The sequence below is a fragment of the Thermobia domestica genome, chromosome 4, assembly GCF_964235325.1.
Source record: "Thermobia domestica chromosome 4, izTheDome1.hap1.1, whole genome shotgun sequence".
Taxonomy (NCBI): Eukaryota; Metazoa; Arthropoda; class Insecta; order Zygentoma; family Lepismatidae; genus Thermobia; species Thermobia domestica.
In genome coordinates this window covers 236,865,849-237,010,027 of record NC_137457.1, presented here as the reverse complement: position 1 = coordinate 237,010,027, position 144,179 = coordinate 236,865,849, and the positions used below count along the sequence as shown (strand labels likewise).

The 144,179-nt window shown below is 36.1% G+C and overlaps 3 protein-coding genes across 3 annotated transcripts; all 3 read right to left on the bottom strand.

The window, feature by feature from the left end:
* Positions 1-26,003: 26,003 nt before the first annotated feature.
* LOC145683066 (uncharacterized) lies at positions 26,004-28,559 on the bottom strand. The gene has a single exon (XM_081754426.1). The coding sequence runs from the start codon at positions 28,557-28,559 to the stop codon at positions 26,004-26,006; it is 2,556 nt and encodes an 851-aa protein (XP_081610552.1).
* Positions 28,560-28,620: 61 nt separating this feature from the next.
* On the bottom strand, positions 28,621-31,179 carry LOC145683065 (uncharacterized). The gene is made up of 2 exons (XM_081754425.1): positions 31,080-31,179; positions 28,621-30,011 (listed from the first exon to the last, which is right to left on the bottom strand). The coding sequence occupies exons 1-2, from the start codon at positions 31,177-31,179 to the stop codon at positions 28,621-28,623; spliced, it is 1,491 nt and encodes a 496-aa protein (XP_081610551.1).
* Positions 31,180-82,684: 51,505 nt separating this feature from the next.
* Positions 82,685-123,872, bottom strand: LOC145683460 (uncharacterized). The gene is made up of 4 exons (XM_081754795.1): positions 123,739-123,872; positions 116,719-116,749; positions 92,207-92,401; positions 82,685-83,039 (listed from the first exon to the last, which is right to left on the bottom strand). Exons 1-4 carry the CDS (start codon positions 123,769-123,771, stop codon positions 82,888-82,890), a joined length of 411 nt encoding a protein of 136 aa, XP_081610921.1. The 5' UTR covers positions 123,772-123,872; the 3' UTR covers positions 82,685-82,887.
* Between the last annotated feature and the right edge of the window lie 20,307 nt (positions 123,873-144,179).

Here is a 144,179-nt window from a genome sequence, read left to right as displayed (position 1 = left end):
TTCTGTAAATGAACACTGAGCCCACTGTAGCATATACATTTGATTGTGAATGAATAGAAGAACTTGAACTGATAAATGGATCAATTTGTAGTATTGTAATATTACAAACATTGGACTCTGGCAGCTGATTTGTCAGGGAGAGGCAATTTAAATTGTTCTCTGGATGACACAAAAATAATACAAAATGTAGCATCACAAAGGTATAACATTCTGAGCTTTTCTTCTGATTGTTACAAAAATGAAATAGAATAATACAAAATGGTATAAAAATAGCGAGCTTGTTATAATGGTCCTTCTTCCCTTTTTTGTGGTTGGTACAAAACTAAAAGTGAATAGGATTATTCCCTCGTTTATTTGAATAGCGCAAAAAAAGGTATAGAAATTCTGAGCTTATTCCTTCGTTTGTTTGAGTAGCAGAATATGGTCTTATAAATGTGTTCGCAGAATGACGGTGTAATTGTTATCTTTACCTAATAACTCTCTTAGATAAGATCATTATTGCTGGTAGACTACAATAAACTGCACTATTACAGACTATTATAAGTACAGTGCAATACCGCTATTATTTGGAAATTCTTACACAATGTATCGAAGTCTACTCCAACTAAGCATAAGGAGAAAGTAGTATTTTTTGCCATAATGGATAATTCTGTATGTATAGCTTTATTGTGAGAAAAACCATTTGTTATTCTTTTTCACCAAGTTTCCAAATACCGCGAGGTCCAACAGATAGGTATCAGGAGATACCGCAAAAAAAAGGCCAGTTTTACCCCATCGTGTAAAGCAGCCAAGTAAATCTGCAATCTGGATACTTGGCCTGAACTCGCACCCATGATTTCAAAACTTTAATAACTCATCCAAAGTGTCCTGCGTTCCCCCATAGCGAAAGAAAGCTATCACAGTATAACTATTACCCTTAGTTTTCATGGCAAAAAAGGTAGCTGATTGGAAAAGAGTAACCAACGACAAAAAGTCTATCTTAATATCTACCTGCGATAAATGCTTAACAAATTCTATCATATACCATTTGTTATATCGACTATTAAACAAATATCTATCCATCAAATAATTGTCTACCACATCGTTATAGTGGGCATTGTGCTCAACAAAACGTGGCTTAATACCATTATCCAATCGAAAATATCTAACTGTAGACCTAGAATAAGCGGGGCGACCATTACGTTGTACCACAGGGAAAATGAAAAACTTCGGCCATTGTAATGCACACAACCAAGTATGTGTTAAAGGTTTTAGTCGTTAATACAAAATAAAGAAGCCAACAAAACTAAATATTCTACACCTTCTCGGTGGTACTAAATAGTACAAAAATACTTAAATTGATACAATGGTGCAACACTAAATTCCCAGCTGGTACAAAATAAAATATTCCATTCAAACTTTTTTTGATCGGTACAAAACTAAATTCCGTACATATGCCACTCAAATTCATTTATTCTTCCTTTTGATCTCTAAAATAATAATAATAATGATTTAAAATTTAATTTTCCATTTTTTTCACTCTCTTCTTATCTCTACTAATGCTGTATTTACCCATATGGAACTGTCTCAAAATTATCTGTTCGTTTTCTTTTACTAGATGTAACCTGATAAACTCTAAGATGTGGATAATTTCCAAGTAAAGCAGAAGATCGAGAGAATCGAATTTCTATCCGGCAGAAGTGTTATTTAATATAGTGTCTTGCTGCCCTTGGTCTAAAATGCATGCCGAAGACCGTAGACTTGTTTGTTGTATAAAAGGTATACTCCAATATGAATTACTGAATCGACGCCCTACTAGCGGGTTTCTAAAGCATAAGGAGAGAGTTTTCGAGAATTTTTTTGCCATAGTGGCCTAATTCGTATGTATTCGAAAATGAAAGTCGCAATAATGTCATATTGTTTTATTTTTCTACTATGTACTAATGGATCTACTCGCAGCAGGATTAGTTAAAATGAACCTCCTTCAAATTTGTTTCTTCGTTACAAAAGGCACATAAATTCTGAGCTAGTTAAAAATTGATTGCTTTGTTTAATCGTGTAGCTCCTCTTTTCTGATTGGTACAAATTCTATGTCTGTTAAAAGTGGTTCTCGTTGGTACAAAAGGAAATAGGACAACCCCAATGAACGGGAGAAAAAAAGTATAGAATGCTGATTCTGCTTATTACAAACTGATTAGGTCACCCAAATTTATTCCTCCATCGATTTCTTTTTTGTCACTGGTGCTCCATTTTGTTTGTTGGTACATGTTATTCGTTCTTCACTTCTTTTTCTTATTTTGCTAGGTACAAAACTAAATATTCTACCCAAATTTATTCCTTCACTTTTCCCAGTTGGTACATAAGGAAATAATCCAATCAAATTTTTCTGGTTCGAACAAAACTAATCACTCCATCCAAATTTGAGTTAGTTAGAAAATAGTCCTTCTTGCTACAAAATTGGAAATCTCACTCAAGAGACCTTCGTTTGTTTAAATAGTACACTTCTGAGCCGGTTAAATTTATCCGATTGTTTGTTCATTTAAATAGTACAAAATGAGTTAAAATACGCCGTTATTTCTCGTTGGTGCAAAATTGAATAGGTCACTCAAATTCACCCCTTCGTTTGTTTAAATATTAGAACATGGTCTAGAAAAAAATGGCATTTCTCATTGGTACATTATTCCTTCGTTTATTTAATTAGTACAAGAAGACATAAACTCTGAGGTAATTGAAATATGGCATTTCTCGTTGATAGAAAATTGAGTAGGTTCCCTTTGTTTTTTTAAATTCTCAGCTAGCTAAAGTGGCGTATCTCTGCTTTCTTTTTCGTTAGTCCATCCAAATTATTTTGAATAACCAAAATGTACAGAAATTCTGAGCTAGTTAAAAATGGCGTTGTTTTGATTTTTTTCTCTTAGTACAATAGCAAATAAGTCACTAAAATTTATTCATTCTTCACTTTTTCTGCTTGGAACAAAAAAAAGAATAGGACACAGAAATCTCTTGCTGACTCCGTTTACAAGTTATTAAGGTTTAAATATTTGACCTTTGACCTCGAAAGTCAGTACGTTTTTAACGTGTACTAGTTGATGACCTATTACTAGATTTAGAAACCGCACCTCAATATGTGCCTCCGTTTTCGAGTGATTAGGTTTTAAGTATTTTAACCTTTTGACCATGATGGTCATTATTTTGGAACTTGTAGTAGTTGATGACCAATTACTAAATGTGGCAACACCATCTCAATGTGCGGCTCAGTTTTCGTGTTATTAGGTTTTAAGTATGTTGACCTTTGACCTCGATGGTCGGTATTTTGGAACTTGTAGTACCTGATGACCTATTAGTAGATTTGGAAACACCATCTCAATATGTGGGTCCGTTTACGAGTTATTAGGTTTTAAGTAGGTTGACCTTTGACCTCGATGATCATTATTTTGGAACTTGTAGTAGTTGATGACCAGTTACTAGATTTGGAAACACCATCTCAATATGTGTCTCAGTTGTCGAGTGATTAGGTTTTAAGTATGTTGACCTTTGACCTCAATGGTCAATGTTTTGGAACTTGTAGTAGTAGGTGGCCGATTACTAAATGTGGAAACAGCACCTCAATATATGGATCCGTTTTCGAGTGATTAGGTTTTAAGTAGGTTGACCTTTGACCTCGATGGTCATTGTTTTGGATCTTGTAGTACCTGATGACCAATTACTAGATTTGGAAACAGCATCTCAATATGTGGCTCCGTTTTCGAGTGATTAGGTTTTAAGTATGTTGACCTTTGACCTCGATGGTCATTGTTTTGGATCTTGTAGTACCTGATGACCAATTACTAGATTTGGAAACAGCATCTCAATATATGGGTCCGTTTTCGAGTTATTAGGTTTTAAGTAGGTTGACCTTTGACCTCGATGGTCAATGTTTTGGAACTTGTAGTATCTGATGACCGATTACTAGACTTGGAAACAACATCTCAATATGTGGCCCCGTTTTCGTGTTATTAGGTTTTAAGTATCTTGACCTTTGACCTCGATGGTCATTATTTTGGAACTTGTAGTACCTGATGGCCGATTACTAGATTTGGAAACACCATCTCAATATTTGGCTCCGTTTTCGAGATATTAGGTTTTAAGTATGTTGACCTTTGACTTCGATGGTCATTATTTTGGAGCATGTAGTACCTGATGACCGATTACTAGATTTGGAAACACTATCTCAATATGTGGCGTCGTTTTCGAGTGATTAGGTGTTAAGTATGTTGACCTTTGACTTCGATGGTCATTATTTTGGAGCATGTAGTACCTGATGACCAATTAGTAAATGTGGAAACAGCATCTCAATATGTGGCGCCGTTTTCGAGTGATTAGCTTTTAAGTATGTTGACCTTTGACATTGATGGTCATTATTTTGGAACTTGTAGTACCTGATGACCAATCACTAAATGTGGAAACACGATCTCAATATGTGGCGTCGTTTTCGAGTGATTAGGTTTTAAGTATGTTGACCTTTGACCTCGATGGTCATTATTTTGGAACTTGTAGTAGTTGATGACCAATTAGTAAATGTGGAAACAGCATCTCAATATGTGGCTCCGTTTTCGTGTTATTAGGCTTTAAGTATGTTGACCTTTGACCTCGATGGTCATTATTATGGAACTTGTAGTAGTCGATGACCAATTACTAGATTTGGAAACACGATCTCAATATGTGGCGCCGTTTTCGTGTTATTAGGTTTTAAGTATGTTGACCTTTGACATCGATGGTCATTATTTTGGAACTTGTGGTTGCTGGTGACCCGTTACTAAATGTGGAAACACGACCTCAATATGTGGATCCGTTTTTGAGTTATTAGGTTTTAAGTGTCATACAAACGACGTCCGGTTAAAAAATAAGTATGATATTCGTACTCAGCATGTTCGAAAACCCCCATATGCCGAGTTTCATCCAAATCGGTTAAAATTATGATAGAAAGGACGTATCCCACATGAACCATAAGACCCAGGTAAAAATAAGTATGATATTCGTAATCAGCATGTTCGAAAACCCTCATATACTGAGTTTCATCCAAATCGGTTAAAATTGTCATAGAAAGGGCGTATGCCGCATAAACTATAAGACCCTGGTAGAAATAGGTGTGGTATTCATTACCAGCATGGTCGAATCGGAAATGTAAATGTTTCTGCGCATGCGTGTTATTTGTACTAAATCGGATTTGGCATACGCAACCAAGTGTGGGTGTATACTATGTTATTTAGGGGATGAAAAATAGGTCATAGTCTTTTATGAACTTCTTGTTGCACGTAGTCTGCTCTATTGAACAGGGACCAGCACTGCAACTGGGACAGTCTGTAGTCTAGTGTAATTTTTCTGCGCATGCGTGCAGTGTGTAATTAATTGGAAATTTAATTTTACTGCGCATAAGCAATCAAGTGTGTGTGTGTGTGTGTGTGTGTGTGTGTGTTATTTTTTATTCTCTGCTCTATTATGTTGCTATAAATTGCTCGTAAGAGAAAACGGGGGTGTTATGTCTTATTTTATGTTTCTGCGCATAGCCGTAATCTGCTCCTGAACTGGAACAGTCTGCGGTCTGCTCTATTATGTTGCTATAAAGGGCTCGTAAAAGAGAACGGTGGTGTTATGTCTTATTTTATGTTTCTGCGCATAGCCGTAATCTGCTCCTGAACTGGAACAGTCTGCGGTCTGCTGTGTGTGTGTGTTGTTATTTTTTTTAACGGCGGAATTGGAACAGTTTTGCGCATATGCGCAGTAGGTCAAAAAATTGGTCTCAAAATGGAGGGCGAATACTCCCCCATTATTCGCTGCTATGTTGAAAAAAAGTGATCATAAAAGGGAACGAGTGCACCCCTGCTATGCTATATGTGGTATGTTAAATAGGTGGATGAAGAATGTGATATCTGCTTGCTATGTGTTCGTAAAGTGCTCGTAAAAGGAAACGAATCTTATGTATTATCTGCTATGCTATGTGTTCGTATTCTCTACTGCAATGTGGCGTGTGCGCGGTGGGTGGGCCCGGCGCCGACCAATCAGCGCGGTACTCCTAAAATGGCGGCCGTAAAAGAGCGTGACCAATCGCCGTTAAGGGGCGAGGTCCGACGCCAGCCAATCGGCGTAAAGAGGGAGGGTCCTGCGCCAGCCAACCGGCGGGGGTCCCGCGCCAGCCAGTCAGCGCAGTAGATACTCCTAAAATGGCGGCCATAAAAGAGCGTGACCAATCGGCGTCAAGGGGGCGAGGTCCGGTGCTAGCCAATTGGCGTCAAGAGGGCGAGGTCCCGCGCCAGCCAATCGGCGGGAGTCCCGCGCCAGCCAGTCAGTGCGGTAGATAGGAGGTCGTAAAAGAGCGTGACCGATCAGCGTCAAGGGGTGTAACCGTGCCAGCCAATCAGCTTCAGGGGGCGTGGCCGGTACCGACCAATCAGCGTCAGGGGGCGTGGCCTACACCGACCAATCAGCGTGAAGGGGGCGTGGCCAGCCAATCAGCGTCAAGGGGCGTGGCGGGTCACGTGACCTGCGCCAGCCAATCAGCGTCCAGGGTTTGCGCATGCGCAGTAGGAAAAAACAGCGCCAAGTGTCCCCTATCTACCGGTATAAAGGAGATGTTGCAGGCAAACATGACAAATTTCAATGGTATAAGTAGGTTTTCAAATGTTATTTGTGTATTTCAGTGGTGTTTATTATAACATTAGGTTGTGGTACTAACAATTACTAGAAGAAGTCTGTGTAGTTTGGTAATGAAGAGGCATGAGTATCAAGTACAAAGACGGGGTGTGCAACACTGGCGCGGATGTGACAAGATGAGTGTGTCAGTATTGCTAACCACAATGTTCACTCTTGTTTAGGGTTAAAATGCACAGTTCCATATACGGGTAAAATTCGCATAGGCGTAAATTGCCCCAACAATGTGACGTGAACAAAATTACGAAGTACGAAAATATACATCGAACGAAGTCTGGGTACGTGGTAAGTTAATGTATAAGTTCAGTCACACATAAGAATAAGGCTTATTTTTTTTAAAAAAAAAAACACAATGGATAACTTTGAATTTGGAATGCAGAGAGAAACATCCATTGACATAATATGAAAACAAAGAAGCCTCAATAAAATGGAAATGAGAGAGTGCGGAACGGAAGTCAGTGTGGTATGTAAATTTTTGAGAGATGAAAAAAGGCTTAGATGCCGGGGAGAGGATAAAAGATGAGGTACATCACAGTAAATATATGGTATCTTATCTCACGCATGCAGATGAAACCCCGAGCAATTTTTCACTACTGTAACAACAACGGAGAGACGAAATTGGGAGGGACGTCGATCATTTTAAAGTATCATCACGGCATTTGATTAGAGTAAGAAGAATAGTGGAAAACCAGACAGTATGGTATACCGATGTATTCGGATCCATGACTTCTGAATGCTAAGCCAAGACACTATGAGTAGTGAAATTACTGTGAATGTATAAAATGTGAATGTGTCGTGAATCATAGTAATACTTAATTGGCTTATGTTTCTTCTTCTTCTTTGTGTCATTTAGGAGAAACAGAAATTACAAGAGACGTACGGAGAGAGGTGCGTATGGAGAGGAACAAATTAAAAAAAAAAATTGACCGTCATGCGGAGAAGTATGAAAAATTTTTACAGCTAGGATTGCATACCACGTAAAACTTTGCACCACAGATTAATGAACAATCAAGATCATAAACCAAAATTAGTGCGTCCGGTTTTGCCCTTGGTGCTGCGGAACAAAACTAGGTGCACCATTTATTAATATTGGAGAGTAAGGGATCTCCGCTGGCTATGGCAGATGCGAAACAAGTAGCCATCAATTTTGCGAAATGAATGGACTAAAAGACCCGTTTAATTCCTCAAAGAAGAAAAAATGAAATGAAATCTTTGAGTTTTACGTCCCACGGTTATGACGATTAGGCTAAAGGAGACGGTGATTATGAGAGATGAGTGAAATGGTGGAATGAAGAAAGTGGGAGGAAACGGGAGAACCCCGAGAAAACCCACGAGCACGGCCTCAAAGAAGAGTGATAGTTGTGACTGGTTTATACGCCATTGTTCGCAAAGCTCAACCACTCTCATATGCCCGATTCGATGTTTTACGTAAGGAAGAATGTAATATGTTCTACGGCCTTCTGTATAAAGAAATGGAGAATGAGGACGGAAGTCCACTACTAGCATCGTATGTGTTCAACCGGGATTCAGCTGATTTACAAACCGCAAAAAGTCTTGGCTGCGAAAGGAAAAATGACAATAAACGCAGTGATAACTGGAGAGAAGGAACGGTGATAGTGAAGGCATGTGTCAGTGCTAGTGGATCGTTTATACCACCATTTGTTATTACTAAAGGTGTCAGAATATGCGAAGAATTCCAGGATGTAATGCCCCCTACGTCAGTTGTAGTAATGTCTGAGTCAGGCTGTACGACAGATGCAACTTTTCTACTTTGGCGGAAACATTTTCGGGAGCACTAACCTTCTAGTCGGGTGCTGTTAGTTTTCCATTATCACAACATCGAAGCTATTGAATTTTGTATGGACTATCAGATTTCGTTACGTTTGCCGAATCACACAACTCGTTGGTTACAACCACTGGACAGAGCAATATTTAAGCTTCTCATGGCCGTGTGCACCAACGAAGTTCAACTGTTGAACAGGGGTCGTAACCAAGCTCGTTGAAAATGTCTGCTGCACCAACAACGTTCAATGTTAAGTCTCGGTCAAGTGATGTATACACTTGTTTTTAGCTAGAAGGGCCGGTTTGGGGGCTTAAACTTGGCTTATCTATTTCAGTCTGTTTACATTCTATAATGTCTGTGTTTATCAACTAATGAAATTACAATAAATTTCTCATGTTCGGAAAAAATTGACATTTGTTTCATTATTTTTTCCTAGATACAATATATGCCATATTAATAAAATGCAATAAATATTGTGAACTTTGATCTTGAACCACAAAAACGAAAAAAAACGATGTAGATTAGGAATATAGTTTTTTAATTTTAGGTAAAGTCCGTTAAGCCGCAAAAAGAAATGAGGATATGTACCTAGAAAATCTGCGAGGCTCTAGCTTCAGAATAGACAACCCACTATCAATACATATAGTACTGCCTTTTCTGTGACAAAATCAGCTCATGGTATTTTCGACGGTTCTAAGTCAACACAGCGCAAACAGTGACAGCGATGGGCGAAAAATGCGTGTGTAAATAGAGCGTGGACAAAAATAGCGCAAGGACAAAAACAGCGCAGAGAAAAAAAAACCCGCAAGGACAAAAACAGCTCATGCAAATACCGCTTGACCGAAAACAGCCAATGCACAAAAAACATAGATGAACATTTTGCACTAGGCTCGCTCGCGCTCGAGCTCAGTTCTTTCAACAGGGCTCCCGCTCACTCGGGCTTTCGATCACTTACCTCAATCGGGCTGGCGCTTCCGACCACTTTCCTCAACTGTTCTCACAATCATTCGCGCTCGCGATCACTTGGACTCCCACTCAGCTCTCTCGAGGGGGCTCGTAGTCACTCCTACTTTGGGGCCGGGGTGGCTCAGTGGTAGAGCGTTCACCTCTGGTGCTTTTGGTCCCGGGTTCGATCCCAGCCCTGCCGTCTTTGTACTTGACGCTCATGCCTCTTCATTACCAAACTACACAGATTACTTCTAGTAATTGTTAGTAACACAACCTAATGTTATAACACTACTGAACACTACGGAAATACACCAATAACATTTGTAAGCCTACATATGATACAATTAAAATTTGTCCTGTTTGCCTGCAACAACTCCTTTATATCTCTCCCTTCAACACAACACTCACCATGTTAGTCAATATTTCCAATTCAGGATTAAACACAGTAATGGGCATTTTCCCCAAATGTTCATTTTCCTCGTAAATACTGTGCATAATAATTTTTTCATTATTGTAGAAATGGTAAGATATATGGACAAGTCATTTCTTGAAATTGATTCAACAGGCCAATTAAAGTTTAACCTCTTGAGAAAACCTGTTCACACCGAAAGTTTCAGAAATAGATGCGGCTATCATCGTTGATCAAAATATAGCAAAAATGTTAAGACAACCCCATAACCATGTTTCGTCGCGTCATATGACTTGCTGACTCTTTCTTTCTGTTGCAGCGTGTCGAAAGCAGTCTGACCGGATTGAGGTAGTACTTATCTAATATAATTACTCAAATAAAGATATTAATAAAAATACAGTCTTAAGAAGTGGCAGATCTTTTCATTCTTTTTTTTTTTTTGATTGAGAGTTATAGCACAGAACTAGTGCAAAAATAAGATGGGCCCGTTCTTCAGTGAAGTGGCTGTGAATTGTGTAAATAAATACTGAACAATCTATTTCGCTTACCATATTAGCATAAATATTTACCATTTAAAAACGAAAATCCAAAGAAGAAAAAATTAAAAACAAATTTTAAAATAACTGAGTATAGAATGTATTGAGGAGACTTTGATCTAGAGCTTTGAGATAATTGTTTTACAAGAATAGAAATGATTTTTGTTATCGGCAGTAATTTGGAGTTATCTAGTATTAAGAACATGGAAATCCAAGAGTTTCCGGGAATATCCTTTTATCTTCAAACGGTTAGATAAATGAATAAAGAGTTGTACTACTAACCAGGGATAAAAGTGAGAGGGTACGCGGGGAACGTCGTGCAAACACTTAAAGTATATATTGCGTCCTAACTCTTCCTAAAAGATTACGAAAAGCAAAGATAAGCACGGGGAATGGCTTTACGTTATCCGTCAAACTACCTTTCCAGATCCGCTGTTACCCTGATGCTATCCAATACCCCGACTTCATGTTCATTATCCTCTTTTCTTAAAGTATTAACTGTACTGCTGATGGAACGCGGGGGATCAATGCCGCGTTCACAAAAGCTCTCTACTGACTTCTATCCTTAACCGACTGGATCCAGTTTCTACTTTGTATTCCTATCACTACGAGATCCATGTTAATATTGTCCTTCCACCAGCTCCTAGGTCTTCTAATACTCGTTTTGACCTCACAGTCAAGACTTTGAAAGAGTTTATACTTTTTCCATCCTAGATACATGACCTGCCCACCTAAGCCTCCTACACGTGATCGCTATAACAATGTTTAGTAAACTGTATAAATTATGTAGTTCATCGTTATTACCCATTCCCGTTCCTCTTGGATTTGAATATTCGTCTCAGGATCTTGATTTCAAATACTTTCAGTCTAATAGTATGTTCTTCTCTCAGAGTAAGTGACCATACAGAACAACACACATGATTATCGTTTTATATATTTGAAGGTTCAAATTAATCAACATAATTCGAAACGACCAGAGATTTTGAACTGAATAATAACGCAAATTGACTGTTTTTAGTCGACATTTAATTTCTTCATGAATATGATTTCCGTCTCTTAATATTGATTCTAGATATTTGAAAGTCTCCACTTTATCAAAAGTATTATTTAATATTTGAATGCATTCATAATTTGCCGTATTAAGTCTCAGACGCACTTCCATGTATTTAGTTTTCTTCTCCATTTACCTCTAAACCAATGTCTCTGCAAGCGTTTAATAAGATCTCTGCATTTCTTTCTATTGTTCTCCTATCATCCCCTATTAAATTTACATCATCAGCATAAGCCATAACCTGGTGAATACAGTTCAACTGTAAGTCCAGGGTGCTATCTTTGATTTTCTGTATAGCGTATTCCAGAAGAAAGTTCAATAATAATGGCGACAAAGTATATCCTTGTTTCATTCCATTTTCGACGTCAAAGTTCGTGGACAAATATTTTCCTACCCGGACTTTACTTTGGGATTCATTTAAACATATCTTGATCTAATTAGCTTTCTTGGTAATAAATGTTCTGCAAGAACGTTGTATAATGTTTCTCACCTAACCGAGTCGTAAGCCTTTCTAAAATCAATAAATAGTTGATGTACTGGGGTATTGTATTTCCACTTCTTTTCGAGTTTTTGGTGAATTGGTAATTTTTTTTTCGATATTTGGTCGATTTCGTCTAAATCCGCACTGATATTCTCCAATAACTTCATCTGCACAAGGGGTCAATCGTGCTAAGAGAATATGGAAATTATTTTATACGATGTTGACAGAAGAGAAATGCCTCGGTAATTATTACAGTCAGCTTGTCGCCTTTCTTGTGAATTGGAACAATGATTGATTCTTTCCACTATTGTGGAATTTCTTCCCTATTCCAGATAAGCAGAATGAGTTTGTGTATCTTTTTCCACATTTTTTCGCCTCCAACTAAAATTAACTGAGCCGGAATTTCGGTTGGGTTTTGGAATATAAGGTTGTGCGGTGTGTATCTCCTTTGCTCCTGGCTTCGTGTTATGCAAATCGTCAAAAAATATTTTCATCTATTTAGTATGTGTGTTAAAGCATGTGAAATATAATAAAAACAAACCGAAAACTCTTACCCATTGCTTAAATAAGTTGTGCACATAAAATCTAAGAGAAAGATAATATTTAAGACGTCATGTACAACACATTGGAGATGAAAAGCCAGTAATATTTGTTTTTATCCCATTGTTTTTCTACTTATTTTTACGTGTGTAGAAGAGTTCTATTTTTCTTTTCAGGAGAGGATTGTCGATTTAATCACAGTCCAAATTGACACCTCATTTGCAATTTTTCTTCTTCACCTTCAGATCCGAAACTGAACTTAAATCCATTTTGTTCCCAACAGGCTTAACTTCTCAAACATTCTACACTCAAAATAGAAAATATTTCTACCGACAACTCTATTTTTGAATATAAGGGTAAGAATTGTTTTATAATTCTCCTAAATCTTAAATGTTTGTTATAGATTTTGACTAATCTTACAGTAAAACTAACGAAATGAAATGCAAGAAATCAATTGCAGTTTTTGCAGATTTACGCGTTTTTCAATGAATTAATGGTGCTGTTTTGGATTGTTAATTTATTATACATTGCTGTGAAGAGATGAAGTCGTTACCAAGAGAAAAGACAAAAGTTTCGAACCAAACGGGATTTTCAGTTGGAAGCTATCTTCTGAATGTACAACATAACAGCAATTTCTAGGATGGATTCCCGAAATTTTTTGAAAATAACAGTTGGAGCGCTAAAAACCGTATAATCGGAAGAAACACTAATTAATAGATAACACTGACACAGTAAGCGCCATCTACTTTTTCAAGATTAGTTCTACTTCTTATTTTAAGAGACACCTTAAATTCTTTAGAGTGATTCACAGGAACAATTAGTTGTTATTGTTACCGGTGGGTAAGACGTAACGTGAGATTTGACACGACGTTTTATGGAGACCTAGTGAAAGTGTAATTATATAGAGAAAACTGGAGATGAAAATCATTTCTAATTTTGAAAGTTTGGATGCAGCGTGCGTGTAGATACAATTCAGAATATGGGAGTATACTATCGTAACTTCTTTAGTAGGTTGCATTGCTGACATACTTTAGTCTCTCAATACCAGTATTAATTTGGGGAATAAAATTATTAGCATTATAATGAAATTGCTGCTAATAACATCCATGAAAGTCTGTTCAACTGTTTTTTCTGTTAAGGCAAAGATGTTTGCTAAACGTTAAGGCTCGCGAACATATACACATACCATATCGGTAGCTGAAAAAATGCGTCAGCCATAAAGATTCAGACTGAAGTGTTCGTTCTAACTGAGCACAACATGAAATCAATGTTTCTCGTACCAATATATCTTTTAACATTACACATTCTCACAATAATGGTGAACGCTATAGTTCTAATTTAATTTTGCACTTGTCAATATTGTATCCTAGGCATTATTATAACACAGCCTTTAAATTTAATTTGATACTCTCTATAGTTTCTGATATTATAGTAAGGTATTATTCAAATACCGAAACTTTCCAAGATTGGAATTTATTAGGATTTTAGACCGAGATTAGTATACGTTTGTTTTCAATTCGGTTGGCTTATATTTCTTACCAGATGTATGTGCTTAAATCCTTAGTAAGTGTGAGTTCAATTTTCACTAAGAACGTTACTCTCAACAATACAATTCTTCAGAATTGTAGCTAGCAGCATCTAGAATCTATAGAATGTTAATTTAGGGCTAGAATAAATTAAAAAATCCTTAAGGTTATATATAAATCCTTAATTATGAAATGGACCTTGTTCTCTAATTTTCTGCTTCATTCTTACGGAGCATTTTCTTGGTTTCATTCTAATCAGTACATCTGCAAATTATAGAGGGAGGGAGGAGTCATTTAAGTATGTGTAAAGTGAGTTCATGTCACCACGGCATGGTGCATCCTCGGGTTCCGGATCGAGAAGAAGGCCTCCAGATACAATGGTTAGCTGCAAATACACTGTTATTGCAGTCGCGGGCAGACGTGAAGCAGTTGTTTCTCAGCTTGGGAGTTCACGTGTTCCGAACAACTGCATCCTTTAAAAAGCACTTATTCAGTAACATTCACAGAAACCTCCAACCAGGACAGATAACTTGGTACGACCTCGGCAAATGAAATGGCCATCAGATTTAGAACATGGAATATTTGAAGTCTTTATAGAGCAAGCACATGGAAGTTCGTATCAAATGAGTTTAAAAAACACAGGATGGACTTAATAGGAGATCAGGAAATTAAGTGGGAAGGAAATTGGAGAGTAAATTCCTAAATTTTACATTCGTATACGAGGAAGGAAATAATTAGGAGCACGGTTATTTGTTCACACATGAATATCAGCAATTAAGCGTGTTTAATTTGTTACTGATAGACTTTTATTACTCATAATGATCGGGGGTGTTATATAATTGTTCTAATTGTACATGCGTGAACATAAGGAACACAATTTGCGGATATTTTACCAACGGCCGCGATACCATGAACATTCACTAGAGAATTCTATTAGGACGCGATGATATTTACAAAACGATTATAGGGAAAACGGTCTCGATAAAAAAAGTAGTGACAATGGTGTTACACTCCTGAAGTTTGCAACATTCAAAAACGTTGTCGCGAACAGTACAAAATTGACACAACTTGGCGTTCATAAATACACTTGAATCTTACCAGACGGAAAAACAAATTTATTAACGTTTTAGTAGATAGAAGACAATCTAGCATAACTGCTGTTCTACTATTTCAAGGGGTCGATTGTGACACAGATTACTGCCTGGTAGTGGCGATACTAAGAGAGATTATCGTTGAATAATCTCTCTATGTAAGAAAACGGATTGATTTAATTTAAAGGAAATAGAAGGGAGCGAGGTAAGAGAGGAATACCAGATTCAAGTTTCGAACAGATTCTAGGCTTTAGAAGATTCGGAGTGCACTAGTGATGAGGATAACTTAATTGAAATTAGAGATATCGTCAAAATTTCGGCAAAAGAAAAATTGAGACACGGAAATACGTTTCGACTAGGACTGCATTAAATTAGAGAAAGAAAATAGGCAAAATTATGATGGGTACAAAATCCAATGAAATGTAAGGAACTTGAAGATAATGGTAAAAATAAAATTACTTACACACAAAAATGGATCGACAGTAGTAGGCTCCACAATATATCGAGCCGAATCAGGAAAAGTTTTCTCGATTCTGATTGCTTGAGAGAGGTCACATGACTTTAGGCCACGCCAACGCGGGAAATTCAAATTTTAGCCACGCCCTCCAGGTCACGTGATATGACGTCATGAGTCACCCAAACTTTGGATATTTAAAATTCGTTCCCTTTTAAGGGTAAGATAAGTGCTTTGGCATCACGATCCTGATTGGTTGATAGAGGTCACGTGATCTTAGACCCTGGGATTTATGAAATTCTTTCCCTTTTACGGGGTAAGATGAGTGCTTTGACACCACGATGCTGATTGGTTGATAGAGGTCACGTGATCTTAGATCCCGGGATTTTTGAAATTCGGGTATCCTCTTTGATGTGTACTTTGGTACTACGATACTGATCGGCTGGTAGGGGTCACATGATTTTAGACCCACAACGCGGTGAACAGGTTACATGGTATAACGTCATGAGTCATCTTTCTGGTGAAATCCCTTACTCTGAATTTTTAAAATTTGTTTCATTTTTATGGGTAAGATGAGTGCTTTGGTTCCTCGATTCTGATTGGAGGATAGAAGTCACATGATCATAGCCCCAGCCAATGCGAGAAATTCAATTTTTTTAGGTTACGTGATATGATGTCATGAGATCAGGCGATGAACCCTTGACCCTGATTTCAGAAACACATTCCCTTTTATTGTTACTGGACTGGTTATGTACAGAAGTGTACTTTAAATTTTATTGTTTTCTTTTATGGGTAAGATGGTTCTTAGCTTATGTTTCCGTGTGGAGATCCTGTCCTTGAATTAGTGTGTCTCTGAAAAGATACATTTATTCTCTAATGATGAAAGAGGGGCCCGTTTCTAACTAAAAATTTAAAACCAGATTTTGAAATGTAAACCGAGTTTTGGAAAACAAAAATAAAAACGCTAACAAATGTTTCTCTAGGAATCGAACTCAGGTCTTTCAAACCAAAGACGCGTATGCTAACCATTTTGCTATGAACGAATTTAGTTTTAATCGCGCTTGGTGGGTTTCGAACCATGGTCCCTGAAATACTTTAAGATGTGTAAAAGAAAATAAAGTTTTCTTTCTTGGATTAAAATAAAATGCTGAAAGACTTCTTTGTTTGTTGACATAGAAGCACATATGATTGAAATGCAACGTCAGCGGATGTTGTATCGTATTACTTTTGTTTTACAACAAACGTGTCAGCATGATTCATGAAAAGCAAACATTGATATTCTCTTATGGAATATGAGGAAAATTAAATGTCGTTACAGTTACGAAAGGTGCTCTAGGTAGAAGGCATTTGGGATGATGTCATGATCAGAATTGCAATACTAGATGTTGTTATAAGGATTTCATAACTATTGAGAAACGTGAATGACGTCGCGATCAATTGTTACACATCGTTTTGGTTCGTGATTCATGACGAAAGCAGCGTTTTGATTGGTTCGTTATGATGTCATTTTATGAATTTCTTATTTTCTGATTGGTTAATGATAACGTTGATTTCATAGCGAGCTAAATGACTATCTAAATTTCATTTTTTAAACCCTTCATCGCTCCCAGCCGTCAAGTGAAGAAAGTGTGATTTTTATAAGTGACGTTATTTCAAACTTTAGTGCAGCGACTTTTCGTTCATTGAATTTGAGGTAAGTTGAGTGAGATATTATTTTACACAAGATTCGAAAATCATTTTTATTTATTATTTGTGGGAATTATAAATTACACATCAGGATAACATTGTTATCACAAATACACTGCTTTACTTTTATCACGAAATATTTCGGCTATGGGAGCATTTGAATGATTATGAAGAATTAGTGGAATGGGAAAGTGGGAGTACCATGAATAAACTCACGAGATTGGATCATGGACCCCACACTTTAAAAGTATCGTGTTCTCTAAAACTAAGCACGAGAAATGATATGGGTTTTTTTATTTTAGTTTAGCGTCCCTTAAGTAGTGTGGGCTAGGAATACAGCTAAATGTTGAATTTGTTCTCCCGTCGGGAATTGAACCATGGCCAGAGATGTGTGCGCTAGCCATTTAGCTTAGTTTTGAAAAGAATGCATTAAAAAGTTTCGAAAACTACGCCTGAAAATAATATTGTTCGATTTCCTTTGAAACCATTGTTTTAGTTTAGCGTCCCTTCAGCTTAACGTGATATCCGAGCAACCGTCTGGATTGTACCTGTGCCAGAGGTGTGTATGCCAACCACTTAGCTTAGTTTTGAAAAGAATGTATGATAAATTTCGAAAACTACGCATGAGAATAATATTATTAAATTTCACAAAAGGTTTGACAGCGTCCCGACGTGAAAAGCAAACCCACCGAGGATTGAACCGGGCCTTCCACGTCAGAACCATGTACGCTAACCGCTTAGCCACAATGAAAAAAAGAGTGCATGAATATTTGGTTAAAAGTTTTACGCTACCCAGATTTCGTTTTGACAATTACGTATGCGTATCGGTAATGTTTGATGAATCTCTTCAATTTGCAAATGCATCATTTTATTGTCAACGAAAAAAATACGTTAACTTTGTCGTATCTCAGCACTGTTGAAACATTCATTCATTTCATGCATTCTTTTTATCACTACAGAATCGTAGGTCAGTTACATGCTGATGTAATGGTCTCGAGTTTGATTTCCAGTATAACAGTAATAAAACACTTATTTCAGTAGTATAATTATTTAATACATGAAGTTAGAAAAACTACGTGTGCTTTAATAATGGAACTCTGAGCGGTTTTATCTTTCGTAACGAAATCACTTGTCATTATAGACGATTTAACATTGAGGGCAGAATGATGAAAGTACTATTTAACGCACCACAAGTAGGAACCCATAGTATCCAATACGTGCATAATAGTTTGCAAGCGATGCTGGATCATTTATTAGGTAATGTCAACGATGAAGCGATGGTTGGTTTATCGGTAATATCGCCACGAGACACCAATAAACCATTTTGAGTGAGCTTCCGCTAAGCACGAAACCTGACACTGGAAACAATATGTGCTTCGTTCGAAAGGGTATTACAAAGCAACAATTCATTTCTCCTCCACGAATCATTCATCGTTTATTTTCATCGTGTGGATGTTTCATGTGTCTATGGTCGTGTGCGGCAAGGTGTACTTCAAAATGAAGAGTTATTACGAAGCAAAAAAGGAATTGTACGCCTAAAAAATCTAGATTTAAGGTGTCTGGCGTACGCCCTTGTCATTGGTATTGCCCTGAAGACATACAAGAATGCAGATGTGAAACGACAAAAGAAATATCAAGATCATTCGAAATGTGTTGTGGATCAAGAAGTGGATGCGTTATGCAGGAGTGAATTTGGACCATGGTGCCAGTGTAAATGAAAGCGACAATTCCATACTTATCTGAAAGAATATAAAATTACAGTGTACGCCAGTTTCTCAGGTCGTGACATCATGTACGAGTGGCCCAACGATGAAAATCGCACTCCCATAAATTTGATTTGTTTTGCCGGCCATTTTGATATCATCCATTCTTTCACTGATTGTTTTGCAATGAATTTCTACTGTGAAGCGTGCCATAAAAAGTATAGTAAATGTAATGAACATGTAAAAAAAAGTTCTGTAACGTGCTCCAAATGCTTACAGAGACAGGTATGCTACAAGAACCAAACGCTGATATTGTGCAACGACTGCAATCGTCAATTTTACGGCGAAGAATGTTTTAATAATCATTGTAATGTTGTATATCATCAAGGGGAACCTGTATGTAAAATGGTGAAGCAATGTACTAAATGTTACAGAGTATATTCTTTTGTACGAAGTGGACAACGCATTCATGACTGTAATGAGATCTTTTGTAATGTATGTTAGAAGACTGTTCCAGGATCGCATCAATGTTTCATGCTTCCTGATCGACAATGTTTGAAACCTAGTGTTCCTTTACTCTTGCACACAAAGAACGCCTTATTTAGTTTCCACGATATAGAATCCATGCAGGACAAGAACATTGGCGATAACATGTTTGTACACGTTCCTATTTATTGGTTGCACAACAAGTATGGTAAAGACAATATGAAAAAGACAATATCCAACATTCTTGCAGTACCAGGGGCGGATCCAGTGGGGGCGATCTGGGCGATCGCCCCCTCACAAGAAGAAGCTTTCTTATTTTATATATATATAAAAAAAACCCATCCTAAACTTTAGAGCCCTTAAAAGTAGCAGTATGACAAACCACCGCCCCCGGATCCGGATCCGCCCCTGTGCAGTACGTGTGATCAGCGCCAGCATATTTTCCAAGGAGAGGATCCTATTTATAATTTTCTCCAGTACTTGCGGTAACGTCGTCTCAACATAAATAGGATTTTCGGTCTCTTTCACAACTCGAAGAGTTACAATAGACATTTTATTCTAAAGACTATAGTAGAACATTGTCAATAGAGACCTGACGTCGTATTAAATGGGACCAAGATACTGAGTTTAACATTAAATAATCTGACATTCACTGACATTCAAATCGTCGAAAGCGTTCAATTTACCCGCAACCAAAGGATACTTCCCGCATTTCTTCAACACCAAAGGAAATAAATCGTATATTGGACCACTTCCAGAAACGATGTATTATGGTGCAAATGAAATGTCCGTTGAAAACAGGAACAAGTTCATGCAGTGGTACAATGACCATCGTAATGACACATTTGATTTCCAGAAGGAAAGTATCAACTATTGTATTCAAGATGTCAAAGTACTGCGACAAGCATGTGTTTCGTTTATGACGTCATTTGAAGCAGAAACCAAAGTAAATCCTTTCTTGAAGACGATAACAATTGCAAGTGCTTCCAATTTAGTATTCCGCCCGAATTTCCTCAAGCCCAATACGATTGGAATTCTACCGAAGCATGGTTATTGATAGAGAGGTACGCAATCGATCGCTGCAATGCAATGGCTGGCCTACATTGAAAAAACCGAAGGAAAACAAATCTTACATCGGCTCCACAAAAGAAGTGTTTGTTGCGGGATTCCATGTTGATGGCTACTACCACGATCCGTAGACGAGCGCGCACGTCTATGAGCTTGCGGGCTGTTTTTTATCACGGTTGTAAAGTGTGTATTACTTTAGGCCGTTTTCAGCCCATCTACGGCAATCCATAAGACACCCTGGAATTCCATTATGAACGAACGCAAGACTGCGTGAATTGGAGTACATTGTACATGAAATAAGGGAGTGCGAATTTAAACAGTTCTTTAAAAAATCCAACAATGGCAACGCATTTCAAGAAACATCCGTACATGAACCGTAGACACCTAAATCCAAGAGATAGTTTTTTTTGGAGGCAGGACCAATTATGTGAAATTGTACCATCAAGTCGAAGAAATGAAGGAGAAAAAATAAAATATGTCGATATTGTTTCGATTTATCCTTTCATAAATAAGTGCGCTAAATACCCTGTAGAACAGCGTTTCCCGAAGTTTTTCAACTTGCGGCACACTGCGGATGTTACTTGGATTCTCGGGGCACACTTATAGATATTATTATTTGTAAATATAAAACACAGTGATATTTTTCTGTGAATATTGATCTTCTCTTAGAGAAGAAAGCTCTATCACTGTTTTCTCTCCCGTGGTAAATCATTATGCTTATTTTTCATTCTAATGTAAAAGTAGAAAACAATTGCAATGAAAAATTGGACTCATGTTTTCAAAAATAAGCTTTCTTTTTAAATACTGTATCCAATCTTTTACTAAGAAGGAAGACCACTAAATAACGAACGAACAAACAAATATCTCTTACTTTTAAAGCACCAACGTAGGTAATTTGTCGAAATTATTGAATGATATTTTAAATTTTCAAGTTACGAAATAGTCTGCAACAACAAAGAAGGAATAATGGTCATAACAATAATAACAATTAGAAATGTACAAAACAGTAACCCGGTATGATATTTAAAATTGAAGATACACAGTAGAGGTTCATAGTAATGTGAAATGAGAATATACATTTTCCCCTAGGTTTTGCAATTTGATTTCTATAAAATTAATAATTTTGTTTCCATTCCTCGCGGCACACCAGTGGCCCATTCACGGTACACCAGTGTGCCACGGCACCACAGTTGGGAAACGGTGCTGTAGAACATCCTAGAATTTACCTATAGTGTGATGAAAATATACCACCAATAAATAAAATAATTCTGCAAGTAGTTTATCTAAACGTTGGGTTAATTCTTTATGGGGGAAGCTCTCACAACGTACAAACTTTAGCCAGACCACGATTATTGATCGGCCAGAAGAATTTTAGGAAAAACTCACTTCACCCGACATTGAACTCCATCAAATTGTACCCATCAATGATACCATGTTTTAAGCGCTCTGGGAGTACAATGAACATGTGCCTGTTCAAAATCGAAACACCAATGTCATGTTAGGAGCATTTACAACATGTCAGGCACGTCTGGAACTGTACAAGTACCTGGAAATGTTGCAGGAATGTGTTTTATATTTCTACACGGATTCTGTGATATTTACAGAAAGGCCGGGGGAGCCAACCATTGAACCTTCCACGTACTTGGGATGCTTATCGGATGAGATGGATTCTTATGGACAACGAGCCTACATCAAGACATTTGTTAGTGGAGGGCCGGAAAATTACAGTTTAGAAATATTTAATCCAGGCACCAACGTACGTTAAAAAACGGAAGCTGGAACAGGAAAAAAGATGAAGAAAACACTGTAAATACCCAATGAATCCACCATTGTAACATAGTCTTTCTTCTTTTCCTTTTTTCCTCCTTGACCATAAAGCAACAACATCAAGAAAAAATGCAGTACCCAGAAGATTTCATAAACCACCAACACCATCAGTGGAAGAAATGCAGTCATCTCGTACCCGAGGAGGAAGATTGAACTAAACAGAGAGTGTCACACATCCATCTTTTACGAGTAAGTTTTACTTCTCTCTTACCAATATTTACTCGTTTTTACTGTTTCAAGAAAAAAGAAATTCATAAGATAATCCATTATTTCTTCTTTTTCTTTACAGGATACGTCTACAAGATTAGAAGATGATAACACGTCCAAAATATTCATTATCTAGACTGTATTTATTGTGTTAATAAAATTGTATGAGAAAATCACATACCTTTCGTCAAAATACCAGTTGAAAAAATAAATTTTACTATTTCTTGAAACCCTGAACACTTGTTTTCACATAACGGTAACCTTGAAAATTTGGTTTGAGATTTAAGGGGGGAAATATATCTATGGTTTGGTTTAAAGCATTAGTTTGAAAATATTCCGTTCGAAATGTTGATTTGAAAATTTAGTTTTGAAATTTGATTCTTAATTTTTAGTTCAAATAATTTATTTTTTTTTTCGAGAAAATTTTGATTTGAAAATTTTTAGATGTGATTTACATCTTTAGTTCGAAACTTGTTTTTAAAATTGGTTTAGTTCCAATTTTTTTGAAATGTTTGTTTCAATTTTCTTGGGTTCGAAAAAATTATTGTTTTGAAATTATTTGTTTCAAATTTTTTATTTCGAAAAAAATTTGATTTGAAAATTTAGTTCGAAATTATTTTTCAATTTTTTTGGTTCGAAAATTTTTGGTTTGAACCTTTTTGTTTAAACTTTTTAGTTACAATTTTTAGTTCGAAAAATTTTTAGTTTAAAAATTCTTGCACTCTTCGAAACTGTTTCGAAAAGAATCGGAGCAGTTTAGGTAAGAAAAATCTGGCAACATTGTTTCCATTAATGAGGCTCTTACTGAGCAACAAAACGCTGAGTGTTTAAAAAAATCGCTTAAACGCACAACAATGTTTTGCAAAGGTTCTAACAATGAAACAATCGCATTAAGGCAAAGCACCACCTCTTTAGTTAATCTACAAGCAACAAGGATGGACCCCTCTTTCACAATTGTTAAAATAAATGTATCCTTTCAGATACATACTAATTCAAGGACAAGATTCTGTACTGAATCTTCATACGTAAATATATAAGGTTGGTAAATTCTTCATTAAGGTAAGAACCATCTTACCCATAAAAGAAAACTATAATATTTAAGGTGAACTTCAGTACATAACCAGTACAGTAACAATAAAAGTGAACGTAATTCTAAAATCACGGTCAAGGATGGATCGCCTGATCTCATGACGTCATATCACGAACCTAAAAAATTTGAATTACTCGCATGGGCTGGGGCTAAGATCATGTGACTGCTATCCTCCAATCAGAATCGAGGAACCAAAGCACTCATCTTACCCATAAAAATGAAACAAATTTCAAAAATTCAGAGTGAGGGATTTCCCCACAAAGATGACTCATGTCGTTATACCATGTAACCTGCTCACCGAGTGGCGGGTCTAAAATCATGTGACCTCTATCAGCCAATCAGTATCGTAGTGCCGAAGTACACATCAGAGAGGAAATCCGAATTTAAAAATCCCAGGATCTAAGATCACGTGACCTCTATCAACCAATCAGCATCGTGGTACCAAAGCACTCATCTAACCCCTAAAAGGAAACGAATATTAAAAAAAAATTCCAGAGCCTAAGATCACGTAACCTCTATCAACCAATCAGCATCGTGGTACCAAAGCATTCATCTTACCCCGTAAAAGGGAACGAATTTCATAAATACCAGGGTCTAAGATCACGTGACCTCTATCAACCAATCAGGATCGTGGTACCAAAGCACTCATCTTACCCTTAAAGTGAACGAATTTGAAATATCCAAAGTTAGGGATTTCCCCGCAGGGTGACTCATGACGTTATACCACGTGACCTGGAGGGCGTGGCTAAAATTTATATTTCCGGTGTTGGCGTGGCCTAAAGTCACGTGACCTCTCTCAACCAATCAGAATCGAGAAAATTTTTGCTGACTTGGCTCGATAGTACGGGGCCTACTACTTCGAGTTATTTAAGGAAAGCTACCAACATCTGTTTACATATTAAAGTTGACGGAACAATTCTCACTGATACAGATAGCATCTTGAACAGATGGATATATTTCTTTGACGATTTGTTTAACATGCAGTCAAAAATAATTGTGCATCGAGAAAGAAAAATTCACAACCAGAACAGTATATTTCGAAACCTAATTGAATAGTAGAAATTGTCATAAAAAATTCGAACACAAATCTCATGGTGTAGACGAAATTAGGACTTAGCAAGTTTAGCAGTAGGCGAAAAATTGTGGAACAAGATGTACAAACTTATTCTCCTAATATGAAACAAGGAAGAATTGCTTCAAGTGTGGTATCATTGTTCAAATCCACGGTAAAGGCTACAAAACTAACTGTAATAATAATTGATACATTTCTCTTCGGTTAATATAGTATAAAATCCTCTCAACCTATTAGCAAGAATGACCCCATTCGCAGATCAAATTATTGGAGATTATCAGTGCGGATTTATACGAAATAGAGCTACTATCTTCCAAATAATTATCATTCGACAAATACTCAAAAGAAGTGATCATACAATATCCGGATACATCAACTATTTATTGATTTTAGAAAGGCTTACGAGTCGGTGAGAAAAGAAATATTTTACAACATTACAGAATTTGGAATAACGAAAATTCGAAATAGATAAATGAAGGTACGTTTATATGAATCCCTTAGTAAAGTCCGGGTAGGAAAATTTTTGTATAAGAGATTTCACGTCGAGAATAGACTAAAAAAAACAATTAGATAGGCTGTCGCCATTATTATTCAAGTTCTTACTGTAACACGCTGTAAGAAAAACTCAAAACAACCAGAGCCTAGAGTTGAATGGTATTCCTCAGGTTATGGAACATGCTGCTGATGTAAATTTAACTGGCAATGAAGGAGTACAATATGAAGAAATGCTGAGGCCTTGTTAGACGCTTGCAGGGATATGGATTTAGAAGTAAATGCAGAGAAAACTACATACATGAAAGTTCGTAGTGATCATGATACTGGAAATTATGGATGAGTTTAAATATTGTACAATATGAATGTATATATTTGTTTTTTCACTAAAGTACAATAACAATGCTAAAAACAATATTCATACTAGTGGACTGTAAAGCTTGATTCGTACACCACATGAATGCAACCAAATATAAATTGACTGTATTTAATGATTACAACTTCAATTTGCACACAAAACATATACACGAGAATAAAATGTTCACAAGGTCTTTAGTTGTAAATGATTGTGATTGCGATGGCTTATTGTTTATGTTATGTTATATGATTTTCGACCATGATATATGGTCCACCAAAACTTCATGTTCTTGCTGCCTCCACACTCACACACTATTCACCAAACAATAGAAAAACGTTAAGCAACTTGAACACTGTTGCCAGCTAAAGGCACACACACTGTTAAATACACAAATAATCCCAAACATACTCCCCCCTGTTGGTCAGCTAAGGTCTGACCAAACAAAACAAAATGATACATATAAAAAACGAAACAAACACAAAACTTGAAACAATGTTACAACTGTACTTATATTACTCAAATCTCAATTCTAATCCTTGTTATATGGTAATGCAACTAGTTTCTTGATGGAACGTTTATATGTTCCAGTTGTAGTACGAACCGTCACTACACGAACTAAGAAATCCTTTCCTGGGAACACCTTTTCAATGATGCCCAATTTCCACTGCAATGCAGGAACGTTGTCTTCAATCAGCAAAACTACATCTCCGACCTTGAGATTGTGTTGCGGTGAAGTCGTCTTAGAGCGTTGTTGAAGACCATGTAAATAATCTCGGGACCATCTCTTCCAAATGTGTTGTTTTAGTTGTTGTATCTTCTGCCAACGAGATAAGCGGTTGTATGGTAGATCGGTGAGGTTAGGCTCTGGTAAAGCTGTAAGTGCTTCTCCAATTAAAAAATGTCCAGGGGTGAGAACACTGATGTCGTTAGGCTCACTTGATAGCACTGTAAGTGGTCGAGAGTTGAGACAGGCCTCAACCTGTGTGAGTAATGTTGCAAACTCTTCATATGTTAACACTGCACCTTGTGTAATACGAAGTAGATGGTATTTCATTGATTTTATACCGGCTTCCCATAGTCCTCCAAAATGCGGCGAATTTGGTGGCATGAAGTGCCACTGAATTCCTTCGGTCGATGTAAAATCATGAACTTGAGAACTAAAAGGATCTGATGAAAACAGCTGATACAATTCTTTCAATTCGTTGTTGGCTCCAACGAAATTTGTGCCATTGTCGCTGTATATATTGAGACATCTTCCTCGTCTGGCTATGAATCTGCGTAAAGCTGCTATGAATGACTGCGCACTAAGATCTGTTACCAATTCCAGATGTATTGCCTTGGTGGATAAACAAACAAATAATGCAACATATACCTTACCTACAGATCTATTTCTAACTGCTCCTGATTTTATGTAAAACGCTCCAGCGTAGTCCACGCCTACGTTTAGGAATGGTCTGGCTTGCTGCACACGGGCTGCTGGCAACTGTCCCATAAGTTGTTTTGAACCACTGGCCTTTAACTTGAAACACGTGAAGCAATGATGGATCACTTGTTTTACTACCTGTTTGCACCTGATGATCCAATATTTCTGGCGTAGTGATGATATTAATAATTGGGGTCCAGCATGAAGTAATCTTAAGTGTTCTGCTTTAGCTATAAGTTTTGTTAAGTGTTGGTTTGAAGGCAGAACTATTTGATGTTTGGCGTCAAACGGAAGTTGACTATTCTCCAATCTTCCTCCAACTCGGATCATGCCTTCACTATCTAAAAATGGATGTAAATTGTTCAATTTACTTCTTGACGGAACAATGTTCCCATTACGAAGATGCTGCAATTCGTTGTGAAACCCAATTTCTTGTGTCCATTTGATGCAAACATGGAGCGCTGTGTGGAGATCTTGTACTGAAAGACCTTCTGTTAGTTTGTTTTGCTTGTGTCTGATGTTATGAACAAAACGTCTACAATATGCTATTGTTCTAACTAACCTTGACAATTTTGAGAATCTTGTTATGGTTCCATTGCACCAATTGTCTAAAGTGACTGTCAATGTTATGGTTCCCTTACTCTCTGGAACTTGATCTGGTTGCAGTGAATCCTTACTTGTGACTGACCAATTAGATTCTAAACTAGAAAGCCATTGTGGACCGTGCCACCATAATGAATTGTCCTTTATGGAAACTGCATCTATTCCTCTTGAAATCAAGTCTCCAGGGTTGTCTGAAGAAGTTACATGTTTCCAACAGCTAACGTCAGTTAAGTCTTGAATTTGAGCTACTCTGTTGGCCACGAAAGGTTTCCATTTGTTGCACGGAGAAGCTAGCCATGCCAACACGATTTGGGAGTCGGTCCATAAATGGACGCTACTTATGTTCAATTTTAAAATTGGTAAAATCTTGTGAACTAACTTTGCCAAAACAACTGCTGCGCATAACTCCAGACGTGGGAGAGTGATTTTCTTGACTGGGGCCACACGTGATTTAGCACACAATAACTTAACTGATATTTCTCCTTGTTGATTGATCGATCGCATATAAATGCAAGCTCCATATGCTCTTTGAGAAGCATCTGAAAAACCATGGATCTGAATCTCCGCTATGTCTCCTTGAACAAGTACATATCTATCGAATTTAATCTGATTGATTAATGGAAGTTGCTTGTATAATTGAGTCCATTTCTTTGCTAATTCCATTGGTATACTGTCGTCCCATTGAACCTTTTGCCGCCACAATTCTTGCAAAAATATTTTGTATGAAATGACAACTGGTGAAATTACTCCTAATGGATCGAATATAGTGGCAATGATTGAAGCAATCTGGCGTTTAGTAATGCACTCTTGAACCTTCACTGGTGTCGTCTTGCTTTCAACGAGAAACATATCCTTGTCTGGATGCCATGACAATCCTAATGCCTTGACGCCTTGGCCCTCATGGAACTGGATTGGACGCTGCACTTCTCGAAGCTCTGGCGAGATGGATTCCAATAACCTTGGATCATTCGAACTCCATTTCCTAAGTATAAAACCTCCCTTTCCCAGTAACTCTATCAATTGCTTCTGGACCTCTAGAGCTTGCTGTATGTTGCTCATGCCACTACAAACATCGTCAATATAGAAATCTCGACGTAATATTTCTGCTGCTACAGGGTAATTATGCTCTTCTTCGTCTGCTAATTGCTGTAGGCATCTTGTGGCCACAAATGAAGCGCGTATCATACGTTAGTGTTTTCAACTCAAAAACTTGAATCGGTTCATTTCTAGATTTTCTCCACAACATACGTTGTAATGGCGTGTCTTCTGGATGAACATTGACCATGCGATACATCTTAGCGATATCTGCAGTGAATACTACCGAATGAGTTCTGAAGCGCAAAATGATAGAAAACAAATCTTGCTGTATTGTAGGACCAACTAAGAGAATGTCGTTGAGGCTTTTTCCGCTGTCAGATTTTGCTGAAGCATCAAACACTACACGGAGCTTTGTTGTAGAGCTTGTAGGCTTAAAAACTGCATGATGTGGCAAATAGTATGCAACGCTGACGTCTTCCGTTTTACTCTCATCTATCCTTACCATGTGACCAAGATCTTCATATTCTTGCATGAATTCCGTATATTTAGCTTCGAAGTCCGGGTGTTGATCGAATCTTCTTTCCAATTGCTTTAATCTAACCAATGCCTGCTGATAAGAATCGCCTAAAACTGTACGGTCTTCAAGCAAAGGCAATCGTACAATGAAACGCCCTGTATGATCTCTTGTTGTATTCTGAACGAAATGTCGCTCACATGCAAGCTCTTCGCTTGATCTAGGTGTAACAGTAATTTCTTCTAGTTCCCAGAATTTTTGAAGTTGTTGCTGTAGATCTATGTTTGTCTTCACAAAACATGTTATTAATGGAATATGGGGGTCACGTTCTTGAGGAATGCGTCCTGCCACGATCCATCCCAATTCTGTCTCCTGAAGCACTGGAAAATCACCTGGCCGTGTTTTGTGTCCTGACTTCATAATTATGTAGAATACTTCCGCACCTAAAAGAATATCTATGTCCCCAGGCGCATTAAAAGTAGGATCTGCTAGAACAGTGTCCTTGGGAATGTTCCAATCGTCATAATTAATTCTTTCTTCCGGTAGTTTACTTGTAATGTGAGGAAGAACTGAACAACTTATATTTAATGAAAATGTGTTAACACATGAATGGATACAAATATCTACAGAGTACTTTGTATTAGAAATTGCTTGATTTATACCTTGAATTGGAGTATACTGTCTATACCGTTTGATGTTCAATTGTTGCACCAAATTCTCTGTTATGAAATTGGTCTGACTAGCACTGTCTAGAAGCGCGCGACAAGGAATCAAATTTCCCTTGTTATCCCTTACTTTTACTATTGCAGTAGATAACAACACTCTTGCGTTGGGCCTAGCCTTTAATGCACAATATGACACTTGCCCTAAATTTTCACTGGAATCTGAGTTGTTACTAAGCTCTTGCACCGCAGCACTGCTTACACTTGGAAACCGCACTGATTTGTCCTTTGTTACGTCTACATGCAATAATGTATTGTGCTTTTTGGAACACTTTTTACAACCTCTCGATTTACAATTCTTCAAAAAATGATTACTTTTCAAACAATTCATGCATAATTTATTTTTACGAATGCACTCTAATTTTTGGCTGTGTCCCGCATTCACAAAAGACGAACAAGAATATAAGGGATGCTGGCTATTACAAAATTCGCATGCATTTGAAAATGTTGATAAATAAGTCTTTGATGACTGAATACTTTTTGTTTGCTTGTTTTGTACGCTACTACCCTGCTTCATACCATCAATACTAGTTCTCATGTTCTCAAGCACCTGACAACGTTTCTCTAAAAACGAAAAGAATTCTGATAAAGCAGGAAAATTAGAATTCGTATTTTGAAGCTCCCATGACTTTCTAGTACTAGCGTCTAATTTTGATACAAAGTGTTGGGTCAAAATTACGTCTGTGAGGTTTACGTTTGGCTCAAGTGCTTGTAGCGCATTTATATTGCTAGTAGCTGTATTTATAAAAGCGCGAAGTTCACTTACATTTTCTTTATACACTGGCTTGATTTGTAGTATTTCGTGAATGTAAGAAGAAGCAATTAGCTTTTTATTTGAATACCTGTCAACGAGTAATTGCCATGCTACTGAATAATTTGTTTCGGTAATAGGTAAATTTTCAATTAGGTTTAACGCTTCGCCCTTAAGAGAAGTTCGGAGGTACTGAAACTTCTGTACTGTGGAAATGTCTTTATTCTCGTGAATAAGAGATATAAAAGTGTCCTTATATGATAACCAATGTTTACAGTTCCCGTCAAATGCAGGCAACTGTATGACCGGCAATTTAACTTGTGCGCTACTAATAGTGCTATTATTAACAGCTGATTCTTTATTTCCATGCTTTAAAACAAGTGCTTACATTTGAGCCTCTAAAGAAAAATACACATTTTCAATTTCTGCACGAGCGTTAACTGCTTCCGCTTCGGGTTCGATTTGATCAATTTCAATAGTATCTTGCACTTCCTGCAACTTTGACCAGACGTTATTTAGATGTTTTAAGCGTGCACGTATTTCTTCTATATTGCCTTCATTTGGATCAAAGGCCTGAACAAAAGTGTTTATTCTGGTTAACTGGCCTCTGTATGCAGATCTTTGCCTTAAAAGACGCTGGTGTGATTCACTCATGATTAAATGCTACGCAGAAATATGAAGAATAAAAAACTACTGACCTGAAGATGATGTTTTTTCTTTTTTTTTTTTTTACCTATGAAATATAATCCAGAAGCCTGGTCCTGGTACAACAGCTGTCCGCCTACACAAAACGTGATTATTGTCCAACGTACGTGATAACACCACATATAGGTCGACACAAACACATTTCTCTTCACGACAGCACAGAACAATTCTCAGAAATCTTTGCACTCATGTGGCCCGGATAGGACCAATGTACAATATGAATGTATATATTTGTTTTTTCACTAAAGTACAATAACAATGCTAAAAACAATATTCATACTAGTGGACTGTAAAGCTTGATTCGTACACCACATGAATGCAACCAAATATAAATTGACTGTATTTAATGATTACAACTTCAATTTGCACACAAAACATATACACGAGAATAAAATGTTCACAAGGTCTTTAGTTGTAAATGATTGTGATTGCGATGGCTTATTGTTTATGTTATGTTATATGATTTTCGACCATGATATATGGTCCACCAAAACTTCATGTTCTTGCTGCCTCCACACTCACACACTATTCACCAAACAATAGAAAAACGTTAAGCAACTTGAACACTGTTGCCAGCTAAAGGCACACACACTGTTAAATACACAAATAATCCCAAACAAATATTATTTTCATAAAACGAATACTTTCAAACATATTATTCACTTAAATATCTCTTTGTGGTCGTGAATTCCGTCGAGAAGTTTGAAACTTAAAACATATAAAAAGATAATATTTGTTATTCCGTATGATGCGAAACATGTTCGCTTCCTTTGAGAAAAGAACGTACATGACAATATTTGAGAACAATATAATAAGACGGATATTCGGACCCAAGAGGAACAAAATGTATCTGGTTTACCAAACATCATCAAGTCTAGGCGGTTCAGGTGGGCAGTTCATGTAGCCAGCATGGAGGAAAGCTGGAACGCTCTAAAAGTCTTAACTAGAAGACTAATCGGAAAATGACCAGAAAAGAGACTAAGCGCAAATGGAGTACAATATTAAGCATATAAAGTAAGCACAGAAACAGGAACACAAAGTAGAAACTAGAACCAGATGGCTAAGGGTAAAAGTCAGTCGAGAGCTTCTGTAAACGCGGCATTGAACCTGTGGGGTTTATTCGTTAGGAATCATTTAAATTTGTCTACAATTTTTTTTCCTCAATATTTCAATAAGTTAATTTCTGGTAGTTAGGCTAAACATAAACTCAGACAAGAACATTTGACATTAGTAATTTTAATTCAACACCTAGTCAACGATAGCAGACATTTTAACAGATATACCCTGTACGAATCTAATGGACATTTGATTTGGATGACCACATGTAAAAATAGTTAATACATTACGAATAAAAATATGTTCGTTACGTCTTTGTGGCTATTAAAAAGATGCTTAAGTCGGAGATACTGTTTCCTAAGTGTTATATCCATGTCATTCTAGGAAAGCCACATTTCTAGAAATATTAAATCAAACATGAGAAAAAAAGTAATTTTACATTATATACCTGCTCCGTTTCAATAAATAAGGTTATGTTTAGTTCGTTCTTGTAAATAAATAAATATTAAAGATAATTATAGTATTATCTTTGATTACATTTTGCGCTACACCTGACTAATTACTATAGTGGCATGAAAAATAATTCTATACTAATGGAATGAATATTTAAACTTTTAGATGTAAGATTCTTTATTGACCCAGAAAGATTGAGAAAGGTTTCGTGGTCTACACAGCGACTATATCCATCGACCTAGAAACATTAGTATGTAACATAGGCCATTCCGTCCGTGTGATTTGAGGGGTACATCATAAATTTAAACGCCCCAAATTAGACAGGACTGAAATGTCCGTACCACTCCCTTTCTTTCTCTACCTCAGTCAATAAGTTTATCTTTTATTATCCATATAGATTATTCGTATTAAAGAAATTTAAATTTACATTGTACTTTTATTATATTGATCAACCGTTTAAAGAAATACCCTAATAGAAATGTTTTGCACCAATGTACTGCACGTTTAATTTTGTAAGAATAGACCAAAATGTTTTGACTCATTTTTATCCCTTATCCACATTTAATAAGTCGAGATTAATTACTTTAGGTTACTAATGCTCTCATTTATAAAAAGGGCTTAATACTTATAAGGCATTTAACTCACTCAATCAGTATTAAATGTGTTTGTTTCTATATTCATATCACAGTACACTTACTGCCACTATACATTTAAGGTGCTTTCATATTTTCAATCACAAATTTTGCTGCGCGGCTAAAATCACATTTTCTAACGTTGAACTAAACTGGAAAGAGTTCCAGATTTCCATACAATAGAATGGAACGAAAAGAAACATCGCTAAAAGATCACTCTGTTCTCTTCTGGTAAATTTATGAATTTCCAATACCTAATACTTTTCTGTGGTTTGATGGTGACACATTCGAATTATTAAGACAACTTAGGAAATGTCGCTCAATGTTCTATTTCTCTAGGTAGCTAAATTACAACTAACATATTTCGGCTGTTTTGTTTGAGATATATAATTTTATGTATCTATGGAAACAATCACTTTACAATAATATAGAATAAAACAATGTAATATCTACAATATATGATTTAATTGTTCATTGTTCCAATTACTAATGTTGTGGTAAAACTGTGTATATTTTTCTAAAGAACTATATAGTTGTGATTATTTATAATCATTATAGGAGCATAATATGAGTAGCTCAATGACAAATTATAAAATTAAGCCATCAGACTCAATCGGATTTTTTTCTCTGTCCATCTATCTGTCTGTTTCACCATAACTCCCATAAAAAATTATTTAATTTTCATTAAGCTTCGTATATGCCTTCCTCCAATCTTTTAAAATGATTCTGGTATTACAAGAATCTATCAAATTTTGGGAGTGAAAGGGAACAAATTTTTCTCCGTACTGCAAGTTTTCATATACAGAAAATCATTCTCTGGTGGAAACTACGTAAACAGGAATTCGATAAAACACAGCAGATACTTTCTTTAGAGTTTTCCACTCATTCCCAATGGTTGTACTTGAAAAAAATGAAAAATAAGTTAATGAAAGATGTAAGGTAACAAAATATCGAAGTTTCATTATTGAAGTAATCTAATACTAACAAAATTTTCTTTGATACCTTAGAAACAATAATTTGATTTTCCGGGAGCTCATGTGGTTTGGATTCCACGTTAATCAGTAGTTCCCTCTCATATAGCCTCGCAGCTGAAAGTAACGTTCAAGTCAAAATCAACAATCATTCCATTTTGATTTAATATGACACTTCCTTTTAATGTTCCCAATCATCCATGGGATTATAGGTCCAAAAAAGGCCCATTTAAATAACATGGAGAATTTTTCATCCCCTTTTTAGACCCCCTAAAAATTAAAAATATTCATTTTTGGCAATTTTCCTGTGAGTTAATTCCGGAAAGCTACAACCATGAAAAATTCAATACTGTTGTCCTACAAGAAGTGCTCAATAATTTATGTCAGCTCATGTACTTTTATATATAGTTAAGATTTTCTTAATATTGTGGCAATATTTGTAACGTGAGAAGACCATATTAGATTCTTATCAATAAATATTTCTAAGTGTTTCACTTTAGTTTCACTAATAAGAGGACTACAGTTACATTTTTTAGCATTTTGACAATAATGCAATTTTAGTGACATGTTTTCCGGCCGTCCTGTTAAAGTCGGCGAAAACCAGCAATACTAACTGATGATTCTCTAGCCATTACTTCACTTTCTTCATTTCTGCTTCAGTTTTCTTGAATACATCTGTCCATGTTTTATCAGTAAATATAAGAGAGGAGTCATCGGCAAATGATTGTATATGCCCATCAATTTTAAATTACACAAATCATTTATATGAATTAAAAATAATATTGGACCTAATACAGTTCGTTGTGTTACTCCTTGTTTTACCCATGAATAATTGGTTTGAAAATTACCTATTTGGACGGCCTGTTTTCTGCCTTTCAAATAACTGCTTAACCAAGATAGAGATATATTCCTTATTCGTTATCTTTCTAGTTTAGTTAAGAGAGTTTTTTTGTGATATTGTGTCGAATACTTTAGATATGTGTAACAAAACTGCAATTACTTTTTCAGCTTTATCAACATTTTTACAAACAATCTCTGTTAAATTGCACACCGCATCTGATGTACTTTTACCTTTTTGAAATCCATATTGATCTAAAGAAAAGAATTTATTTTGTTCAAGAAAATTAACTAATCTTCCCTTTATGCATTTTCTAACATTTTAGCACCGTTACTGAGAATTGGTATAAGTCTATGGTTATTAGGATCAGCCTTGATCCTATTTTATATATAGGATTTATTATAGCAGTTTTAAATTAATCAGGAAATACACCTAATTCTAAACTTAGGTTAAAGATATACTGCAAAGGTTTTAATATATTTTATTTCGTATATTTCAATATACTTGCTGATAATCCATCTATTCAAGATGTTTTTGGTGATAATTCATTTATGAAGCGTTCAATTTACTGTTCAGTGATTGGAATTAAAAAAAATAGGGTTTACTACTTTAGTTTCAGAAGTAAAATTAAAGTTTATTTTATCATCAATCTCTTTGTTAACTATTTCTATGCCAACACTGGAAAAATGCTCATTAAAACTTTCAACTATTGACATTGGATCACGTTCGAACGTCACTAAACTATTTTTAATGTTTAGTTCATTTATATCTACATATTTTTTTAATGTTTTCTATAATATCTGTTACTACCTTCCTAATTTACTATAATTGTTATTATATAATATAATTTGTTTTCTATAGTAGTCATTTTTAACTTCTTTTATTAGTTGTGTAAGTTTATTTCTATAACTTCTGGAATATTCCTTAAATTCTAAATCATTTTTGTTTTTAATACTTGACTTAATCTATCTCTTTTTTCTTATAGAGTTGACTAATTCTTTTGTTGTCCATGCTTTTATTTTGATATATTTACTATTTACTTTTTTTATTTTTATTGTTAATACGTGAATTTCTTATACAATTTTTCATCATTTGGATGAAATTCCAAGTGGCACTATTAACACAACTACTCGTGAGCCCACTCGTTCTCAGCTGGGCTAGGACTCAATAAATGAGCGCAAGAGAAGTAAGTGCGAGTGCGAGCCCAGTTTGGGGAAGTGAGTGCAAGACCAAGTGAGTGTCAGTCCAAGTGAACTAGAGCTCACTTAGTATTACTGAGAGCAAGCCCGAGTGAGCGCGAGCCCACTCGAGAAAACTGCGTGCGAGTCCGTATAAGATTGAGTCCAGTTAGGGCAGTGATCGCGAGCTCAAGCACCTTTGAGGGAAGTGTGTGCAAGCTCGAATGAGTGCGAGCCCAATTCAGGTAAGTGATCGCGAGCACCAGTGAGCGCGAGCCCAGTTGAAAGAAGTGTGCTCGAGCGCACGCGAGCCTAGTGCAAAATGTTCATCTATGATTTTTGTCTACCCTGTATTTGCATGTTCTATTTCTGTCCTTGCGCAGTTTTCGTCCATGTGCCGTTTTTGTTCTTGCGCGGTTTTTGTCCATGCGCTGTTTCTGTCCTTATATCTAACTAGGAAGCGTGCCTGTGAATTATGCAACTTGAAACACAGTAAAGACGTTTGGGATGTCAAACTTAAGCTGACTCCTACTTAATTGTCTTGACTTCTGCCGTAATTGTTCGTGACTCATCTTCCCTAAGGATGTCTATAAAAATTATAAACAGTCTGTGGAAGTTGATTGTAAGACAGAGTGAGACTTGTATAGATCATATTTTTATAAAGCATCAAAGTCCACTGAATGTCACATCAGCTGTGCTGCAAACAGGTATAACTGGCTACTTTCTTACTAGTATAAGTGTTCTCATTACAATGCAAAAGAGGGTATAAATATCATATGAAACAACAATTATAGATTATACATTATCAAATGAAGAATTGAAAAAATGTAACTGGAATCAGGTAATACAGAGTAGTTGTGTTAATAGTGCCACTTTGAATTTCATCCAAATGATGAAAAATTGTATAAGAAATTCACGTATTAACAATAAAAATAAAAAAAGTAAATAGTAAATATATCAAAATAAAAGCATGGACAACAAAAGAATTAGTCAACTCTATAAGAAAAAAGAGATAGATTAAGTCAAGTATTAAAAACAAAAATGATTTAGAATTTAAGGAATATTCCAGAAGTTATAGAAATAAACTTACACAACTAATAAAAGAAGTTAAAAATGACTACTATAGAAAACAAATTATATTATATAATAACAATTATAGTAATTTAGGAAGGTAGTAACAGATATTATAGAAAACATTACAGAAAATACGTAGATATAAATGAACTAAACACTAAAAATAGTTTAGTGACGTTCGAACGTGATACAATGTCATAAGTTGAAAGTTTTGATGAGCATTTTTCCAGTGTTGGCATAGAAATAGTTAACAAAGAGATTGATGATAAAATAAACTTTAATTTTACTTCTGAAACTAAAGTAGTAAACTCTATTTTTTTCATTCCAATCACTGAACAGTAAATTGAGCGCTTCATAAATGAATTATCACCAAAAACATCTCGAATAGATGGATTATCAGCAAGTATATTAAAATATACGAAATAAAATATATTAAAACCTTTGCAGTGTATCTTTAACCTAAGTTTAGAATTAGGTGTATTTCCTGATTAATTTAAAACTGCTATAATAAAACCTATATATAAAATAGGCTCAAGGCTGATCCTAATAACCATAGACTTATATCAATTCTCAGTAATGGTGCTAAAATGTTGGAAAATGTATAAAGAGAAGATTAGTTAATTTTCTTGAACAAAATAAATTCTTTTCTTTAGATCAATATGGATTTCAAAAAGGTAAAAGTACATCAGATGCGGTGTGCAATTTAACAGAGATTGTTTGTAAAAATGTTGATAAAGCTGAAAAAGTAATTGCAGTTTTGTTACACATATCTAAAGTATTCGACACAATATCACAAAAAAACTCTCTTAACTAAACTAGAAAGATAACGAATAAGGAATATATCTCTATCTTGGTTCAGCAGTTATTTGAAAGGCAGAAAACAGGCCGTCCAAATAGGTAATTTTCAAACCAATTATTCATGGGTAAAACAAGGAGTAACACAACGAACTGTATTAGGTCCAATATTATTTTTAATTCATATAAATGATTTGTGTAATTTAAAATTGATGGGCATATACAATCATTTGCTGATGACACCTCTCTTATATTTACTGATAAAACATGGACAGATGTATTCAAGAAAACTGAAGCAGAAATGAAGAAAGTGAAGCAATAGCTAGAGAATCATCAGTTAGTATTACCTAGGTAAATGCTGAAAAAACAGGTATATGACTGGATTTCGCCGACTTTAACAGGACGGCCGGAAAACATGTCACTAAAATTGCACTATTGTCAAAATGCTGAAAAATGTAACTGTAGTCCTCTTATTAGTGAAACTAAAGTGAAACACCTAGGAATATTTATTGACAAGAATCTAATATGGTCTTCTCACGTTACACATATTGCCACAATATTGAAAAAAATCTTAACTATATATAAAAGTACATGAGCTGACATAAATTATTGAGCACTTCTTGTAGGACAACAGAGATTGAATTTGGCATGGTTGTAGCTTTCCGGAATTAACTCACAGGAAAATTGCCAAAAATGAATATTTTTAATTTTTAGGGGGTCTAAAATGGGGATGAAAAATTCCCCATGTTATTTAAATGGGCCTTTTTTGGAGCTATAATCTCATGTTATAGGTGCTTACAATTGGAATAAAAACTTGAAATTTGGTATGCATGTATGTTTTCGTTATCATAGCCTAAGTAAAAAGGTAAAAATAAAAAAAATCAACTTTAAGGTGGATTTTTGGAGAACTGTAAAATCTTTCCCATGTTATTGATATGGTACACCTTTTACATCCCCAAATTATTGAGCACTTCCTGTAGGACTACAATGATTATATTTTTCATGATTGTAGCTTTCCGGGACTAATCCACAGGAAAATTGCAAAAAGTGAATATTTTTAACTTCTACGGAGTCTACAAACGAGGTGAGGAATTTCTCCATGTTATTTAGATGGGTCTCTTTTTGGACATAAAATCAATGTTTGGAAACTTAGAATTAGAATAAAATCTTGAAATTCGGTATGCTTGTACGTTTTCGTTGGCGTTACCTACGTAAATCATCAGAAATAAAAATTTCCAAACGTAGAGTGGTTTTCTGGGAAACTGCAAAATCTTTCCCATGTTATTTACATGGGACGTCTTCAAATGCCAAATAGTTTTCGCACTTATCGCAGGATTAGAATAATGAAATTTTGCACGATTGTAGCTTTCCAGGACTAACCCACAGCAAAAATAGTCAGAAGTGAATATTTTGAATTTTTAAGGGGCTAAAGGGAGATGAAGATATTCCGATGCTATTTAAATGGGCGTTTTCTTAAGAAACAAAATCTTGTCTTTTAGATAGTTGAAAAAGGAAAAGAAAGGATAGAATTATGGGTTGAAGAGGTTCGAGACCGTAGGCGAGGAAAGACATTGTGTGGGCTGGATGGACAGATTTAGGAAATATGAACAACAAGTTCATGAAATCTATGGTTGATGCAAAGGCCGATATATAAGAAATGCCGTAGAACTAGTAGACTCGGGGGTCTGAGAGCGAAGCCCCCAGCTAGATAAAGGCTAGTTATTATATACATTTGTTGTATTACGAAACATTGTAAGCATAAAAAAATTACGTACTGTATATTATGCTCTTGTACATAGTATACTTACAATATGGAATATTAGTTTGGGGTGCTGCTTACCATACCCATTTAAAACCTTTGATTGTTCAGCAAAATAATATTGTAAGAATGTGTTTAAACAATAATTTTAGGAATGATCAAAACATGGACGAACAAAAGATTGCGATCTTGGCCAAGAATTTTACGAATTATCAAAAAATATGTATCAAAGGATTGAGATCTTGGCAAAGAGTTAAGGGCCACAAAAGTCTGGAACAGCTCCTAAATCGTGTTTTCGTATTTTTTTGCACAATACGCACTTCATGGTTAGTTAGCTGATAGTTCGGGTTTAGGTACACTATATGTAGTTCTCCACATATGAAACATACAAGGAAATGTTTGATCCAATAAAATGTATAGACTTTTTTGAATCAGGGGCCACAACATTTTTGAATGGATCCTAAACCAAGTTTCCATATTTTTTACGGAATAAGCACATCATGCTAAGTAAATTCTTAGTTTTGATTTGGCTACACAACATGTAGTTCTTCATATATAAGGAGTACAAGAAAATGTTTGATTCAATAAAATATATTGATTTTTTGTATCAGGGGCCACAAAATTTTTGAACGGCACCGAAATCAAGTTTTCATGTTTTTTGCGGAATAAGCATATCATATTGAGTAAATTGTTAGTTTTGGTTTGGCTACACTATATATAGTTCTCAAAATATGAGGCGTAGAAGAAAATATTTGGTTTAACGAAATATATTTATTTTTGTATCAGGAGCCACAAAATTTTTGAGCATGCCCAAAATCAGGTTTTTAGATTTTTTTAAGGAATAAACACATCAAAATGAGTAAATTGTCAATTTTGGTTTGGCTACACTATATGTAGTTCTCGACATATAAAGCGTACAGAAAAATGTTTCACTCAATGAAATATATTGATTTTTTATCAGGCACCACAAAGGTTTTCAACGGCCCCTAAATCAAGTTTTAATATTTCTTGAGGAATAAGCTCATCATATTTAGTAAATTGTTAGTTTAGGTTTTTCTTCACTATAATTAGGTCTCAAAATATGGGGCGGACAGGAAAATGTTGGATTTAATGAAATTAATTCAATTTTTTACATCAGGTGCCAAAAACTTTCGAACAACACCTAAATGTAGTTTTCATGTTTCTTTACGGAATAAGCACATCATATTGAGTAAATTGTTAGTTTTGATTTGGCTACACTTTATGTAGTTTTCAATATATGAGGTGTACAAGAAAATGTTTGATTCAATGAAATATATTGAATTTTTTGGATCAGGGCCACAAAATTTTTGAATGGCACCTAAATCAAGTTTTCATACCTTTTGCGGAATAGGCACATCATACTCAGTAAATAGTTAGTTTTGATTTGGCTTCACTACATGTAGTTCTCCACATATAAGGCATACAATTAAACGTTTGATTCAATGAAATGTAACGAATTTATGTTATCAGGGGCCACAATATTTTTAATGGCCCCTAAATCAAGTTTTCGTATTTTTTAAGTAATAAGATCATCATACTGAGCTAACTGATAGTTTCGGTTTGGCTACACTATATGTAGATCTCCACATATAAGGCGTACAAGAAAATGTTTGATTCACTGAAACATGTTGAATTTTCTTTGTCGGGCGCCACAAAGTTTTTGAACGACCCCTAAATCATGTTTTCATGTTTTTTTACGGAATACGCATATCATACTGAGTAAAGTGTTAGTTTTAGTTTGGCTACACTATATGCAGTTCTCAAAATATGACACATAAAAAAATGTATGATTCAAGGATATATTTTTAATTTATGGTATCAGAGGCCACAAAGTTTTTCAACGGCTACGGTATCAAGTTTTCATATTTTTTGAGGGTTACGCTCATCATATTGAGTAAATTGTTAGTTTTAGTTTGGCTTCACTATATGTTGTTCTCAAAATGTGGGCGTTCAAGAAAATGTTTAATTCAATGAAATATAATGTTTTTTTTTTTTTTTAAATCAGGTATCACAAAATTTTCGAATGTGTTCTAAATCAAGTTTTCATATTTTTGCGGAATAAGCACATCATACTGAATAAATTGTTGGTTCTCGTTTGGCTACACTATATGCAGTTCTTAAAATATGGGTCGTAAAAGAAAATGTTTGATTTAACGATGTATATTTTTAATTTATGGTATCAGGGTCTACAAAATTTTTGAACGGCCCCTAAATCTAGTCTTCGTATTTTTCTCAATAATCACATCATACCGAGTTTTGGTTTGACTACGCTATATATACTTCTGGAAATCTAAGGCCTAAAGAAAATTTTTCCCTGAAATATATGTGAACATTTGATCTAAAAAGGGACTTGACAGTAGACTAGATATTCTCTATGACCAATTTTCAGTATTAACACTTTCATAATTATGTTTGCAGAATAGTAAAAATGGGACGTAATAAAGCATATATACATAACCAGAAATGTAACCAACAAAAATTTTGAAATTAAAGCAACAACTAAATCTATAACTCAATATCAAACATATTACAGAACTCTGAAGATCTATAACGAACTCTCACTTCAAATCAAAGAGCAAAGTAATTTCAAAGCATGTGAAAGTTTAATTTTACAGTGGTTAAAAGAAACAAAAAGTGTTTAAAAACTATTGTTAGCTAAAAGTAGGAATTATAACCTCATATGTTACGGTAAGAAAATAAATAAAGAACCATGAGAATCAGGGTCCCACACAAGCATTTTCTTATGTGAGCCATTTTCTATCTTTTCTTTATTCTTTGCATAAGAAAGGCAAAAAAATTTCAATATAGAAATAAGTGCATTGAATTAATCTTCCCGACACAGGAAGTTAAACATGATTTCTGAAAGTCCAAAGTCCTGCCATCTATAAATCCCGGGTTAAATAATTAAACTGTTAATAAAGGGAATCTAGGAAGTCCGATTTTCCTTGGGGAAGTAATTGCACTTAAAAGAGGAAATTTCACTTGCTAATTTCATTTGCAGTTAATTTTTCATTATACTTTTATTTTATTCCATTAATTTTTGTATATTGTTATATTTTACAATTTAGTACGTTTAAGTATTTTTATGTATATTCTTTAATATATTTGATACATCCAATACATGCATTTTCTTTGTTATTTAAATAAAATAAATACATAAATAAAAGTGGTTCTCAACCTAATTCCTATCTTGACTCGCTCGTGTGAGTGCAAGCCCGAGTGACAACGAGCCCAGTTTAAGAGAGGTGAGTGCAAGCCCAAGTGACCGCGAGCGCGAGTGATTGCGAAAACAGTCAAAGAAAGCGGTCAGAAGCCCGAGCCCAATTGAGGTAAGTGAGCGCGAACCCAGTTGAGAGAAGCGGGCTCGAGCGCGAGCGAGCCTAGTGAAAAAGATTCATCAATTTATTTGTGCATAGGCTGTTTTCGCTTAGACAGTTTCTGCCTGCGTTGATCTGTCCTTGCCCGGTTTTAGTCCATGCGCTGTATTTGTCCCTATATCTCTTTAACTGCGTGCGTGAAGAGTAGCTGTCAATTATGCAACCCGAAACACAGTAAAAATATTTGGGTTGTCAAACTTAAGCGACTTCTACTGTAATTATTTCTGACTCATCTTTCCTAAGATATCTATAAAAATTGTAGTCTCTGGCAGTGGTTCTCAAACTAATTCATATCTTGACCCGTTCTTGTGAGTGCAAGCCCAAGTGACCGCGAGCGCGAGTGATTGCGAGAACACTTGAGGGAAGCGGTCGGAACCCAGAGCCCAATTGAGGTAAGTGATCACCAGCCCGAGTGAGGGGAGCGCAGTTGAAAGAAGTGAGCTCGACCGCGAGCGAGCCTAGTACTAAATGTTCATGTATGGTTTTTATTCATGGGCTGTTTTGCTCATGCGGTATTTGCATGCGCTGTTTTTGTCCTTGCGCGGATATAGTTCTGCGTTATTTTGTCCACGCGGTGTTTGCGTGCGCTATTTTTGTCCTTGCGCGGTTTTTGTTCATGTGTTGTGATGTACACGCGGTATATAATGCGCTATTTTACCTCTTGCGCGGTTTTTCTTCATGCGCCGCTTTAGTCCATGTGGTATTTGCATGCGCTGCTTTTGTCCTTGCGCTGTTTTTGTTCATGCGCTTTTTTAGTACACGCGGTATTAGTATGCGCTGTTTTTGTCCTTGCTCGGTTTTTCTCCATTCTCTGTATTTGTCCACGTGATATCTGCATGCGCGGATTTTGTCCATGCGCTGTTTTTGTCCTTGCGCTGTTTTGACCGGATACCTTTTCGACAATATTTTCTAAACAATTTTCTATTTCTATTATTCTACTTAAGAGGGCATAAAAGTTGTGTCTAGAAAAGCAGTATTTTTCTGTCAAAATTCCAAGCAAGAAAGTAAAACTTATTATCCAGTTCTTCGTGGAGCGTTATCAACCAATTGCATACAATTGTATAACACACATACATACTTAGCCAGTACACATATTAAAAGCCACACGTTTCAGAACCCCTCACTATACTTTGGAAGCTGCTCAATACAAGCAATTTTTGCATCTCCTACGGATTATGGGAAAGTGAAGCTGGAGGGCTATAGTCGAGGTGCGTCCGTAGGGAACAGGTAAATTTGCGATGGTGGGTATACGTGTAAACAAATGAGGGTTCACTCGAGCCGCGCTTGTTGTTCCTACGCTGTTTTGTCATCCACACTTTATTTATGTGGTACTGAGAACTCTTGAAATCATTCCGCAATAATAATTTTCCACTTCATGCTCTGCTAAAAGCAACCTCTCACCTAATCTGAAAATGTAAGAAAGTGTGAACATTTGGTAGAACCGTCTGCTTGAGTAGTGAACAAATTACTACAAAAAATACTTACCAATCTGCAGTAGGTGATCACTACAAGCTCGTTGTGCACTATAATTGCATAATTAGGAACCTGCATTTTAAAATTGTTTCTACAATCACAGATTACTTGCATTTGAAACGAATGTGCTTTGAGAAATAGTACAACAAAACAGGAGGTTGATACTTTCCACGCTTACCTTTTCCTATGCGCACACCACCATCGGTAATTTGCCTGCTTTCGCGGAAAAAATCACGAGCGATCCCTCAAACTGTGCCCTGCTTGGATTCGGAATAGATTCAAACTTAGGTTGTGTTGGCCACTTAGCCCAGGTTTGTGGGTGTTTTTTGCACTTATTGTATTTATAATATATAAGTTTGAAAGCATATTATAAATGTATACTAAGCTGGTGGACAGGTAAAAAATTAAGAGTGCACAACATGTTAGATCATAAGTAGAAAGAGTAAATGTTAGCGCTCCTCAACTTCATTTGTGCTAACTGGGAAATGTAGCCAAACGCCAATAGGGAAAATGATGTAAAAGACATTAAAATAACATTTTCACGATGAAATATGTATAATTGTTGAATGAATTTTCCCGATCAGTGGATTCCAGAAGTTTTTTCTTCTAGTGGTGTCGAATTTCAGTATACTGGGAATGAAAGTAATGAAAATACTGGAAATTCACATTGAGTATGATAGGATATATGGTCTCGAGGGTTTTCTCGTTATTCTCGGTTAGAAGTTCCTCCGGCCAATTTCTGAAATCACCAGTGGTCCACATACATAGATCCACATTATATTTTTTTCTTTGTTATAACTTGAGTGTAATCTTTATGGTGCAGTTTTACTATACTTATCCACAGATTATAAAGATACTAAAAGGTTGTGGAAGTCTTTAATTTGCCCATTTTATGTCGAGAACAGCTTGCAGTTTTACTATACGTATACATAGTATAAATAGTAGTAGCAGTAGTAATAGTAGTAGGTACGGGTTACAAGCTCCGCAGGGATTAGCTGAGTTCTGTTCTCGATATAAAATGAGCAAATTAAAGACTTGTCCAAATTTTTCTATACATTTTGCAATCTGTGTATCCGTATAGTAAAACTGCACTGATAATAGAACCCAACAAACCCCTTTGGGATTTCTAACCGTTTCTTACTATTATTAGTAGTACTACTTATACTATGGGGCCGTATAGTAAAACTACACGCTACAATCTCTTCTAAAATTTACTACCATTATTGCAATACGAAGTACCGCTCGCTTTTATTTCAGGTAGAATTTATTACTCCACTTTTTGATGTATTCAGTATTTTTATTAGCGGAAAAATATCATGGAATCTTCTTTTATGAATCGGTATATATTTTTAAATTGGTTGTCATCAAAACATGTTATTTATTATCACGTAATCAGCTCTGCGAATTAAACTCATTCACGTACTCAAATATGTGGTTACCCTGGAGGATATGCATTTTATAGAACAGGAACTGATACGGGCTCGTAAATGGTGCGTTGAAGCACTCCCATTAAATCTCCTTGAATTTACGGGAAGGTTTCGGGCTTGTTTCACCCTGCGGCAGAATTCTGCAATGCTAATTATCAAGTATCCCGTGCATAACCTAGGTAGCCTGCAAAATAACTATCCATATGGACCTTAGACTACTTACAACTCTATGCACACAATCTCGAAAGTAGAAAAGACTGGCAATCGGTATGCTTTCTTTGTTACTTGGTTAAACGAAGATTAGAGAAAAAAGGCCACAACCAATCAGCGTCAATTTTATAAATTAACGGAAGTTTAATTAAACGAGGTGTATTGAGCTTCCACTTTCAATTGTGCAACCAAAGTCCATCAACCACGTTTAACATGAAAGTTTAATGTTGAACGCGTTTGATTGAACGCACATTTAAACTTCGTTGGTGTACACGGCTACCAAAGTGTACTGGAACGACAAAAGTGCTGCTTTCATTCGCCAGAACAGAGTACGAAAAATCACTAAACATGTGTTTGGGAATCTATTTGCTGGAACTTGGGGAAAGGCTGCTAATGTTGGCGCTGCAGTAAATGGATTCCGAGCCTGTGGAATATTTCCAATGAATCCAGACGCTTTGCCAGCTAACGCACTTGATACAGTAACTGAAGCTTGAGATGTATCTAATGGTGGTGAGTGCTTCATAATAATTATTGGTAGGATAAAACGTTATTGCCTATACTATGTTTACATTTTTGATTTGCATCTAAATCACTACTAGTGTGATCGCCTTTGGTGCGCGTGATTACGGGTTAAACTCCCGGTAGGAGCTTAAATCATCGAATTCTATCCTAAGTAGTGGCTGGGATGCCACTTTGAGCAGTAGTCCCCGTCTCAGTTAGCCACGGTGCTGACAATGGACACAAATTGTAATCAAGAAACAAACTTCCAATACGTTACGGTGTGGAACTCTTGGTTATCTATCCAATATGTATGAAACAATATTTTACACTTCCACCTTTTCCATATCTACTTACATACGTTTCACCAATATCGACATTTAGTAATATCTTGATGTTAGAAATAGAGTTTATATTTCATTTATTGTAATTTGGTAGGAAAAGTTTTTGTTGTGTTAATTTCTGTGTTATTCTTAATATTTACATACAAAACAAAGTTTTACATGTAAGTTATTGTTTTTGTAGGTATGGAGGTTTCTTCGGTTAGCGTGAAAAATGTTATTCACTGTTTTCTATTAACAACGGAAATAATTAACATTACCAGTCCAACAGAACATTATGCTGCCGGCTCTTCATGTGCTTAGTCGGTGGTTTAGGTATTAACTCTTTTGTATTCTCTTATTCTACAGGCTTAGCACAAGTTGAATATGAACCAAGACTCGATCAACATCTAACATTAGAAAGTTTGTTCTGCTGTACTCTTCTGCTTAATCTGAACATCAGACTTTTGCTGACATACTTTCATTTCCATCCAGACACGGTGCACGTCGACCTTCTCCACGCAATGCAGAAGCGCTGACATCTTCAGGTCATCTTACTTTACTCGTCATGAAAAAGGTGAAGAAACCTGAACGAATTCAAGTCAAGATAAGTTCAAAGTTTTGAGTGCACACGACACATTAAATTAATCGCTCTGCAGACGGTTCATGTGCAGCCCAATAGCGCCACGAAAGATCCAATTAACCATTGCGGTGTTTGCCGCATTACTTTGCTCCAGATTCTGTTTGTGCAGGTGACTGGGTTTGGTGTGCGCAATGTCTCGAATGGTGCCATGAAAATGTATTACACGATCTCCGGACAACAGTATGTTGTTTACTTGTCACACGTATTAACAGTGATGTACTGTACAACAATCTTCTAATTGTGCACTACGAATAATTTGTCTACTCTTGTTGTGAACACATGATTCAACAATGCCGGTAAATCATTTCCACGATAGACATTTCTATATCCCTGTCACAGAACACAATATGTGTGCTCACGTTAGACTTAAGTATGTTTAATAAAAAGAAAAAAGCCAAGAATTTCTAGATAACAATATGAGTAACATTATCAAAGCTTTTTGTTTTTATTCTTTAATGGTATACAATTTCCCCAAATTTTATTTTCTCGTTGTCTTTTTACTTTCTTTTGTTTAGTATACACATTCCTTCTCTTATGTACTTATTATGCAATCGCAAAGATATTTCTCTTCTTCCAATTTCCTCATGTACTTCCTTATTCGTACTCTGAGCCGTAGCTGTGTTTTTATTATCCCAAAATGTGCATCTTTCCCCAATGTTCTGATAAAATCCACAATTTATGTGGTCGTTTATGAATCACTATTACCCCACGCTACATGTGCATATATTATAATAAAGAATCAAAGTTTATTCTCCGTAATCTTTACCTGACTTGTCCTTTTCTCCTTGCCGAAGTACTAATAAATACCATAATAAGTGCGTTTTCTCCCGAATTAATCTATTTTATGTTCTTTAGTTTCACGTACTACGTTTACACTCTGGGAGTAAACAATACATTAATGAGACGAATGATAATAATGTAGTGAAAAGCAATGCAGGAAATGGAAGAACTCCAAGAAGATCTATGCACACAGTATTTATCCATCCGCAAGTAAGTTGACTTGCAAAATATTGCACGATTGTCCCCATTCTCCTTTTAGGAGCTGAAATTGTGATAAGACTGGGAGTTTTATCAGGTTTAGTCTAACAAGAGAATTCTGAAATACTCCTTTTTGGGATAACATTTTATCTTTTTTAAAAGTACTCATTTCAATGAAAGCAACGAGACAAATTTCTGACTCGAGGATAGTGGTGTTTATGTTTAGATAATTTGAAGTGCTTCAGCCCTGATCACGTTAAAATCTTAACTTCGTGTTTAAAATGTAAATATAAATTAAATTTATTTCAATGTACATAAATTTTGTTCAAACTGCTCTATCTCGTTGACTACTTAATGAACTTGTATGACAAATCCCTTCAATGTAGGATGAGAAATTATTAGATATTAATCATCATTAGAGGAAACAGTAAATTATCCACCATAGAGAACTAAAGCTACAATTTGAGCTAGTACAGGATATACAATCTATCCTTCCGTATCATTAATATTGCAATACAAGAGCGCAAAAGAGAACTTTTATTATTCGGTTGTACGTATACGGAAAATAATGGTTGTGAAAATTATTGAGCTTTGATTTACTGTTTTCCATATTCTAAATCGCACGTATTTGTTAGAATTCAATAATGCAAAGATCAAGAACTTAGACAGTTTGTGCATGAACATAGAAATAAATCAGAATTCAACAACTTGACGATTGAAATGATAAAATTAATCTAAGTTATTAGTTCATTTGAAGATGCATTTATTTATTCTCATTTATTTACTACATGTTATTTCGAATAAATAACTTTCAGTTGCTGTCATCATTTTACTGTACGGAACCTTATTTCTCTGCTTTGGTTCTGTATTCTATCATACATCAACCCACGGTGATTATATTACACAATACATAATGTGTATTTTATTCATTTATCTGAAAGATTTCAGATGTAATAAAATATATTATACCCTGAAACATTAACAATTGAACATACTCTTCATAAAGGAGAATGTTAAAAAAATGCTAGGAGACGTTCTGTTCATTTTCAATAAAGAGTTAATAATAAATTTCACCTCCACCAGATTAACAGCTGTGAGATACTCAATTTTTTCTCAAATATTCGTATCCCAACTATCCCTTAGAATATTATTATAATGAACGCAATATGATAACATCCAAGTTTCAATTAAGGCCTAACTATATACCTAAAGTCATTTTATTGGACTGCAATTTGGCCGTGATGATTAGGCAGACATAGTTACATTCATTTTTTATATAATAATTTATATATTACAGTGATTCGAAAAGGTATTGTTTCCAGTAGTTAGCTCCTCTAAAACTCACAGGCTATGTGTCTCGAACGCCAGGTAGTAGTATACGTTCTATTGCTATTATTATAATTACAAATATCAATAAGTTTTTTTTCACTTAGAGATACTCATTTCAGGTAAGTAAACAAAACCAAATGAAAAAGAGAAATGTAGGCCTTGAAAGTAAAACGTAGGCAAATTGACCAGTGTTCAGACGCATATTTTTAAATCACGCTCGACTCTACTCATAGGAGCAAAAATACGCGGTTCTTGTAAGTTCGAGTTATCCGTTTCTCCCCACGTAGCACAAATATAGCAAAAATGAAGTGTCTGTTACTGACGTTTTCGTGAAAGTATTATCCCAATGGTCTAGTAATTATGATTGCTTTTGGTGTGGGTTCAAACCCGGGCCAAGGAAAGTTTTTTTTTACTTTTATATTTTATTTTTAAAATTTTCAAAACACCCTTTTCTATTAAAATAGAAGGAAAAAGTGTTCAAAAAGAATTACGTTATGTGTGCAGTTTTGCTATAAGAATCCACAGTATAAGTAGTAGTAGTAGTAGCAAGAGGAGGAGCGGGTTAGAAGCCCCACGGGGCTCGTTTTGTTCCACCTTGACTGCCATTATATAAATTTAATCTCAACTGCTTCTGTCTCTAAATGGGCCCGCTCGAGCGGCGAGAGCTTCTCTGGGGGGCAGTTTTCCTCTACCCAACAATAAGTTGCTGCTCTGCCGATGATGTAGCCTTAACTTCAAGAACGTTTCGTGATATTTTCGTCATTGAGCAACGTCTATATAACTTGTTTTTGAATAAAGCAAGGAAATCTCGAGTAAGTCATTAAAACACTCACACTAATTGCTTATATTTTCTTATTTATATTTTTATATTTATTTTCTTTATATTTATTTGTTTTTGTTATAATTGAATATCTTATTTATATTTTTCTATGAAACAATTTTAACTAGGTATTAGTTTGGGTGAAAGGTTAAGTGGCGCGGTAGATGAGTGGTTAGCGGTTCGGTATACCTGGTTTCGACTCCAGCGAGGCTGAAACTTTTTCAAGTGTTCCAATTTCAATTTCCATGTTACACAGTGTGACAAGCAAGATCTCTTCACTAGAAAGAAAAAGATGTTGGAATAAAGAGAATTGGAGAAGGTCTCCCAATGGAGACAGTGATTTTACAAACTTATTTCCAACAGTTGTTCTAGATTTGATATTTTCGTCTACTTTCAAGCATTTTCTGATTCATGTGTGATCAGTGTTTTTATTTCTTTGGTTTACAGTATGTAATGAAATAATACATTACATACACAGCAATATTGAAATTAACATATGATGTTCATTGGAAAACACGCTCTGAACCAGAGAGATTGACCTGAGAATGGAGAAACGTTTCGTGCGTCATCTACTCACAATGTTACTTGAATAAATTCTTGACTCAGTGCTACCAACTGCTGTCAGTGGCGAGAAAAGTTACTTGTAAATTGGGTTGCATCCGTCTAGGCGTTCTCACAACTGCAGATGACCTGGTCCCCAAGTAATCGAATTAGAACGCTTAGGGGGAGATACTTTTGTGAGTGGCTGTACTAGCATCTATTACCCGCTTCGCTGGGTTAAATTAAGAAAATAATAATATGTTCCATTAGTCAGTCACTTTTTACTATTACTAAAGTGCTCTCTGATATCGGTCAGTTTTGATGATTTTTATATTTCTTTTCACTCCTCCTTCCCCAAACTTGGGGGTTGAATTTTGATTTAAACGGTATCAGAAGTGTCACTGTTCATCTGAGCGACCTCAAAAACTACGCATGCGTCACCAACATTAGTCATTTTCGATGGTATTTTATAGCTTCCCCTTCTCTAATGTTGTGTTTCTCGTCAACGAAAGTGTTTATCTCTGCGTCCCCGAAAACCATGGATTCGATACTGATATTGTTGGTTTTGTGGTTCAAATGTTATTAAATTTTGTTTATTTTTATATGTTTCTCTTCTCCCTACGTGCTACTGTCAAAGTAAAACTATAAACAACTTTCCGGTCTCAGACCTCACCTATGTTGAAAATTTGATTGTAATTGATCGAATGGTTCAAGAATTATTAATTCACGAACGCACACACACACACACACACACACAATATATATATATCACCATATGTGTTAATCAATTGTACCGACAAACATTAAGAGGTGGTTCCTTACTCCAAAAAACGAGAAAAAGTTCATATGAACCTGTGGTGAAAAGTGAATAGTGGATAGTTGTACAAAATCGCGAAAAAGCCAAATTTCAAGATACCCTATTTCTAATTTTAGAGACTATGGATGATGCTCCATATCAGCGTAAAGGAAGCCAGGAATACGCAATCCAAATGTACATATTTCATCAATTGTCTATAGGTGTAAAGGTTATTCCCTACAGGATATAATTCTCAAATATGTTTTCAATAGAATTTTCAGATATACTCTGATTTCAAGAAGGGTTCAGAGGAGGCCGGAGGGTAAACCTTGAGAACAATGGATATACAATACTTCGGAGGGAAGACGGATGTGCTAGGAACCGGCAGCTCCATGTTTCTTTGTGTTCACAATAACGTGTGAGGATATGCATTTCGTCACGGTGTATTTCACTTTTTCTCAGGGCCGTGCCGTGGAAAATCAACTCCCGGGGCGAGAGTATACCACGGCCACCGCATACATATATACCAAGCAATTTTCCTCTCTTTTTTCCTTTTTTCTCCCGAATTTTTTCGCCCACTTACTTTGCCGCCCGGGGCCGTCGCCCCGCTCGCCCAACCCCCCGGCACGGTCCTGCTTTTTTCTTCACTTATAAGCGTGAAAGAGAACATCGCATCATGCGTTTTACCGAGTACAAGAGACCGTGCTGCTGACGATCCTTAACACTTTCTACATCGCGCTAAAGGATTCAGTATTAATTGCTATCAATGCTTATTGTTTGCCTACTTTGGATCACTCATGAAGCCAGAGCATATCTCAAAATTCGATTGATGCCATGTCTAGTATTTCATCCTGCAAAGAATAATCCGTACACCCATTGAACATTAATGAAATACGCATTTTTGGATTGCGTATGCGCGACTTTTTTTATGCTGATAAGGACCACCATCCACAGTCTCTCGAATTCGAAATTGGGCCTGTTGAAATTTGGCATTTTCGCAATTTTTGACAGCCCTAGCTCTGAAACAATGCACTTTTCGCCATAGGTCCATCTTATTTTGATGTCAGGAATCACCTCTTAACGTTTGTCGGTACAGTTCATCAATACCCTATATATATATATATATATATATATATATATATATATATATATATATATATATATATATATATATATATATATATATATATATATTAGGGTGTCCTTTATTTATGATAATTTCGAGTTGCGATACGCACTCCTGCTAAATGTATTCTATTTAACCGTAAACACGCATTAATGAAACAGTAGCTCTCTACGAGAACGTAAACCCGTGCCGACTTCACTACAAAATCATGAAATGATGTTTCCACATTATCATATAATTTAGAGTGTCCAAGCTTGATAACGGAGAAACTAAAAGAGACCGAGAAACGAAACTTTGCACGAAGCAACTAGAGAAAGGACACAACTTCCCGTGTATTGTCGAACTTCACGGAATGAACAGTGTTGCGAACTCAAGAGAAAATTGTGTTTTTGTAAATCGAATGACTTAAATTGGATATCATCATTGAAAGCAGCAATATAAATAAAGACAAAAGAAATGGTAAACGCACATGAGAATTGCAAACTTTTTAAGAAACAACGTGAAACATATGTTAAACGCAAAAGCCATGGCCCACACAGGGAATGAAATGCTAACCTTTGGCACACCTTAAATTAAATATTGACAAGAACTGTTTACACAGAATCCAAGTCTGGAAAGGTCCGTTGAACAGTGTTGCCATCAAGAGAAGAGAAACGTTGCGTTTGGAAAAGGTACAAAAACTCGGAAAAGATCACTAGTGCAGTACGGTTTAAAACCTATAATGCAAGGCGGTAACCATGAGAAGCATGAGGATCAATTTTTCTCTTCTGTTGGTGTTAACACTGTTAAACAGAATCTTTTAGACTTGGAGTCAGCATAAACAGTTCTTGTCAAAACTTAATTTTTCTACAAAACGTTAGTACCTCACACTCTGTATACGCCATGGCGTTTACATTTAACACATGTTTCACGTTATTTCTCGGAAAGTTTGCAGCACTGATGTGCGTTTACCATCTCTTGTGTCTTAATTTTTATTGTTGCTTCCAATATTGATATCCAATTGAGGTAACTTGTTTTACAAACACAAAACTCTCTTCTGGGTTGGAACACTGTTTATCCAGTGATGTTTGTCAATACCCGATCAGATGTCTTCCTTTCTGTAGTTACTTCTGCAAAGTTTCGTTTCTCGGTCTCTTTTAGTTTCTCCGATGTGCCGATGTGTAAACGTCATTTCATGACTTAGTCGTCAAGTCGGCATGTGTTCTCGTAAGGAGCTGTTAGTTCACTAATGCGTGTTTACGGTCAATAGAATACATTTAGCGGATGAGCGTACCGCAACACGTAATTACTCTAAATAAGGACACCTTAATACTATGCGTACAAATATTTAAGGGTACATAACTGATGTCACACCAAAATAAAAAGTCTTCTTCAACTTTGATCAAAAGTCCATAGTTTCGGAGATAAAGGGTGCCGAAAGTGTGGGAAAATGGATTTTAGATATCTATATCTTCATTATCCTAAAAGATAGACAAAGGGGATATGGTCAAGTCAAAGACATCGAATGCGCTCTATCCAAAAATGCTTATGCCCAATCTTCAAACCCGTGCGGAACGGATTCCCCAAAAGAAGCGGGGAATCCTCGTCAATTCTTTTGAGAAAGAGAAGTTTACATTAGTGCGATTCGAAGACTATAAAAACAGCAAACAGTAATTCGTTGTCGGCAATAGCACACTGTACTGCTGCTACTCACCTCGAATGGCCCGCCTCTCTCGTTTATGGTAACTATAGCATATGTTTCTACCTTTTACTGACGTTGCAGTTATGCAACCCCACATAGGTAATTGCAAATTTCCGCGCCATACTGAATTCGTTGAAGATATCAAATTGCCGACAACGAATAACTGTTTGCTGTTTGTATAGTAGGGTGGAACGTTTTGCACTTTTGTTAAAAATTCGATGACGGCTAGTGCGGTAAAGGTGCCATTAGTGGCATCGACCTTACTGAATTCTTTTTACTTTTTGGAAAACCCTTACCCTGCGCGAACGGACTTACAGTTTTTTAAGTGTTTGGTTAGGCAACACAAACAACACCAATTTCAGAAAAGCTACTTCTGGTCGTTTTCAGAGTTACCTTATGGCTATAATACAATTATTTTACTAAAAGAAACTTATAGCAATGCCCATAAATAATTTTAAAATGTTCATGAGTCAAAGTACAGTCATATTAGCTCAGTTGTTTGAATTAATGTCCAGATTTTGTTTGGAATACCACGTTAACGATGATTATAGGACTAGCTCTTGATATAACACGATTTGTTTTTGGCAACTCTTCACTTCTTATGTTCACCGTCATCAAATGCCATGTAGCGGCAGGCTAAATACTTTTCGGTTGCTTACTTGGACCACGCTCTTCGAGCGTCGTCGCAACGTCGGGCTCCGTCCAGAAGATTCGCGCACCGCCCGCTCGCCTCGTTGGCACCAGAACCTACACATACGTTTCTAGAATATTCTCGCTCGAATTTCGGCCGTGGTATAAATATTGCGTACTTCGGCCAACCAATCCAACAGGAGAGTTTATTGCAGCTTAAGCTTTAACTGTTTTAGTTCGCTAAGGTTTCTGTTAGGATAGAGATTTTTTGCATTGTACCTAAAGTTACAGTCTTCTTAGTGCGATACGTTTCAGAGACATTTTGTTTATTTTGGTTTCCAAGTTCGGAAGCAATGGAAAGCAAGATGAAGAAAAAGCCTCATAGCAGACCAACGCGAGAAACTGTGAAACGAGGCTTATTTCGCACTCCAAGTGAAACGAGTAAAGTACAATTACCCACGTACGCTGACGTTATGCGACATTGCCATTGGTTTCAAAATGGTTTAAGTGGTGACAAAAGTGTAACTAAATTACCAGTGACTGGCATTTGTAAACTAGTTGTAGATAGAGTTGTACATGTTTGGAGTAAACCAAGCATTCCGGTGGTTTCAGAAAAAAGGGTTTTTTACATGCTGAAAACATTTTATAATAAGTGTCGCATCAAGGAAAGACATTTCAGTCGACAAGGACAAGAAGAAACACTTCGTGTAGGATTTGCGGCACACGTGGAAAAGTCTCTTTTTGATATTGCATCTTGCAAATGTAAAACCGCCGAAGATTGCAACTCTGAGACGACACGCAAGATTCCAAAACGAGAATTCAAGTTTCTTTAGGACCAGAGAACATCACGGAAAATAAACATTGGTAACATTGATGTTCGAACAAGCAAATCTCTGTCAAAGATGTTTTCCCGTAAAGTGAGCAGATGTAAAGGGTAGACAACCAAGAAAGACGCAGGAAGTGTTGAAGCAAGTCTATCTACTAGTGTTTTTAGGCATACGAACAGGTCAAAGATACTGGTGTCGTCAGGAAATCCAGCGAAGCTGTTGAATCGGGAAGCAAATCCGGATCTGACTTCGAGGCGCGACCCAGAAGAAAACATGCCCTAAAGAGCATATGTCTTCAAAATAGCAGAGGCAACGTTTAGAAGAGGAGCTTCAGACAGACAGGTTGCTTTGATCGCTTCTGTCGTACTTCAGGACGCGAGAATCATAACGCCACAAGACAAAAATTATGTTGTTGACAGATCTAAGGTACGAAGAGAGAAAGATAAACTGCGTGAGAAGACCCAGAAAGAATAGGCTCACCTAGGCCGGGCGATTACAAGTATCTACTTCAACGGAGAAAATTATGCAACTCTTGTGCAAGAAAAAATTAACGCAAAGTACGAAGACAGAAAAACATATCACAGTTCTATCTAGCTCGGTTCAGAATACTTGGGTCATGCCACACCTAAGTCAGGCACTGACAAGGATATTGCCGACTCTATATTACAGTTTTTAAAGAAGAACCAGTACGACGTGTCAAGTCTTGAGGCAGTCGGAAGCGATGGTAAAGCCACAAACACAGGATGGGATAACGGCGTGATAAGTCAGATACATAGATAACTAAGAAACGAACTGCAGCATCCCATTTGCATTCTTCATACCAACGACTTGCCATTTCGACACCTGGTTACCGAATTGGATGGCAGGACGACAGGACCCAGCACTTTTTCCGGCCCCATCGGAAGGAAATTAAAGGATTGTGAAAGTTCACCGATCGTCTCCTTTACACCCATTCCCCTTGAAGGGGTGTCTGAAATGGTTTAAGCAGTGACCAGAATTATCTCTTTGAAATTTGTTACGCTGTTGTTACAGGAATGTGTACTACCGATCTAGCAAACAGAAAACCAGGACTATTATCACATTCACCATGGCTTACATTGCCCTGTAGGATATTTCGCCACTACAGAAGTATTGATAAACCTAGTTCAAGTTTGCCAGTACATTGTTAAGGTATAAGCTCCAGTCTGGTTTTCAGTACGGTGAAATCCTTCGTGCAAAATGGGAGTTATGCCTCTGTTTAGCATAGTTTAGCTATCATGTTTTCTGCCAGAAAATCTATAACACATAGTTTATTCTGTACTACAAACAAACGGATACTAGGTTCATCATGTAAACCTGCTGATAGCGATGACAACAGATGAAAATCCGCATATTTGAACGTTAGACTGGAAAGGGATAAAAAAGCGCCGCAGCCAGAAGACTCCGAGATCAAGCCGCCCAAATGACTACATTGTTCCGAAATTAAACTTTACAACTGAAAATTATTACGACATGATTAATTAGCCTAAATGTTTAACAGAGCCACCAATCACACGAAACATAACGGGTCAGCTGCTTGAAGAAAGCATCCGAACTTCAGCTCCTCTAAAACAAAATATTCCCTTGCCATAGTCAAGCTGTGGAACGCACAGTGAAGCTGGTGTCCGAGGCAGCGTGGAAAAACTGCGGCCAAAACGCAAGAAATATCTACGTTAGAGCAAACTGAAGTCTAGAACAAGACTGCCCCGCTTCGAGACCACGAAGAACTATGTGACCTAAAGACAAATGCCAACGTATGCCTAGTGAATGTGTGGGTGGGCGGAACTCTATGTGGAACCACATTCCCGTGGTGAGTTCAGGGTTATTTTGCGTACATATCAAAATAAGCGAAGAGTTGCACAAAGAAAATCGTGTTATATGAAGGGCTATGCCTATAATCATCGTTAACGTGGCATTCCAAAAAAAAAATCTGGACATTAATTCCAACAACTGAGCTAATATGGCTGTACTTTGGCTCATGAACATTTTAAAATTATTTACTGGCATTGCTATAAGTTTCTTTTAATAAAATAATTGTATTATAGCCATCAGGTAACTCTAAAAACGACCACAAGTAGCTTTACTGTTATTGGTGTTGTACGTGTTGCCGAACCAAACACTTAAAGAACTCTAAGTCTGTTGGGGCAGGGTAAGGGGTTGTCCAAAAAAATAAAAAAAATCAGTAAGGTCATTTCCACTAATGGCACCTTATGCGCACTAGCCGTCATCGAATTTCTGTAAAAAGTGCAAAACGCTCCATAGTATTGTATACTCTTCGAAGCACGCTAATCTAGACTATTCACTTCTTTTGGGTACACAATGTGGCGATCACGGTACACAATGTGGCGATCCGATGGCAGGGTGGGTTTGGGTACAAAACCAGCCAGAACCTCGCGGACCAAAACCTCGCGGCTGAAACCTCGCCTGGCCAAAACCTCGCCGCTCAAAACTTCGCGGGACAATATCTCGCCTGGCCAAAACCTCGCCGCCCAAAACGTCGCGGGCCAAAATCTCGCGGGGCCAAAACCTCGCCTGGCCAATACCTCGCCACCCAAAACCTTGCGGGCCAAAATCTCGCCGGGCCAAAACCTTGCCTTGCCAAAACCTCGTCTTCCAAAACCTCCCGCCCCAAAATATCGCCATACCCAAAATATCGACTGACCAAAGCCTCGTTGTAATGATCTCGCGACACAGAATCTCGCCTGGTCTAAATTAAGCGAGACGTAGTGTCCCCTGGGAAGAAATGTGGTCAAGATAAAATCTTTTCACGACGATTTCTTCAATTTAGAATGTTCTATATATTACTATATGTATATATTTTGTAATAACATAATGACAAGAAAAATTCTAATGCATGCTTGTCATGTATATAAAAATTAAATGACTGTTTGTTACATTATAATTCATCGTTTATTTCTGACTGATTTTAATCAAAGCTGTGAGAACTGTGCCAACCTTCAAATAATATATACTTAAAATTGTAACAAAAATCTAATGATATTTATGAAAGTATGAAATAATATATGAGTTTTTACGACGTCCCTTGATTATGTCCTGTAGGTTAAAGGAGCCGTAGATGACCAGAATGAAGGAAATGATCGAATAAAAAAAGCGGGAGGAAACGCGAATAACCCGAGAAAGCCCACGCACACGATGTTATGTATCTTATTATTCTTATTCTTATTCTTATTCTTATTATTATTATTATTATTATTATTATTATTATTATTATTATTATTATTATTATTATTATTATTATTTGTAATGTGGAAGAAACTCATTGGGTAAATTTTAAAGAAAAGTTTAAAAAGCGAAATTTTGGTTCCCGAGATTTTTTGATGGCGAGGTTTTGACAGGCGAGATTTTGGCCCGGCAAGATTTTGTACAGTGAGGTTTTGGAAACGCGAGGTTTTGGACGGCGAGGTTTTGCCCACGTGAGGTTTTGGCCGGCGAGATTTTGGGCGGGGATGTTTCGGCCGCAAGATTTTGCCGTATCCCGGCAGGGTGTGGGTATGGCGAATGTCCGGTGAACGTCATCTGTCAGAGAGTGTAGTGACAACAGTAAAATTCGGAGGTGGTGGTGTTACGGTGTGGTCGTGTTTTTCTTGGAGGTCGTTTGCACCCCTTGTTGTTTCGCGTGGTAGTCTCACAGCGCAGGCCTACATTGATGTTTTAAGAACCTTCTTGCTTTCCACTGTTGAAGAGCAATTCGGGGAAGCCGATTTCATCTTTCAACACGATCGAGCACCTATTCATACTGCACAGCCTGTGGCGAAGTGGTTACACGAAAATAACTTCCCTGTAGTGGATTCATCTGCACAGAGTTCTGACTTGAATCTAGTGATGAGCGCAAGAGTCTTGGTCTTGCAGTTTTTGCAAGAGTCTTGCATGCAAGACCAAGACCAAGACTAAGACCAAGACCAGGAATAGCGGTGCAAGACCAAGACCAAGACCAAGGGGTGCAAGAACAAGACCAAGACCAAGACCATACTTGCAAGACCAAGACCAAGACGAAGACACTTGCGCAAGAGTCTTGCACAAGTACTGGTACTACTTGAATTTTTTTATACAATGTAAAAAAGGAGAAAATTCATTACATGTTTTACTTGAATTTTTTGACTTCAGTAAAAATGCTGCTGGAGTGAATGTGTTCCCAGTAGTGTTACGCAATCCGTGTGAGTCGATCTTAACCTGTAGCATATAGCTACAGTATATCGTTTCCTGAATTGGTTATCCACATGTGTCATCTTGCGCCATGTAAGCTATTTTGGTGGACAAACATCGTGTGCGTAGGTTTTCTTAGTTTTTTTTCGTTTCCTCCTAGTTTCTTCATTCCACCATTTCAGTCGTTTTTCATCATCATCGTCTCCCTTAGCGTTGGTGCATTACTGTGGGACGTTAAACTAGATACTTCATTTCATTTCAAAGCATATTAGTGGTGTTCTTCTTCCAAAACTGAAGAGAACTGTAGTATTGAACATCGGTAATTCCGTACACCATAGGTGTCGACTACATGGGTATGGCCTTGGTTATGAGACTCAAGCATCCGTCGTAAATTTTAATGTGTGCTCATAAAATTAATATCGAAATAACATTTTCATGACATTGACAAAAACTTAGTGCATGTGACCGCAAGTTTGATTTCATGGGCGGATGCTTATACGTTGAATAATTGTTGATTCATATAACTTTTAGCTTCCTTAGGTATACGGCACATCGGGGTTTGAGAGATATAACATTACACTACAACAGTAAATCTATATTATAAAATTGAAAGTGACTATGTTTGTGACTCCTAATCTCTTGAATCACCAGCTCGAGATCGATCAAATTTTCAGTATAGATCAGGTTTGGGCCTGGAATGTTATTTTTCAGTTCACTTTGAAGGAGCAATGTATGGAAGGGGGAGCGAGAGGTATACAAAAATCAAAATAAATAAAAATAAAAGTGACTAAGTTTGTGACTTAATAATTCTTGAACCACCAGACCGACCTTAATTAAATTTTTAACATGTATGAGGTGCGGAACTGGAAAGTTTTTTATAGTTTCATTTTGATGATAGAACCTAGGGGGGAGGATGGGAGGGGGAGTTATATATATAAAAAAAATAAATCTTAATAACTCTTGAAACACCCGACCGATCTCGTTGAAATTTTCAACATAGATGAAGCTCAGGCCTTTCACGATTTTTATCATTTTATTTTGACGGTGCAACATAGGGGATGGGGAGGAGGGAGATATATGTAAAAATTAAAAGTATAAGTGACTGTCTTTGTGACTTCATCACTCTTGAGCCAGCCAATCGATCATAATAAAACTTTCAACATAGATGAGGTTCGGACTTGGGGTGTTTTGTATCATATCACTTTTATAGTAGACCTAAGGGCAGGAGGAGGGGAGAGGAAGTGTACAAAAATAAATAAAACTTAATAACTCTTGAACCACCCAACCGAACTCGATCACATTTTCAACATAGATGAAGTTCAGACCTGAGATGGTTTCTGTCATATCACTTTGACGATGGAGGTTAGGGGCCGGGGAGAGGAGAGATATTTAAAAATGATCGAAAATGACCGATATTAGAGTGGAGTCTATAGTTTTGGGAGTCGCTGAGATAAACAATGACTCTTCCGATGATGTTTAAATCCAAATTTAGCCCCGTAGCTTGGCGGTGAGAGAAGAGATATTTAAAAATGATCGAAAATTAATATTAGTGTCGAATTCATAGTTTTTGGGGTCACGAAAGTGAACAGTGATACTTCCGATCCCGTTTAAATGCAAATACAGCACCGCAACTTGGGAAGGGGGAAGAAGGATATATATAAAAATTATTGAAAATGACCATTATTATCAATGTCAAATTCGTGGTTTTCGAGGTCATTGAGATGAACAGTGACACGTCCGATGCCGTGCCTTGCAACATGGGGGAGGAGGAGATATATAAATTTATTGAAAACGACCGATATTAGTGCCGAATCCATAGTTTTCGGTGTCTCTAAGATGAACAGTGACGTTTCTGATGCCGATTAAACCCAAATTCAACCCCGCAACTTGGGGAGAAGAAGGGGAGAGAAATATAAAAATAATCGAAAATGACCGATATCAGAAAGCGCTTAGTAATAATGAAAAGTGACTGATTAACAAAACATATTATTATTATTATTATTATTATTATTATTATTATTATTATTATTATTATTATTTTTAAATTTAACCCAACGAAGTGGGTAATTGATGCTAGTAATCCATATTCACAAGTGAGACTGATTTTATACAGTTATTTTAAATAACTTGTAGTTTGATGTCGTTATTTTGTATTTATAATATAGGTCAAAAGTATTTATACAAATTGAGTTTATAGAAAAGACATAGACAGACAGACAGACAGATGAGTCGTTTTTAGTTTATTAAGTTTTGATTATAATAATTATTTTATTTTTTCTCTTTTTTGTCGATATGCTAAACATATCATCATAATAATCATCAAAGCTATTCTGCCATTATTGGCGGTTGCTTGTTGCAACTGAGAAACCTCGATGTACGGTGGTCCTCAGCTAGTCTCTTCGTCTTAATGTAGCAAGTTTCTTAATATTTTCCTTCAACTACAATTTCCTTTGCTCCCTTTCTCTCTTTCCTTTCATCATACCCTCTAGCACGTCCTCCACAGCCAATATCCCAACCAGTTCCTCTTTCTCCTCTTGTCAATATCTAAAATTCTTCTTTTTTCTCCTACTGCTAATATTTCTAACACCTTCTCATTCGTTTTCCGTTCAACAAGCTAATTCTCTCCATTTTTCTCCATGCCCAGGTTTCGAAAGTCTGTAATTTTTCCATCGCTTTTGCGTAATGTCCATGTTTCTGCCTCATGGAATCAGTAAAACCAAATCTCATTATTTAATTATAAGTTTGTTTAACACAAAGATTAGCTAATGTGGTTGAAAAGAAAAATCTGACGCCTTTAGAGTGTAAAAATAATTTTGCATTTCATGGTATTTCAATTATCTGTACCGTTTTGGTTTTCTTTCACTCCTCTCAGGGGTAGACTCCCCAGTTTCGGAACCTGTGGAGTGTTGGAACTATTAAAAATTATAAAATGATTACGAAACGTCGTGATTTATCTTATAAGTAGCGAAGCGTGAGCACCCAATAAAAAAATAAAGGTCATCACTTAATGTTATGTTGTACACTATTATCATACTTACACGAAGATAAACTATGTTACATTTAGAAACATATATTGTATTTCCGTTATTATTGGAGCATTGTAGAATTTATTATCCCTTATATCCAGAGTAAAATTTACCTATGAAAAGCATAAGATTTCTTAAAAGCAAAACTGGCAAGACTCTTGCAAGCAAGACCAAGACTGGGTGTGCAAGACCAAGACCAAGACCAAGACCGACGGTTCCAGTGCAAGACCAAGACCAAGACTGGGTGTGCAAGACCAAGACCAAGACCAAGACCACCCCGGTCTTGGTCTTGGTCTTGCATTTGCTCATCACTACTTGAATCCTATAGATCATTTTTCGGATGTTTTGGAACGCCGACTTCGTGCCAGGCCTCACCGATTTACATCGATACCTCTCCTCAGTTCAGCACTCCGTGAAGAATGGGCTGCCATTCTCCAAGTAAAATTTCCAGGACCTGATTGAAAATATGCCTGCAAGTATGGAAGCTTTCATCAAGTCTCAGGGTGGGTTAACACTATATTGAATTCCAGCAGTACAGATGGAGGGCGCCACGAACTGGCAAGTTATTTTCAGCCAGGTGTGCCAATTCTTGGAAAATTGTACCAATCTAAATTTTGGCAAAATATTTTGGACCCCCTCGTCCTTGTTGAGATGCCCATATCCTCTCTGAAATCCGGTTTGATCCAGATTTTACCATTTTCTGTTCGTTTTGTACTCTCCGCCCCCAAAAATCTTTGCTGTAATTGGAACTATTTCCGGAACTATTGTATTAAGGCGCGAGAATCTCTATTCGAAGATGCGGCGTAAATCAAGGACAACACTGTAACTTCATCTCTTCTAAATTTGGGAAATGTTCGCGCATAAACGGAATGAATCGAGGTAACGCTAGTTTTAAACAATAGTTAAATAATCTGGAAGCAGTAGAGAGCCATTAACTGTAATTTTCATCAGTGAAAACAGGCAGAAATAGTAAAATATATTAATCAATTCATACGACCCCATGTTTGCAGCATATAAACAGTGATGGACAGGATTCATCATAGTGTGTGAACCATTTCAGAATAGTTTTGGAAAGTTTTTTTGTCAGTGATTTCAACATTTAAGTCTCCTTTTCTCCCCTCCCAAAAAATCAATTTAGGGTCCAATACACCTTTCCAAGTGTAGCTTCAGTTTTCATGTGTAGTAAGTGTGATTTGCTTTGATAATCACTAACATGGCCGTAGGTTTTCTTGTAGTTAGAGTAATGTCTAATATGTCAGTGTAAACAAAAACTAAGGGGTTCTCATCTACTTCTAAATTGAACATCGTCTCAGTAAACATGGGTTGTGAAAATCCTTAGGGATTCCTTTCCTTACAGGAGAAGGGTCCCCTTTCCATTGATAGCTGCACAGTTCCTTCTTTTGACAGTCACTTAAAGAACCATGAGTTAACTGGTAGCAGGGTCTCTTGTGGCCCTGATTTCTTTTAGAAAATTCCTTTTCCAACCAAAAGAGCTGATTATTAATATGGTAAAATCTGGATATTGTTTGTTTTGTATAATCTAACTGCGTAGTAGTGTTGATAAACATGTATAATAACATGTATGTGTCTTTGTGTTTTAGTTTATGTGTAATGTAGTGGTATGTATGTGTGTGTAATGTAGTATTATGACAGTGGAAGTAGTGTATGAATGAGAGTGTGACATGTATAAGTAGGGACAGTGTATCATTTATTATATGATTTTTCAGACTTTGTTCGTTGTAAAACGTATTAAAATCCGGTTGAAATCTATAAAAATATTATATAGTAATTCAGAGTACAAGGGCACATTCGATCGTGCATAGGCTATTTAGATGCTACTAATGCCATCTCCGTCGCTCTCGCGAATTAGTGGTTTGTTGAACTATAACGATTTGGTCAACTCGAAAATTACCCCTTTCTTCTAGATAAATTATGCATAAATATTATTTCTGGACTATCTACACGAACAGTTAGGTAAATTGTTTCCAAAATGAGCTTAAAATTACAACGCTCTGTATGGACCAGTAATTAAAATATTAATAAAGAATAAACTTTGCGTTCGTCATTAAGCAGAAGCTAGGATATATGATGTTATTCCGTTCCGTTCTTAGATTAGGATACAATATTTTTCTTCTTTCTTTGATTCGTGCTATAGATTAAATCTTATTGTTGCCATCAGAATAGAAACGTACTTAGGTAATATTATCGTTGGTAATATTGTAGCTCTTTGAACCTATATGCATTTCTAAACTGTGAAGTGGTATAAAGTTTGGCTTTGATTGAAAAAGCTCTGGATTCGTGAGTTGGTTTTGTGTATTTGTAAGTGCGCGATTAATTTTGTAGTGACATATATGTCGTAATTATATGATATGGCTGCTTTGAACAGTCTTTAGTATATTTAAAATATAGGGTGTCCGGAATTGAATATATGTTATAGAGTGCGATGAAGATCAATAAAAAATGAAATCTCTGAGTTTTACGTCCCACGTATATGACGGTTAGGCTAAAGGACACGGTGATGATGAGTGATGATTGAAATGGTGGAATGAAGAAAGTGGGAGGAAACGGGAGAACCCCGAGAAAACCCACGCACAAGGTGTTTGTCCACCACAAAGTTCACTTGGTGGATACTGGGATCGAACCCGGGACCCCAAGCACCAGAGGGGAACGCTCTGTCACTGAGCCACCGCGGCCCCGTGAAGACCAATAATATATATATATATATATTCAAAGTTGGCGTGGGTCAATTAAAACTTGATCCACGACCCACTGACCCACCACCCACCATGACCCACTGTGACCCACGATCCACCATGACCCACCACCCACCGTGACCCACTCTGACCCACCACCCACCATGAACCACTCTCATCCACTTTGACCTACTCTGACTCACCAAAATCCATTGTCATCAACTCTGAACACGATCCACGGCCTCTTCTGAACTGACTAAAGAGTTTACACTTGTAATAAAACAAGACTGTGAAATTGTCACTAATCGAAGTCTGAATTTCTAGTCAATCGCTCAAGCACCACTCTGTTACTAGGGATGGGCACGAGTCGAGCTAAAACTCAACTCGACTCGAATTCGAGTCGAGTTTCGAGTCGAGCCAAAGGTAATTTTCTCGATTCGAGTTCCGAGTCGAGTCGCTGTTTTGAGGTCAAGTTTCGAGTCGAGTCGAGTTCGATAAATGGCTCGCTCGTTCATCTCGTTTTAGCTTGTTTCGAAATCATTGCCTGATTGAATGATTAGACTGGAAAGCGAAAGCTATGAGAAATGTAAGCACTAATGTGGAATACTTTTAGTGTTGCTCACGAGAGGGGACATTGCTCGCTTCTCGTCTCGTCTCGATAACGAGACGACAATATATTTTTATAACGAGACACCTTCAAATATGGTGAGCATCTATATAAGTATATACTGTAGTTCTTACCATCAAGGCTCAGACCTGCACAATCGAAGTTTTGAGCCCAAGCAGATGCCCACCCGGGAAGTGATGTTAACCGGCTCGACTCGGTTCAACTGAGTGAACAGCTCGATCCAGCTCGGTTGGGATAAGACATCTTCTCGGCTCAATTTAGCCGACAGCTCGAGCCGGCTCGGTGGAGATAAGCCACCGACTCGGTTTGACTCTGCTCAGGTGAGCCTTCGGCTCGAGAGAGCTCGGTTGAAACGAGTCCATCGGCTCGGCTTGGCTCGGCTCAACAGAGCCGATGGCTCCAGTGGGGTCGGTTAGGGTAAGCCATCAACTCGATTTGGCTCCGCTCAGGTGAGCCACCGGCTCAAGCCGACTCGATTGGGATGAGCCATCGGCTCAAGTTGGCTTGGTGGGGATGAGCTGTAGTCTCGGCTCACTTCTCGGTAGAGATGCGCACGAGACGAGTCGAGATTTAAGACTGTTTCGACTTGTCTCGAGAAAACGCTGTTCGAGGTTATATATATATATATAACCTTTACATACCGTCTTATAAGCATTTTTTAAATAATTTACATATTACGTAGCAAATTGCGATACAAGTTTCAATTTCTATCGCAGTTTGTAAATTTTGTAGATCATTTTATGCACTATAATGAGTAATTATATATTCATATAGCAAGTCCAATAAATACGATAGTACTTGACAATTCCATTCATTATGAAGTAAATTGTGAATTACTCTCGTATTTATTGGATTTCTTCTATAAATATTATTATTATTATTATTATTATTATTATTATTATTATTATTATTATTATTATTATTATTATTATTATTGTTGTTATTATTAATTTCTCGACTACAAAGAAAAACATTATATTTTATTATGTTATTTGTCAAGTGTAGCGAAATAAGAGTTTTACCACAGCGACAAATTGAACAATTAGGCTCAGAAAAACAACGAATTGGCTGGTCTTTCTTCAAATATACACACACAAAGAGAGAGCCCATTTGGTCAGGATGTTTTTTGAGTTAGCTTTGTGGCGTCTCGCAAGGAGAAATCTTACAAGTATAGTATGCTGGGTTTTACAACAGATGTAAATGGGCATCAGCACTTCAAATGAAAAGCGAAAAGAAAAGAGCTGGTTGCCATACTTGAGACTTGCGAAGATGCCAAACATGGGATTGAATTATGCCAGATTTTCAAATTATATTCCTGAACTACTTATCTTCATTATTTTAATGAAGTGTTTTAACTGTATTCATGTACAAAGGTAATATGACGCTGTGTCGCAAAGATAATCCAATAAATTGATATATATATATATATATATATATATATATATATATATATATATATATATATATATATATATATATATATATATATGCGTGTATGTGTGTATTAATTAACAATTGATTTTTTTAAATATCCTGTTTAGTATTCACAGAGAATATTTTTTCAAAATTTAAATTTGATGGCTGAATCAGTAGACTTTTAATATATTCACATTGTATCCATTGACTTCCGAAATAGTCTACCTCCAGACGCACTTAATTTTTTAACCATCCCCAGATTAATCGAACAGTTTGATACATTTGAATGTGACTTAAATTTCTATTCATAACTATTCTTATAAAACAGGGAGATTATGAAGAGATGGATGTACTGTACAAAATAGAATAAAAGTATATCATTCGGATTTCTATAATTCCACAGTCCAACCCAGGGCTTTCTGATTTTAAACAAGATAATGTGCCTAGCTGAGACTTTACATTGTGAAGATTATATTAGTGAAAATTATGCAAATACTATTTTACAATTTAATAGATATTACTAAATATTGAGCTGTGGCTATGTGGTTAGCGTACGCTTCTTCGGCGCGGGAGTCGGGAGTCCGCGGTTTGATTGACAACAGGAGCTCATGTGGTTCAAATCTCAGGTTAAGCTGTAGGTTCACGTCTTATACAGCTTTGCTCCTGAAACGGACACTAAACTATAATCTAATTTAATATTACTAAATATTTTAATGGCTTACCAAGACGACTTTAATTTGACAGCCATCAAATCCGTTTTATATTGTCACTTAATCCAGTGGATATTAATATAACAATTATAAGACACGAGTGTATAAAAATATTCAGACACAAGTGTATATACATAGACACACATGCATACCAAATATCAACACTTCAAGGCTATTTTACAAGTGGTAGACTGCGCTGCATCAAGCAGTGTTACCTTCAAACAAAACTTTTTCATTTTCCCATTAACATCTCATATAGTCTCGCTGCTGAACAGAACGTTAAACTCAAAGTTAACTCATTTTCCCATTTGCTGAGCTCACCTGATGTTGAGTTTAACATCCTTCAGCAGCGAGGCTACATTAGACATGGACCTACTGGTTAACCTGAAATCCGAACCACATTAGCTCCCGTCAGGAATCGAACCCGGATCTTCTACACAAAAGGCGCTTACGCTAACCGCTTAACCACAAAGGAGCTCAATCATCTTCCCATTTGTCTGCATTATTTGATTCACCCACAGATTTGTCATATATATTTGCACTTGTCATTGGTTTTACCATTTTTGTGGAGGGTTCGAACTAGTCACAACCTGTAAGCTGAACACATTCAGAAACTAAAAGAATTACGTTCATTGTGTCTGATAAAGAATATCGTGCTTGACACAAGCGTTTCATTTTTCTCTGAACATCTTTCTTCAGCAAAAGAGTCGGTTCTCTGTATTGGAAAGAGGGAAGAGCAAATTTATATTTTATGCATGGATAACATTTTAAGAAGTTTACACAAAACATGCCGCTTCCGACATAGCCCTGAAGCGTTTCTTTTAACGGTGTATTACTGGCTGTCCCTTGACGCTCATCCCCCTATCCTCTCAAGTTCTAAATTAAAAAGGGACAGAAACATTTCAGATAACCACACACTCAGATTTCAGTTAACACTAACAAAACTATGAGTAATTGGTAAACAGTCTTTTGTAGAATCACGCTCTGCTTATTTTTGAACATTTCTGTGAATTTAACAATACAACAGCGGAAATACTGCCAAGTTTTATTGCTCCAACCATCGCTTCAACTAAAAAGGATAATTCCCGACGGTCGTTGAACTACCTAAATTTTCGTTTTTTTTTCTGTTCTCAGAAGGAAGATTCAAGATGCTAGATGTATAGTACAAGTCCTATAGTACAAGTCGCGAACTGAAGAAAAAAACATTAGGAATTAGTATTAAATGTTAATTATGCCATTTAAGTGAAGGTACTATTATAGTATTGGTAGTTGAATTTTGAATTAATCCCCAATCGTTAACCTATTTCAATCCCAAACAATGTTTCCTAAGCATTACGGAAAAAGTATAACAACGTTTATCAACATTGCATTTTTTCCACAAAAGTTACTGATATTTGGTAGGGCATATTAAAAAAAAACTAGCTTGCGGCACGAAATACATATAACATCCGTAAATTTCGCCTAAAGTTATAAAATCTAAAAAAAATATCTGGGAACAAACAGACATGCACATAAAAGAATTTTCGTCTTAAATTCGAATGGTGATTTCCTCGTTGGAATAGTTTACGATTTACAAACACTATGTTACGAAGAGAAGAAAGCAGGAATGCCTTGTTACCCGTTCAAAACGGGATTTTCCCTAATCATTATCTGCATAACACTCGTTTTCATACTGTACTGTACTTACCTCCATAATTGAAATAACAGAATAGAAACGGGATTTTACTTTTCTCACTTCAAATTAGGCCTAATTTATTTCGGAATTTGATTTTAATAATCACTTGATTATTTTAAAAAAATCAAGTGATTTAAATCCTGATTTAAATCAGAATGATTTATTAGAATTAATCCATTACTCCAGATTAAATCAGAATTAATTTAATGCTCCAGATATAGCACTTGACTAACTTCTTACTAAGTCCAATAAATTATTATAAACTACCAACTGCTCACTTAGACAATTTATGAAGTTCACTTTAACGCAACAGTTTTATACAAATTAGATATCTGGATAGATACTTAAGTATTGTTAGCATATTTAAAGTACTATCAAATATCATGACATATAAATTAGTTTTAATTAACTGAAATGAGAAGAAAATCAAACCCCCTAGCGAAAGATTAACTATTAATTTTAAAAATGCCTGTACCTTTTCAAAGTAATAAATGCTGGTACCGTACGGTGTTGGTTTCAAGGCAAACAGTTGTTTCTGTGTGATTAGTTACTTCGAAATAATTTTAAAAAATAAACAAAGATTTTCGAGACATTCGAGTTGAATAAAGATTTTTTACGAGCACTTTCTCGACTCGAATTCGAGACATGTCTCGACTCGTGCGCATCCCTACTTCTCGGTTCGGCTCCATAGTGAATGAGCTGTGAGCAGAGCCGCTCGAGCCGTTGACAACCCTAAACCCGGGCCGAGTAGTTTTGAACATGTTTGGCCGGCACCCTAAACTTTTAACAAATTTGGGCTCGAGCTCGAATACTTGCTCCTCCAGAATTCAAATTCCAACCTCATGAACAACGTTCTTGCCTTCTACACTTCACGACTACCTAGTCGCAGTCAACTAGTTCTTAGTATTCAGATACATACCGCCTATCTTTCATGTTTATACACGGTGTTCTAATAATAATAATAATAATAATAATAATAATAATAATAATAATAATAATAATGTAATTTGTACTAGAATTAGTAACATTGATAATAATTATATTGTCTATGTGGAATAATTCAAGAGAGTGCTTGAAACTACGTACAGGATTTAGCTCGATTTGACTCATTTTGGCTCGACTCGACTCGAAACTCGAGCAAAATTCGAGTCGAGTTTCGAGTCGAGTTGAAGGAAATTTTTCGAGCCGAGTTCTCGAGTCGAGCTAAAAGATGTCTGTTTCGAGTCGAGTCGAGTTTCAAAGAAAACTCGCTCGAATTCGCTCGTGCCCATCCCTATCTGTTACAATAACGGTATATCTGATTTTTACGATATAAAATGGTAAAGTGTTTGTCAGTGAGGAAATTGAAACAGTTTGAGGTGGGGGGAAATTAGTGTGTGCCTAAAATATACTTGTACTAAGAGAGTATTCTTGCAAGTGTTAATTTCTGAACACATTCCACAAGAAACTTCTATTCGCAGGAAAATACCCCTGTACAATATGGAAAAGGTTATGGTTTCTCAGTTCGGGAACCCTATGTGAGAGCATTTGCATAAAGTATGCTCATAATTGTAATTTGTGTAATCACTAAAACACCACGTTAAATTTAAGTTACAAATGTGCATAATTGGAATTATTATGAATATTTATTCAAAGTAGTTTAGCTAGAGCAAATAAGAGACTTACTAAAAATGATACAAAGTTGAATAACACAAATAAGCCATTAGTGATACAAGTATACATTTTCCAATATACAAGTATATAATTTTCCACCTTAAAACAAATCTGAAATTGGGTTTATTTCCTGTTGATAACTTTTTCGTGGTAAATCATCCGCAGCGGAATAATGTTCATCCTTCAGCCAAGAAATAACTAGCTCGTCTACTTTGAGCTTGTCTAGCGGTGGGGCATTAACATTGATGAACAACAAGTTAGACAATGTTTGAGCACTTAGTCTATTTCTAATATCAGTCATCTGTAAATTCATAAGGGGAAATCCCCGTTCGCACTCTGTCGTGGAAATTGATAATGCTTCTACCCGATTTCTGCAACTCCTCATCGACAATCTGCTTATTAGACTTAAGTCTGATAACGATTTTTCTTGGTCAGGTTTGAAATACTCAGCAAGAAGTATCATCTCTCTATCACCATACAATATCTTTTCCATATCGACCATGCCAGTTGGCAATGTCGACCCATGTAGAACAAAAACTTCATCTACCACGCCTTTGATAGGGAATCTTGTGAATAAATTATCAATTAAAGCCTGATAAACTGATGATTTCTTATTTGTTTATAAATTTCTTTTTTGTAATTACACATGAAGGTTTGATACCATTACCAAGTTCCCTCCCCCGTCTAGGAAGCGAAAGGGAACAAGGTTCCTGGAAAGTGTTCAGAGGTGAATGGGAATTTCCCTCCTTCTTCAACTTCAATTATCACACTGCTGTTTGCCATGTGCCAAATTACGATGAATTTCAATTAAATTATCATAGTATAATTATTTCCTTGTTGAAATATCAATACTGTTCAGTGGAAAAAAGGATGAAATTTCAAAGTTCCAAATCAAAGTAAGTAGACCAACGTAAAGGGAAAAAAGTGTAAAATTTTCCATACAATTATGCGTATAATACAAACTTCAAATTTCCGTGTAATTAAGCTTACAGTACAAATTTTATACCTATTTTTCTAACAACCTTATGGGTTGATTGCCCTGTGCTGTAAGTGCTCCATATAATAAACATAAGCTTCAGCAATTATTATAGCAGAAAGCAATGGATATACGAAGCCAAGCACTGTATTTTTTGTTTCTGATTTTTTTCTTAAATAACATCGATCGTTTTCGATCATTTTTACAAACCAGCTCACTACCAATTTTCCATATATAGAAAGTGCCCTCCCCCCACATAAAGGAGAATTAAAAAAATGCTAGGACACATTCTGTTTATTTTCAATAAAAAGTTAATACACTGAATTTCAATTCCGTAAGTCAAACGGTTTGCGAGATACTCATTTTTTCTTCTCAAAAATTCGAATACTCACTACTCCTTAGGATGTTATACATTATAATGAAAGCAATATAACATCCCAATTTGGATTAAGGCCTAACTAGACCTATATACCAAACGTAATTTTATTTGACTTTGCAATTTGATCGTGATGATCAGGCACACATAGTTACATTCAATTTTTTATATAATAATTTATATATTACAGTGATTCAAAAATGTATTTTTTCCAGTAGTTAGCTCTAAAAACTCACAGGTCTCGAAAGCCATGTTGTAGTAAGTCCTATTGCTATTATTACTATTAAAAATATCAATATCCAAAAGTGCCTGAAGTTCTTTTTTCACTTGGTTAGATATACTCACCTCAGGTAAGTAGACAGAAACAAGTGGAAAAGGAATGGAAATGAAGGTCTTGAAAGTAAAACGGAGAGAAATTTACCAGTCCTCAGAAGATACTGTCTACAATGCAGTGAACAGAGAGGGTCGGTAAATCATACTGAGTCGGTGGGTCGCAGTGGGTGGTGGGTCGCAGTGGGTCACGGTGGGTGGTGGGTCACAGTGGGTCACATGCTTTTGACCCACGACCTACTGACCCACTGAGAAAACTTGACCCACTGACCCACTCCATCTCTGATATATATACATATATATATATATATATATATATATATATATATATATATATATATATATATATACAGATAGATACATAGATAGATAAAAATATATACATATACATATAGATATAGATATATTATTACATAGATTATGGGTCATTTTGAGGCCCTCATGTCGGGCTTGACTCTTGAGTGTAGACGTCTTATGCTCTTGCGTCACGCGGGAAGGGGAGAAAAGGGAGAGTGAGTCGAAACACTGCCAATTAAACCACTCTTGGGACGCTACATCATGTTATTAACATCGCTAACTCCTAGTGGCCTAATTGCGGGTAAATGTCGATTGTTGATATAGCGATACGTCGAAGAACTGCCACTAGGGTGCCACTGGCATACTGTTATAGCCTGAAGAAACTCACAAGTAAACCTTACGTTTGGGTGAATCGAGTTGCTGACTGAGACACATATGAAAAAGTAGTACTAAATGTGGTCAGTATTTCAGTGAAGTTGTAGGTGCGAAGCTCCAGGGGTTTAGGAGATACAGCTACCAGATCATCACATAGAAGTACAGAATAATCTTCATACAGTTGGAGGTAAAAGCTCTGTAAGACCTCGTGTAACGACAAAAGGCGAATAACAAATATATGGGTACATATTAGGACTAGGGGGAAGTCATATTGTAAGGGTACACCTGACGGTGGGCACCTTGAAATCCGCCATTTGGAATTAAGTTTATGTTTTTAAAATAGGAAGAGGGTCATGTGATACATGATTTAAGGCGCAAATGTAATCAGAAGAACAATAGTGACGTTAATTTTGATTTACGCGCAATTGGTAAAAAGTTACAGGGAAATTAAATATTGTTGCAGCATATGTACGTATTAGTCAAACAACTAACATTGTCAAGTACAGCATCAAACAACTAACATTGTAACTCCACCATTGTATTTCTGATTAACTTCTAGCCCGAAGTTATCTATTGCATTACTCTATTCCCATTTAATTTTGTGCTGGTTAATGATAAAGCAAAAATGGTTATACCGTTGGATTTATGGTAAAATTTGCTATTAATAAGGTGCCACTGTTATGCGTTTTGTTTAAAACTTTTGTCTGATTCAAAATGGCGGATTTGAACATGGCCACCATCAAGACAACTCTTACCATAGACCTAATACTTATCCACCTGCTTTTTATTTAATTATTATCACTAACACAAAATTTACAAGGTGGGGTAAAGGAGTAATACATATGCTGCAATAATATTTAATTTCTCTGTAACTTTTTACCAATTGCGCGTAAATCAAAATTAACGTCACTATTGTTCTTCTGATTAAATTTGCGCCTTAAATTATGTATCACATGACCCTCTTCCTATTTTAAAAACATAAACTTAATTCAAAATGGCGGATTTCAAGATGGCCACTGTCAGATATACCCTTACTATATGACTTTCCCCAGGTCCTAATATGTGGCCATATATTTGTTATTCACCTTTTGTCGTTACACGAGGTCTTACAGGGCTTTTACCTCCAACTGTATGAAGACTATTTTGTACTTCTATGTGATGTTCTGGTAGCTGTATCTCCTAAACCTCTGGAGCTTCGCACCTACAACTTCACTGAAATACTGACCACATTTAGTACTACTTTCTCATATGTGTCTCAGTCAGCAACTCGATTCACCCAAACGTAAGGTTTACTTGTCAGTGTCTTCACTAGCTAGTTGTCCCTCCTGGAGAATTGTCTGGGCCTTGTAATCCGGAGTAGACTGCAGTAAACTCATCGCATGTTCATAGAACTCAAGAACTATCGCCAGTTATGTCATTATTATATATATTAATTTTTCCTGATGAATTTTCTCTACATCATAAAGTGGAAACTCTTGAGATGAGTTAGTACAATTGTATGAATTTAGATTACAACTGTGAACGATCATTAGAAAGTGAATATGAAAGAACTATGAAATAAAATAAATCGATGCACGTCATTTTATTTTATTAAATGGTTAAATTACATGGCTAACCCATTTTATTTAATCCCAAACGGTTATCGTCGAATATACACAGTTAAAGAAGCACTCTGATTAGCCAAATTAAAAAGACCTAAATGGTTTATTCCTCTACAAGCGAGGGTTTCTTCATCGCTTCATACGTTCATGATACTTGGTGCTAGTACCATCGTCTCTAGCTCGCTAACTGTTTGTGTTGTTACAAACGACAAGTTACGAAATTAGTTTGTGTACTGTGGTATTATCTTAGTGCGATATTGCAGTTACTTTTCGTGTCATTTAGATCTACATATCTTGTTTCTTCTGACTGCTTTTTGTGGTCGTTGTGCGACGAAAATTCAACGTGAGTTTCTTGCGTGAGAATACCTTACGTTGTTACGTATCATTTTTGGTCAAGTAAGCCACAAGCCTACTTCAATTTTTGTACGTGAATAGATAGGAAACACATTTAAATGTATCATTGATCACATTCACAGTATAGAAATGGATTTTATATGGAAATAACTCGATATTAAGTTAGCCAACAAGGTGCGGTGTGAACGAATTATCTCTTCACCTAATGGTGAAGTCAAATACACCTACAGTGACAAGAAACATTTACTTCTTATTGATCTCGATGACAATAGTTCTACAGTCATTAAAGTGTCTTAGTACCCTATGGAATTTAGTAGTCAAGAGTTTACACGAGTTTTTCTCATTATGGTGAAGTACAGCCAATCCTTGGCGAACAGTAGTTTGCACATCATGTATATGTCAATCGTACTGGAAGTAAATTAATTAAAATGAAGGCTAAATCAACCTATTCCTTCATTTATTATAGTATGTGGTTTGCGCCTATTTTGTAGTTATTGAGGTCAAATCCAAACATGTGCGTTTTGTAATACAAAAAGAATATTTTCTTTAAGAATACCCGCGCAAAAAAGTTCCAAAATTCAAAGTTCATCCGCAAGTTCGAAATTCTCAAAACCCCCATCGTACTATACACGATAATAGGGTTGGCCGAAAAAAAAAACTTTTTTTTTTTGGAATTTCGATTGGCCAGGTTGCCGAAAAGTTGCCTCGTATAGTGGTAGTCTACACACAAAATTGGGATTTTATGGTCAACCCCTTCCTTTGAATCTTCGGACTTGAATATTTTTATAGCTCCAGCTATGCAACCCGCACGACCCTACGAAGAAAATTGTGCTGCACAGCTATAACCTTTCGATCCTTTTCACACTGAAGCACTCTGAGGCTGAGTATAAAACGCAAGATAAAAGTGAGATGAAATATTGTTTCAATGTGGTTAAAAACTATAATCAATTAGACGAAATATTGCATTTTTATGTTCCAATTCATGTTCTTCATACACAGCGTGAAAAATATGTTGTCAACCTTCCATTGCAGATTTTTTCACGTATATCTTGAACAGTTTCTTTTAGACCTGTTTATATTATACAGAAAATTTTAAACACGTAATCTAATATGAAGAAATTTTGAAATCGGCTGTCCTATAATAGAAAATGTATTACCTACAGCGTAGTATACGACTATAATAATAATACGTAAAGCATTGTTTTATAATAAGTAGGAAACATTATAATTTTTTACACAGTCCAGCGACCTGTGTATTTCGGCGCTGGCCTGACCTAAAAAAATAGTTTTAAAAGACTTGAGTAATGATCATCAATACCTTTTGGACATTTGTCAAGCCGTTTCAGAATGTTTGTGTCCGCCAGACCTTCTGAAGGAAAAGCCTGGACCCATTTTCACGTCTTGATGGTTGATGACAGCTTCTCGTATTCTTCGATGTTTGCACCGAAGATCCCGAAGAAGCATTTCGTTGGCTTGCACAGTATGTCATCAAAGTATTTACACAAGTTTGGTTTGAAATAAAGTGAAATTCTTCTCTCTCTCACCAACGGGACGCAACACTTGTGGCTACTCGCTCAATCTGCATCCTTTCTTCCAGAGGAATTAAGAAGAATCTTGTATATTGTGATTTGCTGTAGCGTTTATTTTACCCATCCTGAAAACTCGTTGTTGGCAATGATCACCGACAGGAACTAGAACCTCCAAGGTTTAGGAGAGAGAAGATTAAAAAAAAAAAAAGTATCAACAAAGAAAGATATCAAGTATGCATGAATTTGTTCCGAAAGTAAAGTAACGTAAGTAAATATCATGAGATGATCGACTGTTTCTCAACGGATATCACCAAACCACCATTAAAAAGAGAATTTTCTTCGAGCCAAATAGAAGAAAATATTATAGCGGTGGCTACAGCTTCTAAGGAAATTAGATGCTTTTTGTGCCATACGCAAGCGGTGGAGAGGATGAAAGAACTAGTTACAGAAGCGTCATTATTAGTGTGTGGAGCGGATCGAAGAGAAGTCTTTATTATGGCAAAGTTAGAGTACGAAGAAAAATGCAAAAATTGAATTCCCAGCAGGACTATCAAATGTAAATGAGCAAAAAACGGAAGCAAGTGGACGGACAGGAGGAACTCAATTTGCAGCCACCTTCTCGTGGTGGGTTCTTGGGAGTTTCGGAGTGTATGTGCCAAGACGAGATAAGAGATACAAGGGAAGATTTATCAACAACTTTTCATGACCTATATTCACAATGTCTTTTGAAAACATCAATACAATTTCGTCGTCTTATTGATTATAATTTTTAACCACATAAGAACAATATCGCATCTCACTTTTATCTTGCGTTTTATTTTCGGCCTCAGAGCGCTTCAGACTGAAAACGAACTATAGGTTATAGCGGTGCAGCACAATTTTCTTCGTATTGTCATGCGGGTTGCATAGCTACACCTATAAAATATTCAAGTCCGATGAAGCAAAGGAAGGGGATGACCAAAAGAATCTAAATTTTGTGTGTAGACTACCACTAACACGAGGCAACATTTCCGCAACCCGACCAATCGAAATTCCAAAAAAAGTTTTTTTTCCGGCCCACCTAACCTATAACCTTCCACATGAAAAGGAACCTCTGCATACTGATAACTACACGGAGTTGCCACTGCTTACTTCTGATCAACCTTGTATATGGACCCGGAAGTTTTTGCCCCTCTGGAAATCACTCTAGTACCCCCGTCTTCTCCTCATTACAAGGCCTAGGAAACTCTCCACTAATTACAACTCTCTCAGGTAGGTGACCAACAGTCTGCCAGGATATAACAGTTGATCCTAGTGCACCCGTGGACCACGATAATCAGTCTGTTGTGCACGTGGTAGCAGACTCAAACATGACACGTAACAGAAATGTGCAATCACTCACTAGTGACTCTGTCAACGAATCTGTTCTCAGTGCCCCTGCATACGAAAACCGAAAACTCTCCAAATTAGAGGCAACTGTAAATCGAGATTCGAAAACTACTAAAGAAGGTCGTACATCAGATGTTACACAACTTTCAGTTCCGGGAACCCGGGTCATCTTGAAAACTTTGGAAGCTGGTATCCCCGTTGGGAATGACTTATAATTATCTTCCTCGTAATATTGTGGTCTTATTTTCAGCCCTTTATGCAATTTCGCATATCTCTAACTCTCCTTTTGATTATCTTTATTTATACTTTCAGTTTTGCCACCACTAACGAAAATGGATTTACTTGTCCTGTTAAACAAAAAGCGTTAGAACATACTATTTACAAAGCAGATATTCATGTATTCTTCAAATCACACATGCTATTCTCGTTCGAAGGAGAGTAGGCTAGATACAAATGTCATCTATCGTAGTGATTTAGGGTTTAAGGCAGTTAATAATCATCCTAATGAACGTAAAAAGGGCGACTTCAGGCGAAAAATAGAAATAATCGTTCTTGCAATATACGTAGTACTTTTATCTTGTACTTATAGCTTTCTGCCATTTCAAAGTATGCAAAGTTTGTATTGATGGTTTGTAACATTTGAAGGCATGTAATGTGCCGAAAAGCTCATATATGCATACTTATAATCTATCACATTGTTCGTCGGACTTTTTTACAATTGAAAAAGGTACATTTTGTAAAAATAATGTAAAAAAGTACAATAAATGAGAAAACAGGTTGATAATGTTGTATTCTGTAGTACGAAGTTCATATTTCAAGAAAATAAATACTTCATTGCTCTAACGTTTTTACACTTTCTTTAAATAAAAATCGAAAAGTATAGCAAAACCCTTTGACTTCGGGACAAAACATCGCAGGAATGGGCTCCGACTAGAATGTATTAATCAACGCATCCTTGTACTGCTTTCATAACTGTCCAATTCACATGTAATTGAACTGTTAATAAAGACTTAAAAATAGAAGGACACCAGCCTAATAATCAGAAGATTGGTGCTTCTCTCCCACCCCAGGATATGTTTAATTTTTTCTAGTGCTTTTAGACTCATCTTGATGTAAACAAATCACGCATATAGTCAATTTAACATATTTTGAGGGAGTAATTTTGTGTTTCATGGGCGTTTCGTCGCGTCTCTGCTACTGGTGAGCCGCTGGTGGTATAAGTTTCAAAACGGAAGTCAGGCCACCGTAAATCGTCGCTGTAGGGCCACCAATTTTTGGAGAGATGTCCCTAGTTGCCCTTCGGTGGTAAATCGACGTTTAAGCCATGGGGTAATGTGCTAGCGAGCGGTGTTGGTTGAACCGTAGCCCTGGATTTTTGCTTGAATTACATAGCTGGGGTAATACTGAGCATATAAAGCTAACTTGCGTTATTCATTGTAACAAATGCAAGAACAAAATGAACAGTGTAAAAATGAAAAAAATAAAAATAAAGAAAATAAGCTGTATATTTTAATTATTCTCTCTCAGCGTGATCATGCAAACGAATAGAATGCTAGGACATGCTTTATACATTAGCGCTTGTGAGGTTTTCTCTTTTGGTTAGCTTTCCACACGTCAAGATAACTTAGACGAAAATTTGAAGGACAAACGTGGGACGATGCACATTATATAAGTTGACCTTTGACCTTGACAGGTGAACTTCTGCTATAGATCTCGAGCACACGGATGTGTAAAGCAACCACGCTTCCTCTGTAGAAACCCATATTCGACTTAGAAATTGTAGTATGTGTGCTTGCTGTAAGTTAAAACCTTGGTAGTTGGTGGTATGACTCGGTTGAAGAAAGCTTACAGTTAACATCAGTCATCACTTACAGTAATCTGAATTTATTCTTTCTTTCTGTTTCTACTTTTAATAACTTCGCGTTTAATAGAAGAGTTTTTAAAAGTAATTTACACAGTTTTGCTACGCGACTCGAGACTTGTGTTCTAGCACGACACAACGTACAAATATCCTAAGTTAGCTAAGTTGGGTTTGATCTTTATGCATAACTAGAACCAACTACTTGTAATGCTGACAATGTAGGCAATTTCTAGTTTCCTTTTATAACCATCTGTTTTACTGTTTATTTTTAATAAATCTACTTTTTATAACATGTCTCTTTACTTCAAAAATATAAAACCCCAGGCTCCGTATATTTAAATAGAAGGTTTATAAGAAAAGGATTTTAAAACTCCTGGTATTGATTTCCGTTGAATTCTCTCTTCTGAGACTAATCTCCCCCCCTGGAGAATATTACCTCCATCAATTCCATAATAGCGGGCCAATGATGGCGCCCGGCGATCTAGGCTTAATTGCAAGTTTCCTTTGTGATGACTTGTTGGATAGAAGGAAGAGGATGATAAGGTGTCGCTAGAAAGATAAGTCTCTGTATAGGAAAGGGTTTCATCATCGAAAACCGTTTTCTAAGCGGGATAGTATGAAGATCCTTCTGGGCTTTATACTGTGTACTAGATATCACACGTCTTAGTTGAACACACACAACACACTCACTCAACACAGCAACTTACATAAACACACACATACAAACATTATAAGCGAACAATATATATATATATATATATATATATATATATATATATATATATATATATATATATATATATATATATATATATATATATATATATATCGAGAAAGAGAGAGAGGGGAGAGAAACTATAGATAGATAGATATTTCAACAGATTATTTAGTGATATGCCGCTTCTGTGAACGAATCATAGATGCTCACACTCTATACCGAGCACCTTTTATTTAAAAGCAGAATATCATGTATCTGTTTATTTTGAGATTAAAATAATCAAAAGATCACAGTATCACGTATTGGAATAATTTATCTACATATACATCACAATATTTACCACATTTCATTCTTCTTTTGGGACCTACTAATTCTGTCTTCACCTCTTTTATTTAGAATTGCTTTAAGATTATTCACACTTCCTGAAACATATTTTTTTAGTCAAAAATTGCACCGACGCATATTTGACCACACTTAGCGAGGCAGCACTTTTCGTTAGATGCGCAGTCTCGATCCGTACCACAGCGTTTTCTACCATCACAGGGTTTCATCAGCATATCGTTTCTAGGTGGACAATTACCCATGTGTACTGCAACATAAAATTTAGAATATATATTAATATTTTGTCACAGACATACGCAATAGGAAAAGATCGTAATAGAGTAACTTCGTTACAGAAAATAAACATCAGATTAGTGGATATTGTACGAAGTGTCCGCTTCCAAAGATTTCATGTACACTTTACAACACCTAATAGAAATCTAGTTATTATCTGCAGTCTTAATTTCTATACCTGAATATAAGCAAAAATAAGATTTGTAATATGTGAAATAAGTACGTAAAACATTAAATGAGATAATTTAGATTAAATTATGTATCAATAATAGTAAAGAATTAAAAGACAGCCCAAAGAGATGGACAAGGAAAGATTTGAAATAGAATGTCTCATATGCTTCCAACCTTTTATTATTGCCAGTTTTTGAGGTACATTTTGGACTTTCACTCAAACAGCTGTTACTTCCTTACTATTTATCATAGGACCATGCTTCATATCTCATTTTTATTAAGAATAGAGCATACTTTAGAACGGTACCATTCGCTTTTCCATATTATAGCCAGAAATGTGAAAATCAGGGGAAAAACGGGAAAATTTTTCGAAACAAATTCGAAATTTTTGCGCCCCTCTCGTCCGGGCCTGGGTTGACGTAGTAATCTAATTTAAAAAAAAAATACACATGTTATGTGCAAAATACGTATGCAAAATTTCAATCTCGCATCTTCAAAACTAAGGTCGGGAGAAATTTTTCAAAGTCTGAAGGTGACTTCAAAAATGTGCTGAGTCTTTATTGTTTGACCTAGAGTCATGGTTCAAACGCCATTGTCTTCAGTATAACGATCCCTTTCCAACGGTACAACCAGCGCTTTTCCTTGCATGTTCGTATCATACAGTACATTGAAAAAATCTGGAAAAACCGGAATTATTTCTGAAAATTTCACCCCTCGAAACACTTGTGCCCTTTAATCACGGCCCTGTGTCCACGTAGGGATCTCAAAAACTTAGAAGAATACTCAAAGATACACACGATCCGTATGCAAAATTTCAATCTGATATCTTGAAAAGTAAAGGCGTGAAAAATTTTGAAATTTGTCTTAACAAAAAAGCTCCGCCAAATTGACCTTCCGGTCCCGAAACGCATCTGTAGTGTTCTTAGGTCCATCCTCTACATGACCAATGAAAAAGCTCAGCTTAAATATCTGTTACAGAACCAAAATAAGCGGTCAAAGACGATGCTACGCCACGGTAACAAAAGTTACCGAAACCTTATTGTGCTCCAGCCTAGAAGAAACAATGCCAGCCAATACACTTGGTTTGATGATGTAAGCAGAACATGGGACTCCATAACCGTTCTTTATCACTTTCTAGGCTTAGGTTCCTACCTTTTAACCGCTTAAAGGTTGAATTTATTTTAGAGAAACGTCCCAAAAAGGTCATATTATTTTATTTCATATTTTAAATCTATCATAAATGCGTGCTAACACGATCTATTTTAATTGTCATTCAGAACCAAATTTCGAAAGTTATAACCCCTCAAAATACTACTTCTGGTTTATCTAGAGTTTTTTCGGGCACAATTGAAAATAAAATAATTGTAAGATTAAATGAATTTGCGTGCTGAAAAAATATGTTTTATTTAAACTAAAGCTTTATCTGCTAAGTCCTGAACAGAATCATGGCAAAATTTCTATCGTCTTATAAGTTGAGGCTATTTAAAACGTGAAAACATTCAATAGGGATTATCCCGAAATATTTCGGGCACTGCAGGAGTAATACACTGCCACCTGGTGTAAAAGTCAATAAACCAAAACAAAAGACGGTCAATTTGCTTGTTAAGATTTGCTGCCTGCACATTTTCTTCTCACAACGAAACATTTCGCTTAAATACAGATTCGAACGGAAAAATATAGTTTCAACGTAATAACTCGGGATAATCAAGATTTACATATTACCCTTGAACGTAATAGTTCGGATAAAACCGTTAAGCGGTTAAGCTACGTATTGCCATAGTTGTCTTACAACGCTGGACTAACACAGTTTTATTTTATATTAATTAGAAACTATTTCTTTAAATTTCTAAGTTAAGGTAAACTTTTAGCCTTCTTTTAACCTTAACCATTTAATACATTCGTGAGAGAATATCAAATACAAGTTAAAATATACAAAATACACAGAAAGAACATTATAAGAAGATAAAAAATATAAGAAAATGCTAAGGGAAGTAACTTGAGTGCTACTGATTACTGATAATATGAGATATGACATGTTTTCATACTCTTCTAGTAGTGAATGAGTTGCTGCCTTAATTGTATGAATGATTGGATACTATAGCCGTATAGTGCCTACTGTAAAAGTTTCCGAGTAAAACTTTATTTTATGCAGTGGAAGTTTCAAAAACTTACGATAACATGTATCTAAGGCGCAAGAAGTTGCTAAGAATTGAAATTGATGGTAAATGTTCTGTATTCATACTGACCTACCTTCAGAATTTTGCATAATGCATAATTAATCTATGGTAAGACTGAAATTTTACCAGATCATTTAACTCTAATTGAGGGGATCAGCGCAACAGTGGTCTAACCGACATCTAAAAAAATGGAAAAAATCAAATTAAACACATGTGGGTTTTTGTACAATATACAGATGGTGATCAGAAAAATGGAAACACCTGAACGAAATTGCAACTTACCAGATTAATATGGTGTCGGACCACCTTTCGCCTTCAGAACAGCTTTGATGCGACGTGGGGTGGAGGCATAGAGGTCGTGAATGGTAGCAAGTGGAATTTTACACCATTCCTCGTGCAGGGCATCGGCCAGTTCTGTGAGAGAGGATGGAGGTGGAAAGCGTCGCCGCAGTCGTGTTTCCAAGACGGACCACAGATGTTCAATTATGTTGAGATCTGGGGATTGGGCGGGCCAGGGGAGGTGTTGAACTTCATCCCGATGTTCCTCAAACCACGCTGCAACAACGCCAGCTGTGTGAATGGGTGCATTATCATCCTGGAAGATGGCGTCATTGTCCGGGAACAACATCCGGACCATAGGATGCAAGTGGTCTCCTAAGATTGCGACATAATCGTTGGCAGTGATTCGTCCGCTAAGTGTGACCACAGGGCCCAATGAAAACCATGATATGGCGGCCCACAGCATCATCGAGCCGCTGCCATGTTTCACAGTTGGGTGGAGACACTACAGATCATAAGCTTCTTTGGGCGTTCTCCACACATAAACACGGCCCGTGGTTGGGAATAGGGTGAAGGATGACTCATCCGACCATATCACACGTTTCCAGTCCTCAACGGTCCAAGTTGCATAGTCGCGGCGCCATTTGCGGCGTGCGAAAGCGTTATGGTCCCTGATGAGCGGTTTGGCCCGTGCAACACGACCCCGTAAGTTCATGTCATGTAATTCACGGCGGACTGTGATTGTCGAAACAGGGTGGGAGAGGTGCTGATTGAGTTCCTCTGTCACTTGCTCCGCAGTGGCGCGATGGTTCTGCGTGACAATGCGCTTTAATACCCGGCGTGACCTGTCACTCATGATTTTCTTCCGCCCACTGTTCCGCTTCCACGATGTGGTTTTCCCGTGTGTTGTGTAGGCCGTCATCACCTTCGACACTGTCCCACGCGACACACCTAACACAGTAGCCACTGCCGTCACACTCACTCCACATAACCGCGCACCAACAATTTGCCCTCTTTGAAAATCTGAGAGGTCTCCCATTTTACACTACCTCCGTCTGCTGCAGCCACTGGACACTGCTGTTCCACTGCGCCTGACGTAGTATGGAGACCGATCTAACACACCACCACCAGCGGTCCGGCGCTGCAGGCGCCACGACACCACTGCCAACCCATACATCTGACGTGTTGCCAACTACAGGTGTTTCCATTTTTCTGATCACCATCTGTATGTATGTACAATGTATGATACATTCAACCACTTGTGTTTGCATTTGGTATATTGTAAAAAAAAACACATGTGTTTAACTTGATTTTTTTATTTTTTTTTAAAGAATGTGAGTTAGATCACTATTGGACTAACCACCTCAATTGCAATCTGTAAGGAGTCATGTGATAATCAGTGTAATGGCTTCGAGTTAAATGTAAGTAAACACAATTTTGTATTCTATGTTATTAAATCACAAGTTGTTGTGACCGACCAGCAATCACAACCGAGTTTCTAAGACAAAGATACAGGATAGTCTATATTACATGTGAGAAGAAGTTGTAAACCTTAAAAGAAAATCCTTGTCTTTTAACACTCGAACACCCAATCTTGCACTTCCATGCGAACAATTTGTCCTCTATAACTTTTATGTTCTTATCTCCATATAAATTAGGAAGAGAGATCGTACTGTGTTTCTGTTACGCCTACTTTCTCTCTCTCTCTCTCTCTCTCTCTCTCTCTCACACACACACACACACAAACCCCATACTAGCTAGTTAGTGTCGTAACCAGTAGGCTAAATGAATTGGGGAGCTGAGGGTAGGATATAATATTGTATTTGTGTAACTTTCGTTAAATGTTATGGAAATTTTCCCTCTTATTACCAAATATAGTTCTTAACTACACTACTATCAGTAACTGAAAGAAATTTGATAATGAATAATAATTATAAAAATAAATAGTGCATTATTATTATTATTATTATTATTATTATTATTATTATTATTATTATTATTATTATTATTATTGTTATTATTATTATTATTATTATTGGCATATTTTAACTCTTGCAAGATATTATCAAAATGATCAATTGCATAAGTTTCTTGTACTTTTCAAACAATATATATGTATATATCATGGTGGCCTGCTTCAAACACAAAACAGCATGTTCTTTGTCAATAGAATTTGTCAATCTTTTCCTTACAAATTATCTGCACAGTCAAAACAGTAAAACTATCTGATGTGCACACAAACATTACAACCAGCTTTCCATATACGTTGCTACATTGTGTGTTTTGTTCCTTTTATGTTTTTATTTTTTAAATATATTTGGCAGAATTTGCGCTTTGGCGATTGCTGTTCTATAATAGCTGGTGGGATGTATATATGCTGTTTCTCATTCTCGATTAACCTCTGCCAATTGTTATTATTATTAATATTATTATGATTAGTAGTAGTAATAGTAATAGTAGTCGCAGTAGTAGTAATAGTAATAGTAATAGTAGTAGTAGTAGTAGTTGTTGTTGTTGTTGTAGCAGCAGCAGCAGTAGTAGTAGTAGTAGTAGTAACACGATTAGTAATAGTAATATTATTAAGTAATATGACGAGTAAAAATAATAATAATGAGAAGAAGAAAACAACAAGAAGGCCACTTCCGGTTGGATTTCGAGAGGTCACGTCTGGCCGGAAGTGGTCAAATCAAGATCAAAATATATTCGTTGTCGCCTACATTCTATCAGGGTTCCAAATATGCAATCCATTTTCCGATCTCACTTCTGATTCTGGAAATTAACAGATGTGGTACATGCTGATCATTCCCAGTTGGAGGTGACCACTCGGATTTTGGGTCAAGCTATATTTATTCTTACTATTTGTCTCGGTTCAGACGTGCAGAAAAGTCTGTTGCCCGCGCAAGCCGGAAACACTTTGGTTCTTATCATTCATGCCACACGTGCAGACTTTCCCGCACGACTCTGCTGCGGACCCGCAGCGGGCAAAAATTGAGTTGCGGGGACTGCTGGCTCGCAGCGAGTCCGCACAGGTGTTGCGGGCCGGAAAACCATTGCTGGCAATGAGACAAGCCACACGTGCAGATTTTCCCGCGCCCGCAGAAATGGAAAGCGAAGAACTGAATGAAGAACTATTCATTAACGAAATACAAAAATATCACGAGATATGGAATTTAAAGTGCGAAATGTATAGAGATAGAAATAAAAAAACGGGATGCATGGAATAAGGTGTGTGAAACCTTACGTGAGAAATTTAATGAAAAACAGAAGAATAAAAGAACAGCATTGGTATGTATTATTATTACTTTTCAATGTAAAAATCTAATATTCATGTAGTGTTTACATTTGATTTTCGTTTAGCGTCCCTTTCCAGCAGAGAGGCTATGAATACTTTTTTTGTGATAACAATAGACAACAAATACGCTTGGAGAAAAAGCCTTTATTGTTAATGCTGTTTCTTTGATGAGATTTCTTGTCACTCACTCCGGAATGAACCGACTGTTTATAACGTACGTTGCATTATACTTTAGGTCGAGGCAAGGGCGCCCATCAGGGAGGGCAAGGTGGGGCGTTCGCCCCCCTAATAGGAAATTGTACTTGGGAATATCGAAAACCCAATAGAATTTTTACATTAGTTGCAGCAAAAAATGAAACTATATTTGAAAAGTCGCTTATATTCCCCCCCCCCTTGAAAACCACAACATGGGCGCTCTTGGGTCGAGGTCACGTATTATATAGCTTCTGTGCTCAAAAAGGGACGCTGAAGTCCAAAACAACCATCAACATAATAGCAGAACAGAAAAGAAAGAAAAAACACCGTTTTTCGGCTGACAATTTTTTTGTTTATTTTTTAATGTGCTAAATTAAAAAAAAAAATAGAGTTAACACGAAAATTGTTGAACATCAGGGTACTCATGTGGTTAAAAAATAAAAAAGCATGCTCGAGATGTAACAGAAATATTTTTGTTTCTCGTGCAATTGATAATATTGTGCACGTTGTTGCTATTCTAGAGATAACAACTGAATGTTTTCTTACATAAAGAACAACTTAAACAAAGTTATCTTGCCATGGAACTCTACCTATGTCGCTTACAAAATAATCAGTCCATCTGTTTCTGCTTCCGTTTGCTGCGTTGCCTCCTTTTGGTGTGCTACACGTATTGGGGATTTCCTCAAAACCTTTTATCGTTAAATGTCATAATTATAAAAATGTTTCCTTTTTTCACCTTAGAAATGGATTATTCGGAAACACTAAATCCATTATTTTTATTTAAGAGTTTACATTAAGAATTTCACATCTCCAATCTAAGCGAATCCTATACTTTCTCAATATATAACGGGAAATGTCACTACTATAGGAATGAAATGAAATCCTTACGTCGCACGATTATACCGGGTAGGCTAAAGGAAATAATGATGATGATGATAAATGAATGAAATGGTGGAATGAATAAAGTGGGAGGAAACGGGAGAACCCCGAGAAAACTCACGCTCACGATGCTTCTCGCACCACAAAGCCCACTTGACGCAAGCTGGGACGAACCAGAGGTGAACACACTATCACTGAGCCACCGGATCTCACTACTATAGAAATCCCCCATCTCCCATTCAAGAGAAAATTTTCAAAGACGTTGAAACTTGTCCTCCAATATTTTTTATTTGAGTTTACATGCCGAATTTTACATCTCTAACTGAAGCGAATCCTCACATTCGGTAATTTGTGAATAAATAAAGGGAAATTTTACTATTATTGAAACGCCCCCTCTTGAGCGGGATATTCGGGAAGTCTCAAATAAAGGTCTCATTTTTAATTTAAAGCCACCAACTATGTCAAAAAATCGAAATTAGTCACGCAATTGTTAAACTACGCCAGTGGCCGCTAATAACGTCTGAAATTGTCTATGAATAGGTCTCCGAATGTTTAACTTTCTGTGCTCTTACAAACGATAATTAGTTAACATAATTAACTTACCTTAATGTAACAGCCAGAGCTCCTCCGTGGCTAAGCGGTTAGCGTACCCGCCTTTGGCGTGGGAGGCGCGGGTTCGATTCTCGTCGGGAGCTCATGTGGTTGGGATTCCACGTTAATCAGTAGGTCCACGTCTCATATAGCCTCGCTGCTGAACGGGAAGTTAAACTCAAAATCAAGTCATTAATGCAACAGGCAAACATTTCAATTGCTGGTATCGCAAGTCTCATGAAAGTATATTCTGCTTTAATTTTATCACTTATTTTCGATAAGAGTTCAAGAGTCTGTTGCGGGCCCGCAACAGACTTTTCTGCACGTCTGAACCGAGCCTTTATGGCCTGAGAACCGACAATATGTGAATCCGGCTGCCCTGCGACCCCTTCCGGTCCGAGGTTTCCAACCGGAAGTGAGATCAACCTGGATATATTCTTGCTGATAATAGCCTGCCAACTCCGAATATATGGTTTGGACAGCTCTTCGACCTCTTTGCCGCTCAGAAATCACTTCCGTTTACATCCGACGAAGTTGAAGGTAGCCGGGCTTGCTTGCTTTTGGCTGGAAATCCCAATCTCACACATTAGTTTATTATTATTATTATTATTATTATTATTATTATTATTATTATTAGTAGTAGTAGTAGTAGTAGTAGTAGCATGATTTCGTCTTCTTGTCGATCTGGCGTTCGTGTGGGTTAAGGCCACAAGCCAGCGATTCCAAGGTCCCGGTTGGGATATTGTTTTTTGTGGATTTTCTAAACTCTATATAACAGTGTTAGAAAACAATCAAGACGGGCCGAAGACCTTCGTTGCTTAACGGACTCAACAATACCTTTGTTGTCTTCTTCTTCTCATTATTATTATTATTATTATTATTATTATTATTATTATTATTATTATTATTATTATTATTATTATTATTATTATTATTATTATTATTATAGAAAGTCATTTTTGCATTGTGTTTTTAGTGTCTCCCTTTTCTCCACCGGGTAAACGTGTTCGTTTGGACCTTACGATCGCACATCGTGTTCCAAATGACATCGATTCGCATCACAATCAGCACAGACTGTTATCATCTTGAGTTTGCAATATTTGTGAGAAAACAAATTGCAGTTTATCAGATTCATATCCTATCTAAGGCATGTATGACCACAGTACATAACTTCCAGGGGCTATGGGGGGAAATCATTATACTTCCTGTTTGACGATGTTGCGAATCGTCGGAGTAAACATGTTTCCATCCTTCAACATGTCCTTCCCCGTGTGCAAGTTTCAATGCGATACTCGTCAAAGAGTTGGATAGCATCCCTTGTTAGTGATTTTTTCTTTGTACATAGTATGTAAAGTACATGTACGTATTCTTTGTACACATTCATATATACATGATTGTTCATAAGTGATTACATAATATGAAAATGCTTTTGATATGTGTTACCAAAATATTTCAAACAAATAAAACTTAATTTTTTTTAAAGATAAGTGTTTGAAGTTAAGAGAAAATTTTATTCTTGTTTAGCCCATGTAATAAAATAAATTATACATATCTTACCCCATCCAACTGCGAGTTGACATATCGTCTCTGGAACACATAATCCGTTTTCCTCTTCACGAAAGAATCCATCTATACAATGGCAATTGTATTCACAACTTTCTGGACACTTCCTATGCTTAATTAAATAATCATGGCATGTTACATCACATGGTGCATCACATTTCTTCGTATATGTTTCGTATAATTTGCATTCTGTAACAGAAAATAATGTATTATAAACTATCATCAAAAGAATAAACTGAAATATTTAATTTCAGAATCTTATCAAGTGGCCATTATGCCATTATGGCAAGTAAGTGATTATGGAGGCTGTATAATGTAGTCACAAAGTCACATACCTTCCCAATAGATATGGAGAAAAGTAGTTAATAAAGAAATATATTGGCATTTATTTCTGTATACGTATGAGAAACGAAAGAAGAAAATTTTAGGTATTTCAATATGGTATTTCCAACCCTGTATAGTATCTATGAGAGATTTGGCAACATAATGTAGGTCACGGTGATTGATGTTACTTTTGTTCATGTTCTAGCTTAGCTCTTTCTAGCAATCGCATGCCTCATTGTCCAGCGATTAAGAATCAACATTGTAGTAAAATGTGCATTTTGTGACTGAGAAGTCATTCTTAGCACAAATGTTCTTCGTCGTGCGGAAAGGACCCAAGCTAAAACGTTTGGCTGGTGATCTACCCAGACATAGTTTCCCGCCTACAGAAGTGAATTACTACTTGCAGCATTTGAGTTCGGTTCTACATTCCAACGTGCCTGCTACGATACAAAACATGTAAATATGCTATGAGTTAATCTTTAACTGAACGTTTTAAACAATATCAGCAGTGTTCGGTTCAAAAGGAAGTTTGTGTGGCTGGTTTTCCACCTTCAATCGTCGTTTTTCAAATTTTGGTCCTAAAAGTGCTTGATCCACCAATGTTTGGTGAAATTATAAGTTATCACTAATCAATTAAACTCTAAATAATGATTACTAGCGTTAGCTTTAAAGAGTTGTTTAATTGTAGCATAAGAGCACCTTTAAAAAGAGCACAAAATTATGTAAATGCTAACATTGTTGCTTTACAACAACATTTCATACTTAACTGACATGAACAACACTGTATGGTTAAAAAAAACTTTATTTGTAGCGCAAATTAATTCTTTAAAAATACAGAAGCCACGGCAATTTTTTTAAAAAAAATATTCAAAGCATATCATTCGTAATGTCCTCCACAGTACAAAAGTAGGCACAAGTCAACGAAGACTTTCAGTTTTTGCATCAATTTTCGCAACATTCTTCTTACTTAACCAATTCCAAACAGTTATTTGCGGCAATGGGGATCGTGGTTCACTATGAGCTTATATCGCTTTAGTTTTCTTTCAACTTCACGAAGTTGCTGGGGAGCATTCTGCAATAGTTTCGAACAGTGAGACAAAATCGTGCAGAGATGAGATGCACTGCGAACATGTTGAATCAGCGTGTCTTGTGTAGATGAGATGGAGTAATGGTTCTAATTTTCTTTGTAAATAATACTTCATTACTGCATTCACATCATTTTTACCGCTTGAATTATCACATAATAGCACAACGATCTTTCCTAATGAAGGAACCATCTGGTTTATATACGTGTTGACCAGTGCTTTAAAAGTTTCATTCACGTTTGGTTTCAAATTCTCCATGCTAGTTTCTTGCCTCTCCCTTAAGACGATGAGATGCTATCACATCGTTTAAATGGATGGAAAATCTAAAGTGCTTCCGCTCTTGATCCTCTCAATGACTATTATTTCTCTCGCGTTTATGTACGAAATAATCAGTCGCTGGTGAGAGATTGACACTGTGGATTGTATGGAATCGGTATGCTAAGAGCTATTGGCAAGCCCGTTGACGACCGGATCCGATTTTATAAACTGCACTCGTCTCGAAACATTCTTTACAGTATCAAATCCGTCAATAAATGATATTGTGTACTCACTGAATGTTTTGTTCAAATCTAAAGGCAATGGACATCTTTTTCAATGTCACTTTATCGAAGGCCCTGCTTGTCAAAACAACAACATCAGTTTCCGCAGTACGAATGATAAGAGATAGAATCAGCCTGATGAAGGACCATACGCCTGTCCATTTCCTTCTGTTTCAGGGGCTTATATATTTCTTGTTTATTCTGTTAGCCGTAGTCAGTGTTGACTGCCCTTTGGTGGTATAAACATTTTTGTTTATATGTCTGATCATTTATATGGCAAAATCAAAATAACTTAATTCTCACAAGTGTTAATTTCCTAACTCATGTTGTAGCCAGATCAAGTTCAAGCAAAAGAGAATTTCTGGATCAACACTATGAAATAATTATGTATATATGTCGTTTATTAAGTACTTACCAGAGCTTCAAACTACAGAGGACATAAATTAGGCTTGTGTTAAAATTACCTGCTTTCGCAAGTTATTTAAGGTAATAGTATACATGAGAACGTCGTGATCTGCGTTTCTTCTGTGTTCTATTACCACTTCTACATGAAATACCATAAATTTTCTACGTAGTGCAATAGTAAGAAGTATCCATGTGCACAAGACATGCAATATGCGTTAATTCCCCCCCCCCCTTGCGCACACATAGTCATAGATAAAGTACAAGGGCACTACACATGCAGATATGAAGTACAGGTACGTTCTGTTTTATTTTCGTATCAGTCCATAAGTAAATCAAAGTCGCTTTGTTACCCCCTTGGTAAGTTCGTAGATACTCAATGAATAATCCCTGAAAGTATAAGCGTCCAGCTCCTTCGGGAACTGAAGCGGCTTTACGTATACTATATCCTTATTTAATTTAAAGGAAATGTAACCTGAAGTCTTTGATCTCGAAAGACCATTCAGGTGCTTAATTTTCATTATGTTATGAAGCGTCGAAGTTCATATTGTTTCTTTGTTGTCAACTCTCCAGCCAGGCTTAGGTACACGGATGATTAAGGCAAATGATTGTGATTAAAGAATTGGTAGAATAAGAATGTGGGAAGAAACGGAAGTACCCCAAGAAAACCCACATATACGATGTTGTCTGCCGTAAACTTATTTGGTCTGATATCGAACCCCATGCACCAAAAGTAAATGCTGTATCACTTAGCCGTCGTGCTCCCAAAACGTATTTTGGAGTGAAGAATTATCACAACTATATTCTTCTCATGGATTAGCGGGCTGATGTGCAGGCCCGTATCCACGGGGTATCTAGGGAGGCCAGGCCCTACTAAATTTTTATTAATTCTCCAAAAGTTTCCCGGTAGACTCACAAATGAACTATAATATGATTGGATCGGGCCTCCTAACTTCTACTGCACCCCTTACATTTTTTGGCTGGCCACGAGCCTGGTGGTATTGTGTATTTGTCATAAAAATATGAAATTTTGACCATAGATGCATCGCATTTTTGTGATTTTGTGTAGCATACTATATTAAGAGAGAGTAGAAATTCAAGAAACACTATTTCTAATTTGCACTACTGTTCCATTTAATTCTGTATTCTTTAAATACCTGAAAAAGCAGTTCTCGGTTCATCATAATGTGACACACATATCAAGAATGTATATGACATACACAATAAATACTTCAGAATAAGATGTTTAGCACAGTTGAGAATTTCTGTCTTTTGTGCTGTGATATATTTAATGAAGCAGGATTAGGGTATTTTATATCAAAATAAACAAACGAAAGTACACATATTATCTAACATGCTACCATGAAAAATCTAAAAGCAAGCTTTTTTCTTACCTCTATAGCACAAGAAGTAATAGAATCCATGCAGATTGTTCAAGATGTATACTTGTTTTAGGAAACAATTAAAATAATCGTAAGTTTTATTTCGTTTCCCAGAAATCGTCTACAGTTCTAATCGTCAAGACATTCTCCGTAATTTCTCAACGAGACTTCCACATCAAAAGTGCTCGTATTGTTTTATGAATACCAATAAATAATATGAATAAAGTTGGATTTTCTATAGAGAAACGTTGATTCTCTTTGTGGTGTGAAAATCCTTTTCAGACAACAAAATGTGTTCCAACATGTTGCTGTTGAAGCACCAATTTTACAGTTCCTGCATTTAATTTATACACGTTGAGAAAAGTATGTTTATACGGACACAACATACCTAAGATAATTAAAATATTACTATCGCTTTCGTTGTTGCATAAAATATTTACTTTAACAACTTCAACTTCTAATTCGAAAGCTTGTTTATTGCAGCCTAGGAGATTCAATAATAGAAATACATCGAGTCTGTTCAAAAATGTTTCTCAATGTGGCAACAAATAATTGAGGGATTTGATATACTTTTCATTATGTCCTACAAATATGTCTTTTGTTTCTAACATTATGAGGTAGAATGTCTCATTAAAATTTACTTTATTTAGAAACTTCGTCGTGAGTCATATTTAGAGATTCTGCAATAACAAAATCTTTTAAAGCTGGAAGAATTTTCCGAATTCACTTCAATTGTGGGAACTCAAGATCTGATATTTTAGTGAAAATCTTGTCATTGGCTGTAGTAATCATGTTGTCTTTTCTACTCCAAAACTGAGAGACAAGACCTCACAACTTGATCTGCTTTTTAGTGATAAATTTCTTGCAACCCAATCTTATCTGGCACAATAAGATTTGTAACATTAGATTGGTAATGAAACAAAATATACTGCGCAACACTTTTTAGAAGTCCTGTAGCTTCAATAGCTAACTCAATATTTACATGACCTAATTTCCCTTGAGAAATATACTCCAGCACAGATTTAAATAATTAACATTCTCTTGATTTGGTTTCATTGTTTCCAAGTACTCAGTCCATCTTTGATTCATCGACCTCTTACACTTTCTGTAACACTTGATTTTTTATTTTTTTTTTTCAAAAATCTGAACGGCAGCTTGAATGAATACAACTAACTGGTCTGTAAAGTTCTTCTTCTAAAAACTTTTGAACAGATCACATACATCCTGCCATCAATACTACTAGCATAACCCTGAAATTATTTCCTACTTTCGAAATTCTGCTTTTAGTGCAGTCAAAATAAGGTTTGAGGTAGGAAGATGGGATTTTCTGGAATTTGTTTGTGATCTCTTCCTCATTAACCTCCAGAAAATCAAAAAAAATCCAGTGGCGGGTTTTTCGACATTTTGAAAAAATAGTCTGCCATCTTGGATTTATCACATTCAGTTAGTTTATGCCACATAACTTCTGAACTTATTAGCTTAGAAGGATAATTCTTTCTTTATTATACTTCTAATATTATAGGCAATGTAACATGTTATTATCGCTTTTCTCCGAGTATCCATTTTTGTTTAATTTTACGATAAAGTGAAAAATTGGGATCTGTATTATTGGACATATTCTATTCATTGCCTCATACAACTTAACAGAGTAGAAATATTAAAAATGTGCTCAAATAAAGGTTGTTGGAAATGTCATATGCTTTAAAACGATGTATACAGTATATTGTCACTATATACAATGTCACAGATGCGCAATGGAGTTTTAAACGCCATCGGACTGCGCACAATTTCTGTAGAAACATACGATGAATGAATCATTTAACATGAAGAAAAAGATATGTAGTGATTTGAGATGGCTTTTCATTGCAATTTCCGGTAAGTATCAACATGCTTGGAAATCCCTCTAGTTTAATAAATAGTTCGTAAACAATGGCATCGGCAGGGGGTGTGTAAGATTCCTGAAAGAAGACTTTCGCACTAGCTTTCTGTATGTAGGTCTATGTGACATTTCTGGTTTCGAAAGGGGCGGACCCCGCGGACCTTCTCCTTGGGTACGTGCCTGCTCGTTACCAGACGTTGAATGCACCTTAAAGTTTTATCTATTAGTGCTTGGAATTATAAATTTAGGAGAAAATAAAAAGTGGTGATTTAAGCCAGAAATTAATTAAGAGAAATAAAGGAAAACATACTTAGCAGAATTATTTGAGATGAATTTTGTATCCGATTTACAGCAAATACCATCATATTCTCTTTCATGATTTTTACTATTTCAATATAAGTACTAGCTTTTATAATTGTGCTTATATTCTTCAACCGCATCTATTCAACCGCTTAACTTGTACGTACTAAGTATTGTACGTAGTTATAAAAAGGAAGACAATATACACTGATCTCCAGTTGAATTATAGATACCTACCTAATAGCATGTAACACCACCTTTCGCTTGATAACGGTAGCTACCCGTTACGTAACGGCAGGACTCCACGAAGCAACTGAAGTGTTGTTGTGGAATCTCAATCCATATCTGCTGCAAAGTCTCCCACAGAGATTGCAGGTAAGTTGGAAGAGGGTCGACAGCCGAAGGAGTGGTTCCATGGCGTCCCAAATATGTTAGATCGGATTGAGGTCCAATGACCACGTTGCCAGGAAAATGTTGCCAAATCAGAGGAGTGCTCATCAAGCCAGTTTGCTGCCATCCTGAAGCGGTGTGCCGGAGCATTGTCCTGCAGCAAGATTAGGTCACTGCCTGGATGTAGAAGCTGAACAAATTGCATGATATGGAGGTCCACAATATCGCGGTAGCGTTTACCTGTTAGGGACTTGTTTCACGTGTTAGGGGACCCATTTCAGTCCATTTAAACATGCTCCAGATGAGAACACTACCATCACCGGTCTGCAAAGTTCCCTGCTGTCACGATAGATCCATTTTCTCTTGTGGTTGGCGACGCACCCTTACCTGTTCATCGGTATGTACCAATGTGAAAATGTTCAGGCAACCCTTTTCCACATTTCCACAGTCCAGAGGCAGTGTTCATTTGACCATGCTAGACGTTGTTTCTTGTGTTGTGCTGTTAGAATGGATACTCGCGTGGGTTTCTATACCCCATGGCGAGCCTTTGGTTGCGAATTGTGTGACTGCTAACATGGCATTATTGTATTGCATTGAACCTCTCCGCGATTTGACGCACTGGGCCCGTCTAACGGCTGTTGCGATGTCTATCCCTGTCGACGACACGCCCCTGACCGCGGCAATGTGGCTGTGGTTTTACCCAGGTACTCACAATACACCCTTGACACTGTTGCCTTTAAATATCCGAGTGCCGCAGCCACTTCCGAAATCGAGCTATCCAGTTGTCTGGCTCCTAGGATTTGGCCACGGTCAAATGCACTCAGGTTCTTCGTCTTGTTCATCACAAACTGCACTGACACGGATACCGAGAGAGGAAGTACATGACAGCAGTACCTTTGTGATGCATTTTATTCATATGCACTGGTGGAGCCTCTGGAGAGCGGTTTCTGCAACTGTCCTGCTGTCTCTAATTCAACTTCTGATCAGTGTATATACTACCGTGAAAAGCCTTGCGATGATAAATGAACTTAAACGAAAGTTCTCAAAATACCAGTGTACTTTGAGACTTGCTTTTCTCGATGGCGTTTTGCAGTTGAATGTCCATAGTTTTCGTTAACTTCTTTCTCAAATAAGTTAGTTTTGGTGACAGCTTTATAATCACTTCCTCCACCTGCATCTTCAATTTAAGTAGTGCTATTACCACATCCGTGTCCACTATCCTGCCCAAATGATGTACAATATAGCTCTCTTCCTTTGCACCTAAAGTTGTTTCCGCAGTTCGCCTGGCAGTTGCATGCTATAAACTTCAACAAATCTTCTGGAACAGGTTGTTCAAATGTTGTTATAGAAAGAAGGCAAATCACCACAAATTCTTCAGCCCTATACAGTTGGAGTCATCTTTTGATTTTTACTCTGTTGAACTTGATATGACACATGGAAACTATGCTGATTTACAGAAGCTATTGTTGGAGACAGTACTGCTTAGTTAAAAGTGTCACTAATGCGTTATTTGCATACAATCCTTTTATACATCTACAATCCAGATTTTCTTTCTCTGCACATCTATATAATGCTAAGAACAGTTTTTCTCCAGCAGTCGAAACATCATCAGTACATGATGTTGGGTTGTTGAAAACATACATTTCTCGACGCAGTTCTTCATTTTTTCCCAGTATCTTGTTCGCAACTTTATTCTCTTTATTGTATGGAACAGATGTTGTATCACAAACAGTGAAGGCATGCGGAAATAAAATGCAGTTCACCATATATCTCAATGATCTCTGAGGTTTCGAAACTGTTTTATATCTTATGTGTTGGCTTCGAGCCATGAATAAACATGCAAGTCTCAGCTGTTGCGAGTGCTACAATCAGAATCAAAATATATGAATCTTCTCCCATTATTACTGACGAGCCAGATTTTACAAGATTTCTTGCGATTAACACAACTAATGTGTCTGCATCTCCAGGTAATAGATGTATAGCACAACCAGATTTCTCGAGATATTTCGTCATAAGTGATACCAATTCGGATTTGTTCTTTGTGTTAGAAAGAAATTCCTGTTGACTTAAACAAACAACGTGGATGTTATACTCAACGATTACGCGTATTCATGGTTTCTATGTTCATGTCCAGTGTTTTATATCCTTTACGCTAGGTCCACCATCATAACCATAGCCATAATCCATACTATACATTATTTACCATAATGTTTTGTGATAAACCTCACATATTGCTCATATAATTGGCCGCACAAATTATGGAAAACCAACAACTAGAGTTCTGGGACTGGTTTACTATAATATCAATTCACATAACATATTCTAATAGGTTTAATCTGTTTTTAAAAAATCGTAATCGATTTTTGTCGATTGATCGATTTGATCGATTTTTGTCGTAATTGCACTTCACTAGGGCTATTTATTCAAAACGGCACAAAGCCCGCAACTGGAATTTTTGCAAGATAATAACATGAGTAAAACATATTTCAATAGATTTCATTTTCTTTTTAAAACGTTCATGTCAAACACTAATTTGAATGCACACATAGACCTACATACAGAAAGATAGTACAAAAGTCTACTTTCAGGGTTCTTGTGAATCCCCTACCGACGCCACTGTTTACGAACTATTTATTAAACTACAAGGATTTCCAAGCATGTTGATACTTACCGGAAATTGCAATGACAAGCCGTCTCAAATCACTAAATATCTTTTTTCTTCATGTTAAATGATTCATTCCTTGTATGTTTGTACAGAAATTCTACGCAATACGATGGCGTTTAAAGCTTCATTGCAAATCTGTGACATTGTATATATGGGTGGATTGAAAAAAAAAACTATTTTTTCGAAATCGATAACGGTGCACACGGGAAAAGTTGTCCATACATAACAGTAGTTCACTGAATTTTTTTCACATTTTGCGGACAATGTGTTTCAGTGCTGCTATCGGTCTAAAGTAGGGATGGCCAAAATTTTCCGGAATCCGGATTCCGGAAATTTTGTTTTCCGGAATCGGAAAATTTACTTTCCGGAATTCGGAAAAATTCCGGAATTCGGAAAAATTCCGGAATTCAGAAAAATTCCGGAATTCGGAAAAATTCCGGAATTCAGAAAAATTCCGGAATACGGAAAAATTCCGGAATTCAGAAAAATTCCGGAATTCGGGAAAATTCCGGAATTCGGAAAAATTCCGGATTTCGGAAAAATTCCGGAATTCGGAAAAAATCCGGAATTCAGAAAAAAATCCGGAATTCGAAAAAAATCCGGAATTCGGAAAAATTCCGGAATTCAGAAAAATTCCGGAATTCGGAAAAATTCCGAAATTCAGAAAAATCCGGAATTCGGAAAAATTCCGGAATTCGGAAAAAATCCGGATTTCAGAAAAATTCCGGATTTCAGAAAAAATCCGGAATTCGGAAAAATTCCGGAATTCAGATAAATTCCGACATTCGGAAAAAAATCCAGAATTTAGAAAAACCGGAATTTTTCCGATTTTACTCTCCGGATTCCGGAAAGTAAAAATTCTGGAATTGGCCATCCCTAGCTAGTAGCTGTTAAAAGAGAAACACAATAATGAATATATATACTGTATTAGTTTCTTGTAGTTGGATATGTCTTTATCACTTACGTAGACAATTGCTACTGCAGTTATTTACTGCTTTATGAGAAGGTCTTATTTTCACACACAAAAAAGTCGCCGGTATGTCTCAAACATTATCGCGTTCCCACCTGCAGCTGCTCCAAAGCACTGCAAACTACTTTTTAATCAGGCGAAAGGCAGTGAAGGAAAAGAAATCTCAACAAATAATCTAATAACATTCGCTTATTGTCAACATACCTATAGTGAGCGCAGAAAGTGCTCGTACACCATGCATACTTTATATTGAAAACAGCTAGCATGAGAACGGGAGGTGGAAAATATATATATAACCAGAATTAAGACTACACATTCATACATTTTATTTCTATATACAAGAGAAAGGCCAAACAAAGACAATCACTGTTTTGCTCAGAAGAAAAGAGAGAATTCCTTTTTTGTAAACGCAAAAAGTCACCGTACACTTATGATTGAATTAATGCTTATAAAGTATATTACGTTATTTAATATTTTGTGGGATTACCCTGTGCGTTAATGATTGTCTGTAGTCTTCGTGGCATTGATTTCACCTGTAGTAGTTCGTAGTTCTGTAGCTTCGGGACTATAGAAGTCAGTGGAGAGCTTTTGTGAACGCGGCATTGAACCTCCGGGTTCCATAGGCCATAGAGTTAGTTAGTTAGCTAGTAGCTTCGGGACTGATTATGTCCCATTCTTCTTGAATAGCTTTTCTCAGGCCTTCTTTAGTAGAGAAGCTGTGCCTTCTGATTCTTGTCACCAGAACAGACCATAGATGTTCTATGGGGTTCATGTCTGGGGATTGGGGAGGTGTGCGAAGCTGTTTCAAGGTATTATAGAGTAGCCACAATCGAGTATTTTCCACTGTATGTTTGGAGTTGTTGCCTTGCTGAACAATAAATTGTTTTCTGCGCACTAGTATGGAGATTTTCCTTTAATATGTTAATATACACTTTGTGGATCATCACTCCATCGATAAAGTGGAGACGACCCACTCCTGAGGCACTCATACAACCCCAGACGAGCACGGACCCTCCTCCGTGTCTTACTTTAGGGACGAGATTTTGAGGATTCATCTTTGTATTCACCTTGCGTCATACCATACGCCTCCCATTGGATTCGATAAGATTAAATTTACTTTCGTCCGAAAATATGACCCTATTCCAGAAAGAAGCCTGATCCCTTATCTTTATACTCTTTTTCAAACTTTAGACCGCGTGTTTCCAGATCCGTTGCCAATTGCACAGCACTACTTTTCGGAACCTTTTTTCTTTCCCTAATAATGTAACGTTTATCTTGTTCACTCAACACTCTTGGTCTTCCAGTTTTTTTTTTTTTCCCGCACAGTGATAGAAACATTATACATCGCAATTATTGTTTGTACTGTTGAACGAGGTCTGTCTGCAAGGTTTGCTATCTTTCTCAAAGATTTACCCTTCTTATGCAATTTAATAATTACTTTTCTTGTCTCCTCATTTGTTTCTGTTCGGTTGCTTCCCATTTTTACAGCCCACCGTGCAGTTTTTTCACTCCTATTCACAACTAAACTCATTCTGTTATTCGTCATGCTATAAACAGAGGTGTATAATCAGGTGAATACTAGTGAACCCCAGTTGTGGTATCTTTGTTTCGTATTCGTACGTCAGGTGTACGATCTCTTTTTGCGTCTACTCTATACACTTTCTACGGAATTTATTTACTTTCTGACCATTAAACTTGTCTTCGTGGTTCTTTATTGATACATTCATAAAGCTTAGTTTTCATTATTCATATTGTGTGTGTTATTACACTTCTTAAATTTTCTGTTTCTTTTTCGCAGGCATTCTCGTTTCAATAGCGTAGGTGTACGAACACTTTCTGCGCTCACTGTATGTACAGTAAATACAAATTTATAATTTTTGACTTTACGAAGTATACAATGTAATTGTTCAATAATTAACATAAGCAGGCATTCATTAATTTATATTAATATAATAATTAATAAAACTAATAAGCGGGTGATTGATGACTCAGTGGTAGAGTTTTCATCTATGGTATTCTAACCCAGGACATGTGGGTTTTCGATGGCTAATTTTGTGTTCGAAAATTTTTCCGGTAGTAGGCCTACTCTTGGTTCCCTTTCTTATATTTGTTCCATCATCACTCATTAACGAATTTAGTTTATCAAAACTCTATAGCCATATATTCATTCTGTCCGTCAGTGAAACAAACAGTCTCAAGTACTATCTGATGGATTACCATCAATTTTGGACACGATGTACAGAGTCAATAGTTAAGAATCGAGTTCCCTGATGAATGTAATATTCAAACCGGAAGCGGTACAAATCAACCATTTCCGGTTTTAACGTTAATCATTATATAGTAAATATGGTAATAGATAGCGAGAAACGGTTTCCAGTAATCGACATATATAACATTCATGTAGATAGAATGTTACCCAATTTGTGCATCTGCTGAAAATAATGAGCTTAGGTATTTAGAGAGCATTTTCCGCTTTAGAAAATGTGTGCTTGGTAAAGAATGTAGAGAATTAGCTGAGTCAGGCACGTAGCTAGAATATGGTAATAGGAAGGGGGGTCTGTCACGAAATACTGTGGTTATTTACCAGGGGCTCAATCATTCTAAACTATTTTATTGGCAACATATATTGGTTCGTTTAGCCAAGATTTATAATGGAGGGATGATATGAAATACTGTGGTTACACACCAGAGGCTCGATCAATCTAAATATTTTACTGACAACATACCCATATTGATTGGTTAGGACAATAAAATGAGGATATATTAGTAAGTATTTTAATAAGAAGCTATGAAGATATCTTGAGTAAAAAATTATAAAAAAGTATTGAAAAAGATATAGTCTTCCGAGGTCATTCGAACGGTGTCGAGAATTTTGCGTCTGGGAAATTTGCGCCCTACCTCAAGAACAAGGAAAATTGCGCCTGCAATGTACCTCCACCGGGAAGTTTGAGCCCTGCGAAATAAAAGAACCTATTCGAGCTTACGCATTTGCTCGGAAGGGCTGACATTACAGCATAAACAATCCTTCCCCCACAACCATGCCATTTGTGATTTATTTTCATTGTGGCTATATAAGGGGAGAATAAACTTCAATATAAGCCAAAAGAACACAACGGATCAACGCAATCACTGCTTCTTCCAGAGATGATTTTGGGGGAACACTGGCCCTCCCAGAGCTCTCAAAGTGCCCCCTCGGAGGAGACCAAAATAATACGTCTATAATATAATAATAAATAGAATAGTACCAGCAGTGACCCCCTCCGGAATACTAAGTGTGCCCCCCGGAACATTTTTTCTGAAAGAACGACTGAACGCAATTGTGTGTTTGAAGTGTAATTCCAGCAAGTAAACACACTGTACATAGTTTTCTTGATAATATTACTGAACTGATTTTACATTCACTTTACATTTTCTTTTCTATATTTTGTGTCCTAAAAAGCCAAACAACTCGCAAGGATTGTGAACAGAGATATCTGGGTAGAGCCAAGCAGCCTTTTGTAGATTAAATTATACTCTTTGATTATATTAATAAATAATTATATATCAGTCATTTATACTTTTATTGTAAATTTTGTAGTATAATGAAAAATTGTATTTGTATGGATTGCCCTTTAGTGAACTAAAATTGTATATATATATATATAAATATATATATATTTTTTTTTCATTTGTTCGGAATATTATAACGGATGGAGTAACTCACTGAGACGATGAGAGGCAAGCCTAGTTCAAGTGTGAGTGGAAGTTACTTTACACAATACAAAAATAAGTTGAATTGTAGGGCGCTAACATCCCAGTGCAAATATATAGCCGGCGCATTTTCCCCTCTTTTTGCGGTAGGGCGCAAACATCCCAGTGCAAATATATTGCGAGCGCATTTTTTCCTATTTTTGTGGTAGGGCGCAAATTTCCTGGGCGCAAAATTCTCGCATTCAAGGGAAATATAATGTCCGTGAAGTTGACAAGCCACTTATATCAGACTCCAATTTCGACTTTAAACGTCGCTAGTGCTATGTTAGTGTTCGATAGTGACGCAAATCGTTAGCACTCCACAGATAACGTGTGCTTTTTTAAATAATGGATATGTCTTCTAACTGCATGCCAACACGCCCACTTCTAAGAATCATCTCAAAAATGAGGTTAACCGTTAGAGCAAGTAAGTGCTCATTAGTACCATTAACATTAACGTTAATGCCTCCATTGTACGGCCCTTTGAGTAATAATTACACCACGTATAGTCTCAATGGGTCCCTATACTCTCGCGAACATTCTGACGTGCCCAAGTTAGTTACTTTTTTTTGGCACTATTGTTTATCTGTTATTGTTTATTGTTTATTGCTAGTCTGCAGAGTAGTCCTTACATTAATATGCTATTGTCCTTGATAATCATTGCGTATTTACAAGCAGTTTGTTATTACTGTTAGAAGATATCAAAAAACAACAGATAAAATCTACTACTTAACGGTTCATATTTTTCTTTTACACTACACAAACGATTAATAATAATAATAATAATAATAATAATAATAATAATAATAATAATAATAATAATAATAATAATAATAATAAGACTATTCCAGCATAAAAGTTATCAATTGCATCACACTGGCAACAAGCGACGCATATTTTAACTTCATAAAAATTCGTTTCTCACGATTTTCTGGAAAACTACGTATGATATCTTCATTCTGTCAAGTTGTTTATCTCAGTGTGATATGTCTTACATCTGGACAATATCACAGTAAAACAAAAATTAAATATTAGGAGTGCATCGTACTTTTGGACTACATCTCATTAACCATGGGAAGATTGAGTAGTGTATACTTTAGGATGTAAGTTTCAGCTTAACTTGCATCATACATTCTTAGGATTACAAAAAGGAAATTTGTTCGTTTGCATTTGAACAAAATTCTTAGGATTACAAAAAGAAAAAATAATTTTTTCTGAATTCCGGATTTTTTCCGAAATCCGGAATTTTTCTGAATTCCGGAATTTTTCCGAATTCCGGAATTTTTCCGAATTCCGGAATTTTTCTGAAATCCGGAATTTTTCTGAATTCCGGAATTTTTCCGAAATCCGGAATTTTTCTGAATTCCGGAATTTTTCCGAATTCCGGAATTTTTCCGAATTCCGGAATTTTTCCGAAATCCGGAATTTTTCTGAATTCCGGAATTTTTCTGAATTCCGGAATTTTTCCGAATTCCGGAATTTTCCCGAAATTCGGAATTTTTCCGAATTCCGGAATTTTTCCGAAATCCGGAATTTTTCTGAATTCCGGAATTTTTCCGAATTCCGGAACTTTTCCGAAGTCCGGAATTTTTCCGAATTCCGGAATTTTCCGATTTTACTTTCCGGAAAGTAAAAATTCCGGAATTGGCCATCCCTAGTCTAAAGGTTTGGAAAAGCCAACATAGGCAACACGCATTACAGAGTATGTAAACAGTCTGTTTTATCTTCCAATACGGTTGGGAAGAGCATATTTCACTATGTAATCGTTCTTCAACTTTATGTGCTATACTGACATCAACAATATGTGCAGTTCTTTTCCTATTTTAACCATAAAATTGCTTATAATAACCCAGAGCTCAAACGGGGAGGTGACTGCACGTCCTGCTCCGCCATGCAGCACGAGGTGCTAACGATGAGGCATAAAAAGGAAATTATTGCCATTATCATAAGGCCAAATATATTCGAAAATATAATATGGCGGAATCATCAAAGAAATCAATCGAGGTGCTTACGTTAACGCATATACAAACTAATATGGTCATTATGAGAAGGAAAAGTTTAGTCAGAAATCCTAATATGGCAGTATGATCAAAGAAAACAATCGATGTGCGAACGATAACGCATAAAACAATATATCTGAGGTGCTAAGGATAACTCAAAAAAGGAAATTATTGCCATTATAAGAAGGCCAAATATATTAGTAAATCTAATATGGCAAAAATGAGGATCGATTTTTTTTTATGATGCCGCCATTAAATATTTTCGAATATATTTGAACTTCTGATAACTTAACAGCACTGAGTTTATAACTATGTGAAAAAGTTAAATTAGTGTTAAATTAGTGTCGATACCGCATAGAAAGAAAATCAGAGCTATGTGCAGTATCATAAAAATGAGGATTGATTGTTTTCTATGATGATACCGCCATATTACATTTTCACATATATTTGGCCTTCGTATATATTTGGCGTGAATCATTCCCGTTAGCTGACGGTGACATGCCTTCACATAAGCGAAGAGTCGCGAAGTCCTTCTTTAGTTTGGCTTCTCAAATTCATTGAGAAAAGTCTACACAACATTGTGGTTTGCGATTCGACGGCATTCTTCTTGCAGTGACGGGGCGCGACACGTGTGGAAGATCGGCCAGCTTTCGTCAGCAATTTTACCGGATAATCTGAAGAAAAAAGTCTTTCGGTACTCCAAACAAATGGATTTTTCTCATATCCTGAAAATATGTTGCTAGCGATGATCACCGACTCTTCTCAAGTTGTTCGGACTCTTGGATGGAGAGGAGTAAAAATGGCCTGCGCTATGACGCCCAAGAAATCCATTCGAGAGTTTGTCGTGCCTGACATTAGCTTTGAAACTGATTATGATATGATAAGCTAGTCCTCCGTGAAAGTAACTGAACCGCTCTTGACTAAAGCACTTACATCGTAAGAAGTAGGAGAAAACATCAAAAGTGTAGTAGTCTAGCTAAATCATTAACGGAATCTCCATGTCATACCCAGGCAATAGAAAGAATGTACAAGAAGCTACTGTAGCAACCTGACAAGAAATATGGATTTTCAGAAACAGACAGCTTCATTCGAGCAAGACTGCTGTCCAGGAAAAATATTCCCACTTTTGAGTCGAAACAATACTTCATCATCTAAACTTTAGGCCATAACAACATCTTTATTGTCTACTGGGTAGATGGGTCAGCGAAGCACGACGTGCAGTCACCTCCTCGTTTAAGCTCTGGGTTATTTTAAGCAATTTTATGGTTAAAATAAGAAAATTACTGCACATATTGGTGATGTCAGTATAGCACATAATGTTGAAGAACGATTACATAGAGAAATATGTTCTTCCGTACCGTATTGGAAGATAAAACAGACTGTTTACCTACTGTGTAATGCGCGCGGCCTATGTTGACTTTTCCAAAACTTTAGGCTGATCGTGGCATCGGAAGACATCGTCCGAAAATGTGAAAAAAGGTCAATGAACTACTGTTATGGGTGGGCAACTTTTCCCGTGTGCGCCGTTATCGATTTCGAAAAAAAAAGGTTTTTTCGATCCACCCTATTGTATATAGTGCCAATATGTACATTGTTTTAAAGCTTATGAAATTTACAACTTTTATTCAAGAACTTTTTTCATATTTCTACTCTGTTAAGTTGTATGAGGCAATGAAAAGATAATGTCCCCTAAAACAGATCCCAATTTTTCACTTTATCCTAAAATTATGCAAAAATGGTTACTCGGAGAAAAATGATAATAACTTACAAAACACAGTTCTGACCAGAGCAGAATGAAATATATTAAAAACTATACATACAATGTGTTAGTTTCAAGGACCTAACACATTGTAAGTATAGTGTTTAATATATTTCATTCTACTCTGGTCAGAACTGTGTTTTATTTGTTGCTCTACTTATCCAGAGCCATGGAGTTTGTTCATTATGATAATAACGTGTTGCATTGCTTAGGATATTATAAGTATAATAAAGAAAGAATTATCCTTCTACGTTAATTAGTTTAGAAGTTATGTGGCATAAACTAAGTGAATGTGAGAAAACCAAGATGGCAGACTGTTTATTCAAAATGTCGGAAAACCTGCAACTGGATATTTTGGGAGCATTTTCTGGAGGTTAATGAGGAAGAGATCACGAACAAATTGCATAAGGTTCCATCTTTTTATTCTAAATGTCTAGGTTTGGCCCGTTTTTGATGTAATTTGACTGGACAATCTAGGAAGAACTTTAAATAAGTTTGCTAGTATACTTTCAGATGATAAATCCGATAATTGAAAACAACCCAATAGGTGTTCATGCACGTTACTTTCTCTCGCAAATGAAATAACCACTACAAATTTTCCATACCAGAGAAGTTTCGTGTTTCGAATGCTTTTAAGCAAAAAAAAAAAAAAAAAAAAAAAAAAAAAAAAAACTGTGATTTACTTTAATCGTATTCTGCTATTATTTTGTGCAGTACCATCGCTATCAACACATCTATTATTTCGTTCTAAACTTCAGGTTACATATATTAATTTGAGGAATATAGCAAAGATAATGTTTCCTTTAGAGCAAAAAGTGTTTCTAAGTGTTTCTCAAGAAGAAGAGAAAGGAAACGAATACAAAGTTAGGGTAAAATGTACTGGTGAATATTGGTTTGTTTGTTGATTATTTCAAGTTTTTGTGTTGATTTCTCTAATTTAGTTGTTGTAACAACGAATAGATATTGATTTCGGTTGCTAAGAGGTAGTATGGTATCCAGTGTTTCTTTCAGAAACAGTGCTGCGGGGGGGGGGGCGTGCTGGTTCCGTTCTATTTAGTATATATTATACACGAAATAATTTGGTCTCCTCCGGTGGGCACTCTGAGAACTCCTGGGTGGCAGTGCCCCCGTAAAAACATGCCTGGAAGAAACACTGATGGTATCTACGTACTTTATTATTGACATAATGAAGATATAACAGACTAGAACACCGAACTATAAGGATGTATGTAAGTTTTCAATTTTGCATAAGGAAAATAGCTACAATATAGTGAATACTAAGACTACTATAGTTAATGCGTTTTCATTTATTCAGTGAATAGTGTATACTAGCGTGACAATTGTTTGCTACAAAATAGAAACTGACGAACTCTGGCAGTATATAACTGATTTAAGGTTATATACGTGTGGTGGTTCCGCAAAGGAAAAGCTTTTGAGAATAGTTGGAAGTAGAAGTATAACTGTCTCATCTACGTTATAAATCTTTTGTAGCCAAAAGAGATTATATTTTGTTACGTTATAACAAAAAAGTGTATAAAAATACCAAATTTAATGTTCAAGAAAATTGACATAGTATTAGTGTGGGGGTTGATGATAAAACTATGATAGCATCTGAGTCCATAACGAATGTGATCCATCTTATTCGGCAACTTGGATAGCAAATGGACTTAATGACTCAGCAGCTAAATGACAATTGTAAACAAGACGATGTTAAAAACGGACTAATGACAATAGATAAATGCTAAATGGGAAGAAACGAATGCACAGATACATTCCAAATGGGAAGAAACGAATGCACAGATAAATGCCAAATGGGAAGAAACGAATGCACAGATAAATGCCAAATGGGAAAAAAGAATGTACAGATAAATGCCAAATATGAAGAAACGAATATTAAAATGGAATAAATTATTCATAATTTTTCGGCTGTCAGGAGTTCTGTGAAAACAGTAGAAATTCAAGTCAATGATCACTCGTACCAGATCCCAAAACCCCAAGAAGTGCAAATCCTCAAGGAGAAGTTTGTGACAACGGATGGCAATCAGCACCATCCCACTGTGAATGCAGTTGTACCACTATCATTAGAAATAATGAATATAATGAACTTCACATGTAATTATAGATTTGGGATAATTTCAGAAGTAGAAAAATACAAGGTTCCATACTAAGAAATAATGAATCAAACATTATGCAAAACTCTAAACAAGAATGTGCTGTTCAATGTAACCTAATTGAATCATTGAGCAACGGCATATTATACTAAATGTCGCTGGATAAAACCGAGTCAGCAACCTATTGTAATGGCTATGAAAACGATTATATATATTCCAGTAATAATACTTTAAATTCGTTTTGTGACTTTTCTGAAAATACAACTATTCTGCAGTTCGTGGTATGTTTTCTTATAATCCTGAATCGATTGCAAAAAACGAACTGTCGCTATATAATACTATTATTAAGGTACTTGAGTTCAAATTGAAGAAATACAACGATATATTATAGTATAAAAGTAATTTAACTTAATTTTATTTAAAACATCTCTTGTGTTTGTTAAATTTTACTATCTTGCAAAAGTTTAAAAAGAAATTGTGTCATGGAGTCTATTCACATTAATTATGATTCCTAGTTTTTCTTATGAAACAAGATACTGCAAGCTAGTATATTACATCAAAAGAACTTACGTAACAAGACGGTTAAATAACTGTCACTAAATCAGCATCTTAACTTCAAAATTGTATCAGCGAATGTTTGTAATATTGTAAAATCATTTTACTCATATTTTCCAGTATTTTCTTAGGTTGGCATAATTTAAAGTTCCTGGAATTTTGAGACCTGAAAATTTTCAAGGCTTTTGGTCAGCAGAATGTTCTTTCTCAACTGAGGATCCACGTGCCTGCTGAAGTCGTTGCCGTCTGAAAGACTTCTTTGAAAATCGGCAATCTCACATTTTTCGGTCATATAAAATGTTTTCTTCAAAATTTGCTGTGTGTAGAGGAGAGTTGAAGAGAGAAACGTGAGACGCGGACAGAGACGTAATTCGTGTCACTGAAGTAAGATCTCGGAGTAACTTCAGAGTATGGATAAAGAAACAAGTATATACTTTAATCAAATAAACAAGTTTCAGAATCGGTACTTTCGCAACAATTTTTATAGAGGTAGTTGGTGAGTACTTAAAATTAAATGCCCGTATCCTAACTCACTCCATAAAGGTTCTTGCCTGAGTACCACAGAATTCTGAAATATGTATTTTTGGATAACTCACATGTTCCTAAGTGAAGTCTTGACCATACTACAATAGATCCCATAGTTTCCAAGCTATGAGCCTTTTAAGTTCATTTTTTCATATTTTCGGCAGCCTGTAACTTCGAAATGAAGCATTTGTACACCCAGGTAGGTCTATACTTTTTGTCTTATCTTGTTGTGAGGTATCACCTTCAACCGTCCGTGTTGTTTTGAAACACCCTGTATCTTACCTTTTCCTATGGCGGTAAATGTTGAAACGAATAATGGTTAACTTGATCCACTTCTGGTTTGGAAAGATGGTTGATGGGAAAGACGGACCTTATTCTTGGTAAGCTGAATCAATTGCTGAAGACGATTCTCAATATTTTTTTTATCGTTTTTGGTCTATTGAAATTAGTACTAAAATCGTAAGTAATATTCAAGGCCTTGAGAAGCTAAACTGTTTGAAAAAAAGACGTTCATGCTTATCTGTTACAGTTTCATTTGACAATGAACGTTGAAACAAGAAATAAATAACTTGAACCTATTTCGGTTTGAAGAGAAAGTTATCGGAGGAGATATAACGCATCCTTGGGCGGTTGGTACTGCTTTTCCTCTGATATCCGTCGAAGACGGACTTACGGACAAAGCCAGTCTATAAGACTTCCGACACTTATGCATAGCATAGTTTGGAAGTGCCAGATAGTGACAAATAAGCAAGTTTTATGAGACTTCCAAATTATGCTTCACGTACGTGTCGCCTTTGTACCTCTGTCTGCCGACAGATATCAAAATAAAAACAATGAGATTCGTCTTTCGCAAACCGATTCAGCATCTCAAAGGTAAGACTCCATCTCCCCTGATTATTCTCTATTCAAACCAGAAGTGATCCAAATCAGTCATTACCAGTTTGTTTATCGCCATAGAACGAAAACAGTAGTAGATAGTGAAAGACCATCATTTGCAAATGACTCAGCATCCATAGACAACTCATCATGAGTATCCATAACATTCTATTAAAATCGGAAGTGGTTCAATTTTACTATTACTTCCGATTTCAACGTTTGCTCCTATAGAACGTAAACGGCAAGAGGTGACGAGAAGAGGCTTTCGCAATGGGTTCAGTATTTTCCTGCAATGTGCAGTGTGTCACTTTTAACATTTTTACAACTGCCAGAAATATAAAAATATAAAGTTTTAGTTGTACACTTTTGTAGTCAAAAGAATTGTGTTTTGCAGTAAATTAGTCATTTTGGGGGGAAAGTTTTGTTTCTGTTTTTCATATACTGTTGAATTGAAATGATTGACTTTTCTTTCTGCTAAAATCCCGGTAAGACTGTGAGAAAGTTCTGTTCAGGGGTGAATCAAGTGAATTTATAATGGATTTCTCTATGTAAAGGAATGAAGCTTGACTTTAGTCTGAATACGTCTGTGTCTATGATAAACAAGTTTTCTAAAATGCAAGCAAAGTACACTCATGTCCAAAATGATTGTCGTATATCTATACCTGTCTTCCTGTAAGAATATAATTTGATAATGATTTTGCATGGTACTTTTAATACTGATACTATGTGCATAATCGGGTAAAGTTCATAGAAGAATTATAAATACTAAAATTAGAATGAGTAAAACAAAATGTTTCTAAATGGACAGGAAAGTTTTATTTTCGTGTTGTTGTTCTTATTTACTCTTCTTTTGACATGAAATTTGCCACATACATGTCTTTGCTGATTATTCACATACCAACATTACAAGAAATACCGGGCGAACTCGTTATCAAATTATATTTCTACAGCAACATATTTATAGACATACGACAATAATTTTATAAACATAAGTGTACATTCGGAATCATATAGTTGGAGATAAGACGTTGTGTGTGTTCTTAAGACAAGTAGTGGTAGAAGTTTGTTTTCAATACTGTGGTAGTTTTTAACAATAACAATAAAGTGTTTTGTGGAAGAGGTTTCTTTTAAATTGTTATATACTTTTTTTTAAAGGGTGCTTCCGTGCTTTTAAAAGAAATTATCGAATATCTTTCTAAGCATGGCACTGCACAATATAAAAAAATGAATTGGGAAATGCAGTGGGCCTTCCGCTTAAATATCATTCTCAAATTTTGCTGGACCACATATTACTTACAAACTGCTTTACAATTTCTATAATTACTTCAGAACATGTTTAACAAAATGTCCAAGCACGTTCTGGAAATATCCCATCATATAACATCCCATTGATGACCTAAAAGGATCTTCCACGCGTATCTCATAAAGTCCCACTGATGTAAACGGGATCTCCACGGGATGTCGTGAGGACGCCCTCTTTTTTGGTGGAGCATCCTGAGGACATATTCCTTACTCCTTTCCTTTTCTTTTCTTTCTTCTATTTTTCGTTCTTTCTTTACTTGATATTAGTGGAAGACCCGGGTTCAATTCTCGGCGGGAGCTCATGTGGTTCGGATTCCATATTAATCAGTAGGTCCCGTCTCATATAGCCTCGCTTCTGAAAGGGACGTTAAACTCCGAATCAACTCAACTCCGCTCTTTTCTGGATATTAGGGATATTTTCAGTCTGGCACAGACCTGGTGTTGAGCAATTTTAAATTAGACCGTGGTGTTAATTTGAAGTAAAATAAAACAACGCGATAATATTAAGATATGCGAAATTGTGAACAACGACGTAATATTTTTTTCAGAATACAGTCTATACTATTAGCAACATCCCACAGCTAGTTAACACAGGTCTTTTTTTTAATTTTACACCCTATCACCCGATCATTTTGATGGGTTTTAGTGTACTACAAATCAGATTAAATCTTATTTCAATAAACCGAAGAATTAAAAATATCAAATTTTAGAATCCATGATAATCGAATAAAGGGTGTGAAAATTTACTTGGCACACCCTATAACTGGTCATAGGATTCCAAGCCAAGTGTGTCTATGATGAACAACAAGTTTTACTAGTATTTTTTATATTTCGTTTGTTCCTACCTACAATGCCACTCCACTAATTATTTCATAAACTCTTACCTTTATTTATCATCCGCTTTATTTCGCCGAAAAGACTTACAGGTAAACGTTGAAATTAATATTAGTAACGTTATTTTATTTCATTTTCATTTCGAATAATATAGTAATCATCAAGTTACATTTCTGAAACTACTTAAGTTATTGGCATACAAATAGTTTATGTCAAGTGTTGTGGCCATTTAGATAACAGTTTAACGTAATTTTCGTCAGAAATTTTTCAAAATATTATATTTAGGCATTCAAGCACCATCATCTTGCAATGGGAGTGTGTTGTTACATCAAGCAACTGTTAAAAATACAAGAATCAAAATATAACTTAGTAAGTAATTATATTTATTATTAATATAAACCCAAACCTTGAAGCAAGTAACCATATTCGTTTCGTGTCAAATAATATTGACATCGTTTCTTTTATTTCTTATGTAATTGTATTTATATTCCATTTTCATCTTATATTCTACATATCAAAGGAAACATTCTAAATTATGTTTTGTTTATGCTAAAGTTGAAGGGCATAATTTTAAATAATCTTTTTCGTTCTAAAATGTAATTTGTGTATTAACGTTGACTTATTCGTGTATGATTACCTGATCCATAGCTCGGATCATATACCGGGTTTATTTTGTCTATTTATTCGTGAATCCACTCGGTCTCGAGGTAAGGAATAAGTGACATACCGTTCTGGCTTACGTTCTCTTTCCGAATCATCCGTTGATTTAAAAACTGCTTTTTACCCTTGTCAGAGGTTGGTCATAGATATATACTTGTTGCCAATCAAGATTGATCTGTGAATTACGAAAACAACATACGTTTTCAGCTTCATACTTACGTTTCTTCTGAAGACCAGAAACCACCAATGCCTGAAAAAATAAATAACAATTAAATTAGTCTAAAGAAAAGAAAAGCAAAAAAAATTGTGATATATATATATAAAGGATCGCCTGATTCCAGGAAGATAAAAGGATCTTTGTCCAAAGGTGTGTATGTTTGTGTTTGTGTGTACACAGATTGGTCACTAAAATAGTAGAAAGTTAAACACAACGTCAGATGAGTGGATTGGCAATGGTCAGGAGATGACAGTAGCACCGTACTACTCCTTATTAACGCAAAATTCTAATACGTGACAAACAATAAAATGGAAATTGAACTGAGCATATGTTGATAAGGAAACTTTCCTGGATTTCCAAAGAGGAAAAATTGTTGGTGCTCGGTTGTATGACGTGAGCGTGATGAGAGTGGCAAGTGTGTTTAGAAGTCACGATAGAATCTCGAAAGTAATGGAACTTTACAAAACTCAAGTCAAAGACAAGTCAGTAAAAAGGAACAGTAATTGAAATATAATTTGAGGTTATAGTTTCCACCAACCACTAACCCTTTTGTTATTTTGGGATATTTAAGGTAATTTTAGACTGTTAATCAAGTAGCTCCTGCAAAATTACTATTTATCCTAGGATTTTGGTCCATACCTCATTCTCTTCAGAATAAGGGTATCTTCCGTACTGCACCATTCGCATGTCTGTCATATACCGGGAAAGGGGAATTCGAGAAAAATAGATTCTTTCTGAATAAAATCCCTTTTTCAAAAGTTTAGACTGCGTTCTTTACCGGCCCTGCGTTAACGTACAGATCTCCGAATCACTTGAAAAACACTAAACCGTTCGCGTAATAAGTGTGCAAAATATCAATCTGATATCTTCAAAGTTAAAGAAAGAGAAATATTTCCGCTAGGCATGAAACATTAAATAATCTAGGAAACTAAGGAGGTAAAAATTAACCCTTATAAAAAGAACATCAGATGAAACAGAAACTTCTACTTATTTAATGATGATAGTGTATGCAGTTTCTGCCATGGAATCCCGCCATTAGACAAACATTCAGAAGTTTGCCATTCGCTGCTCATGTACATAGTCCTTTTGACCTTTTTTTGATACACGTGTATTCTATTTTATGGCCATGTCAGTGAAATACATATATGCGTTTTTTACTCACATAATCCTTTCTGACAACATTTACGAGTGATTAAAATAAGTCTTTTGCGTTCTACTCTTGTAACCCAAAGACATGACCTCATAAGTCACACCAACTTGACGAACTCCTTCTTCACAGAAATGTGTCATGTTTCGCAATGCATGTACGACTGAACAATAAACAATTCCAGCAGTAATAGTGTTAATCAGAGTTTTAATACACACTCAGAACCGTCGTGCTATTGCGTGGCAATGCATCTTTTTCACAGCCTGTGTTCACAATCATAGTCCGCGACGACTTACATAGGATAAATATATGGGGTTGCTTTGACATGCGAAACTTCTGATAAGATGGCATAAGGCTATAGCACAAATCTAATTTTGCCGTAAATATAAAATATACATCGCTCTTTACTAGAAACGTCTAATATTGTTGGATTGTCCACCCTATTTTAAGCCACAGGGTGTGTTCATATGTATCGGATGCCCAAAGAAACCTATGATACGAAGTATTTCCCACCCAATTTTTGAACATGGTGGCGGCTTTGTGATCCTGGACAAAAAATCCTGGATTTCAGTGGATCCTCTGCTGAGCTTACTAGCTGCGTCACTGGGGGATAATGTTAATCCAACGGACAGATATTGTTGCCTGGCAAAGACACCATACTTGTGGATGATGTTGATCCCACTCATACAGCTGGAGTTGTTGCTGCGAGGTCTGAACACCTCCTTTGAGCTGCCCAATGTTGAACCTGAATATAATTGGACTCTGTGGTCCGTTTTGGAGATACGAATTCGCTTCAGATTTCCCCCTCCCACCCTCTTTCTCAAAACTAAGTCCCGTACTGAACATGGAACGGTGTAATATTTTATTGAAGAAAGAAATTCTGACACATCAACTCTGTTCACGCAAATAGAAATGTTTTTGTGTGTATGTATGTGTGAGTGTGTGTGTGTATGCTTAAAGAAAAGAATAGAAATACATGTTGACTAGTCATTTGTTAACACTGTTGTCCCAAGACCATTACAAGCAACTATTAAAGCTGAGTTGCAAATGATGCGAAGTAAACTACATACATCTTCTTTCCGTCTTTCATTCTTTCCCCCGCAAGAATGATCAATATAGAAATGACAGTATATTTCGATTAGTGGAAATCATCCGTTCTGGACAACAATTTAGAAGGTGATAGAACTTTACAAGCTTAGTACACGTATGAAATATTTTGATGTATAGGATTTCAAAACCAAACTCCACCAAACTCGGTATGACATTGTAGGTTAATGAGCATAGTATGAAATATTATGGAATGCAGGTAATTAGTTTCCGAGTTATTGTCTATCGAATTCACTGAATTTTCTGTTTCACTATTTATTGTTTCTTCACTGTTTCACTGAATTCACTGTTTCGTCACTGAATGTTCACCAAGAAATTAAACTGAAATGCAATTGATGGAACTCATCTCATCTTGACCAAAGCTCCGATTGTAATAGAACTAAAAAAAACTTAGTACACACTTTAAATATACTGGTGTGGAGACTTCTGGTTCTTATGTTAGAACTTGCTATTTCTGACAATGTATGATGAAGCCAATGTGTTCAGTTGATTTAGGGAAACTTACACAGTTATCACTTTCAAATAAACGTTTCTTTGTTCAGTAATTTATAATTCTAGTTTAAGTTATTTAAGATATTAAAGCTGATATTAACCAGCTAGTTGAATAGTTACGATTTCAGCGGCATGTTGAACGGGTAAGGAGAAAAGTACCTTCGGTTCAGTTCTCGGAGTAATAAACTAAAAGAGCTGTTGAGGATTGAGTAAGTGCAGAGTGAACAAGAAATCAGAAAACATATGATCAAGGGTAACTATAACGTGTCGACGTTGATGTGGACAACAAAAAGACGTAAGTGCATTCTAACGAAGATGCAGGGTTGATCTATAGATATGTTCCTAAACGCAGAGGGTGTTACTCATTTATATGTGAAAGAAATAGACAGAAGACAGCCGTATGCAACAATTATCACACAGGTAATCGCATAATACCATGAGATAACTGACATCTTGTCTATATAACTCTGAAACACAGTTTAGCATTGTTCAAAGTGTTACGATTTCATAAGCTCACGGTAACGGGAGAGGACTTCTCTGCGTTGGTAGTTGGACGTTATATTATGAACACAGTATTGGTGACACAAACTAAATTGCTTTAGTTTCCATTGACCTAGAATATAAAAATCATAAATGACAATGGGCTCTGAACATATTTGCCGGAACGATGAGTTGGAGATGGTCGTGTTTTGAGACGAATTCAGTTTCAGTCTATCCTTCAGTTGTGGTCACACAGACGCTATCGTGGTAGAACAATCTGATAAGCTGTATTGTTGAGCGTCATTATGGAGAAAAGGCGAGAGTGATCGCCATCATGAACAACACGCGATACCGATTGATACTTATAAAGGACAATTTAAGGAGTAGTAGGTTTTTCAGGGAAGTTCTAGAATCCGATACGGTAACACTTCTTCCATAAACTAAAGATGGCATATACAAGGGGGGAGCATTTTCCTGTATGGTGGCATGACATTTCGCCCATCGAACACGCGTGAGACATAGCTGGTGGGCACCTTGTTGTAAAAAAAATATTGATGTCTTGTACACTCGCATACAACAAGCACCGCAATAAAACGAATTTATGTGGGCTACAGTGCAGAATTTATTTTGAAGATGCAAGAGTTGAAAAGTGTAACACGATAGACACTCGAGTATCATACACATGAGAGCTAACCGCTTCAGTTGACTTTTAGGTCTATATCACCCTGCTTATTTCTACATTGTTTTGTCTTCTTACTGGAGGGCTGAACCTCCTAGTAACTGTGAATAATTAACACTATCAAAACGAAACACGTGAACCTCTTAACCCTCTAATTGACAAGCATTTATAGCATTACCATTATAATATTTAGTATGTTTTTATGGTTGAGCCATGTATTCCTGATCATAATTTCGTAATTTTTAAAGTATTTTTGTACTTTGGTTACAAAATACAACACGTTTATTTCAAAGCAACATTACCATAAAATAGGCCTTATATGTAGCTACTGAACAGAATTGCCCTATTATGGTCAAATATCATAAGAAAACTCTCAGTAATTACCAACAGTTTCGTTGAAATATTTTCCTGCAGAGCAAGAAACTACAAATAAATTAACAAAGAAAGAACTTTCGCTGAACGTAGGAGAGATAATGCTTCTACGATACTAATTCGACTTTTCCCTGTTGACGAAGATTAGAAGTATCTAAAGAAGCGAGCCGCAAATATATACTCTCATGCCCAAAATTATTGTCGTGTCTTTAAATATGTTGTTGTAGGAATATAATTTGATAACGAATTCTCCCGGCATTTCTTATAATGTTAGTATGTGTATAATCGGCAAAGACATATATGTGGAACATTTCATGTAAAAACAACAGAAAATAAGAACAATTAAACGAAAATAAAACTATCTTGTTCATTTAGCAACATTTTGTTTTATTCATTCCAATTTTCGTATTTATAACTATTTTGTTATGAAATTTACTACAAATATACATTTCCCGATTATACACATAGTGTTAGTATTAAAAGTACCCTGCAAACTCATTATTAAATTATATTCTTACAAGAAGACAGTTATATATATGCGACAATCATTTTGGACAAAAGTGTACATGAATATTGTATGAAGACAATAACGAAAATTAAATGATCACTGAAGTTATAATTCCTGCGGATATCGCAATAGAATGCAATGTTGCTTGAGAGCAACAGTGCCAAATAAAGGGTTAAATCATTCGATTCCAACCTACTTATTATACACAAACTTTTGCTGAAGTTTCTCCATTATTTCTGACACTATTTTACTAATCTGTATTTAATGGACAGACTGGGCAAAACTGGCTATCTACAAGATACCGTATATTACACAATGATAGATGTTTTAATAGTTTCAACATTTCAATGGCATTTTGCTTTCTAAATATTACTTACATTAAATTAATGCGGAAGAGGTCAAAATAGTTTCACACAAATATAAACATAGATAACGTACAAATGTCAGAAACAGAATATGAATAAGAGGGTAATGTAAGTCATAAGTAATATGAGCATAAGTAATATGAGCATAAAAATACGGGTTTGTGGCTTTTTTGTCAGGAATATGGGGCATAATCCTTGATGCAAATTTAGATTTAGACAAAATTTAATTGTTGATAAAGTTAGTAATAGTTGTTATTTTCATATAATTTCTAAGGTCACAATATGTATTCATTTATTTTTTCATAAACACATTATAGGTATGTCCAGTTGTACTGCACATACAGATGTACATAACTATCAAACATACATAATCCTTTAGAAATTGTTGTTTGACAATTGATTTGAACCTGCATACTTACTCAATACATTTACTACATGAAATTTAAATAATTTCAGTATATGACGCTTGTGTTCTCCAGAAAACAGATTCATCTAATATATTTGTTTATCCTCCTATACAATAGAATGCTTCATTGTCTGTTTTCTAGTTTTACCTGTTGGAACACGCTAGAAGAATTTAAAAACAATTTCTGGAGTGTATAAAATTTATCTAATAACAACAAACCAAATACTCATTGTTTTTTCTAGTGTTTGAAAATTAAAATTGCTTATTAAGTTTACGTAAGAGATATACTATGTGAAAAAACAGTCTTCTTATTTGAAAGAATTTTTAAGAATTAAAATGTATACTACTTACTGCTCCAGATTATTTAAAGACATTTGGTTTCCGAATTTCACAATAGTATTCTGATTTTCACCTCACATGTGAGAAACAAATATTGCAATTTAAACCTCACATACGAGAAATGGAAGAAAGGAAGAAGAAAAACTAGAATAAAAGAAGGAAGGAATACTTTCAAATGTTTCACTGGAAACCAAATCGAAAAATTATCATTAGAGAGAGACAGGCGTAATAATATTAAGTTTAATTTCGGAGAAATATGAATATAAAGTAGAAACTGGATTTAGTTAGATACGGGCAGAACTTAATGAGGATCTTTTATGCATGTAGCATTGAATCTTCGGGTTCCATAAATCATAGAGTTAGGTCATATTGGAAATATGGCTTTATGAAAGTAGATCGTTTGTAGAAACCTTATCCTATCCTATAAATGATGTTGCATGAGTATCTTGAGTGAATATTAGCCTCATGTCATAAATAATTCCTAGGCCCTTGCAAAAATAATTGATTTAGACAAAGCATTTTCATTATTTCATGGACAACGTTATATTATTTTCTTTCTTCGTGAATGATACGAGTTTACATTTTAATACATTTAGCATTATTTTAGTCTTATTACACAAGATTTTTCACCCTTAGTAGATTATGTTGAAGTTTCACAAATCATGTATTAAACTTACTTTAAAATAGCAATTGAAGTTGTTGCGAAAGAGAAGTTAAGAATTGCCAATATAGAAAGAACATTGTTAATAATAACAAGAAACAATACATAATTTACATAAAATTCTTCATGGACTCCCAATTTGACTTACAAGGACTTATTTCTTCAATTCATCTACGTTTTGAGATGTTTATCAATGTTTTACATTAGTGCGGATTTTATAAACTTCCCTATACAATGTCTTCGTGCGATATATGTGTGATTTCTTGGATTACATTTTCCATTTTAAAATTGAAATAATGAATAAAATTTCAATTCTCTGAAATATATGACTCATAACAATATAAAATCATAAGAAATGTGTAAAAATGCATACGTATTTATTCTTTTGCCTATTTTTTTTACTTTTTTCTGCATCATATCATTTTCTTAATGTTAAAAGAATATCGTCAATTACACTATCACTTACCTCAATTACAAACAAAAGGAGAAGTAAACGCATTTTCTTTCTTGCGTGCGTTTGGAAAAAAATTAAAGAAATGTAGAATGATTTACGTGTATAAATACAACAGTGTGGCTTTTATTTCGAAAAGTCTTTTATTGTACCACAAGCAAAATAGTAAACTCTCTGGAAAAATATTCTATCTGATAATGTTGTATAATATAGCACAGACAGAAAAGCAATAAAAATTTCATATCATTTTAGTTTGTTTTGGGATGAAGCAGATCAAAATCGTAATTTCATTGCGTTATAATGGTAAAGACACTGCCTTGGGGAAAAATACATAAAAGCTAAAATGCATTATTTAATGTTTCTAGTCAATCATGGTGTTCAGGCGCACAATTAAAAGCAGTAAATTAAAGTCGAAAAATATTAAACTAAAAAAAGTTAATTTCTCACTTTGTAATACTAATTGGTAATGATCTTACTCAGCATATTCCGTATTTATGTGGTGTAGAATGTTTATGCTTTGTCATCACTCTTGTGCGGAAAGGATACACATTGAGAAGGAAAAGTATGCAATCTGAAATTGTCTATTCAACTATTATACACATTCATTTTCCTATATATTTTGTTTATTATGGTCTGTTTACGTAAATATATCCCAACATGAACCACAGTTAAACGTTGTAAAAACAATACATATAACAATGATAATTAGAAGCTGTCTTTCTGATTTGGGTTAATCTATAAAACACTCCAAATTTAAAATTTTACAACTGATATTTTACTGTTTATATTTTGTGTTATATTCAGTGTTGAGGAGAAACAAGTTGCATAGTGTATGTTGCAAAACAAGATATATACGCTTTACTGAATTTCCCAACATCACACGTAATGCAAATGTTAAAAACTGTAGTGCTATAACAAATCATTACTCGAGTCGGATCAACTAGAACTTCAACAAAATACGAGGAGAAATAGATATCAACAATAAGTTGCATCGTGGATCGGATTTTAAATGCATGTAATTACTCTGCAAAGTACACAAAAACTATCTACTTGAATTTAGTTACTGTCTGTTTCAAAAATGCTGCCCACCAAGTGGTTCCTCATACACGTTTATAGAGAAGCAAGTAATTTTATTACGTACACGCCCTTCTTTTCCATTTGATCTTTCCAGCTGACTTTCTACAACTTTCGGTTTAATCTATTACAAGAACAAACTGTACTCTTCCATACGTTTCGCATCAACTCAGATCAACAATATGATCTTAATTGATTACACACAAGTGAAAATAATAAAATCATAACTATTGATTACGCTTTCATGGTATGTACTTTTATTCCTTGCATTATTAAAGACATTTTATTCATTTACCGGTAACAAAACCTGAAATATATTTTTTTCGAAAATGAAAACTAAATTAGGTAAGTAAGAAAATCCCACTAATATTATTGATAATGTTATAAAAATCACAGCAGTTTTGTAACCTTCAAAAACAAATTAAGCATTCAAAGACATAGTAATATAGTAACAGATATACGTATATTTTTTCAAGGAGTATTTATTAAAATCTTAAATTGTTCTCCTGTTCTGAGTAACTATATCTTAGTATCTTGTTATAATTGAACAATATGAATAGTGTTTTATAGAGATGTAGGTTAATACATATCATAAAATGTCATTCCTTTAAGAGAAATTTCAAACTCTGGGACTTTCAACTATAGTGACCAATAAGCAATTAACTTATTTCTGTCTTGTTTGGATTAGTGTTCAATGTAAGTGAACGACAAGATTAGATCTTGAGGACTGTTTCTGGTCCGCGAACCATAGTTTGAGAAACCCTATCCTAGGTGTATTCAGTTTTAGTGAATTAACATCTTTGACAATAAATAAATCGATGCATTTATGGAGGATCTACAAAAGGTAGGAAAGATGCTAATGACACCTGTCAATTAGTATTATTATCTTAAATGTTCATCGTTTTGCACATAAATTGTTTCCAGCAGTAACAGCTGAAACGTTCAAGCATAAAACGCATTTGTTTTAACTAGTGTCACACTAAATAAGGAAAACTTTGTATGAATGTTAAAAAAATACCAGCAAAAAATGTTACAGTGTAGTTCATCCATTACGTTTATACATCTATTCAAACAGGGTCGTTATGTTTCTACTGGCTTTCAGTTTCGACTTATTTAGAAAGTTTTTTTGCCATTATTCCAAACGCTGTTTGTTTTCGTTCGTTCTAGTTCTACTTTTACAGTAACATAATAGATTTAACTTTTATCAAATATTTGTTGGTTTAACTGCTGTTTTCTTTATTGAATTTTGTACAAAACTAAACAGATGAAAAACTCTGTGCATGAGGCAATGATTTCGTTTTTTCTCTTACGATATATGCAGTCGTGACGGCAAAGTTCACTATTTACCTAGCCTACACTATTATCAAATCTTGCAGAGTGGAAATACATTAAGTTCTGTTATTGCAATTAAATAGCAATGATTTCTTTAATTATCCATTATGATCGCAGTATTGAAGTCATCATTTTCATTGTCAGCAATCATTGAACTCTACAACTTTTCCATTCCTTAATATTTTACATATTATATTACTGGCTTTCTACCTGGATTAGTGACCACGGTATCGTGTCATGGAGGTATCTAAGGCATTGTATACTTTTGACAACCCTAGTATGTGCAATGAAGTAAAGGAGTGAATACGTAGCAGTGGTTAATACACAATTACAGTAATGTTATCAACATACACTTGGTTACTATAAATGATTGAAGCGATTTCGTAAATTCACTGTAGCTCTAGTAATATAGATATTGTAACAAAGAGAGAGAGAGAAACGTAACGTAGAGAAACTCAAAAAGCAGCACTCTTTTTTGCAGTGAACAGTAGAGCAAGATGGCGACAGGCGCCGAGAAAGCATTTCATGTCATGGCCTCCACGCATTTCTGACCTAACTCCATGCGATTTTTGTGGGGGGGGGGTTATGTGAAAGATTCAGTGTTTACACTTCCTCTATAACAAAACACATCAGAACTGCAAACCCGCATCAACAATGCTTTTGAATTCATTGATAGGGACATGCTGCACCCAGTGTGGGAAGAATTTGATTTTCTTGTCTGTCGAATCACTAAGGCGGCACATATCGAACATTTGTAATTGTCAACAAAACATTTTTGAGTTTTTCTATGTGTTTAAAAATATCGCAATATATGTAGTAATACAGTTATCATAGAACTGTGAAATCGCTACAATAATTTATAATAACCCTGTTGTTATGATACTATACGTCGGAGGTCCTTGGTTCGATTCCATCGACGAATTTTGGATTCACGACATTTACTTCCCTAAAAAAATTTGAACCACTCTGGTCCAAAGAAACACAAACAGATGCAAGCCCAAAACTTGGCTAGCAGTGAAGAACATGGGGAAATTGCTTGAGGAAACGACGAATAAAAGACAATATCGGGAGGTGGCACCCTGTGCAAAAAAGCTCCACTCCTTCGCGGTCCACTCATTGCTCCCATGCACAATCAACACAAAAACTAAAAACAAGGTTACGTAAGGGTATACTAAGCATCAATAAAGAAAACTAAATCTGAAGCACCAAACTAAAAATTAACTCCAAAACGAACTTCTCAAAGTCACTAAGTCGAGTACTCAAAAACAGCGCATCAGAATATCATAAAACGGTGCTATACCTCAGGAAAAAAATTGCCACAATATTACTCAAAATTTCCACAAATGATGTCAGAGATAACCAAAAATTACAATCAGGAATATGTTCTCTCTTTCTTTTTCAAAATACTGCTACTAATAATAATAACACCACTAACAATAGAAATTACTAAAATAAAATGTCCAAATTTTAGATTTATATGTTCCTGACTAAAGGAGGTCATATAATACTTCATACAAGTTAAAATAGTAAAAGGAAAACAAGGGGATATTTAAAATTAGCAAAAGAATAATTTTAATTCATTTCAGTCACAAATCTCAATGGTAATAAAAAACTACATTCTAAAAAGTGTATATTCGCAACAGTATACAGCGCGAAGATAGCTGACACATCAAACTCAAAGTCGCAAGAGAAATCTGATAGCAATACTAGCTGAAAATTCCAGAACAAAGTACGGTACTCACCTATCTTAATGTTTACAAGAGTAAAGAACTTCATTCACACAGCGGAACCTTCTTAACTAAATACAAATGATAAAAGAAGAACTAATAGGAGAGAGAATAAAATTTTCCTTTTTTTCTCTTTAAAAAACAAACACGTCCAAAATTGCACTGAATATTAGAATCCTAAATAAAATAACGCAAAAGCTCTACCGATAACCGAAAAGCTCTATCGAAGATAAATAAATACCACTAACTTTACCAAACTAAGAATATAATAATAATGGAAATATAAACAAGGGAGATCAAAAATAGTCACATAAATTTCTTAAAATATTACCGAAACTACTCAAGAATAAAATATTATCAATGCTAATAATTAAAAAAACTGAGTTTCCGCATAACTAATAATAAGTAAAACCAAATAATCAAAATAATCCTATATACAAAACATGCAATCGAACTGACAACACCATAATCGAAATCTTCAATATATGGCGGTTGGGAGGGGGTTTAACTAGAGTAAAATTTAATAGAATTTTAGAGGTGGGAGGTAAAATTCTAAACCAACTTAGATAAACATACTTCAGCAAGAAAAAAATCAGAAGTGTATAAACATCCAAAACTACTTCCAGAAGGGTTTGTGGGCGGGGGGAAATTGCCACTACTCATAAAGGCGGGAGGAAAAACAATTCGCAGCAGCGAGAGAACCACAGAGTTACAAAAACCCAAGGCGCAATCCACCACGTCCCGACACCTCTTAACTGTCGTGATAGAAACAAGAGGTATCTAAAAGGTGCGGGATATAAATACGAAATACATAGCAATAAAGCACATGCTAAATGGTGGCGACTCCACCACTAGTCTTAGGCGACTAGAACCATGAGCAAAATTAGACAGGGTAATGAATATGAATTTAGTGTTAAAATAATTTGAAAATAACCAATGCATTTTTATTGAAAATTGGTAGCAATAAGGACGTTAAGGAATAGATGGGAGAGCAAAGGAATAGCAGCTAATTTAGAACAGTCTCACCCTAATTCGAAGTAGTTCCAATCTCCTCCGTCTTACTCATAGGTGATGTTTAGGCGCTGTCCTCGAAGTTCCAGTGACTTGCAAGTTGGGTTGTCTTAATGACGTCCATGTTGAAAACTTGTCCGAAAAACAACCATGGCCTTGAATGCCGGTTCCAAAGACAGGGAAACTCCGATGTGTCTCGCGTCGTGGTTGAGATCCAAAAGACCGTCGATGCAATCGAACCAGGGACCTCAGACGTATAGTATCGTAACACTGTATTCATAACATTTCAGTTGGTGAAACCTTCTTCGGAATGTAATGCAATTTACTGACACTGAGTGAGACTTTACCAAAAATATATTTTGTTAAAGTATTTAATTAAACAAAAAATCATTATCTAAAACAAAGTGTTCATTTCTGTATTTTCTCGTGCGTACCAGGGTTGGTTCACAAAGCCTTGAAGTAAATATATTTAATGTGACCTCGTAAGCTACATGCAATGTACGTTTTTGTACTAGGTAGCATCTGATAAGAAAATTAGTGATGCCGAATACTTAAGTTTCTAGGTACATTGCAATTAGATACATATTTCCAAACTGCTAACAAACACTCATAATGATACAAACAAGCAGTCTTCTAAGCACTTTCGACGAGTTCAGTTTTTCATCTCTTTTAGAGACAAATAATGCAAATTAATAAAATCAAATACGTATACACTGTATCAATAGACCTGTTTCAATACGTTCGAAAACAAAAGTTCCACATTTCATTTAAAAGGGGGAATCCCTTTGCGATTCAGAACTCCAGAGTTTTGATTTTGTCTTGAACATGGATCAACTGCTTACAGTACAATGGTATTCTGAACTGCTGATAAAAGTTCCCAATGCCACCAAACACACTCACCAGTCCATCTTCTTCTAGTGCAATGCTGGTTTCGGCTATTTGGAACCGGTTCGTGAGATGAGAACCAGTGATAACGGAGAAGTAGAGCTTCATACAGGGCCCACTTCTCATCATATGTCAACACTGTGTACAGAAATGGCTTCTTCCTCAGACGAGACAGCAAAGAAACAGAGGTGTCTTCTGGCGTTGCCTTCTGGTCCGGAGTCAAATCATGTGGGACCCATCAACCCAACTATAATGCTTTCCAAGTTGAAGTAGGTGTTGTCGGATGGTTTCTCCACTTACACCGAAATGTAGTCCCAGTTTCTCACATTGGCCACTCTTCGCCTGAATTCCTGCCTGGAGATCTTGATTTTGCATACGTGTTAGTCTTCCAGAAAGTGGTACGTCTTGGAGTGTTTTGTCACTGTCCTTAAACTTGTTAAAAAAACACTGCACTATCCGCGTAATCACGACATCATCACCAAAGGCCTGGCATGTCTTCCGCTTCGTTGCAGCGGCATTTGACCCCAGTTTGAAGTCGTACAGTGTATACGCCCTTCTGACACTCTGTGGAGGTCCCATGTTCACTTTGTCCTTACTTAAGTTCACGGTATATCTCAAGTGCCACAAGCAGGTAGTGTACGGATATATCCCTAGAGGTCTGCACGGGCTTGGGCCTACAAAGCATTGATGACTTCTGGCATGGGCCGGACTTGGGTCGTAAATTTTTTAATATACAACCATATTTCTCGGGCAGTTTCAGGCATAAAATTGTGAGTATACCATACGACTATATTTATCGGAGCATTCTTTCTAGACAACTTTCAAAGCACATCTAAATTTGTAACTTGAGACGTCCACACTAAAAATCTTATTATCATTGTGCAACTGAGAGTAAATTAACTATGTAGTGGAAGGAAAAAACAAAAGTAACATAAATAAAATTATTAGCTTAACACACCCATTAATGACGTTTTGTTTTAAACACTTGGAGTATTTTTTCAAGTCGGGTATTTCATGAGAATATATATCAATGAAATGAAGTGAAATACTTTGTTTAACGTCTCAGGATTATGCACCGAAGATAAGGGAGACTGAATTTATATAAATGATCATTTGCTTTATTGAATTCATATAGTTAGTAAGCTTTCAAACTGCAGAATTAAGCCTCTCATTGTTATAAACAATAATACAATTTTGCGTTAATATGTTTCTGCAATTCGGGCTTACTTCGGTCCCATTCGTTTATCACACGAGCTCGGGTCTAAAGGATAATATATATATTTGGGACTCTTGTCGGGCCTCACATTATAAATTCCCGTGCTCAAACATCTGGTCTGTGCAGACCTCTAATTCACATCAACAACTGACCTTCGCCTTATCTCATCTCCCATCAAATTCATGGTGTGAGGACCAATTGAACACACGACTCTATAAAAAGCGATGGAAGTGACCTCTGTTACCTTTATCAATGTTGCTAAAACATCCATTTAACAATACAACACTTTGTAAAAAAAATGCCATGTAGACTTTTAACCAGCCCATTTAAAGCAATGTTTCTAACGGTCTGATATGAAATCCGATTTGGCCAACGTGCTGTTTGCTCTCAGTAAGATAAGAACCTTGTTAATAACTATATACAGATTTGTCGACTTGAGAGCAGCCCTCAAGGTCAAACGCCAATTCAACAGTGGTGCACAATAATAGAGAAATCACTCAGATGGGAATGTTACAATACATATTTGGAAGCTTTAACTTGAAATCTTGCAACAGAGCTACGAGCTCACTGGTTAATGCCAAACATACAAGCGACAACCACATAACAAACTGATCATCTAGAGGTTCGAACAGACTGCTTCCCATGTAATTAACTTCAGCACAAAACGCTGATGAGAACACTGCCACAGCCCGTTCTTAGCCAGTTTGGGAAGGGAACAGAGTGACCCTCTATCAGGGAGTGGTGCCCCTACACAATGAATATGGTGCCAATGTTTTCTTGATAGTAACCAAAATCTGCAATGCAAATGCCTTGTGACAAGTACTAAGTACGCTGTAGCAGTTATCTCCTTAAGTTATATCACTGAAGAGCAATAACTAAATTATAAATTATATTGCTTGCAGGTAACAGATTAATTATTTAGATAGCTTGTGACACACAGATCTTAGGACTAAGCAGTCAACACTAACGAAAACGTACTCTGCGACTTGAAGAAGTTAACAGCGGTTGAAGGCACAATCTTTGACAGGCATTCCTGTCAATTCCTTGGAAAATACATAGACCTTACACACATTTCTTCTAATGTTGTGGTTTCCCATTTCCGTCAGATGCTGTCTATCGTTTTGACGACCAGCAGAAATGAAGGTAGGAAAGGCTTTTTGGCGAAGATGCTCTTCAGTTGCGTGTTTGGTCGGGCACTAATCGAGTAATGACATACCAAACCATGCCATAAACGTCGCCAACACCTAGTGGCCCACTTGTCAGTAAATGTCGATCGTCGATATAGCGACGAGTCGAAAGTGTGCAACTAAAGGCAGAGTTTCGTTGAATTGAAACAGGCATCTAGAGTCGAGGTTTTGAGTTACTACCACGTAGCAGCGAGGACTTCATTTTGGTCCACACTCCTTCGATTCGTCGCGTAGAATCGCAAAGAGACAAACACGAACTATTGCTAATCATGTGCATGCAGTTATTATATATTACTTTTTCCTGACAAATTGATCCTAAAATGAATCCTGAAGTCAAAAGTAACCCTTGCCTCTACACCATGAAGTGAAAAATCTTTAGATTAGTGCCTAAAATTGTATGAATTTAGATGGCAACTGTCGCCGATCATTAGAAACTAAATATGGGAGAATTATGAAACTAATAGACGTGTCATTTGTCAAACTGTTATCGTCGAATTTACACGGATAATGGAGCACTCTCTTTAGCGAAATTGAAATGATCTCAGCGATTTATGCCTCTAGAAGCGAAGTTTTCTCATCACTTCCGTGGCGAAGTCTGTAGAGTACACGATTAGTAATTATAAGGTTAGTGGTTCGCGCCAAGCCCGGGGTAATTTTTTACTTTTAAAAGTGTTTATTTAGACTGACCTTAATGTAAACAAATCACGCATATAGGCGATTTAGCGTATTTTGTGGAAGTACTTTTGTGGTTCCTTGTCGTTCCATTGCGTTGCTGCTTCGGTGGGCCACTGGTAGTATAATTTTCAAAACAAAAATGAGGCCATCGCGGATCGTCGCTGTGTGGCCGCCAATTTTTAGCGAAATGTCGCTAGTTGCTCTTCGCTCCATCGACGTTTACAGCATAGAGATCATGCCCACCACATCGTTTGACGTTGAACTGATGCAGGAGTTTAGTCATGGATTCCTGGCCAGACAACAAACAATGTATGGAGTACATTCATAGCTAGGTGTGGGAGAGATGCTAAGCCGTGAATTAGCCTACGACGCTTGAAGCCTTTGAGACCTGTTCAAGGACAGAAGAAACTGAATGTGTACAGTATGATGCTTCAACGGCAAGGCTTCCCTGAATAATTAATACTTATGTGTGTACATTGTTTAAGTCTTACTAACAATCTCAGACCTCCTAACCCTGACGTTTAGAGAGAATCAATCCAGAAGCTGTTCTAACTTGCTTCCGATGCTTGAAAAACAATTTCTATTATTGTCAAGCGTTTGAGGGACCTAGTTTAGACCAATCTGATAACGAGCAATAGAGGAGCTATGTTTCTGCCTTTCGTTGTTCGGCATTCAGTAGAAATAAGGTTTAGTACATGTTAGAATATATAAGTGGAATGATTTTCTCAGACTTGGGAATTTGAGATCTCTGTACTTGGTCATGTTATTAATCATGCTTCCTTTATCGTTTTACATCCAATACTAACAAATAATGGTCCTTGCAGTTATTCTTATAGACTAAGTACATGTGGAACCTTTGAACTATATTTAAATCTAGACTCAGGATCGGATGCTGAGAGATGTGAGGAACAGTGTCCAGTTACACCATCAATTTTTACTGACGACACTGCTGAAAGAGACAATCAAGTAACTACAATGAAGGCTATAAATTCAATCTCTCGCCAACCGCGTTCATATCTATGAATTTTACTTACGTCCAATCTGACAGATATTCTGAACTTCAATCCCTGCAAAATCATATTCACTTCAGTGTACATAGAAAAATATGATAACAAAAGAAACGTCCTGCTGCTAGAGTAAGAGGAATGATTGTATTAACCCTAGTCTCTAATTATAATAACATGTAAAAATAAGGTCATACTACATCGTGTGTCATGACTTCCTATTGGATCTTAGAAGAATAAAACTTCATAAATAATATAATTCATATACGTTTTGTCACTTTCTTAACTAAGTTTAATATCCACTCATGAGAAGTGTACATAACAAGATGTCTATCTCTACACACATTTATTTATTACGTTTTCATAGCAACAACTCTTTTTTTCTAATTTTCGATTACAAAAGAATAATCTCTTGATATGTCTATGTATCTTTCTTTTCTTTTCACATAATAGTGTTCCACTAATTCGCCTCTGATCGCCTTTTTAAAGCTGGCACAGATTGCCAAAACGACATACAATAACATAAAAGCGTTATCGTTGTAGAATGTCGTCCGAACGGGACTTCTGTAATAGTTTCACTATGAAGGAAAGAACCCTGGGTTAAAGTTCATGAAACACCTACCTTCTGAATAGCCCTCGTATATACTCAATATTATACAAATATTTTACTCTTCAACTATATAATATATTATAACATTACATTTTTTATATTTATTAATATGTCGATTTACAATTATCATCAATGAGCCTATTCAAAATTTAAATCTAACTAATAGTTTCCTTCATGTTCAAACAACATTAATCACAAATAAAGATCTTTAAAATATTAAATATTAGTAGGATCAGAAAGCATTAGAAAATATAAACATAGGAAAAATTAAGAGATTCGATATTCATTATTCATATTCTTTCCATAAGTTGCATGTGTTTTATATATCTGTCAGTACCTTGAAACATTAAAATTATGATCTTTTACTTTTAAATATTTATAATATTCGCATGAGATTCGAATAGAATAAAAACACGAAAACAAGAGTAGCGTCTTACCATAAAGCTTTTAAATAATTTCTTAGCATGAAACACAAATTAACATTTCCTCAATTATAGCTATAAAAGGAAATTGCAACAAAACTATAAGGATCAAATTCAATAATATTTTCAGTTGACTGCCATAAATTAACTTCGTCAATTTTCCGTAAATGATTTGCTTTGTACATATTTAACAAGATATTTCATAATTACATATGCTTTCAACGAACATTTTAATAATAAATCAACTGAAGAACATATTAACCATAGACGTAAGCAAAGGTCAATTTAATACAAATCCATCGGACGCTTTTTTGATAGTTCAAGTTATACGTTCGAAGGGCTCATTTAAGCAACATTGTATAGCACAATCTTGTGTACATTCTTGTCTTTCATGGGATGTTACCATATTTTGATTCCTGTTTACAGAATTCCTGCCATCTACAAATTGATTTTGTGAAAATCGGCGATAATTGTTATTCCTACTGAAATTTCTGTTGCTGTTTCTAAAATTCCTAACACCATTTCTATGATTGGGTTGTGTTTGATTACTGGTACGATTATAAGTATTTATTCTATTATTAAAACTAGGCGCATTGGAATTATTTTCAGGTTGTACATTTACATTACGAACAGAAGCATATTGTGGCTGATTACGTCCAGAATTACCCTGACCTCTATCTTGTATTCTATTATTCTGTATTGGTGACTGACTTTCATAACTTTGAATAAGCATAATTAAATGGTTAAAGTTGATGCATTGTGCCGACATTAACAGTTGTTGTAATCGGAATGGCAATAAGATTCAAATGGAAGCTATAATACGAGATTCCGGATGATTTGGATTTAGTGATCTCAACTCATTATAGGTAGATACTACAAATTCCGTAATACTCCTACGCAATTTTGGATTAAAATGCTTTGTTCTCAAGATGGCATCTCTATTCGCTGTCATGAAATCATTTTCGTAATTAGATAATAGAGCATTCTTAAAATCAGAATATTTATGAAGACTACCCCTGATAGCCCTAAACCATGTTAAACAGGGTGGTAACAATATACGCGGCAATAATTTTAAATACTGCGACTCATCTACACCTATAAGCTCGCACTCATCCTCAAATTTTTCAAGAAACTCCCTAGCGGGTACATCTTCCGGTACGCCACTGAATTTGGTAAGTGATTTAACTTCACTTAATCGTATGGGTTTACCTGTTGTAGTCTTCATATATCTGTTGGAGCTTCGCCGGCATGACTGCCTCACTATTCTTTCTCTATCGATACTTTCCTCTCCACAACTTGAAGGTTCATTAGCTTCCAGCATCGTACTAGGATGGCGACTAGGTTCACGAGTATTAAATGCATCACCCACCATGTTCCTATATCCACCGTCTTGGGTTTCACTCTCGGAAAGCACAATTTTCTTTTATAAGATTAACTTCCTCCTGTAATAGCTTGATGTGGGTATCATGGGCATTTAATGTTGCCTCTATGAGATCTACAGAGTTTTGAAATTCCGTGACTCTCTGTGATACTCTCTCCATCGTTTCGTCATATTGCTCAAATTTGACTACAATATGCTGGTTCATCTGTGAAAGTTGACGGTGAATAGCTTCCCACTTGTTTTCGTTGCATTGTTCTAACTGTTCTAGCTTTTCTTCAAAATCCTTCGTTTGTTGGCTTATTTTCCGGTCTAGTTTTGCTTCAAGATTCCTAATTTGTTGTGCTATTTCTTCATTTTTTCGAGCTTCTTTTTCGTCAAGATTCTTAATTTATTGTGCTATTTCTTCACTTTTTTGAGCTTCCCTTTCGTCAAGATTACTAATTTGTTGTGCTAATTTCACTTCTTCTAGCTTCCCTTTCGTCAAGATTCCTAATTTGTTGTGCTATATCTTTTAAGATGTCAGTAAGATTTTCATTGGGATTAATCTCTGATGAGTATTCCGCTCTCCAGTTGTATTTATATCCGTGACACTCATGATACTATTTCGGCGTATCACTTTTCCGCTTCTTAGAGTGGTCACACTAAGGTCACTTATAATGTTGGCCGTTTTTACTGTACTTCAAAACGACAAATTTATTTTCTGGGTTTAAGGCTCCAATTTTAGAAGAATAAAACTTCATAAATAAGACAACTCATATACGTTTTGTCACTTTCTTAACTGAGTTTAATATCCACTCATGAGAAGCGTACATAACAAGATGTTTATCTCTACACACACTTATTTATTATGTTTTCATAGCAACAACTCTTTTTTTCTAATTTTCGATTACAAAAGAATAATCTCTTGATATCTCTATGTATCTTTCTTTTCTTTTCACATAATACTGTTCCACTAATTCGCCTCTGATCGCCTTTTTAAAGCTGGCATAGATAGCCAATACGACATACAACAACATAACAACGTTATCGTTGTAATCTGTAGAACGATAAAGTAAACTTCTGCGCCCTCACTTCCCACAGAGAAAAGAGAAGTGACCCTAATTGTAAGGCCGGTGGTTATGATAAGAATAAGAACAATATATTCACTTTCTAGTTATACTTAATTTTGAATGTTCAAACCACTTATTTTGTGCACCGTTCTTGCGAGCATAATACTCCACTTATGAATCAAGAATTAACTTGCATGTTCTTTCCGCTTCGATACTTATTATACTAAGATATAACGGACGTTCCTGCATTATCGAACTATACACGTGGCTGCTAATTAATTTTAACTTTGAGAAGGACCGTTCTGCTGAAGCCACTGTCGCAGGAATAATTGATAATAATTTCAACGCTACGGAGATATCAGGAAAACTGGAAATAATTATATGATTTTTAATAAGGATATACTCCCCAAAGTCCGTCTCTGTTACCACTTTGATATGTTTGATATCATTTCAAAGTACGCCATAGGTCATGAGTAACTGATGAGGAAATTGTGAAAAATATAATTCGGGTTGCTCACTAAGTCTTTCTATCATTAAATGGAGTTTCTTGCCACTACTATCCACAAGAACTCTAGGTTACAAACGATCAATTTTTTCAGCGATGTTCATCATGCCTTCTAATCTGGTCCGAAATTGACTTAATGCAATTTCCAAATAACCACAGAACACATTAACTTTGAAATAGTATTTAGAATTACTTAGTCTTTCACCCTCAAATAATTCGTAGAAAACTTCTTTCTTCATTTCTTCAGAGTCTTTATTTATTTTGTTCGAAGAATTTCTTAAGTGGAATAAATGTCTCACCAAGTAATTTTGTTCCACTCTGTGCATCACATAGTGACTTCATTTCTTTTAGATGCAATATTGGTAGTTTCTAGTACTTTATGTTGTATTACTAGTTAAACTAGATACTGGCAGGGATTCTTTTGCTTTCTTAAGAAAATTACTTTGTCACGTCCATCTTATTTGCCAGATAATTCTGTTATGTAGATTAAAATCTTCTGAATATGTCCATAACGAAAACGGACAGCTAATAACACCTCATAAGCTGAATCATATATGCACCAGACTTACTCTTTTAAGAGTTTTGTCTTTCTTGTCAGCTTCTACAAGTTAACATCTTCTAATTCTGGTAATAAAAGCACAGGTTTTCAAGGATCTTATTAAAGGATGTTTCACGAGGAATTATAGCTGTATCTCTCAGGACTAAATTCAAATTATGAGTCTCTTGATGCGTTCTTGCACTTCCGATTACACGCCGCTCATTACTTTCGCCACGTCCTGGTCTTGTACCTGCAGTGTCTTATTGAATTTTCCTCATTTTAAATGAATTGTAAAATGATTGTCAGCAATCTTTGTGCACTTCCGTCTAACACCTTCAAAATCCCAAGAAGCGTTCATATACGAGGAGTCCTACGGTAGTGTCGCTTACATCCTTCTTTATTAAGACATCCTAAAATAAAATTTAATTGGCATTTAAATGGATTGGTTTTGAAGCTCTACAGCTATTTTCGTCCTTGCCTTTTCCTTCGACTGGTGGTTCATAGTGGTAGCAGAGCATTGTTATTTTTCACCATGACACTCCCACCTCTCCACCTTACAATACTGCAACGCCCTCTCCTGTCCGTATCTGCGTAACTCAGCGTCACTATCAGGAACGAGTCGGATACGCTTCAAATTGGGCGCCATTTCTCAAGCGCTATATTTGGTTACTGTTGCCTTAAGCTTATATGAATTGGCCGTTAAAGATAATAGTTTGCTAAACATTATTTTCACAGAAAATTCTCTATTTCTTTTTTTAAAAAAGTCAATATTATTTTTTATATCACAAAAATGACTTCAGTGACAATCAAGCAGACCTTGAAGAGAAGGCAGAGGAAAACTCTTCTGAGGAAGAGACCAAACCCAGAGACAAAACATCTAAACCGAAGCTAGATTTGATTGAAACTGCTATTATTGCTCAGAGATACAATGTAAGCGAAAGTGCTGCGGCACATATAACATCAACTGTGTTTCAGGCAGCTTTAAAGCCTGGAATTATAACTGCATAACAATCTAGCAACATAACTCCGCTTTAATTGTGGACAGGAGCAAAATAAGGCGTGCGAAAATCAAAATTGCTCGGAATTTAAAAGAAAGTTCTAAATGATGATCCCATTAAAAGCCTATACTTTGATGGTCAAAGGGAAGGCACTAAAACACACGCAGGCATCGTTAGAGAAGAGCACTTATCACTTGTGGCTGAACCTAACTCTGAATACGTTGGTGACGTGACACCATTCTCTGGCTCTGGCCATGACGAGAACACGGCTATTTTCGAGTACATCATGAACCAAATCGTAGGTGGCTTCGATGAAGTTAAGGTTCTTGGTTGTGATGGAACAAACACTAACACGGTTGGAAGGGAGGTATTCGTGTAAAATTAAAGGAACTAACAGGCCATTTGTCTCTTGCATTTTAATGAAATGCCTTTCCGAGCTCTCTTCACGCACATTGGCGCTAATTCAAGCCTCTATTCTTACACAGGTCAAATAGGTTCGAAACTATCTGACTGTGAAAAGCTTCCAGTGGTGTCATTCAAACCAATAAAATGTGACCTACCTCATCATAGTCAGAAGAGCTCAGAAAACTCAGTAAAGACCTGAGATACTTATCTCAAGTCTTCCATTGCTAATGGTCCTCTTCACGTCTTTGAGACCATTCATAATTCTAGATACTTATTAAATGAATACCAGGCTGTAATCCGTTCATCCATTCAGACGAATGTATTTCTCGCACTCCCAGAGAATGTTCTTTTCGCTATGATAACTGATGGTCTACTTGCTGTCCGACGAGATGATTTACATAAGATTCTTAGTGCTCGAAAACACGAAGCAGAGAATCTTCATAACACTATTAGATATAACGTCATTCACAGGCTGAATTTTGAGGTGAAAGATTACACTGAAATGATCTTTTGAGAAAGCACTAATGTTTCAATAACTGTACCACCAGTTCTAAGGACGGTATCAAACAAATAGCTCATGGACAAACTTTCACTTTCTGACAACACTGTGCCAGAATAGTCCTCCACCGTCGGTGGCAGTAGAACGGATAGTGAAATTCGTCACTGAAGCAGCCTCTCGAGTATGTGGCAGTGATGCTAGGGACGGGATGATCAGGTCAACCTTACTTTCTAGGCAAGCTGTGTCTAAATTTCAATCAAAGTCCCAATTTGTGACAATTTTTGCTGACAGTGACGAATTGGATTAGTTCATCCGTCCCTATGTATGGTTAGTTGGTTGGATAGGGGGAGCCCTAAGTGCAGCCATCTCCACGGGGTAGACTCTGGGACGCTTGGACAGGCTATATGACAAGTTGAGCGAGGACCTGCACAACCGTTTAAATGTACTGAATTTGCCCCCTTTTCTGGCCCCAGAAGAGGCATTTCTATCCCCCCGAAGGGCACATAACTGGCATTTTTATACTTGAATGTCAGTTTTCTAAGCAACTAATATGTATTTAATCAAAAAAGATTTACTTTAACATAACTAAAATTCATGAAGAACTTTGGTACTTTTTGTAATTTTCAGTGAAATTTTGAAACATTGAAGCAATAGTTCTCACAGAAGATATTATCCGATTTGAAAAAAAATCTATACCTGTAATGTCCATGTGAGTGGTCCACTTTTTCCAGGTATTACATTTCGTTCCAAAACAAGTGGTAAAACGCTGCAACCTAGTATACACTCTTTAATTTCATCCAAGGTTGAACCAATTAAACAAGTTGCGTTTCTGCCAGTTATTCCTTCCCCAGTTATTGATTACGCTACTGTGTGTACTGTCCTTATAAACGTTGAATCTGTCAGACAACCCAATCTTCCGGTCTTGTGCAACGGAGTCTTCTGTTCAGTTGTAGACATAATTCTCAGTAACCCAGGGAAAATTCATGGCATATTGCCAATCCTTGGAATGTTTCATTGCATAAAAGTGGCTCTACAGTGTGGTAGAGGTACCTCCTTGGTAGCGGTTTCGGTGATGTTGCTCTGGTTGAAACAGAGATCCTCGGAATGAATTCAGTTAAGAGTGTACTGAATGGAAAATATTATGTTCGGTCGGTTCAAGGAATGCTAATTGTTTCTGAAGTACTCCAGAAAATGCTTTGGAATGCTTTCTGAGGTAGTAACGAAAAGGAAGAATGCAAGAATTTGTTTAAAAGAGTAAATCAGTTTCGACTGGCTTTGCAAAATAAAGAAGAAGAAATGTGTAAATTCCTCCACATTCAACTGTTAGTTTCAAGTCAAGAACAAAGAGACTGCTATTTAAGATTTGTGAACGAATGTAATGAGAAATCAGAACTTTGCAGTTACCTCAACAATTTCCTCAACATTGTAGGACACATCAAAACCATTACAATGTCTGATCCCGAAGGAGACTGGAATTTACATGTTGAGTCATTAATCCCTATATTTCAGCAATTAGATTGCCTGAATTATTTACGTTATGGATCTTGGTACTTGAAATTAATGAAGATCCTTGAAATAGATTGTCTTTACCTGCATAAAAAGTTCTTTGATTGTCAGTTTGTAGTTTCTGAAAAGCCGGTACCATTCCACGCAGTGGCTCCAGATATGTAACAGGAACAAACAATTCAACGAGCTCAAAAAATTGAAGAGAGGAATCATTGGACAAACGCGTAAAACTCAGTACGTCGCTGAATGGCAACTGGTTTATCACGAAGTTCTCGCCATTGGATCAACCTTACAAGTGCATAGATAATGAGTCACACAGAAACAGTTCATCATGAATTAACAGGAAAGCAAAGCCAATCGTTTGACTGTAATATCACACGTTGGCTTCAGTTAATAATAGCAGAAGATAATCCATTCAAATTTGACGGCTCTATTATTTTACAGTGCAATGTGACAAAGCAAATTGTTCCTGAGGATATGAGGGCGAAAATTCTAGGTGCATTAAGAGATGGAAGACGTAATTATGAGAACTTTAGGAAAGGGTGCTTCATTTCCAAGGAAACGAAATTGACGAATAGAATTGAAAAAGTATGTGCCCCCACCTTCGAAATTCTTATCACAAACAGCAGAATTGTGATGCTTGCCATTATCATCTCAAATTAATCGATATTGCAAAAGAAAGAAGTTTGACAATGGCAGAAATACTCTCTCGTGATTTCGTAAATTCAAATTAAGTTCTTTAAACGTGATACACCTTCGAAACCAACAAAGCATGAGCTAGTATGACATTTGGAGAAAAAATCGACAAGAGTGACTCATTTTATGGAGAATTTCCGGAATGGACTACTGTAGTTATTGGTTCCATATCACAGATGAGAATGATGAAATAATCAGCATTTACAACCCTTGGAGAAGCAGTAAACGCCGTTATTGAACAAACGACTTAAGTGTGCTCACAAAAGAAATAAACTTTATTTTTGAGAGGTATTGTGACTATTCTCTCAAAGATAGTGAGTGAGTAATTCGATCATCCACTACCAGATCTATTTATCTCGCTTGCCTGCTATCTCAGCCTCACATCCAATCCAAATTGAAAGGTTCTGGATTGCCGTTCGAAATAAAATAAAACTGCAAGCATTGGTAAAAAAGTGATACATGAAAAACTTTCAACAGACTTAATTCTTGTCACAAGGGGAATGACATTAAACGACATTCTTCATGCTACCGTACGCTTAAGACGTAATAACTAATATTGAAATGCTAATATCAAAGATTGAAGAAGCCAACCAAAGAATTGTGCCTCGCACATACTGGGCAGTTGAACGCGGCGCGAAGCGAGTAATTGTGATGTCCAATTATACTGATGTGTTTGTTTTGTCACTAATCCGTAAGATCAGTGGTCGAAGTGACACGGTATGCAGTGATATGCCATACCGCCTCTGGTTTTTCAGTAATGAGGACATACCGTGTCTGTTTTTTCAGTGATCAAGACAATATTTAAACAGATTGTATGTTGAGTCAAAATCGTAATAAAACATACCGCCTCTGCTTTTTTCCACTTCGAACAGTGCTTAAGATATTTTGTAATCTTAAGAGCCGGCGGGAGTCAAGTGACCTTGACAAATCGAAGATATCGCAGTGCAAAGTGTTTCCTTATTTTGGCAACAGATGGGGTTGTCGCTGAAATGCCGCCAAAGCAAATGCACCCGTCCTTTTCCTTCGTTTTCCCCTGCATGTGGTCAAAGTTGGACAGCGTAGGAGGGGGATGGTTACGGCTGTAAATGGGACAGAAGAGTGAAATTCTTTTCTTTTGGCTAAAAGAGAAACAGAACTGAAGAAACAAATAAATAAGAGGGACCAACATGATATCAGCCGTCAGCTCCCTGTCAGAGAGCCACTCAAATATCTACAACGGTCACAAACATACCATAGAGAACTAAAGCACTTGTCGCCTGTCTCTTTCTCAAAGGATTCTACCTATGGTAAATAACAGAATAGTGCGGGAAGAATCTGATATAAAATGAAGAACCATGCCAATATTAAAACACACACACACACACACACACACACGGGAGAGTCGATATTCTAATTTATTTAGAGCCTTCGTGGTTTAAAAAAAAACTTGGAATTGAAAGGCAGAAAACCCAGACAAAGATTTGAAATGTATTGACAATGTGAATCATTTTTTTAGTGGAATCCATTTCCTTATTTTCTTTTCAAAATATGACCACCAGATTTACCCTCTCTCTCGCCTTCACATTCGAATGGTCCTGGGTTCGATACCAGTTGCTGACCATTCTGAGTTTTTCCTATTATAACAGGAAAAAGCCGCAATGTTACATTCAGCCTTGGGGGCCGGCTTAGAAGGACAGGAGGGAGCACATGCCCTGCTTGATGTTGGTTTTTATTGGGGGAAATAGACCACTTCATTA

Bases quoted from the DNA above. Each gene is read 5' to 3' on its own strand.
- LOC145683065 (XM_081754425.1), bottom strand. From the start codon at position 31,179: ATGAGTGAATCACACCAGCGTCTTTTAAGGCAAAGATCTGCATACAGA. The intron at 30,012-31,079 runs GCAATATAGAAG...TATTGCATGTAG, and splicing joins GGCCTTTGATCCAAATGAAG to ACGTAACAAAGGACAAATCA.
- LOC145683460 (XM_081754795.1), bottom strand. From the start codon at position 123,771: ATGCGTTTACTTCTCCTTTTGTTTGTAATTGAG. The intron at 92,402-116,718 runs GTAAGTATGAAG...TTTCTGTTACAG, and splicing joins TTCTGGTCTTCAGAAGAAAC to AATGCAAATTATACGAAACA. The intron at 83,040-92,206 runs GTAAGATATGTA...TTTATGTTGCAG, and splicing joins TCAACTCGCAGTTGGATGGG to TACACATGGGTAATTGTCCA.
- LOC145683066 (XM_081754426.1), bottom strand. From the start codon at position 28,559: ATGAGCAACATACAGCAAGCTCTAGAGGTCCAGAAGCAATTGATAGAG.